General features: G+C 44.4%; 2 protein-coding genes across 2 annotated transcripts; one reads left to right on the top strand and one right to left on the bottom strand.

The window, feature by feature from the left end:
- The first annotated feature begins 54,641 nt into the window (after positions 1–54,641).
- Positions 54,642–119,149, top strand: LOC110529828 (visinin-like protein 1). Its single transcript, XM_021612387.2, has 4 exons — positions 54,642–54,983; positions 67,161–67,327; positions 115,946–116,161; positions 116,593–119,149. The coding sequence occupies exons 2-4, from the start codon at positions 67,166–67,168 to the stop codon at positions 116,788–116,790; spliced, it is 576 nt and encodes a 191-aa protein (XP_021468062.1). The 5' UTR covers positions 54,642–54,983; positions 67,161–67,165; the 3' UTR covers positions 116,791–119,149.
- A 396-nt stretch (positions 119,150–119,545) lies between these two features.
- sf3b6 (splicing factor 3b, subunit 6) lies at positions 119,546–123,741 on the bottom strand. Its single transcript, XM_021612389.2, has 4 exons — positions 123,547–123,741; positions 121,535–121,653; positions 121,252–121,390; positions 119,546–119,960 (listed from the first exon to the last, which is right to left on the bottom strand). The coding sequence occupies exons 1-4, from the start codon at positions 123,574–123,576 to the stop codon at positions 119,871–119,873; spliced, it is 378 nt and encodes a 125-aa protein (XP_021468064.1). The 5' UTR covers positions 123,577–123,741; the 3' UTR covers positions 119,546–119,870.
- Between the last annotated feature and the right edge of the window lie 20,438 nt (positions 123,742–144,179).

Here is a 144,179-nt window from a genome sequence, read left to right as displayed (position 1 = left end):
GTAGAGGGAGAGGGAGAGGGAGACAATTAGAGGGAGAGGTAGACAAACAGAGGAAGAGGGAGAGGGAGAGGGAGACAAACAGAGGGAGAGGGAGAGGGAGACAAGCAGAGGGAGAGGGAGATAAGCAGAGGGAGAGGGAGAGGGAGAGGGAGACAAACAGAGGGAGAGGGAGAGGGAGACAAGCAGAGGGAGAGGGAGACAAGTAGAGGGAGAGGGAGACAAGCAGATGGAGACAAGCAGAGGGAGAGGGAGACAAGTAGAGGGAGAGGGAGACAGGTAGAATGAGAGGGAAATAAGCAGAGGGAGACAGGCAGAGGGAGAGGGAGACAAGCAGAGGGAGAGAGAGACAAGTAGAGGGAGAGGGAGACAAGTAGAGGGAGAGGGAGACAAGCAGAGGGAGAGGGAGACAAGCAGAGGGAGAGGTTGACAAGTAGAGGGAGATGGAAACAAGCAGAGGGAGACAAGCAGAGGGAGAGGGAGACAAGCAGAGGGAGAGGGAGACAAGCAGAGGGAGAGGGAGAGGGAGACAAGTAGAGGGAGAGGGAGAGGGAGACAATTAGAGGGAGAGGTAGACAAACAGAGGAAGAGGGAGAGGGAGAGGGAGAGGGAGAGGGAGAGGGAGAGGGAGACAAGCAGAGGGAGGGGAGAGGGAGACAAACAGAGGGAGAGGGAGAGGGAGAGGGAGAGGGAGACAAACAGAGGGAGAGGGAGAGGGAGACAAGCAGAGGGAGAGGGAGACAAGCAGAGGGAGAGGGAGACAAGCAGAGGGAGAGGGAGACAAGTAGAGGGAGAGGGAGAGGGAGAGGGAGACAAGCAGAGGGAGAGGGAGAGGGAGAGGGAGAGGGAGACAAACAGAGGGAGAGGGAGAGGGAGACAAGCAGAGGGAGAGGGAGACAAACAGAGGGAGAGGGAGAGGGAGAGGGAGAGAGAGACAAACAGAGGGAGAGGGAGACAAGCAGAGGGTGAGGGAGACAAGTAGAGGGAGAGGGAGAGGGAGACAAGCAGAGGGAGAGGGAGACAAGTAGAGGGAGAGGGAGACACACAGAGGGAGAGGGAGACACACAGAGGGAGAGGGAGACACACAGAGGGAGAGGGAGACAAGTAGAGGGAGAGGGAGACAGGTAGAATGAGAGGGAGACAAGCAGAGGGAGACAGGCAGAGGGAGAGGGAGACAAGCAGAGGGAGAGGGAGACAAGTAGAGGGAGAGGGAGACAAGTAGAGGGAGAGGGAGACAAGCAGAGGGAGAGGAAGACAAGCAGAGGGAGAGGTTGACAAGTAGAGGGAGATGGAAACAAGCAGAGGGAGACAAGCAGAGGGAGAGGGAGACAAGCAGAGGGAGAGGGAGACAAGCAGAGGGAGAGGGAGAGGGAGACAAGTAGAGGGAGAGGGAGAGGGAGACAATTAGAGGGAGAGGTAGACAAACAGAGGAAGAGGGAGAGGGAGAGGGAGACAAACAGAGGGAGAGGGAGAGGGAGACAAGCAGAGGGAGGGGAGAGGGAGACAAACAGAGGGAGAGGGAGAGGGAGAGGGAGACAAACAGAGGGAGAGGGAGAGGGAGACAAGCAGAGGGAGAGGGAGATAAGCAGAGGGAGAGGGAGACAAGCAGAGGGAGACAAGCAGAGGGAGAGGGAGACAGGTAGAATGAGAGGGAAACAAGCAGAGGGAGACAGGCAGAGGGAGACAAGCAGAGGGAGAGGGAGACAAGTAGAGGGAGAGGGAGACAAGTAGAGGGAGAGGGAGACAAGCAGAGGGAGAGGGAGACAAGCAGAGGGAGAGGTTGACAAGTAGAGGGAGAGGTTGACAAGTAGAGGGAGATGGAGACAAGCAGAGTGAGAGGGAGAGGGAGACAAGTAGAGGGAGAGGGAGAGGGAGACAATTAGAGGGAGAGGTAGACAAACAGAGGAAGAGGGAGAGGGAGACAAACAGAGGGAGAGGGAGAGGGAGACAAGCAGAGGGAGAGGGAGATAAGCAGAGGGAGAGGGAGAGGGAGAGGGAGACAAACAGAGGGAGAGGGAGAGGGAGACAAGCAGAGGGAGAGGGAGATAAGCAGAGGGAGAGGGAGACAAGCAGAGGGAGAAAAGCAGAGGGAGAGGGAGACAAGTAGAGGGAGAGGGAGACAGGTAGAATGAGAGGGAAACAAGCAGAGGGAGACAGGCAGAGGGAGAGGGAGACAAGCAGAGGGAGAGGGAGACAAGTAGAGGGAGAGGGAGACAAGTAGAGGGAGAGGGAGACAAGTAGAGGGAGAGGGAGACAAGCAGAGGGAGAGGTTGACAAGTAGAGGGAGATGGAAACAAGCAGAGGGAGACAAGCAGAGGGAGAGGGAGACAAGCAGAGGGAGAGGGAGACAAGCAGAGGGAGAGGGAGAGGGAGACAAGTAGAGGGAGAGGGAGAGGGAGACAATTAGAGGGAGAGGTAGACAAACAGAGGAAGAGGGAGAGGGAGAGGGAGAGGGAGAGGGAGAGGGAGACAAGCAGAGGGAGGGGAGAGGTAGACAAACAGAGGGAGAGGGAGAGGGAGAGGGAGACAAACAGAGGGAGAGGGAGAGGGAGACAAGCAGAGGGAGAGGGAGACAAGCAGAGGGAGAGGGAGACAAGCAGAGGGAGAGGGAGACAAGTAGAGGGAGAGGGAGAGGGAGACAAGCAGAGGGAGAGGGAGACAAGTAGAGGGAGAGGGAGACACACAGAGGGAGAGGGAGACACACAGAGGGAGAGGGAGACACACAGAGGGAGAGGGAGACAAGCAGAGGGAGAGGGAGAGGGAGACATGCAGAGGGAGAGGGAGACAAGTAGAGGGAGAGGGAGAGGGAGACACACGGAGGGAGAGGGAGACAAGCAGAGGGAGAGGGAGAGGGAGACAAACAGAGGGAGAGGGAGAGGGAGACAAGCAGAGGGAGAGGGAGACAAGCAGAGGGAGAGGGAGACAAGCAGAGGGTGAGGGAGACAAGTAGAGGGAGAGGGAGAGGGAGACAAGCAGAGGGAGAGGGAGACAAGTAGAGGGAGAGGGAGACACACAGAGGGAGAGGGAGACACACAGAGGGAGAGGGAGACACACAGAGGGAGAGGGAGACAAGTAGAGGGAGAGGGAGACAGGTAGAATGAGAGGGAGACAAGCAGAGGGAGACAGGCAGAGGGAGAGGGAGACAAGCAGAGGGAGAGGGAGACAAGTAGAGGGAGAGGGAGACAAGTAGAGGGAGGGGGAGACAAGTAGAGGGAGAGGGAGACAAGCAGAGGGAGAGGAAGACAAGCAGAGGGAGAGGTTGACAAGTAGAGGGAGATGGAAACAAGCAGAGGGAGACAAGCAGAGGGAGAGGGAGACAAGCAGAGGGAGAGGGAGACAAGCAGATGGAGAGGGAGAGGGAGACAAGTAGAGGGAGAGGGAGACAATTAGAGGGAGAGGTAGACAAACAGAGGAAGAGGGAGAGGGAGAGGGATACAAACAGATGGAGAGGGAGAGGGAGACAAGCAGAGGGAGGGGAGAGGGAGACAAACAGAGGGAGAGGGAGAGGGAGAGGGAGACAAACAGAGGGAGAGGGAGAGGGAGACAAGCAGAGGGAGAGGGAGATAAGCAGAGGGAGAGGGAGACAAGCAGAGGGAGACAAGCAGAGGGAGAGGGAGACAAGTAGAGGGAGAGGGAGACAGGTAGAATGAGAGGGAAACAAGCAGAGGGAGACAGGCAGAGGGAGAGGGAGACAAGTAGAGGGAGAGGGAGACAAGTAGAGGGAGAGGGAGACAAGTTAGAGGGAGAGGGAGACAAGCAGAGGGAGAGGGAGACAAGCAGAGGGAGAGGTTGACAAGTAGAGGGAGATGGAAACAAGCAGAGGGAGACAAGCAGAGGGAGAGGGAGACAAGCAGAGGGAGAGGGAGACAAGCAGAGGGAGAGGGAGAGGGAGACAAGTAGAGGGAGAGGGAGAGGGAGACAATTAGAGGGAGAGGTAGACAAACAGAGGAAGAGGGAGAGGGAGAGGGAGACAAACAGAGGGAGAGGGAGAGGGAGACAAGCAGAGGGAGGGGAGAGGGAGACAAACAGAGGGAGAGGGAGAGGGAAAGGGAGACAAACAGAGGGAGAGGGAGAGGGAGACAAGCAGAGGGAGAGGGAGATAAGCAGAGGGAGAGGGAGACAAGCAGATGGAGACAAGCAGAGGGAGAGGGAGACAAGTAGAGGGAGAGGGAGACAGGTAGAATGAGAGGGAAACAAGCAGAGGGAGACAGGCAGAGGGAGAGGGAGACAAGTAGAGGGAGAGAGAGACAAGTAGAGGGAGAGGGAGACAAGTAGAGGGAGAGGGAGACAAGCAGAGGGATAGGGAGACAAGCAGAGGGAGAGGTTGACAAGTAGAGGGAGATGGAAACAAGCAGAGGGAGACAAGCAGAGGGAGAGGGAGACAAGCAGAGGGAGAGGGAGACAAGCAGAGGGAGAGGGAGAGGGAGACAAGTAGAGGGAGAGGGAGAGGGAGACAATTAGAGGGAGAGGTAGACAAACAGAGGAAGAGGGAGAGGGAGAGGGAGAGGGAGAGGGAGAGGGAGAGGGAGAGGGAGACAAGCAGAGGGAGGGGAGAGGGAGACAAACAGAGGGAGAGGGAGAGGGAGAGGGAGAGGGAGAGGGAGACAAACAGAGGGAGAGGGAGAGGGAGACAAGCAGAGGGAGAGGGAGACAAGCAGAGGGAGAGGGAGACAAGCAGAGGGAGAGGGAGACAAGTAGAGGGAGAGGGAGAGGGAGACAAGCAGAGGGAGAGGGAGAGGGAGAGGGAGAGGGAGAGGGAGACAAACAGAGGGAGAGGGAGAGGGAGACAAGCAGAGGGAGAGGGAGACAAACAGAGGGAGAGGGAGAGGGAGAGAGAGACAAACAGAGGGAGACAAGCAGAGGGTGAGGGAGACAAGTAGAGGGAGAGGGAGACAAGCAGAGGGAGAGGGAGACAAGTAGAGGGAGAGGGAGACACACAGAGGGAGAGGGAGACACACAGAGGGAGAGGGAGACACACAGAGGGAGAGGGAGACAAGTAGAGGGAGAGGGAGACAGGTAGAATGAGAGGGAGACAAGCAGAGGGAGACAGGCAGAGGGAGAGGGAGACAAGCAGAGGGAGAGGGAGACAAGTAGAGGGAGAGGGAGACAAGTAGAGGGAGAGGGAGACAAGCAGAGGGAGAGGAAGACAAGCAGAGGGAGAGGTTGACAAGTAGAGGGAGATGGAAACAAGCAGAGGGAGACAAGCAGAGGGAGAGGGAGACAAGCAGAGGGAGAGGGAGACAAGCAGAGTGAGAGGGAGAGGGAGACAAGTAGAGGGAGAGGGAGAGGGAGACAATTAGAGGGAGAGGTAGACAAACAGAGGGAGAGGGAGAGGGAAAGGGAGACAAACAGAGGGAGAGGGAGAGGGAGACAAGCAGAGGGAGAGGGAGATAAGCAGAGGGAGAGGGAGACAAGCAGATGGAGACAAGCAGAGGGAGAGGGAGACAAGTAGAGGGAGAGGGAGACAGGTAGAATGAGAGGGAAACAAGCAGAGGGAGACAGGCAGAGGGAGAGGGAGACAAGTAGAGGGAGAGAGAGACAAGTAGAGGGAGAGGGAGACAAGTAGAGGGAGAGGGAGACAAGCAGAGGGATAGGGAGACAAGCAGAGGGAGAGGTTGACAAGTAGAGGGAGATGGAAACAAGCAGAGGGAGACAAGCAGAGGGAGAGGGAGACAAGCAGAGGGAGAGGGAGACAAGCAGTGGGAGAGGGAGAGGGAGACAAGTAGAGGGAGAGGGAGAGGGAGACAATTAGAGGGAGAGGTAGACAAACAGAGGAAGAGGGAGAGGGAGAGGGAGAGGGAGAGGGAGAGGGAGAGGGAGACAAGCAGAGGGAGGGGAGAGGGAGACAAACAGAGGGAGAGGGAGAGGGAGAGGGAGAGGGAGACAAACAGAGGGAGAGGGAGAGGGAGACAAGCAGAGGGAGAGGGAGACAAGCAGAGGGAGAGGGAGACAAGCAGAGGGAGAGGGAGACAAGTAGAGGGAGAGGGAGAGGGAGACAAGCAGAGGGAGAGGGAGAGGGAGAGGGAGAGGGAGACAAACAGAGGGAGAGGGAGAGGGAGACAAGCAGAGGGAGAGGGAGACAAACAGAGGGAGAGGGAGAGGGAGAGAGAGACAAACAGAGGGAGAGGGAGACAAGCAGAGGGTGAGGGAGACAAGTAGAGGGAGAGGGAGACAAGCAGAGGGAGAGGGAGACAAGTAGAGGGAGAGGGAGACACACAGAGGGAGAGGGAGACACACAGAGGGAGAGGGAGACACACAGAGGGAGAGGGAGACAAGTAGAGGGAGAGGGAGACAGGTAGAATGAGAGGGAGACAAGCAGAGGGAGACAGGCAGAGGGAGAGGGAGACAAGCAGAGGGAGAGGGAGACAAGTAGAGGGAGAGGGAGACAAGTAGAGGGAGAGGGAGACAAGCAGAGGGAGAGGAAGACAAGCAGAGGGAGAGGTTGACAAGTAGAGGGAGATGGAAACAAGCAGAGGGAGACAAGCAGAGGGAGAGGGAGACAAGCAGAGGGAGAGGGAGACAAGCAGAGTGAGAGGGAGAGGGAGACAAGTAGAGGGAGAGGGAGAGGGAGACAATTAGAGGGAGAGGTAGACAAACAGAGGAAGAGGGAGAGGGAGAGGGAGACAAACAGAGGGAGAGGGAGAGGGAGACAAGCAGAGGGAGGGGAGAGGGAGACAAACAGAGGGAGAGGGAGAGGGAGACAAACAGCGGGAGAGGGAGAGGGAGACAAGCAGAGGGAGAGGGAGATAAGCAGAGGGAGAGGGAGACAAGCAGAGGGAGACAAGCAGAGGGAGAGGGAGACAGGTAGAATGAGAGGGAAACAAGCAGAGGGAGACAGGCAGAGGGAGACAAGCAGAGGGAGAGGGAGACAAGTAGAGGGAGAGGGAGACAAGTAGAGGGAGAGGGAGACAAGCAGAGGGAGAGGGAGACAAGCAGAGGGAGAGGTTGACAAGTAGAGGGAGAGGTTGACAAGTAGAGGGAGATGGAGACAAGCAGAGTGAGAGGGAGAGGGAGAAAAGTACAGGGAGAGGGAGAGGGAGACAATTAGAGGGAGAGGTAGACAAACAGAGGAAGAGGGAGAGGGAGAGGGAGACAAACAGGGGGAGAGGGAGAGGGAGACAAGCAGAGGGAGAGGGAGATAAGCAGAGGGAGAGGGAGAGGGAGAGGGAGACAAACAGAGGGAGAGGGAGAGGGAGACAAGCAGAGGGAGAGGGAGATAAGCAGAGGGAGAGGGAGACAAGCAGAGGGAGACAAGCAGAGGGAGAGGGAGACAAGTAGAGGGAGAGGGAGACAGGTAGAATGAGAGGGAAACAAGCAGAGGGAGACAGGCAGAGGGAGAGGGAGACAAGCAGAGGGAGAGGGAGACAAGTAGAGGGAGAGGGAGACAAGTAGAGGGAGAGGGAGACAAGCAGAGGGAGAGGGAGACAAGCAGAGGGAGAGGTTGACAAGTAGAGGGAGATGGAAACAAGCAGAGGGAGACAAGCAGAGGGAGAGGGAGACAAGCAGAGGGAGAGGGAGACAAGCAGAGGGAGAGGGAGAGGGAGACAAGTAGAGGGAGAGGGAGAGGGAGACAATTAGAGGGAGAGGTAGACAAACAGAGGAAGAGGGAGAGGGAGAGGGAGAGGGAGAGGGAGAGGGAGAGGGAGACAAGCAGAGGGAGGGGAGAGGTAGACAAACAGAGGGAGAGGGAGAGGGAGAGGGAGACAAACAGAGGGAGAGGGAGAGGGAGACAAGCAGAGGGAGAGGGAGACAAGCAGAGGGAGAGGGAGACAAGCAGAGGGAGAGGGAGACAAGTAGAGGGAGAGGGAGAGGGAGACAAGCAGAGGGAGAGGGAGACAAGTAGAGGGAGAGGGAGACACACAGAGGGAGAGGGAGACACACAGAGGGAGAGGGAGACACACAGAGGGAGAGGGAGACAAGCAGAGGGAGAGGGAGAGGGAGACATGCAGAGGGAGAGGGAGACAAGTAGAGGGAGAGGGAGAGGGAGACACACGGAGGGAGAGGGAGACAAGCAGAGGGAGAGGGAGAGGGAGAGAGAGAGAGAGATGTAGAGGGAGACAAGTAGAGGGAGAGGGAGACAAGTAGAGGGAGAGGGAGACAAGTAGAGGGAGAGGGAGACAAGCAGAGGGAGAAGGAGACAAGCAGAGGGAGAGGGAGACAAGCAGAGGGCGAGGGAGACAAGCAGAGGGAGAGGGAGACAAGCAGATGGAGAGAGAGACAAGCAGAGGGAGAGGGAGACAAGTAGAGGGAGAGGGAGACAAGCAGAGGGAGACAAGCAGAGGGAGAGGGAGACAAGTAGAGGGAGAGGGAGACAAGTAGAGGGAGAGGGAGAGGGAGACAAGTAGAGGGAGAGGGAGACAAGCAGAGGGAGAGGGAGAGGGAGACAAGTAGAGGGAGAGGGAGAGGGAGACAAGTAGAGGGAGAGGGAGAGGGAGACAAGCAGAGGGAGAGGGAGACAAGCAGAGGGAGAGGGAGACAAGCAGAGGGAGAAGGAGACAAGCAGAGGGAGAGGGAGACAAGCAGAGGGAGACAAGCAGAGGGAGAGGGAGAGAGAGAGACATGCAGAGGGAGAGTGACAGGGAGAGGGAGAGAGAGGGGGGGGAGAGAGAGAAAGGCAGAGAAAGAAGGAGAAAGAGACAGGCAGGGAGAGGGAGAGAGAGACAGACAGAGAGAGAGGTGTGAGCGAGACAGGCAGGGAGTGGGAGAGAGAGACAGACAGAGAGAGAGGGAGAGAGAGACAGGCAGAGAGAGAGGGAGAGAGAGACAGGCAGAGGGGGATGGAGAGAGAGAGAGGGAGAGAGAGACAGGGATATGGAGAGAGTGACAGGGAAAGGGAGAGAGAGACAGGCAAAGGGAGAGAGAGATAGGCAAAGGGAGAGAGAGAGAGAGAGAGAGAGAGAGAGAGATAGAGGGAGAGAGAGAGGGGCAGAGGGAAAGGGAGAGAGAGACAGGCAGAGGGAGAGAGAGCGACAGGTAGACAGAGAGGGAGAGGGAGAGAGAGACAGGCAGAGGAAAGGGAGAGAGAGAGAGTGACAGGGAGAGGGAGAGGGAGAGGGAGAGAGGCAGGCAGAGGGAGAGAAGCAGGCAGTGGGAGAGAGAGACAGGCAGGGGGAGATGGAGAGAGAGAGAGAGAGAGAGAGAGAGAGAGAGAGAGAGAGAGAGAGAGAGAGAGAGAGCGAGAGAGACAGGCAGGCAGGCAGAGGGAGAGAGAGACAGGGAGAGGGAGAGAGAGACAGGGAGAGGGAGAGAGAGACAGGTAGTGGGAGAGAGAGACAGGCAGAGGGAGAAGGAGAGAGAGACAGGGAGAGGGAGACAGGGAGAGAGAGAGACAGGAACAAAAGGAGAGTGAGAGAAGGCCATGATGCTCACACTGCAGGCGGAGGGAGGGACCAATCAGGCGTCAGGGGGTTGCCCAGCCGTTACCGCCGCCGACGCCTCCTTGCATTCCATTCTTCTCTACAGGAGCAGCTGATAGGTTCGAACACAAAGGCACCAAGAGAACAGACACTAACTGTTATATGGGGACAGTCAGTTGGCTGTTTCAGCTTGGTTTCTGACAAAGGGAGATGGGGAGATGTAAGCAATGTTTTCATTACATAATGTTATTGTTTTGTTATCCAAGCTTTGCAGCGTTAGGTCAACATTTCAAGGAAGAGATGATGATGAGACGCCTTTGCATGGCACGGACACTAGCCTTCTGTAGCTGTCAAAAATGCAACAGTCACAACATTGGCTGGGAGGGATACTAGGGGAATCAGAGAGGGAGGGGACATCACTTGGTTTGTTAGGGATGTTCCTTTGGCATATGAAGCTCATCAACTGCAGTGCAAATCAGACGCAGCTAATAGGAGTTTTAGTTATTAGCTTCCAACAGAAGCATGGTGTTTGGTTCCATTTGCTTAGCCAGCATTAATAGCTTTATTAGAGGTGATTCAAATCTTCTTACAATATAGCGACCATAGGTAATAGGAAATGGATGACTGTTTATGACAAATTCGTGTGTGTGTTTGTGTGAAATGATTTATCCATACAGCCAGTCTCAGTGTGGCTGCCATCTATAGATTAGCTGTTGGCGGAGAACGCATCTGGCGCTGTTAACAGTCACTGATCAACGATTGATTTCTCACACGTGACGACTGTGCTTATTGATGATCCTTTACACCTTTTTTAACTGGTCGGAGGGACTTTTCATCTGGCGAGGAGGTGGGTGTGGAGGCGGTGCTTATTTGAACGTGATGCACGTCCATGGTCATTGATACATTCTGGTTCTTCCCGAGTGGTTACCTTGCCCTAAAACCTCTGGAAACCAAATGTGCTCGTAATGAAAGTGAACTCTGTTGTCTTACACTGTGCATATTTGTCATTGAGTGATGAGTTTTATGTTTTGGTGCGTTGGAACCCTCCCATCCTCATGTTTCTATCCTCAACGCGTTCTTCCTCAAGTCATGTGGTATTCATTTCACTTTACTCATCCAGTCTCCCGATGAACTCTCTTGCCCGCTCCAGCGTGCGCACACACACACACACACACACACACACACACACACACACACACACACACACACACACACACACACACACACACACACACACACACACTCACACACACTCACACACACACACTATGTCTCTCTCGCTCTTTCTCCCTCCTGTGCTCTTCCCTGACTTGGGGCCAAGTGAAATGAGCCTCAACATGTAATACAATAAGTGTGATTTCTAAACCCCCACTAAGGGAACTGCTGACCCTTACAATGTGACAACCTTCCGGTACATTCATATTCACTGGTAGGCTTACAGTCAGTCAGTAGAATCACTGACACACTCCTCCTGACAAACCCCCCAAAAACTGAGTAAGGAAGAAGAAGAAGAACTGAGTTCAGAAGACAGACGTTTTTTCTCTCGTTTCTTTTCATATTCACAATCTCGGTGAGCCGCAGAGCCAGGCCATTTAATGGCAGAGTCATTACCTGATTTTTGGCCCTCCATTTTCTGAACCACGTTTGGTGTTTTTGGACCCTCCATTTTCTGAACCATGTTTGGTGTTTTTAGGCCCTCCATTTTCTGAACCACGTTTTGTGTTTTTGGGCCCTCCATTTTCTGAACCATGTTTGGTGTTTTTGGGCCCTCCATTTTCTGAACCACGTTTTGTGTTTTTGGGCCCTCCATTTTCTGAACCATGTTTGGTGTTTTTGGGCCCTCCATTTTCTGAACCATGTTTGGGGTTTTTGGGCCCTCCATTTTCTGAACCATGTTTGGTGTTTTTGGGCCCTCCATTTTCTGAACCACGTTTGGTGTTTTTGGGCCCTCCATTTTCTGAACCATGTTTGGTGTTTTTAGGCCCTCCATTTTCTGAACCACGTTTGGTGTTTTTGGGCCCTCCATTTTCTGAACCATGTTTGGTGTTTTTGGGCCCTCCATTTTCTGAACCACGTTTGGTGTTTTTGGGCCCTCCATGTTTTTGGGCCCTCCATTTTCTGAACCATGTTTGGTGTTTTTGGGCCCTCCTGCGAAACATGACTCATCCTTAGCCTCCTGAGCCTGTTGGGGAGTTGCAGCGACGAGACAAGATTGAAATTGGTGAGAAAAATAAATAAATATAATAATAATAATAATAACACCCGCCCGCTTAACCCGGAAGCCAGCCGCACCAATGTGTAGGAGGAAACACCGTTCAACTGACGACAGAGGTCAGCCTGCAGGCACCCGGCCCGCCACAAGGAGGCGCTAGAGCGCAATGAGCCAAGTAAAACTCCCCCGGCCAAACCCTCCCCTAACCTGGATGACCCTGGGCCAATTGTGCACCGCCCTATGGGACTCCCGATCCCGGCCGGTTGTGATACAGCCCGGGATCAAACCCGGGTCTGTAGTGACGCCTCAGACCGCTGCGCCACTCGGGAGGCCCCGCATCTTTTCATTACTATGCGATGGGTAGACTGGCCACATTGAGTGTCTTCACCTAAAATGTTTTTCCAGGTCACTGGGGTATCCGACGTTGCTCACTCAAGCACACATGCTTTCATGCTAAATGATCTTGTTCACAACATATGGTAGAGAGAGACCCGAGTGAGATATCACAATGGACCCCGAAGTTGTATCTTCATTCTGCGCTCCTATTTCTCTTCCCGATAGCTGGGAATAAATGAAGTGTCAACCATCCAGGATGAATGATAGTCTGTCCCATTAGGTTCACGATGCCATGGCATCAACCTCCCACCTTATTCTAATGACTGCTGCTGGAACCATGTTATTGGTTGATCCCTAAACGGCGCACACCTCTCCGCGGCTCCCATTTTGCTTGGAAAAAAAAAGCAACTCCTTGCAACATATGAATCTTGCACTTGGGTAAATGGTGGGGCTGACCTGACAGTATTGTGATTAGAAATAAATGGGAAATGCGATTCAACAGCCATGTGTATTATGGCACGCTAACGTTGTCCGTTACTCTGCTCTGACCTTTGACACCTTGATGTGAGACGTCTTTGTACGGTATATGTTTTGATCAAAACGTGCCTCGTCTTTCTCTCTGTGGGAAAAAAACCCACAAAAAAAAACCCACACACACAAAAAAAACATTGACTAACTTCAGTGTCTTAGTGGTTCATTTGAAGTTTCGCTGCTTGTCTCAACGTGTCTCTGGGAACTTTTACGAGCAGGGACAAAAGCAGCGCCGTCCTCAGCATATTTCCACGTGTCAAAACCTACCTTTCATCTTCAGTTGCGTGAGAGAGGCCCCAAGGACCATGTTTGACTAGAGCTGCCTCCCCGAACCATGGCGGTGGACAAATCCACTTAGTGCAATCTCCGACCGCGTCATCACTGTGGCTTCCCTTGCTGACTTCAAAAGGCACTCCTGAGAAGTGAAATGGTTGGGTAACGACACATCGGGGTTTATTTACACAACTCGCCATGTCGTCAAGTAAGTGCCCGAGACGCCTGGGTAGTCACTTCGTGGCACTAGGTAATATCATATGTATTACGTATACTGCGTATATGATTCAGAATTAGGTAGGTCCCTTGGGAGGAGTGTCTCGAGTAGAAAGTAGCTGCGTAGGTGTAGCCTATAACCTTTAGTCGTCATTTCATATTATTAAGATGGGGATGTTTCTACGTTTAAAGGTGAAGTACGAATTGCCAATGTCATCTCAGCCTTTTAATGAGAGGTTTAACCTCTCACGGACTGCATGCTCTAATCTGCCCCCCGGTGATACAGAGAGAGGCGGCGTGAGTCTGGGGAATAGACACCCGCTATAGTCCAGGGGGTGCATCTGATAGAGAGAACAACCTCTGAAATGGACCCTGCCACCCGCTACAATCCGACCGGCCTTCAGCCTGTGAGAGCTCGACTGACAAGCTCGTTGATGGAGGAGACATTTGTGTCCACAGCGCAGAGCACTGAGTATTTTGTTGCCGTGGATACGGTGGCAACTGTGCGGAGAGTCTGGAGACATCCCCGTTCCTCTTGTTTGTGTTAAATGACCAGATAATTGAAAGTGAAATGAATCAACACATTTCTCTTATATTTCAGGAACGCATCCTTAGTACACTATCGTTTAAGGAAAAGAGTGGTTGACATCATAGAACTCATTTGAATATTGTCTGTGTCTAGAATATAAAAAAGAGAACACATTTCTCTATCACGTCACAACACAGGAGAGGCTAACAAGAGGATAACATTGCACACAATTTACAGTAAAAAGAGGAAACCAACAAGTATAAATGAGTCTAAAGTACAAATCCAGCCACAAGCTGAGTTCATTGATTTCAGATAACATTTACAAAGGCTATTTTCAAGTCGACCGATACATCTCCCAGTGCTCTGCTGTGCAGTATACACTCTGTCACCATAGGAGAACCCTTTTTAGTTCGAGGTAGAACTATTTTGGGTACCTTTTGGATTTTTACATGGAACTCAAATGGAATCTACCTGGAACCAAACGGGGTTCTTCAAAGGGTTCTCCTATGGGAACAGCCAAAGAACCCTTTTATGTTCTAGATAGTACCTTTTTTCTAAGTAGCCTTCTAACTACTAGGAATCACATACAGTCAGGCAATAAGACTTGATGACTGCAAGCAAGCAACATTGTCCGATTTTCTACCTCCACCTCTCTTTCTCCCTCCCTCTCTCGCTAGCTTCTCCCTCACTCTCCCTTCTTCTCTCTGAGCAGCTGTGGAAGCCTCAAAGAAACAGCCACGCTTTGAATAATCGAGGCAGGTTTTGTGGGAGTGTGTCAGAGTCAAGGTAACGGAGGTGCTGCCGCTACGGCTGCGCTCTCCTTCTCTTCTCACACCCACTCCACTCTCTCTTTTCATCCCTTTATCCCACCCACACGGAGGCAATTGCCTTGGCGCTTCCCTCTATGTTCTCCTCAGAGTCCAGACGGCACTGCAAACACCAGAGGACAGGAGGCTATAAGTGAGTGAGTAAGTCAGTAAGTAAGTAAGTAAGTCCTCAGCCTCAACCTGCCAGGCTCCAGCCCTCTAATAAGTTAGACAGGCTCAGGGGGATGCTTGTTATTTAATTAACAGCCAACAGCGTGGACTGGTGTTCGAGACTTTGTGTCAAAGTTTAGAGCCCTTTACCACATAGGTTTCTAAAGGGTTCTGCCTGGAACCAAAAAGGGTTCTACCTGGAACCAAAAAGGGTTCTCCTATGGGGATTGCCGAATAACCCTTCTGGAACCCTTTTTTTCTGATAGTTTGGAGGACAGCATCATGCATGGAGAGAGAGAGAGAAACAGAGAGAACGGGGTATAAGGACAGGGAGAGAGACAGGAAAAGAGAGGGAGAGAGAGAAAGGGAGAGCGAGAGAGAGAGGAGGAGCAGAGGTGAGACAGGGAGAGAGAGACAGGGAGAGAGAGAGACAGGGAGAGAGAGACAGGGAGAGAGAGAGACAGGGAGAGAGAGACAGGGAGAGAAGGGAAGGAACAGAGACAGGGAGAGAGATGGGGAAGGGAGGAAGAAGAGATGGGGAGAGGAAAAGAGAGTAGAGAGAAACGGTTAGAGAGAGACCCATTTGAGACCAGTCAGTGTGCTGCGCTCCAAGATGGTGATGAAAGTTTAATGAAGTTACACTGCAGCATGGTAATGTGAATTCTCCAGGGCCAGAGAGACAGAGAGAAGGGGATTGGTTGGAGTGGGCCCGGGGGGTACATTTTTCAACAATCACTCAACTGAAAGCAAGAGAAAAACCCACACATACAGTACCCTAGCCACGCAACAGACCAGGCCGTAATGATGCTTAGTTTCCAGGTAGCAGAGCCGTTGACCAAAGGTGCCATGTCTGATTTGTTCCCTTCCTGATAAGATGAAAGACTCTGCCAGTTTTTTGGATAAATAATTCACATTATTGTGGAGTAGGGGTGAGGAGAGGGCATTGTACGGTTAACCTCTGCTTTATTTCAGCTTATGTTACCCAACTGCAGTGCAGCTCTAAGTCTTAGTGTGGTAGAGGGTTGTGACTTACCTGTATAGTGTCATATATCAGACCAGGTTTGAATACCTATTCCAAATACTCGAGAGCATTTGACGTAGCGTGCCTGACATACAGAGTTTGCATTAGTTCTGTTGTGCCTGACAAGCTAAATCAAGCACACCTCAAAGGTGTTCTGAATATTTCAAACATGTATTCGACCCAGGTCTGGTCTGGTGTTTTAATGACAAAGTCGTCTGTGTCCATAGGGTTAAAGCTAGAGCCACCCCATCTCTGATAAATGAACCTCTCTCACAACATGTATCATTATGAATCTTTCTTGTCCCTTTTCAGAGGTGAAACAGCTAGCGGTACTGAGCTGGGGTTACTTATACCTCATCCTCTACTTTTGACTAGATCTTGCACCCTATTCCCTGTATAGTGCACTACTTATACGGCCCTTTCAAAGTAGTGCACTGCACTGTATACAGAATAGGCGGCCATTTTGGATACACCAAGTGCCGGGTCGCCTCTGCAGATTGAGCAGCCATTTTATTCCTCAACCAACCGCTCAGCTTTGTGTCCTCAAAGGTCAGGATTTGTTCTCAGTGCAGCTACCAGCTATCGATCCCTGCCTTCCTGCCTTCCTCCTTCCACCTCTTTCTCTCTCTTTCTGTCGCTCTCGCCCTGAGGCTCTTCTACAGTAAAATATTCCCACTCAGCTCGCAACTTAAGACAACCTAAAGAAATATAATCGCCTTGAAACTCGCCCTCTATTCTGATCTTCAGCCAAAGTCGGGCAACCGAACCGCACTCACTTCACAGGAATATTCTCGGAGGTACCCTTCGAAAAAGAAATGGCACCAGTCTCTAGTGAAAAGTCGAAGCTGAGCAAGCAAAGGCGTAGGGAACTGTCCAATAAATACCGTCTGAACTCTCTGTTTGTCCAATAGATATCTCTCTTTGAGCTTTTGCTGCAATAAGAGGATCAAGTATCTGGTTGACTCTGTAACCAAAGGAAGAGTGACTCAGCTGTATGAAGTCTCCACAACAAAGCCTTGGCTTGCAGTGCAGAACTCACTGCTTGGAATCTTCACCTGGAGGGAGGGAGGTGGTGTGCTGCATGGCATGTTACCCTAGCATGTTACCCATGGCATGTTACCCTAGCATGTTACCCTAGCATGTTACCCTAGCATGTTACCCATGGCATGTTACCCTAGCATGTTACCCATGGCATGTTACCCTAGCATGTTACCCATGGCATGTTACCCTAGCATGTTACCCTAGCATGTTACCCTAGCGATAGGTCTCCACTGTCAATCCACTCAACACTTTATAGTATGACGATGACAGGATGGCCATTGCCATAGTTACACAAGATGTTGTGAATGATATTTGACAAGATTCGGGATTTGTGATTTATGATATAGGCTTAGTGCTATAGCTAGTTGTATAGTGATTATTACGAGCGTGCAGAAAGCTCATACTGAAGTCTGCTACAATATCAAACGTCTTTGTTGTACGAGTCAGATCTAACTTGTACTGCGTACAACATTAATCGACCTTTATGCTGAATGAAGACTATTTTATGCATAGCTAATCACTTATTTTGTATTCAGCATCATGTCACCGTAACGGCAATACTCACAATGTTGTATTTTCCATACCTGAATGATAATTGGTTAGCGAGAAGGTGAAAGCATTTAGATATACTTTTATACAGGTATCTCACCATCCCTACCAGCACAAATCCAGTCATAATGTTTAGTTTGTGATTGTTACTGTACAGTATTATTTCATTCTTCTCCAGATAGCTTCAGGCATCCGAGAGCGTTCAAGCAAGTGGAATATCGACTACCTCAGCGTGGCACATATAGGCACGCAGCGACCTCAGCACACTGAGATCAAGGAAAGAGCCATTGATTTCACACTCGGCCTTAATTTTCCCCTGAAATATCATGCTCTTCTAAGCAGTGTTCTTTGTGTCAAATCATTAGCAACCACGATGATCAGTTTATTCTGGGTGTAAACTGTGACGCTAATCCCATTGTCATTTTGTTTCATTCAGATTGGTCATTTTTCATCCGGTTTGTGAGTGTTTGTATAATTTCTCTCCGTGTAAGGGAACGCCTCAGATTAATATTGGTTATTGTACCGACCAACACATGAAGAGCTGGCGAAACATCTGACATGTGATATAGCCAATGTGATAAAATTGTTTTGAACATGTTTTCTGTTATTGATGGAGTTCCTGTTTTTCATGGTTTCTGGATAAAGGCTGCATTATTTTCAAAATTGAGGCAGTTTTCCACATACTTCTCAGACAGGCGACTAAATAGGCATCTAACAGAAATTCCTGGAACGCATTGCAAAATACATACGACATCATTGGGTCGTTTTAAACCCATTAATCAAATATACGTTATTTTCCTGAATATAAATAAAAATGAGTAACGATTGATTCCTTTCGTCTCATGCCGTTCATTAACGTTCAGGTTGACCACATGCAGAGCTAGTCAGACTGGAAACATAACAAGGGCTCTCGTTGCAATCAGGACCACTTAACTGATACTCTCAATTTATTTTGCTGCATTGCAGTATTCGTTCCCCCCAAACCCTATCCCTCGACGGGAGTGGGGAAGAATAATGCATGACTGTCCAACACAGACAAACCAGAAACACACACACACACACACCTCTCCATCTAATGACTGGCAATCATTTTGCAACATCCTCATCATGTATAAAGCCTTATAGGAAGCGCAGGAGAGACAGTTCCTCCCTGGTTCCATTAACTCTCTAGTCCAGAATACCGGCGCAATAACCATCCACTCATTAATAACGCTGATTACATTTCTCCTCCAATATTTCCCCTCACTGAAACGATCAGGAGGGATGATCCCCCATCTGAAGAAGATGAAAGTGAACAGACGGTTAGAGAGACGTCAATATTAACTCCAAGCTCATCCCATCTGATCTCCACCCTTCTTTTTTTTTTTTATCTCCGCAGCAATTAGTCAAAGGTTTCGCCCCCCAAAATGGCACCTATATTCCCTGTAGTGCACTGCTTTTTGCTAGTACCCATAAGGCTGTGGTCAAAAGTAGTGCACTAAATGGGAGGGTCCAAACCATGTCAATAGCCATGGTGGGAGATCGTTGACCCGGGAAGTGTGGCCTGGCCAGGGTCAGAGGAGTGATAATCCCTCCCAGAGGATATATAGAATGTATTTAGACTAATAATACAGTTGTGATAACAGCTTGGCCCAGAGAAAGGGGGAGGTACCTTATGACACAACATAAAGGTAGTCCGTTCCAAACATTTCTGTAACCTTGATAAAGATGAGCAAAAAAAGACTGCATAAAATACGTCACCCGAAAACATGTGCTATATTGCACGACGTATATATAAGTAATTGACGACGTATATTATTTTATACCAGTACAATTGCTCAGAGAAATAGATTTTGTGATAACAAGTAACACCCCCCCCCCTCAAAATTCAGAATAACAGTAGAGAGAATGATTTATTTCAGATTTGATTTCTTTCAAAACATTCCCAGTGGGTCAGAAGTTTACATACACTCAATTAGTATTTGGTAGCATTGCCTTTAAATTGTCAAAAGTTACAGGTAGCCTTCCACAAGTGTCCCAAATTCACATTCTTCACATAGTAGGGGTTCCCTAACGGAAATATGCAGATGCATACACTAGGATATCGCTAGCGCGTGCTTGGCTCTGCACCCAAGCTTCCCACAATAAGTTGGTGAATTTGGCCAGCGAAGAGCCCAGATCTCAGTTCCATTGAGCAGGTCTGGGACCTGGTGAGGGCTAGGGCCATCCCCCCCAGAAATATTCTGGAACTTGCATGTGCCTTGGTGGAAGAGTGGGGTTACATCTCACAGCAAGAACTGGCAAATCTGGTGCAGTCCATGAGGAGGAGATGCACTGCAGTACTTAATGCAGCTGGTGGCCACACCAGATACTGGCTGTTGCTTTTGATTTTACCCCCCCCCCCCCCCTTTGTTCAGGGACACATTATTCCATTCCTGTTAGTCACATGTCTGTGGAACATGTTCAGTTTATGTCTCAGTTGTTGAATCTTGGTAAGTTCATACAAATATTTACACATGTTAAGTTTGCTGAAAATAAACGCAGTTGAGAGTGAGAGGATGTTTCTTTTTGAGTTTATGTACATATTCTCATTCATCCCTTTACATTTGTGTGTATAAGGTAGATGTTGTGAATTTGTTAGATTACTTGTTAGATATTACTGCATTGTTGGAACTAGAAGCACAAGCATTTCGCTACACTCGCATTAACATCTGCTAACCATGTGTATGTGACCAATAAAATGTGATATATCACAAACCCCGGAGATGCCTTATTGCTATTATCAATCAAATGTATTTATAGAGCCCTTCTTACATCAGCTGATGTCACAAAGTGCTGTACAGAAACCCAGCCTAAAACCCCAAACAGCAAGCAATGCAGGTGTAGAAGCACAGTGGCTAGGAAAAACTACCTAGAAAGGCAGGAACCTAGCAAGAAACCGAGAGAGGTTCCAGGCTATGAGGGGTGGCCAGTCCTCTTCTGGCTGTGCCAGGTGGAGATTATAGCAGAACATTGCCAAGATGTTCAAATGTTCCTAGATAACCAGCAGGGTAAGATAATAATAATCACAGTGGTTGTAGACGGTGCAACAGGTCAGCACCGCAGGAGTAAATGTCAATTGGCTTTTCATAGCCGATCATTCAGAGTATCTCTACCGCACCTGCTGTCTCTAGAGAGTTAAAAACAGCAAGTCTGGGACAAGGTAGCATGCCCGGCGAACAGGTCAGGGTTCCATAGCCGCAGGCAGAACAGTTGAAACTGGAGCAGCAGCACGGCCAGGTGGACTGGGGACAGCAAGGAGAGAGAGAGAGAGAGAGAGAGAGAGAGAGAGAGAGAGAGAGAGAGAGAGAGAGAAAAGGAGACAGAAAAAGAGAGAGAATTAGAGAGAGCATACTTAAATTCACACAGGATAAGACAGGAGAAATACTCCAGATATAACAGACTGACCCTAGCCCCCTGACACAAACTATTGCAGCATAAACACTGGAGGCTGAGACAGGAGGGGTTGGGAGACAATGTGGCCCCGTCCAACGATACCCCCGGACAGGGCCAAACAGGCAGGATATAACCCCACCCACTTTGCCAAAGCACAACTCCCACACCACTAGAGAGATATCGTCAACTACCAACTTACTATCCTGAGACAAGGCCGAGTATAGCCCACAAAGATCTCCCCACTGCACAAACCAGAAGCGGGGCGCCAATCTGGACAGGAAGATCACGTCAGTAACTCAACCCACTCAAATGACGCACCCCTCCTAGGGACGGCATGGAAGAGCACCAGTAAGCCAGTGACTCAGCCCCCGTAATAGTGTTTGAGGCAGAGAATCCCAGTGGAGAGAGGGGAACCGGCCAGTCAGAGAAAAGCAACAGTGGTTCGTTGCTCCAGTGCCTTTCCGTTCACCTTCCCACTCCTGGGCCAGACTACACTCAATCATATGACCCACTGAAGAGATGAGTCTTCAGTAAAGACTTAAAGGTTGAGACCGAGTTTGCGTCTCTGACATGGGTAGGCAGACCGTTCCATAAAAATGGAGCTCTATAGGAGAAAGCCCTGCCTCCAGCTGATTGCTTAGAAATTCTAGGGACAATTAGGAGGCCTGCATCTTGTGACCGTAGCGTACGTGTAGGTATGTACGGCAGGACCAAATCAGAGAGATAGGTAGGAGCAAGCCAATGTAATGCTTTGTAGGTTAGCAGTAAAACCTTGAAATCAGCCCTTGCTTTGACAGGAAGCAAGTGTAGGGAGGCTAGCACTGGAGTAATATGATAAAATGTTTGGTTCTAGTCAGGATTCTAGCAGCCGTATTTAGCACTAACTGAAGTTTATTTAGTGCTTTATCCGGGTAGCCGGAAAGTAGAGCATTGCAGTAGTCTAACCTAGAAGTGACAAAAGCATGGATGAATTTTTCTGCATCATTTTTGGACAGAAAGTTTCTGATTTTTGCAATGTTACGTAGATGGAAAAAAGCTGTCCTTGAAATGGTCTTGATATGTTCTTCAAAAGAAAGATCAGGGTCCAGAGTAACGCCGAGGTCCTTCACAGTTTTATTTGAGACGACTGAACAACCATTAAGATTAATTGTCAGATTCAACAGAAGATCTCTTTGTTTCTTGGGACCTAGAACAAGCATCTCTGTTTTGTCCGAGTTTAAAAGTAGAAAGTTTGCAGCCATCCACTTCCTTATGTCTGAAACACATGCTTCTAGCAAGGGCAATTTTGGGGCTTCACCATGTTTCATTGAAATATACAGCTGTGTGTCATCCGCATAGCAGTGAAAGTTAACATTATGTTTTCGAATAACATCCCCAAGAGGTAAAATATATAGTGAAAACAATAGTGGTCCTAAAACGGAACCTTGAGGAACACCGAAATTTACAGTTGATTTTGTCAGAGGACAAACCATTCACAGAGACAAACTGATATCTTTCCAACAGATAAGATCTAAACCAGGCCAGAACTTGTCCGTGTAGTCTAATTTGGGTTTCCAATCACTCCAAAAGAATGTGGTGATCGATGGTATCAAAAGCAGCACTAAGGTCTAGGAGCACGAGGACAGATGCAGAGCCTCGGACCGATGCCATTATAATGTCATTTACCACCTTCACAAGTGCAGTCTCAGTGCTATGATGGGGTCTAAAACCAAACTGAAGCATTTCGTATACATTGTTAGTCTTCAGGAAGGCAGTGAGTTGCTGCGCAACAGCCTTTTCTAAAATTTTTGAGAGGAATGGAAGATTCGATATAGGCCGATAGTTTTTTATATTTTCTGGGTCAAGGTTTGGCTTTTTCAAGAGAGGCTTTATTACTGCCACTTTTAGTGAGTTTGGTACACATCCGGTGGATAGAGAGCAGTTTATTATGTTCAACATAGGAGGGCCAAGCACAGGAAGCAGCTCTTTCAGTAGTTTAATTGGAATAGGGTCCAGTATGCAGCTTGAAGGTTTAGAGGCCATGATTATTTTCATCATTGTGTCAAGAGATATAGTACTAAAACACTTGAGCGTCTCTCTTGATCCTAGGTCCTCGCAGAGTTGTGCAGACTCAGGACAACCAAGCTTTGAAGGAATACGCAGATTTAAAGAGGAGTCCGTCATTTGCTTTCTAATAATCATAATCTTTTCCTCAAAGAAGTTCATGAATTTATCACTGCTAAAGTGAAAGTCATCCTCTCTTGGGGAATGCTTCTTTTTAGTTAGCTTTGCGACAGTATCAAAAAGGAATTTCGGATTGTTCTTATTTTCCTCAATTAGGTTAGAAAAATAGGATGATCGAGCAGCAGTAAGGGCCCTTCGGTACTGCACGGTACTGTCTTTCCAAGCTAGTCGGAAGACTTCCAGTTTGGTGTGGCGCCATTTCCGTTCCAATTTTCTGGAAGCTTGCTTCAGAGCTCGGGTATTTTCTGTGTACCAGGGAGCTAGTTTCTTATGAGAAATGCTTTTAGTTTTTAGGAGTGCAACTGCATCTAGGGTAATGCGCAAGGTTAAATTGAGTTCCTCAGTTAAGTGGTTAACTGATTTTTGTCCTCTGGCGTCCTTGGGTAGACAGAGGGAATCTGGAAGGACATCAAGGAATCTTTGTGTTGTCTGTGAATTTATAGCACGACTTTTGATGGTCCTTGGTTGGGGTCTGAGCAGATTATTTGTTGCAATTGCAAACGTTTTTAAAATGGTGTTCCGATAGTCCAGGATTATGAGAAAAAACATTAAGATCCACAACATTTATTCCATGGGACAAAACTAGGTCCAGAGTATGACTGTGACAGTGAGTAGGTCCAGAGACATGTTGGACAAAACCCACTGAGTCGATGATGGCTCCGAAAGCCTTTTGGAGTGGGTCTGTGGACTTTTCCATGTGAATATTAAAGTCACCAAAGATTAGAATATTATCTGCTATGACTACAAGGTCCGATAGGAATTCAGGGAACTCAGTGAGGAATGCTGTATATGGCCCAGGAGGCCTGTAAACAGTAGCTATAAAAAGTGATTGAGTAGGCTGCATAGATTTCATGACTAGAAGCTCAAAAGACGAAAACGTCATTTTTCTTTTTGAAAATTGAAATTTGCTATCGTAAATTTTAGCAACACCTCCGCCTTTGCGGGATGCACGGGGGATATGGTCACTAGTGTAGCCAGGAGGTGAGGCCTCATTTAACACAGTAAATTCATCAGGCTTAAGCCATGTTTCAGTCAGGCCAATCACATCAAGATTATGATCAGTGATTAATTCATTGACTATAATTGCCTTTGAAGTAAGGGATCTAACATTAAGTAGCCCTATTTTGAGATGTGAGGTATCATGATCTCTTTCAATAATGACAGGAATGGAGGTGGTCTTTATCCTAGTGAGATTGCTAAGGCGAACACCGCCATGTTTAGTTTTGCCCAACCTAGGTCGAGGCACAGACACGGTCTCAATGGTGATAGCTGAGCTGACTACACTGACTGTGCTAGTGGCAGACTCCACTATGCTGGCAGGCTGGCTAACAGCCTGCTGCCTGGCCTGCACCCTATTTCATTGTGGAGCTAGAGGAGTTAGAGCCCTGTCTATGTTGGTAGATAAAATGAGAGCACCCCTCCAGCTAGGATGGCAGGAAGGTTAGCAGTAAAACCTTGAAATCAGCCATAGCCTTAACAGGAAGCCAGGGTATAGAGACTAGCACTGGAGTAATATAATCAAGGATTTTTTGGTTCTAGTCAAGATTCTAGCAGCCTTGTTTAGCACTAGCTGAAGTTTATTTAGTGCTTCATCCAGAAAGTCGGAAAGTAGAGCATTGCAGTAGTCTAATCTAGAAGTGACAAAAGCATGGAAACATTTTTCTGCATCATTTTTGGACTGAAAGTTTCAGATTTTTGCAATGTTATGTAGATGGAAAAAAGCTGTCCTTGAAACAGTCTTGATATTGTTATGAGAATTATGTTCTCAAATGTTCATAAACCAATTCAATTAAACTACTCAGTCTGATAATCAGGATTTGTAAGATACTGATTGAAGTGAAACAGATGGAGGCCCAGCTAAAATAGTCAATAAGGTTTATTCACGAGAGAGCCGGTTAGTTGTACAAAACCATTCATTTTATACTGGCTTCTTACGCACATACCTTCACACACTAACATTAGGGATCCTAAGCACACACTTCCACACACAACCATTAGGTATCCTACGCACACACTGTCCTACTAGATTAGGGGTGGCCGTGGGAATCACTCCCCGTCCTCCCTCAAGATAGGGAGACCGTGGGAAGTACGTCCCATCCTTTCCAACAATCTCTCAGGGGCCCCTAGCCAGGTTGGAGCCGAATTCTGCTCAGACAGTCTGTTTTTAAGACACTATAAAGACATAAACATTAGCTATATTGTTTTACCCTAATTCTGACTAGAACTACACATTTAAATAAACAAAAAATAGTAAATAATACAGTAGAACAAAAGAAAACAAAAATTCTATATACAGTGAGTGCAAATGAGGTAAGTTAAGGAAATAAATAGGCCATGGTGGCAAAGTAATTACAATATAGCAATTAAACACTGGAATGGTAGATCGGCAGAAGATGAATGTGCAGGTAGAGATACTGGGGTGCAAAGGAGCAAAATAAATAAATAAATACCAGTATGGGGATGAGGTAGGTAGATAGATGGGCTGTTTACAGATGGGCTATGTACAGGTGCAGTGATCTGTAAGCTGCTCTGACAGCTGGTGCTTAAAGCTAGGGAGGGAGATGTGAGTCTCCAGCTTCAGAGATTTTTGCAATTCGTTCCAGTCATGGGCAGCAGAGAACTGGAAGGAAGGATGACCAAAGGAGGAATTGGTTTTGGGGGTGACCAGTGAGATATACCTGCTGGAGCTTGTGCTAAGAGTGGGTGCTGCTATGGTGACCAGTGAGCTGAGATAAGGTGGGGCTTTACCTAGCAGAGACTTGTAGATAACCTGTAGCCAGTGGATTTGGCGACGAGTATGAAGCGAGGGCCAACCAACGAGACCGTACAGGTCGCAATGGTGGGTAGTGTATGGGGCTTTGGTGACAAAACGGATGGCACTGTGATAGACTGCATCCATTGTTGAGTAGAGTGTTGGAGGCTATTTTATAGATGACATCACCGAAGTCGAGGATCGGTAGGATGGTCAGTTTTACGAGGGTATGTTTGGCAGCATGAGTGAAGGATGCTTTGTTGCGATATAGGACGCCGATTCTAGATTTAATTTTGGATTGGAGATGCTTAATGTGAGTCTGGAAGGAGAGTTTACAGTCTAACCAGACACCCAGGTATTTGTAGTTGTCCACGTATTTTAAGGTTTACTTGCGTAAAACTAGTTTTACTTGCGTTTAAGAGCAGTTGGAGGCAACGGAAGGAGAGTTGTATGGCATTGAAGCTCGTCTGCAGGTTAGTTAACACAGTGTCCAAGGAGGGGCCAGAAGTATACAGAATGGTGTCTTCTGCGTAGTGGTGGATCAGAGAATCACCAGCAGCAAGAGCAACATCATTGATGTATACAGAAAAGAGAGTCGGCCCGAGAATTGAACCCTGTGGCACACCCATAGAGACTGTCAGAGGTCCGGACAACAGTCCCTCCGATTTGACACAAAGAACTCTATCAGAGAAGTAGTTGGTAAACCAGGCGAGGCAATCATTTGAGAAACCAAGGCTGTCGAGTCTGCCAATAAGAATGTTGTGATTGACAGAGTCGAAAGCCTTGGTCAGGTCGATGAATACGGCTGCACAGTAATGTCTCTTATCGATGGCGGTTGTGATGTCGTTTAGAAACTTGAGCATGGCTGAGGTGCACTCATGACCAGCTCTGAAACCAGATTGCATAGTGGAGAAGGTATGGTGGGATTCGAAATGGACAGTAATCTGTTTGTTAACTTGGCTTTCGAAGACCTTAGAAAGACAGGGTACGATAGATATAGGTCTGTAGCAGTTTGGGTCTAGAGTGTCACACCCTTTGAAGAGGGGGATGACCGCGGCTGCTTTTCAATCTTTGGGAATTTCAGACGATACAAAAGAGAGGTTGAACAGGCTAGTAATAGGGGTTGCAACAATTTCAGCAGATAATTTTAGAAGGAGAGGGTCCAGATTGTCTAGCCCGGCTGATTTGTAGGGGTCCAGATTTTGCAGCTCTTTCAGAACATCAGTTATCTGGATTTGGATAAAGGGAAAATGGTGGGGGCTTTGGCAGGTTGCTGTGAAGGGTGCCGGGCAGTTGACCGGGGTAGAGGTAGCCAAGTGGAAAAAATGGCCAGCCATAGAGAAATGCTTATTGAAATTCTCAATTATGGTGGATTTATCGGTGGTGACAGTGTTTCCTAGCCTCAGAGCAGTAGGAGGAGGTGCTCTTATTCTCCATGGACTTTGCAGTGTCCCAGAACTTTTTTGAGTTAGTACTACAGGATGCACATTTCTGTTTGAAAAAGCTTGCCTTAGCTTTTCTAACTGCCTGTGTATATTTGTTCCTATATTTGTTCCCTGAAAAGTTGCATATCACGGGGGCTATTCGATGCTAATGCAGAACGCCACAGGATGTTTTTGTGCTGGTCAAGGACTGACAGGTCTGGAGTGAACCAAGGACTAAATCTATTCCTAGTTCTGAATTTTTTGAGAGGGGCATGCTTATTTAAGATGGTGAGGAAGGCACTTTTAAAGAATAGCCAGGCATCATCTACTGACGGGATGAGGTCAATGTCATTCCAGGATACCCCGGCCAGGTCAAACGCTCCCAGACTGAAGTGTTTCGTATACATTGTTTGTCTTCAGGAAGCAGTGAATTGCTGCTCAAAAGCTATTTCATTTTTCTTTTGAGAAGAATGGGAGATTCGATATAGGCCGATAGTTTTTTATATTTTCTGGGTCAAGGTTTGGCTTTTTCAAGAGAGGCTTTATTACTGTCACCTATAGTGAGTTTGGTACACATCTGGTGGATAGGGAGCAGTTTATTATGTTACTAATGTAATAAGAGCAGTAAAAATAAGTGTTTTGTCATACCCGTGGCATACAGTCTGATATACCACAGCTGTCAGCCAATCAGAATTCAGTTTAAAACCACCCAGTTTAAAATTAAGCAATAAGGCCCGAGGGGGTGTGGTATATGGCCAATATACCACGGCTAAGGGCTGTTCTTATGCACGATGCAACGTAGAGTGCCTGGACACATATATTGTCCATCACAAACCCCCGAGGTGCCTTATTGCTATTATAAACTGGTTACCAACGTAATTAGAGCAGTAAACATGTATATTTTGTCTTACCCATGGTATACGGTCTGATATGCCACGGCTGTCAGTCAATCAGCATTCAGGGCTCAAACCGCCCAGTTTAAAATGAAAGTAATACCAAAGATTTGTATAACTAAACCAAGATAGACTACAGCTTGTTGTTTACAATGGGAACAGATGAGTCATAGTGGGCAGAACAAGCGAGGAGGTGGGCAGAGCCAAGCACTACAAGCACTACAAGCATATTTCCGTTAGGGAACGCCTACTATGTGAAGTGCGTGTATTTGTGCAATAACTACATTTGCCTTTGCACTCCTTCTAAGCAGTGCGATTTAAAAAAAAACTTTTGCAAAAGGGTTAAGTCGACAAAACTTAGTCCACTCTGTTCATAACATATTCTAGATTTGGGAACAGAGAACTGCATTGAAATCAAATGTTTAATCGATGAGAAAATTTGCAGAATGTTGGCCAAAATCCATCTCGTTCCATCTTCCCCCACTGCCCACCTGTGGACTTTCTCTCACTGCCATATTTGGTTGTGAATGGAAATGCCAACCGGATGCTTCAGATTTATACATCCAGTGAAATACCTGTCTAATTGTTCTATCTGTGGTTATACCATGGCATTGTTGAATACTTGTTTCTGATTGGCTTGAAGGGCGTTGTGCTGGATTTTTTAAAATGTTTGTGCTTTTCAAATAACTTATTTCTGTGTTCTATTCATGTGCTTTTCTATTAATGTGTTCATGCAAGTGACTGACTGAATGATTCCTCACTATCAGTAGGTAGTACGCCCAGACCATTGTTTTGAGAACGAAAGATATCTCAGTTTCAAGGTCTCAGTTTAGAGGGAAGAAACCTCGTGAGCTATTGGTCTGTCACATGTTATGAACCAGTATTGGTCGGGTCACAGGAATGAAAATGAATGAATTAATTATGCTAAATCATGCAGTTGGTTGGAACCTCTCCAGCACCCTGATAATAAAAGATGATTCATTTAAGATTACCTTCGAGTGTCCCTGGTGGTAATTGCCACGACATGGGAAGGAATTTCCACAATAGCATTCTAGAGCATGCATTATTTCTCTATAACGCATGGTATATCAGCACGTTAGAATTCAATGGCTGTCGTTCATCTTATATATTCTATTTTTTAGCTGCTTTAGAAAGCAAAAGTCGACTGAAAACATTATTGGCACGGTTGAATTCCATGTTCATAGTAGCAAGCTTTGACGGATGGTTTGGTTAGCTAAATTAGCGAGTATGTTTTTTTGGTTACCAAGGCAACTACTGTAGATATTCTAGTAAATTTGCTAGCTACTTCAGTGGATGTTGAACACATTTCAACCTGCAAATGAACAGATTTCTAAATTATAGACATGGTATAAAAAGGGATAATAATCAACTTGGGACTCTGTGTTCTTTGGAAAATAAATAATGCAACTCGGTGGAAGGTTATTTCCAGGTTATTGCTAGCACGTCGTGGAACACACCTTTTTACGTCATTCATTATTTTCCATAGAACACATAGCCCCTCTTCGACTATCCATTAGGTTTTACCCATATTTTTTTGTGTGTGTGTTCGGGGGTGGAATTATTACTTGTTAAACATTTTTTGGAGCATACACTATAGCTCAGTATTAGTATGATTTAATTTATACAGACTTTTTTTGCTCATGATTATCAATAATGAATCATTTTTGACCTGACTGTGTGTAGACAAGGTATAGATAGACATTTGTTCATCTTGTAATCATTTGCTGCATTATTCCACTCAAGCAAATAACTTATTTGAAAATATTCAATGGTTAAAAAAATAATAATACTATAGCCAAATACATAATAATGACCATATTTGATTTCACTGAATTTCTGAATATGCAAGGGAGATCTATAGAAAATCCACTTTAATCAAAGTAAAGGAAATAGCCAAATGAATGTTGCAAAGTATTCCCTGAGCTTCACCACAGTCTGCAGAAAAAGGAGGGTCCATTTACACCACGTACAGCAGCATTCAATATAAATCAAAAGCAGACAGAGAGACAGAGATTTATCTGAGGCAATTAAAGCAGAGAAACACTGAGATAGATAATATAAGACTGAGTCCATGTCCCAAATTACACCCTATTCCCTAAGTAGTGCATTACTTTTGACCAGGGCCCTGGTCAAAAGTAGTGCACTATATAGGGAATAGGGAGGGTGCCAGTTGGAACGTAGAGTGTGGCGTTTTAAACCTGGCCCCACCATCGCTTAAGCGGCTGTACAATTCTGTCACCAACTAAGAATTAAGGGGATGGATGACTTGATGGGTCCTAGCATTGCTTATTACAATCCCATCAAAAACAAAGTGTGATTAAGTGATACAAACAAGCACTAACAAATCAAATCAAAGTTTATTTGTCACGTGCGCCGAATACAACAGGTTCACCTTACAGTGAAATGCTTACTTACAGGCTCTAACCTTGGCGGGTGATGGGACACAATGCAGATAGCCCGGTTAGCCAATGTGTGGGAGCACTGGTTGGTCGGGCCAATTTAGGTAGTATGTACATGAATGTATAGTTAAAGTGACTATGCACATAAGATAAACAGAGAGTAGCAGCAGCGTAAAAGAGGGGTGGGGGGGGGGGGGGGGTCTTCCTCTGACACCGCCTGGTGTAGAGATATTGGATGGCAGGCAGCCAATGATGTACTGGGCCGTTCGCACTACCCTCTGAAGTTCCTTGCGGTCGGAGGCCAAGCAATTGCCGAACCTTTTGAGGATCTCAGGACCCATGCCAAATCTTTTGAGTTTCCTGATGGGGAATAGGCTTTGTCGTGCCCTCTTCACGTCTGTCTTGGTGTGTTTGGACCAACCTAGTTTGTTGTTGATGTGGACACCAAGGAATTTGAAGCTCTCAACCAGCCCCGTCGATGAGAATGGGGACGTGCTCGGTGCTCCTTTTCCTGTAGTCCACAATCATCTCCTTAGTCTTGGTTATGTCGAGGGAAACGTTGTTATTCTGGCACCACCCGGCCGGGTCTCTGACCTCCTCCCTATAGGCTGTCTCGTCATTGTCGGTGATCAGGCCTACCACTGTTGTGTCGTTAGCAAACTTAATGCTGGTGTTGGAGTCGTGGGTGAACAGGGAGTACAGGAGGGGACAGAGCACGCACCCCTGGGGAGCTCCAGTGTTGAGGATCAGCGTGGCAGATGTGTTGCTACCTACCCTCACCACCTGGGGTGGCCTGTCAGGAAGTCCAGGATCCAGTTTCAGAGGGAGGTGTTTAGTCCCAGGGTCCGTAGCTTGGTGATGAGCTTTGAGGGTACTATGGTGTTGAACGCTGAGCTGTAGTCAATGAACAGCATAGGTGTTCCTTTTGTCCCGGTGGGAAAGGGCAGTGTGGAGTGCAATAGAGATTGCATCATCTGTGGATCTGCTGGGGCGGTATGCAAATTAGAGTGGGTCTAGGGTTTCTGGGATAATGGTGTTGATGTGAGCCATTACCAGCCTTTCAAACAACAGTTTACATGGTGTGGCTGTTTGTTTATACCCAAAACAAAAGGACGTTACCATTTATAACCCTTCATATGGTGTTTATTTGTTTACTTTCAAGACAACACAATGCAGTCTAACAGGCTAAAACAAAATGATGAAATCCCCAATGAGCAGCACCAATGAGCAGCATCACCCCGACAGCAGGCTGAGTGGCACCCTGAAGATGAATGGTGGTATCAGGGGTTTGTGTGGAATGTGAATTAGTATCTAGAGTCTTAGATCAATATACTATACACAAACTCACTGACAGCAACCTTCCTCTGGCCTATTAAGCAGCACTGAAATGAATATAGCTAATAAAGTTTAGTTTGTTTCATCCTAGCCATTATATCTGCTCAGAGATCCCTATCAAACATACAGTATGAAATAGAGATGATATGATTTGCAAATCAAATGATCATATTGATTTGGCTCAATAATCCAAAACTGACATTTACACTATGACATTTACTAGATTTCTACCATAGAACAGCCATGAACTCAGAGATTAGTTCCCCTGACGCAATCAAAATGCCCAGAATGTCAGATAACTGTCACACCTAAAACAGCCTGAATGCCCTGAAAATGCTTGAAGATTGAAAAATGGCTTGACTTGAATCTCAAGGTGTATCTCTCTCATTTGCCAAATAACAATGGGCAAAATGTAGCTATGCATGAACCACTGTATTCCTGGTTAAGAAACAGAGTGAGGAAGCACAAAAGAGAAGGAAATAACATAAGGCAATATTAAAGGGATACTACAAGATTCTGGCAACTGTGACTGGAAGTCTACAGGTATGCTAGTGTATGCTCCTGTACCTGTGGACTTCCAGTCATTGCGCTAACGCTAGTTAGCATTGGCTCGCGAAACTACCTCAAAATTCCTTCATACTGGTTCCAGAGTCATAAAAATGCTATCTACCAGTTCATCTCTCTGGGTAAGTAGAATCTTACAGTAACCCTTTAACCTAAAAATTAAGGTATTTTATTTTGAAGGACTTCATGGGATTTTGTCCAATATTATTCTGTGTGTTCCGTAACTGTAATCTGCCAGCCAAATAGCTAACTACTAGGGCCTAACCCTAATGTGGCCGGCTACTTAATTGAGTTTATCAAATTGGGGTGCATCGATTTGGTAGGGAAAACATTTTCCAGGGGGCGTTGCCCCCACACTGGCTGGCAACTTTTTTCATTATGCGGGCTACTTTGCATGATATCCTAGGGTGACCAGATGTCCCCGTTTTTTCGGGGACAGTTCCCGTTTTTGGTGGCCTGTCCCCGGCTGGAGCTGTCCCCGGAAATGTCCTGTGTTAAAAACAGACCGCAAAGTGAAATATTTTACTTGGCAAGAAAGACCGGGTAGCAGAGCCTACCGGTTGACGTCTCAATCGCATTGTGCTTGTTTTGTCCAGCAGAGGGTGCTGCTCGCTATAGCAGCTTCATTCACTCTTCTTCTTCTACTAACTACTTGCTCAAGATAGTTTTAGAGAAAACTGCTGTGGAAAACTCGGCCAGAAGCTAGCAAGTGTCAAATGAATCCACAACATCACCACAAACGTCTTTTCAAGCCAGGTAAGTTACACTCGTTTGAAATACTAGCTAGTGATGTTCTAATGCTATTTTGAAAATATGATTATATTAAATGAATGCACAATTAATTACGATAATATTTTTGTAGATTACTATTTGAATGTTTTGGCATTATAATAAGTAGTGTGAAAATATATTTAGAAATGTTCATGGATAACATTAGCAGTGGAGAGGAAGGAGAGGAGGAAGACTGGATAGGAAGAAGAGTGAAGGAGATAGGAGGAAAGGTAAAGATATAGTTACAGAGCCTGCCAATTTATTATCCCAAACAATGTTTTTAAGATAAAATACAAAAATGAGGCAAGCAATGGGAATCTGTTAACCAAAATATTTGATCTAATAGTATGCTATTTATTAATACAGATTGGAGAGGAAGGAGAAGGAAAAATGAAGGGAGTAAAAAGAGTGAAACAAGGAGAGTGTAGAAGAGTGAGGAAGAGAGGAGGAGAAAGATTGGAGGAGAAGAAAAAGTTGAGAGTAAGAAGAGTGACACAAGGAGAGTGAAGAAGAGCAGACAGAGGAGATGCAATGACTCTTTCCGAGAAACGGAAATGCACTTACGAAAAACATGATGAGAGAATTTCCATTTATACGCTCAGGTGAAGATGCTAGAATGGTTCACTGCACCCTTTGTAATTCCACTCTTTCAATTGGCAGCCGGAGAAGAACGGCAGTGGTAGAACATCAGCAGACGAAAAAGCATAAAGCCTCTCTGATTGGCCGTGTTGGTATGCCCTCTGTCACCACATTCTTCAAGAAGGTAGAGCCTTCAGGAGGGTGTCTTTGCATACCACACTATGCAACACAGTCATAGTTACAGATCTATGGACTGCACAGCACAACTGACACGGAAGCTTTACGAGTCAAAGTTTAAGTTCTAGGACAATATGTGAAGCCATAGTGTTAGCACCATGGGCAACTACTTTGGTAACACAGGACCTAGACCAGGTTGAATTTATGTCCCTGTCCATTGATGCGTCCAATCATTGACATGTAAAGCTGCTGCCAGTAGTTGTTAGATATTGTAAGATATATGATGGCATTACATCTGTGGAAACAAAACTGCTTGATTTTGTTGAATTGAACAGAGAAACAGCAGAGGAAATTGCAGCTGAGGTCCTAGTGGTCATCCAAAAATGTAACCTGGAAAACAGTCTCTGCCGACAACAAATACCAACTTTGGAGACTGAATAGGCTGGGGAGGGTCAATGTCCATACCAAAGTTAAAAATGCTCTGCAGTGGGAGGTGATTGACTTAGGTTGTCCTGCCCACATCATTCATAACACGGCCAGAACAGCTTTGGATGTGATGTTGAGTACCTGCTCACAAAGATATTTGGATATGTTCATATTTTCACCATCAGAGTAGAAAGACTGAAAGGCTTTTGTGAATTTGTTGGCATGGAGTACCATTTTAGGACACAGCAATGTTCGCCTGGCTGTCCATGCTCCCTGCTCTAGCCTTTTGTGACTAGGGGGCAGTATTTTCATTTTTGGAAAAATACCGTTATTTTGTCAGGACAAGATGCTAGAATATGCACATAATTGACAGCTTAGGATAGAAAACACTCTAAAGTTTCCAAAACTGTAAAAATACTGCCTGTGAGTATAACAGAACTGATATTGCAGGCGAAAGCCTGAAAAAATTCCAATCCGGAAGTGCCTCATGTTTTGAAAGCGCTGCGTTCCAATGCGTCCCTATTGAGCAGTGAATGGGCTATCAACCAGATTACTTTTTCTCCGTATTCCCCAAGGTGTCTACAGATGTGACGTAGTTTTACGCATTTATGTTGAAGAATACACGTAAGCGGCTACATTGCGCAACTGGTCACCTGATGGCTCCCAGAGTGATTCTCGCGTAAAATACAGAGGTAGCCATTATTCCAATCGGTCCTACTGAAAAACCAATTGTCCCGGTGGATATATTATCGAATAGATATGTGAAAAACACCTTGAGGATTGATTATAAACAACGTTTGCCATGTTTCTGTCGATATTATGGAGGTAATTTGGAATATTTTTCGCCGTTTTCGTGACTGCAATTACCTCAGCCAAACGTGAAGAACAAACGGAGCTATTTCGCCTACAAAAATAATATTTTTGGAAAAAAGGAACATTGGCTATCTAATTGGGAGTCTCGTTAGTGAAAACATCCGAAGCTCATCGAAGGTAAACGATTTAATTTGATTGCTTTTCTGATTTCCGTGACAGAGTTACCTGCTGCTAGCTGGACAAAATGCTATGCTAGGCTATCGATAAACTTACACAAATGCTTGTCTAGCTTTGGCTGTAAAGTATATTTTGAAAATCTGAGACGACAGGGTGATTAACCTCTAGCGTCGAGCAAACCCGTATCCGGGAGCGTAATCATAGCCTCAAGCTCATTACCATAATGCAACGTTAACTATTCATGAAAATCGCAAATGAAATGAAAGAAATATATTCACTCACAAGCTTAGCCTTTTGTTAACAACACTGTCTTCTCAGATTTTCAAAATATGCTTTTCAACCATAGCTACACAAGCATTTGTGTAAGAGTATTGATAGCCTAACATAGCATTGAGCCTAGCATTCAGCAGGCAACATTTTCACAAAAACAAGAAAAGCATTCAAATAAAATCATTTACCTTTGAAGAACTTCGGGATGTTTTCAATGATGAGACTCTCAGTTAGATAGCAAATGTTCATTTTTTCAAAAAAGATTATTTGTGTAGGAGAAATCGCTCCATTTTGTTCACGTTTGGCTAAGAAAAAAATCTGAAAATGCAGTCTCTACAACGCCAAACTTTTTACCAAATTAACTCCATAATATCGACAGAAACATGGCAAACTTTGTTTAGAATCAATCCTCAAGGTGTTTTTCACATATCTATTCGATGATAAATCATTCGTGGCAGTTGGGTTTCTCCTCGGAAGCAAACGGAAAAATACACGCAGCTGGAGATTACGCAATAATTGCGACGGAGGACACCAAGCGAGCACCTGGTAGATGTAGTGTAAAATGGTCAATCTTCCAATGATATGCCTACAAATACGTCACAATGCTGTCGACACTATGGGGAAACGACAGAAAGTCTAAGCTCATTCGTGACCCATTCACAGTCATATAAGGAGACATTGGAACACAGAGCCTTCAAAATCTGGGGCACTTCCTGTTAAAAATTTCATCTTGGTTTCGCCTGTAGCATCAGTTCTGTGGCACTCACAGACAATATCTTTGCAGTTTTGGAAACGTCAGAGTGTTTTCTTTCCAAAGCTGTCAATTATATGCATAGTCGAGCATCTTTTCGTGACAAAATATTGCGCTTAAACGGGAACGTTTTTTTATCCAATAATGACCACCCCCAGAGTTCCAAGACGTTAACAAAAGGCTAAGCTGTGTCTCAATATATTTCACTTGTGATTTTCATGAATAGGAATATTTTCTAAGGAATATTTATGTCCGTTGCGTTATGCTAATTAGTGTCAGTCGATGATTATGCTTCCTCATGCGGGATGGGGAGTCATTAGAGGCTAGAAAGAGTGCTAAAATTGTATGTGTCATTGAAATCCTTTTTTCTTTCTGAAGACAAATGCCCTGTTGTCCTACGAACAATGTTCGAAGAACCACTGACTGAACTTTGGCTGGCCTTTGTCCATGGAAACCTGACCTTATTCAGTGACACGATCAAGATGCTTGAAGGCCGGACCGCTGTGCGGTGGAATCAGCTACAATTCTGAGAAACGTTGAGGCAAATTGACTGCAAGACGTGATGACAGCTTCATTCCAGTTTTGGTCAGAGGACTTCTGAGAGAGCTAGAGGAAAATGGAGCAATGTCTAACGAGAGCTTTCTCAAAACATCCCAATCATTCTTCACTACGGCTATGAACTACTTGCAAGCATGGGGAAAGCACACAGATAATCTAAAAGATTTACATCGTCTCCTTTTAAAAAGGCAACCTCAGCGTGAAGAGATCCAGAAGGCAGCAGACACACTGCAGGAAAAATGCCCCAATGTGACCATCAATGAGGATGCATTGTGTGATGAGGTTACTGGCCTGCAAGAGTTCCTAAAGGGGGGATCACTTGAAGAATGGAAAATGTCTGAGACACTGCTTAGTCAGAGATGGAGCACGGTGGTTACCCACTTCAAAGAGAATGATATCCCACACCCTAACCCGTGGCTAGATTAGCGTCTGTTGTCATGTGCTTACCTGAAAGTAATGCACCAGTCGAGAGAGTGTTCTCCCAAATGAATGATATATGGACAGCAGCAGGAAATAGGTTCACTGTTCCTACCATCAAGGCCATGCTTATTGTGAAGACAATAACTTCAACCTCCCCTGCCAGGAGTTAATGGAGAAGCTGGCTAAAGACAGAGAAATCCTGAAGAAAATACATTATTCTGAGAAATATGCAGGTTAGGTTGGTATACGTATATTATGTAGTTACCAATCTCATCAGCATCTTATTTCTTTATAGATGTTAAGTATTTCACATAGACTATTGTCTGTTTTTTCAATTTTGCTCATGTTCTCTTCTTTTCTTAGTCTACCCAGACTGCCAGGACCACTGAATGGCTGTTTAGATCGGACAGTTCTGTCTTGTCTGTAGTATTTCTGTAGTATAGTTGTTTCCTCTGTCACCGTGTGCCTGTTAGACTAAATACATGAAACCGGAAATGTCCCCCTTTTTTTTTCATAGATAATAACATTGGATATTTTAATTATATATTGACCGCTGAACTGGAAATGTCCCAGGTTTTAATTTCAGAAATCTGGTCACCTTATGATATCCCCAAATGGCATAGTGCTTCTGGCTGGACACATCGTTACTCAACTAACCGTCTTGACCATATTATTTTAGCTGATAGTGTAGCTAGCAGTAGCCTACATCCCTGCAGTCTTGGCCCAGCGTGAATACAGACATAATCCCCTGTGGTGACACAGTGTAGCCAGCTCATTAATATAGTTTGCTCTCTCTCTCTCTCTGTCATTTGCTATTGAAATAGATTACAAATGAAACTAATCTAGCTACACTCAGTGGACAAAACATTAGGAACACCTTCCTAATATTGAGTTGCACCCCCTATTGCCCTCAGAACAGACTCAATTCTTTGGGGCATGGACACAATGTGCCGAAAGTGTTCCACAGGGATGCTGGCCCATGTTGACTCTAATGCTTCCCACAGTTGTGTCAAGTTGGCTGGATGTCTTTTCGGTCATTCTTGATACACACAGGAAACTGTTGAGTGTGAAAAACCGAGCAGCATTGCAGTTCTTGACATACTCAAACCGGTGCACCTGGCTCCTACTAACATACCCCGTTCAAAGGTACTTCAATCTTTTGTCTTGCCCATCCACTCTCTGAATGGCACACGTACACAATCCATGTCTCAATTTGTCTCAAGGCATAAAAATCCTTCTTTAACCCATCTCCTCCCCTTCATCTACACTGATTGAAGTGGATTCAACAGGTGAGGGATCACACTGTAGCTTTCACCTGGATTCACTTGGTCAATCTGTCATGGAAAGAGCAGGGATTCCTAATGTAATTTCCCTCTACCACTAGTCGTTTACAGATTAGTGCTCCATTCCTTTTTTTTTTTACTCCAGGCAGAATGTATGACTAAATAAAGTTTGTAGCGGTCGGCTATGATGTATCATCAATAATAACATGTGACTGTTTACATACGTTGAGAGTTATGTGTCCCATCCTAAATACTAACTATTGGCCCTACACATTAAAACATCATGTTTTATGGGTGTGACATGGACGTCTTAGCTACATGAGGTCAGATCTTTGAATGATTTTAACAGGTAACGCTGACAGTATTTAAGATACTTAGCATGTTGATCTGAAATCCATCTTCCATTCCAGATATGAATCATTAGGCACAGCTTGAATACACAGTGTATAAATTATAATGATGCACAATGTGTGGGTGGGTGGCATACAAAATAATACAACCGTCTGTACTAAACAATTACAGTGGCTTAATAGGTGATTTCGCACCTATCACCTAGGCCAGTGCTAAATTATCAAACCCACGCTCCTTCCCTTGATTCAGACTAGGGATGCACATTTCGGTCAATTTACCTGCTGACTAACTGACCCTCATAAACAGGTTAACAAACAGTTCGATTTGTTCCTAACAGTAAAATTACATGATCAACAGAATATACTATACATACTTCCATACAAGGAAATTACATTTTCATCAAGAGTTTAATGGAAACTTGCAACAATAGCAAGCCTATCATCTCACAGCCAAACGGCTATATTATTGAACATGTAACTCCTGTAAAGAAGCAGCCGATGTAAAACGTCATTTTCAAACATTTGCCAAAATGCAATCCATAGGAAAACACCGTTCTAAACAGCGCACTTGATGCGAGGGATTCCTTTTATTCTCAACAATGAAAGAAAGTTGATATGAAAACCAATAGAACTGGAAAGTGGTTTCAATTATAAAACGATTAAATAATTGCCTCCGCGTTTCTATGGTGGGATTTTGGCTCGGCTACAAGGTAAGACATGCCTCATAATATGAAGTTACACCTTCAGGTTTCAAACAATGAAGTATGTTTTTTTCAAAATACATAGGCCCATAGCCTCCAGCTCCGATTGAAAAGTGGTGGGGAGGCGTTGATAGCCTGCCTACCTTGCCTATGCACTGGAAGGGTGAATGCGTAGGCAATAGAAAGCTGGGATCGTCCTCTCTTTTTAATCGTGGCCATCAAAACCAGGTTTTTAACACGCAATTTCTTTTAGAATTGTTGCTGCAATGACTCTACACATGTTTCACTCCAGCAGCATCCAGCTGTATTGTTGTCTGACAGGTGATATTTCCGCTGGAAACTAGGCTCTGTATGCTGTGCAAGTGTGATAAATAAGATGCATGACGACTAATGAAAAAACACACCAGCGCCAATTGAATTCACAACATTATGCAAATGAACCTATAGACCGATAAGCATCACCGGTCAAATGTATTTCCAGCGGCTAACCATTAACGGTTCATCGGTAACCTAATTCAGACTGAATGCACCTCATCTGGCCTCTTGCCTCACTGAAATTACAATCCGTTTGTTCCCGCAAATTGGAAGTAGCCAGTGTAATGAAAAAAGTTACCAGCTAGTGGGGTGTAGGGGCACATGGGGGAATGCCCCTGCCCCGGATATGTTTTGCCCTATACAAAATCGAATTTGGTGGCATCTGATGCACCCCAATTTGTTGAAGTCAATTAAGTTGCCGGTCACATAAGGGTTAGTAGTCAGCTATTTGGCTGGCAGCTGGGGCTTATTGAACACACTGTACAATCCATACATAATTAGAATTTAGAATGTAGAATTGAGGTTAGAATCTGCCCTGAACACAATAACCTATTTAATTGTATATGCTAATATGAGTGCTTATGGATAGTGCTGATTTTGTAGTTTTTTGTATGACTAATTTCCTTCCCACATACTAATCAGGGCTTTTGGAATCAAAGCCAACTCTGAATGCAATATAATACTATCATACTGTATAATGCTCTGTTCAAGTCCTCTTACCAACCAGATGCTTTTTAAAGAGCACATAATGCTGAATATCATAATATCATACAGTAATATGATGGGGGTTATTATTGTTCCATACCTAGGTTACTCTCTACAGCCAACATTACGCAGCTGGACGAGATGCAGTATCATTCAATCATTCATTCAGGTTTGTTCTTCTGTTGCATGGCTAAATTGCCCTGAGAATCAACTTGTGCGCTGAGGTAAACCCAATGTGTATTTTTCGATGTCGAGTCGATGATCTGTTCAGGGACTGTGGAACACAAATTGTCATTGGGCTAAAGGCTAGGCCTATTAACACCAACGTAATGTACAGCTATTCCACATGAACTACTGTACACTGTGATTCTCATGGGCTAGAAACTTCAATAACAATTCAATACTGTTACTGTTTTGTTTCATCTATATTATGTGATCAAGGATTATACAGTATATTGCTATGTTTCATATGTTATGTGATTCAGAATTCCAATGAATTCTATGATTCCACTCCGTCGCTATAGATCAGAGTTTGGCACAAATTCTCGTATTCCTATGGTCAGAAACGGCACGATAACGTACTAGTCTACACAGTTGCTGTTTTCTTACATATACTAAATAATATGAATCATGGGCAGAAACTCACTGTTAACCACACTAAGGTACAGTTACATTTTTGTTGTTGTTATACTTGACATATGAGATGCATCAACTATTGCAAACTCTGTCAACCATGCCAACGGCCATTTAATGATGACAGATACCCACCCGATGGTTTAGATTTGTGCGCATTAGATGCTGTAGTTTGTTTTGCTGGTTGAAAGAAGAGATAAAGCGGATGATGCAATCATCCTTCTTCCATTGAAGAAACAATCTGTGATCTATCCGTCTTCGCTAGGCCTTTCTATACTCATTAAAGACACGCGGTCCCATTTTTATGATACAGTTGACATCTATCTGCAAGGGGGCCGGATATGAAGGTTAAATAGATCCTTTTCAAGTGTAAAATTAAATCAATGTAAAGGCTGCTTTCCCTTGAAATTCACCACCATGAAAATAGGGAAGAGGTGAGATGACGTCTTCGTTTTAAATGACGTCTTCGTTTTAACGACTTGTCGGCGATTACCACTACATTATCAATTAAGAAAAACAAATATTGGAGGAGAGAACTTCTCGACTGTTATACGGCATATGCAAAGTCTCTATCTGCATGTTGCAGTTTCGAGTCTACTGGTGCCTTGAATGCATCATATCAATTTTAATTATAACAAACAAGTCTAAGTGCGTCTAATCCTTACATTTTTGGCCTTGAAAGAACATAATACCGCCTGCCAAGTTCCATTGTCAGCATTAAGATCCTGGATCCTGGGTTACATAACTATTGGAGCTCATCATTGCAGTAAATTAATTACATGGGGGGGGGGGCATCTTCTCAGGATTCAGAGGAGTAATTTTCGAAGAACTTCAAAAGACAGAGATACATTCTGGCTCTGTGTGAGTCTTTGAAGTGTTTCTCACTCCCACCCAGAGTCGTAATATCTCTTTCATGTCACAGTCAGAGGCACCAGACTCAGCGGCTTTAACGAAGCACAAACCTGACCATTCATGTCACCAGAAAACTGAAAACCTGGCAGAGTACTGACCAGAAACAGACAGTTTTAGGCCTGTATGTAACCTTTATATAACTAGGTAAGTCAGTTAAGAACAAATTCTTACTTACAATGACAGCCTACCAGGGAAAAGTGGGTTAACTGCCTTGTTCAGGAGAAGAATGACAGATTTTTACATAACCCACAGAGTCTCTGTATGGAAGTGGGATAGCTTGTCAGATGAATCCTACTTTTCTTGTATTTGTGCTTTGGAGGTATATGAAAATCTGTCATTAGATGTTTCAGAGAGCCTTAAGAGAGAGAGAGTTTGGTGAAAGAGTATACTTATATCACCATGGAGATTATTTTACACGGATGCTGAACAAATTACGCAACCAGATATCTCTCCAGCTACAGTACCTTAAAGGTGACAAAGTAATCAACCTACAACATCTCACCGATGCCCATGTAATTTATAGCTACACCGATAGATACACATCGGGAAGTAATTTGACTTCAAATGACCATAGGGTCTTCTGTTCCCTGACGGTTTGGTATGTTCCTGATTGAACATTATGAAATATTTGAACTTTTGTTGCTAAATCCATACCAACCTCATTTTGCAACGTCATGCACAGTCTGTCTCGGTTGTTCAGGAGCGGCGGGCAGACGGTGGCGCCTGGAAGGAACGACTGCCAGCCCCTGAGGCGTACTCGACTATTATTGTTACCACCATTACATTTCCCCACAGACATCTTTCATTGCCAGCCTCATCACCCGTGTGGCCTATCCCAGACTAACATTGGAAAATCCACAAAATCTTGATTATAGAGGAGTCTGTAGCGCATTATCCGAAAACAGACAAATTAAAACGTTGATTCGAGATTGGCTTGTTTAAAAATGATTTGCGTGTTCTCGGGTAGTGTGAATGGAATGAAACATTTTGTCAGTATGTGATAACCATACATATGTAAGAGAGAAGAGCTTAACCTAGGGATATATCAAGTACCTGAATTGCATGGGTATTAAGTACTTTCTCTCTTTGAAATGTACATAAATATCCTCTGGTGAACATGTATTTTCATAACTTAACTCCAAGCCTCATACAATAATGTAGCACAATCATTCAATAACCTGTGTGGCTCAGTTGGTAAAGCATGGTGTTTGCAACACCAGGGTTGTGGGTTTGATTCCCATGGGGGCCAGTATGAAAATGTATGTACACTCTGGATAAGAGCGCCTTCTAAAATTCAAATGTGAAATGAATTTTAAAATACATAAAACTTCCGTCAATTAATACTCTGAGAATTGAAATAAATAGCAAAATAGTAACACACTATTCATAAAATACTACATAAATACATCTTATGAAGTGCTCATTTGAAATAAAGCAATAAATACTATCTTATACTTTCAATAAATAGCATGGCGTTGTAATTAAACCCAGAAATACTATACCATAAACCTGATGGTATTTCATGTGTTGAGGGCTCACTTGTAAAAGAGACCCGGGTCTCAATGTGAACTTTACTGTATAACTGAAGATTAAATACAATTTAATGAGGCATCATATCCACCATAAATACATGTCATCAAGTGCGCACTTGGAGCAGTGGTGAAGTGGTTTAGTCTTAGACTTCCATGAGAGCCCAACCCTGATGAGATGTGTGTCCATTTTTAGAGGCTCCTAACCTCTTGGACTGCTGCTGCTCAGGCTGTCCTTAATTATTATTATTCTTTTTCAATTTTTATTTCACCTTTATTTAACCAGGTAAGCTAGTTGAGAACAAGTTCTGATTTACAACTGCGACCTGGCCAAGATAAAGCAAAGCAGTGCGACAGAAACAACAACACAGAGTTACACATGGCCTAACAACACAGAGTTAGGTCATAATAGAAAAGTAATTACAATTTAGCAGATTAACACTGGAGTGATAGATGAGCAGATGGTGGTGTGTAAGTAGTGATACTGGTGTGCAAAAGAGCAGTAAATAAAAACAAGATGGGGATGAGGTAGGTAGACTGGGTGGGCTATTTACAGCCTATGTACAGCTGCAGCGATCGGTTAGCTGCTCAGATAGCTGATGTTTAAAGTTAGTGAGGGAAATGTCTAAGTCTCCAGCTTCAGCGATTTTTGCAATTGGTTCCAGTCACTGGCAGCAGATAACTGGAAGGAAAGGCGGCCAAAGGGGGTGTTGGCTTTGGGGATGACCAGTGAGATATACCTGCTGGAGTACATGCTACGGGTGGGTGTTGTTATCGTGACCAGTGAGCTGAGATAAGACGGAGCTTTACCTAGCATAGACTTATAGATGACCTGAAGCCAGTGGGTCTGGCGACGAATATGTAGCGAGGGCCAGCCGACTAGAGCATACAGGTCGCAGTGGTGGGTGGTATAAGGAGCTTTGGTAACAAAACGGATGGCACTGTGATAGACTACATCCAATTTGCTGAGTAGAGTGTTGGAAGCTATTTTGTAGATGACATCGCCAAAGTCGAGGATCGGTAGGATAGTCAGTTTTACTAGAGTAAGTTTGGCGGCGTGAGTGTAGGAGGCTTTGTTGCGAAATAGAAAGCCGATTCTAGATTTGATTTTGGATTGGAGATGTTTGATATGAGTCTGGAAGGAGAGTTTACAGTCTAGCCAGACACCTAGGTATTTGTAGTTGTCCACGTATTCTAGGTCAGAACTTTCCAGAGTAGTGATACTAGTCGGGCGGGCGGGTGCAGGCAGCTAACAGTTGAAAAGCATGCATTTGGTTTTGCTAGCGTTTAAGAGTAGTTGGAGGCCACGGAAGGAGTGTTGTATGGCATTGAAGCTTGTTTGGAGGTTAGTTAACTCAGTGTCCAAAGAAGGGCCAGATGTATACAGAATGGTGTCGTCTGCATAGAGGTGGATCAGGGAATCACCCGCAGCAAGAGCGACATCATTGACATATACAGAGAAAAGAGTCGGCCCGAGAATTGAACCCTGTGGTACCCCATAGAGACTGCCAGAGGTCCAGACAACAGGCCCTCTGATTTGACACACTTAACTCTGTCTGTGAAGTAGTTTGTGAACCAGGCGAGGCAAACCAGCTCGGAAACTGGATTGCACAGCAGAGAAGGTACGGTGGGATTCGAAATGGTCAGTGATCTGTTTATTAACTTGGCTTTCAAAGACATTAGAAAGGCAGGGCAGGATGGATATAGGTCTATAACAGTTTGGGTCTAGAGTGTCACCCCCTTGAAGGGGGGGATGACTGTGGCAGCTTTCCAATCTTTAGTGATCTCGGACGATACGAAAGAGAGGTTGAACAGACTGGTAATAGGTGTTGCAACAATGGCGGGTTGGGGTAGCCAGGAGGAAAGCATGGTCAGCCGTAGAGAAATGTTTATTGAAATTTTCGATTATCATGGATTTATTGGTGGTGACCGTGTTGCCTAGTCTCAGTGCAGTGGGCAGCTGGGAGGAGGTGCTCTTGTTGAGGAGGTGCTCTTGTTCTCCATGGACTTTACAGTGCCCCAAAACTTTTTGGAGTTAGAGCTATAGGATGCAAATTTCTGTAGGCAAATTTCTGAAGGCAAGATAAGGATACAAATTGTATACTGAACTGTACTTATATGTGTATGAACAGGCTACCCCCTGCCGTGTACAATATCTAGGTCAAACTCCAATTACTGGGCTAAGATATGTTAGAGAGCTGCTGTTGATAGCCTGATGTTCCAAGAGGAGTAAAAGTCCTCAGTAACAATGACTGAAACTCCTTCAACAAATATATACTGTATATACAGTGCCTTGCGAAAGTATTTGGCCCCCTTGAACTTTGCGACCTTTTGCCACATTTCAGGCTTCAAACATAAAGATATAAAACTGTATTATTTTTGTGAAGAATCAACAACAAGTGGGACACAATCATGAAGTGGAACGACATTTATTGGATATTTCAAACTTTTTTAACAAATCAAAAACTGAAAAATTGGGCGTGCAAAATTATTCAGCCCCCTTAAGTTAATACTTTGTAGCGCCACCTTTTGCTGCGATTACAGCTGTAAGTCGCTTGGGGTATGTCTCTATCAGTTTTGCACATCGAGAGACTGACATTTTTTTTCCCATTCCTCCTTGCAAAACAGCTCGTGCTCAGTGAGGTTGGATGGAGAGCATTTGTGAACAGCAGTTTTCAGTTCTTTCCACAGATTCTCGATTGGATTCAGGTCTGGACTTTGACTTGGCCATTCTAACACCTGGATATGTTTATTTTTGAACCATTCCATTGTAGATTTTGCTTTATGTTTTGGATCATTGTCTTGTTGGAAGACAAATCTCCGTCCCAGTCTCAGGTCTTTTGCAGACTCCATCAGGTTTTCTTCCAGAATGGTCCTGTATTTGGCCCCATCCATCTTCCCATCAATTTTAACCATCTCCCCTGTCCCTGCTGAAGAAAACCCAAACCATGATGCTGCCACCACCATGTTTGACAGTGGGGATGGTGTGTTCAGCTGTGTTGCTTTTACGCCAAACATAACGTTTTGCATTGTTGCCAAAAAGTTCAATTTTGGTTTCATCTGACCAGAGCACCTTCTTCCACATGTTTGGTGTGTCTCCCAGGTGGCTTGTGGCAAACTTTAAACAACACTTTTTATGGATATCTTTAAGAAATGGCTTTCTTCTTGCCACTCTTCCATAAAGGCCAGATTTGTGCAATATACGACTGATTGTTGTCCTATGGACAGAGTCTCCCACCTCAGCTGTAGATCTCTGCAGTTCATCCAGAGTGATCATGGGCCTCTTGGCTGCATCTCTGATCAGTCTTCTCCTTGTATGAGCTGAAAGTTTAGAGGGACGGCCAGGTCTTGGTAGATTTGCAGTGGTCTGATACTCCTTCCATTTCAATATTATCGCTTGCACAGTGCTCCTTGGGATGTTTAAAGCTTGGGAAATATTTTTGTATCCAAATCCGGCTTTAAACTTCTTCACAACAGTATCTCGGACCTGCCTGGTGTGTTCCTTGTTCTTCATGATGCTCTCTGCGCTTTTAACGGACCTCTGAGACTATCACAGTGCAGGTGCATTTATACGGAGACTTGATTACACACAGGTGGATTGTATTTATCATCATTAGTCATTTAGGTCAACATTGGATCATTCAGAGATCCTCACTGAACTTCTGGAGAGAGTTTGCTGCACTGAAAGTAAAGGGGCTGAATAATTTTGCACGCCCAATTTTTCAGTTTTTCATTTGTTAAAAAAGTTTGAAATATGCAATAAATGTCGTTCCACTTCATGATTGTGTCCCACTTGTTGTCGATTCTTCACAAAAAAATACAGTTTTATATCTTTATGTTTGAAGCCTGAAATGTGGCAAAAGGTCGCAAAGTTCAAGGGGGCCGAATACTTTCGCAAGGCACTGTATATATATATATATTTACAAAAGACTCCCTGCGAGTGGCTTGCTATTAACTTTCATTTCCATAGTGTGTGTGTGTGTGTGTGTGTGTGTGTGTGTGTGTGTGTGTGTGTGTGTGTGTGTGTGTGCGTGTGCGTGTGTGTTACCTACTGGTTCAGGCATGGGAGGAACATGAAGACAGGAGACCACATATTGCATCTCTTTTGCCTGCTCCCTGGGGTAGACACAAACATTGCCAATCCAATAACAAAACCATCATGTTAAGGCGTTCATGTTAAGATAAGATAGACCAGGGATGGGTAACTTTGATAGGGTGGGGGCCACAAAAACAAAAAACAATTTATCATGAGGGGCCGCAGTTGCTCTGCGTACCCAAATGAAGCACTACGCAGAAATCGCTCCGCAATTTCCTGGTTGCTAAAATTCTAATAGTTCGCATGATTTCAGTTTAGGTGACAAAACCACCATGTATAGTATAATGTAGAGAATCGTTGTACTATCTAAACCGCTGTGAAATATATCTTCCATAAGCAAAAATATTGTATTTTCAGCTGTTTGTAGCTTGTGTACAAAACCGAAAGTAAAAAACGCAAAAACAAAACTTAGGAAAGGGAGCCATAGAAATTTCAATGGGAATTGGGTCGGGATGCCAACAAAGTTACATTTTGAAGCTTTTAAGCAGCTTTGCCGCAATTCTATATATGTTGCCATGGGGTGGAGAGAAGATTTAGCAATTTCACAATTCATTTCATGCAATTCTACTTATTTTGCCATGGGGCGGAGAAGAAAATGTGCTGTTTTACAGCTAATTTCCTGCAATTCCACAAATCTTTCCATAGGGTGTAGAGAAATGTTTGTAGGTTTTAATAAAATATTGGTGAGACTGACTAACATTAGCGGTGTGCGGGTAAAATCACTGGGGAAGCCAACCCATTAAAAAAAAGGCATTTTACAACCTGTGTTGTGATAATTGTGGTGTTTGCTCTATAACCTGTTAGTTCATCTGCCTTGCCAATGTGATTTATAGGCCTAATGGCCGAGACAATAAGAAGACACAGCGGCAGAATAAATTCAACCACACCTTTGTTTCATCACAAAACCAGAGAGCAACAGTTACATGACCTGCATACAGCATGGTCAAGCAAGTTAATGACATTTTTTGACAATTAAACAACCATTGATTTAGAACCACGGAGAGTTACTGCAAGTCGAAAAGATAACAGGTCCTGCCTCCACTATTTCAACACCATTTCAAATTCAACATCACCAAATCACCTTCCCTTGACACTGTTTTTTGGTGCTCCAGGACCATCCACAATTGAGCTCACTCAGTTTAGCTCAACTCTGATTGGCTATTATTATATATATTTTTTTATTAAGGGAGGCCAAATGCTCACTGGCTTCCCTTGCATTCAATGCTACAGGCAGGAACAACGTGATATTCTTTTTGACCAGACAGCATCAGATAGATGGGCTACACATGCAGTACGTAGAAAGAGGGGCGTTTTTTCCCTCACTCGGATGCTTTCTCTGGTGAGATACATTCAGCTTCTTGCAAATTGAAGGAAAATTATAAAACGCAGAGAGATGAAAGATCATTTATTTTCTATGTTTTTTTTTTGGTAAATGTTTCAGGGAAGCCTAGCATCCTTTGGCATCTGTGAATACACTGACTAACAAATTCAATGGGGGTCCCCCGATCTGTAATTCGACCATGATTACCAAGTTTAGATAGCTGGCCGCTAGAGTAACTCGGTTGATCCGAGGGCCTTCAAAAGGGGGCCGCATGGCGCCAGTTGCTAATACCTGAGATAGACCATCACTGTCCCCACAAAAAAATATTTCTATAATGGTGTTGTAATGCCATAGCTGTAAGTAATTTTGGAACATGTATTGATTGTCTAAAAATTGACACAAGATGTGAGAAATAAAAAAATATATTTGTGTCTGATTGATGCAAAAAAAATGACAAGTACAATCCTAACTACTCAGTGATCGTTCTAGTTAGGGTTACATCATTTAGCTTGTTTTCTGAGACGTCTTTATGCAAGACAGTTAACTAATGAGTGAAGTATCAGACCAGGGCCTTTTGCTCAATTACAAATCACACCAACCTTTGTGCTTGACTGAAGAGTACATGAACTTCTCTCCCTCTGTGCAGTGATGGCTGCATTCAAGAGACACCTCCTGCTCACAGTCAAGGCCCCCAGCGGTACATGTGGTTTCTGGTTCAGCTTGATATATTTTCCATCTGTGGTCGTCATCTCCCAGTGATGTGCCTGCATCCTGGCTGCTTGGACGGTCACTCCTGCTCTGTCTAGAAGATGAGAGATGAGATAATACTTTATTAATCCCCAGGGGGAAATTAGTTTGCCATACTGCAGCCGTAATAAATTCCATAGAAACACTCCGGTCATTTTAAAGCAGCGTTGTCCTCAGCTCCAGGATCCCTAAAGCTCCACAGTGCAGATGTTGCTTCTTCCGGATGAATTCTCACCTGGCCCGTCACTGATCTCGAAAGACAAGCAGAGCTATTCCATGACCACGTCGAACCTCTCCTTCATTTCAAACTCTGGGAAGTCATGGGTTTCAGAGACTGGATGGATGTTGTTGTTAGAGGTGAAAGTGGGGGGTTTTGCCTGAGGGGGAGAATCAATCTTGGACGTTCCATAGAGAAGAGTAGAAGTCTGGCCAGGCTTTTCTGGACTCACTGATGGAGTGGAGATTTGGGGTGGGATAAAGTCGGGGACAGGGACTTCATTTAACCTGGTTTTTCCACAGTTGAAAAAGCCCCCCTCAGCTTTCTCTTGGCGTTGGTCCTCTACTTCCTCTGATGTGTCCTTGTTAACGCTCTCCTGATGGCATAGTGCCACCAGCACTGTGAAGTTGGAACTCAGTTTGAAATGCTTCACTGGGCAAACTGCTGAGGAGAGGGCTGTGCTCCAGGTTATTGGTGTCAAGGGGAGAGAGCTGGATATTTTTGAACGTTTCAAACCCAACGGGCACACAGTCAGACAGGATATGTGCCACAGATGGCATGACTGAGGCTGATCGGTCCTCCTCTCAGTCCCGTACTGTGTCATCCTCTGGGTTTGAATCTGATCCTGGGATGACAGCATTGTTGGGTACTGAGGTGAAAGGGACAGCATGATGGTTTTCAATCTTGAGAAGTGCTTCTGTTCTGTCATTGTGACCAAATGCAGGACCCTCCTTGGCGGCCTGCAAGAGAACAGTTCCAGGTGTAGCTTCTACAGGAAGGTGGAGTGTTGGTCGGTTGTCAATTTTGCAGAGTTCTCTTTCAGCCCAGTTGTTAATCCACTCACCAGTCAATGGTCCTATGATGCCTGTGTTTACCATGTCACTTCTAGGTATCGTTCCTGGTTCACTGAATCAACATGCAGGTCAGTTTCTGTAACATTGTCACTATTTTCCACCGTTATTCCATCCAGAACTGCGCACTCAGATGGGAAAATAACAGTCTCATGTGTCTTTAGGTAGTCTTGATTGGTGGGAACCTGGCCAGCTGGGTCCCATTCCTCACACGTGTGTTTTGCTGTGTCAGAACATGTTTCACTTCCCTCTTCAGCATCAAAACTCTCTTCGGGCCAGGAGTGCTGCTGAGAGGTGTCTCTCAATAATGGATCCCCTAGCTGTTCCACCGATAACTGACAGGTGTCCTCATATTCACATTTGAGTTAGGTTCCATTTTGAGCATCGAAATGACGAGCGTAGCATTCCTGACGTATTCCAACGTAGCATTCCTGACATATTCCGCAGGCCTCAAGGGGAAATATTGTGTTTATGGTGGGTGGAGAGGAGACGTACTTTCTTCAACTGGTTGAGATGATCCAATGTCTGCAGTCCTATCAGAAGTTTCTAATGACACTCTGTCAACGTCACAGCAAACTGCATGTTCGGCTAAACTCGTTGTGATCATCATCAGCTGGCTCTTGACTGAGGACAGTTGACACTGGCAGTTTCTGTGTTGTAATAATCCCCCAGTTCACACAAAGTTTCAGCTGTCACCGTGCCAACAGTGTGCCCCCACATTGCTTCACAGAGATCATTGTGCTTAAGAACCATATTGATCGCCCCATCACTCAGCATAGTACTGTCTAATACTGCATAACAAGTGACCGAGCTATCTACATATTCAACTACTGTCTCAGCTATAGCAGAGCTGTCATTATGCATTAATTCCTCTTTGTTAACTTGGGCGTTTCCTTCTCGATCACAAACCTTCTCTTTCACTTCTCCAATCCCCCCCCCCCCCCCCCCCCCCTCCTGTAAAGACATCTCTCTAATCACTGGGTAATGAGTAATACCCGGCATCTTTCTCATTGCTGATATTCTGATTAAATTCCTGTTCTTCCTCATTCTGAATCTGATGATTGTTTTCACCTTCAGCAGAGACTATACTGAAGCTATGCTGTAAATGGCTGAATTCAGAGGCAGGCTTTCACAGGTGTAATCGGGTCCTTCAGAGCCGTCACTCACACTTGAGCTGTGGTCGGTTACTGGGTCGTGGCTGTCACCATTTTGTTCTGTCACTGCTGCTTTATCTACTGAGGGACTGGTACCGGTGCGAGTGCATTCAAGTGATTTCCCAGACTGATTGAAACCATGACTTGAGGATGTATCAGTTGATGTGTCATCAGAAGTGTGAGACTTTTCTGACGTACACCCTGCTTCATCTCTAGGGTGAACGCTGTAAGAAGATGTGCCTGTTTGACTAAATGGATGCTGCTCTCACCTTCCCCTTGACGTAGGCCTTGAGCGCCTACTTCTGTAACGTGAGGACTGACGACACACAACCCTGCACTTGCCTGATTATCTCTGAGAGCTTGACTCTCCTCTGTTCCCATATCTTCACAATGAAATCCTGCCCATGTGTGTTTGACACATCTGTGTGTTTGACATATCTGTGTGTTTGACACATCTGTGTGTTTGACACATCTGTGTGTTTGACACATCTGTGTGTTTGACATATTCAACTCCATATGTTGTATCGTCCCGAAGAATAGGTCTACACTGAAGTGACGTGAAACCGGCAATGTTCTGGAAACTCAACAGTTGTGGGATGTCGAAATTTGGATTTGCCACTGTGTTTGTTTGCTATTGTGCAATCTGTCCGTGGTCGTTTAGGAGACAAAGGAGCATCGTCTTCCTCAAACAGAAAACAGCTATATTGTGTGTGTTGATCCATTCCTTTATCATCCACTAAACCTAAAGCGAAGACAGATTTACCGTCAACCCATGTTTTTACTCCGAGAACACACATTGGAGTGTTTGGCATGTCAAAGATGCAAAGATGTCAAAGATGCATTTTCACATGAGAATCAAACACCAATAGACTGACTAATGAGTTAATGATTTAAAAGCAAAGGGAATATTTTGTAGCTTCTTATTTCAATATGGTTGATGATATACATATAGGCTGTGTTCGAATACTCATACTAACCGCACTATCCGTACTATTTGTGATGTAAATTGAGTATATAGTATGCTTATTGTTCATAGTATGGATATACATAGTTAGTATGCCAAAAGTTCAGTAGACAACAGCTACATGTCTGTATCCTCAGTCATGTGAAATCCATCGAATAGGGCCTTTTGAATTCATTTCAATTGACACATTTCTTTATATGAACTGTAACTCAGTAAAATCTTTGAAATTGTTGCATGTAGAATATATACTTTTGTTCAGTGTTGCTAGGAGATAGCTAATAGTATAGAACCAAAGATATACCCAGCTAACAACAAACGTTCACACACATTTAGAGAACGTTCTCTTTAGAGTCTCTTTATGTCATTACCTAGTGTTTTCATAGGAATGTTCCAGTGATGTGCAAAGACTGCTTCCAAGAGACCATTCCCTTGATGCCAGACAGAACTTACTCCGAACATAGTCCCAGTCAATATTCACGTAACAACAATAAATTCCCCGCGACCACGCCCACAAATTGTGGAAAACCGACATTCTTTCCTATGGACCCCCATTGTAAAAGAGGCAACTTCGCTGTAGAGTTTTGTTATACCAAAATAACTAAACATTCCAAAAAGCTGCTGTGTTATTCAATGTACATGTAGCCAGGTAAAAAAAATCCAGATTTATGGTTTGCAATGCTCCCACATAGGGAATTAGAGCCTGCGAGAAAACCGTGTGAAATCTGTTCAGGAACATTAATAGTTACATCAATTGTTCTGTGTGTGTTTGGTGGGACGTTGCTGGAACATTCTCCTAAGCCACAGAAAACTGGACACATTAATGTTCTTGCAACGTTCCCATGAAACATGTCTGTGTCTAGGACAATAAGACCGTTAGTTCTGAGAACATGGTTACCATGTTTTGGGTACGTTCTATTTGACATTGAGGGAATGGCCTCTGGGAAAAATGCCTTGCACATCACGGGAACATTCCTATTAAACCTCTTAAGGGAGGTGTTCTCAAACATTGTGGGAATGTTTGTTGTTCGCTGGGATGGTGCCAAATTCATGAGCCGTTTTAGACAGATTCTCTAGCAAGGTCACTTGGCTTCTCAGACAACTTTGAGAAAGTACTAGCTAGCCTAGCAAGCTAACTTCAGCTAGCTCCGTCAAATTGGCCTACAAATAGTTACTGAACACTCTCTGAGTGGTGCTGATGCTGCTGCCACCAGCTGTTTAACCTGGTCCTTGGTTACACCAGATATGCTATGAGAACAGGATAGATAAGTAGCCCAAATTTTGGTAGCCTTTAAAAAAGAAAAGCATAAAGAAATGCTTAGTTACATTATCACTTGTTCCAAGGTAAAAATCTGTCGTTCTGCCCCTGGGCAAGGCAGTTAACCCACTGTTCCCCAGGCGCCGAAGACGTGGACGTCGATTGAGGCAGCTCCCCGCACCTCTCTGATTCATAGGGGTTGGGTTAAATGCAGAAGACACATTTCAGTTGAAGGCATTCAGTTGTACAACTGACTAGGTATCCCCCTTTCCCTTTCCAATCAATTGCTGTTGTTTCTGTAGAAAGTAGGACTGGTTGGATAGCAATTGCTGGCAGATATATAATCACTATATGTTAGCAGATTGATTGCATGCCGTAGGCATTTTATATTCACAGCATAGCCTATATCTGTTGACAATGACCCTTGTAAGACTGTACATTTAATCCACATCAAAATCCACCTGCTCATTCTACTTCATAGTTCTGCATAACATAGGTGCAGCAGAAGGCTTGTTTCTTTCCTCATCTTGCGCAAACTCAAAAAGCACCCCACCAAAACAGTAGTCTTCTGCAATTATCAACCACTCTGTGTGAGGGAGACAGACAGACAGAGAGAGAGAGAGAGAGAGAGAGAGAGAGAGAGAGAGAGAGAGAAACAAAGAGAGATAGAAACAAAGAGGGAAAGAGAGAGTCGTGATGCACACGGTCTGACGCTGCGCTTCATTGTATCCTCAGCGAGTGTATTAGTGTGTGTAGACAGTCCTGCTTGCTTGTAGCATCCTCGGAACTGCATCAGTGAATTTCGACTAGGCTCATTTCTTTCCAAGGAAACCTCACCACAGGGGTCGACAGAAAAGTAAACAGTTTGACTAATAGCGTCTCTGTCCGCACATAACCCACTCTGAAGAAGAGCGCAAAGCCCCATTGACTTCGCACTCTTTCAAGGTAAATATGTTTTCTTTATTATGGATAGTGGTCAAATGCATTAGGGAAACCCTCCCTCTATTCCATTATGATTTGTATAGATACGCCATTCATTGCTAGACTCAACTGCATAGTATGCAGTATAATGTATTTAACAATTAGGTTAGTTGTCTTTAAAACAAAGTTGGAAATAAATAAAGACGTTTGCAGCATTAACATTGGGGAAGCATGCCCCATCTTCTGAAAATGCTAAATCATAATGGATCATCAGTACGACTACAAATCATAATTTTGTCATTTAGGCTATAGAAAACAGTTACGTCAGTTAGGGCACTTTGTGACCCAAACAAATAGCCTGATACTGTATGTGGAGGGAGTGGGTTAGCTTAGTCCACTGGTGGATATTTCAGAAACAAAAGTATCAGGAGTCCAACAAGAAAAGGGCTACATGTCAATAGTATCCAGTTTGAGGTGCGTGCGTTGTCGTTTTCATTCATTTGTCAAATGCAATATATGACATTTTTTTTTTAAATGCAGCTGTAATATGGCATTTTCCTCTCAGCTTTCCTCCACTGTGGTTCTGATGTGTTTAGGAGATGCTGCCCTGCGACTGGCAGGTCGGTATGCGCTTGCTGGGCTGCACGCAGGGAACTATTTGGCCGATGCGTGGTGAAATAACGATAGAAACAATCCAACCAATGAAAACAGTTTTTTTTCAATTAAGATTTTTTTTTTTTGTACAATGTGTTTAAATCATATTATGTTGTTTAAACATCTGAAACTGATATATTTTCTTGAAGCCATGCTCTTGTTTGTGGTGGTGCTAAGAGGTCATGATTGCAAGACCTGCAGTGCATATATGACACATGTCATAGAGAGTGATTTTATGTAGGCCTATAGTACAACTACTAAGCATTTATTCATGTATACATGGCTATTGGTATTGTCCTGGGTTTTAACTCAAGGTCATTCCCTATTGGAAAATGATGGAAAAGGGACATGCTGTTACATAATGCGCCTGGCCAATGTACAGAGAGGTCTGCCAGTTCATATACTGTAAGAGAATCAACCAGTGACTATTCTTTACGAATAGGCCCCAGATCCTTAGAAACGCACTGTATGCAATTCGGTACTGCCTCAGTGTACTGACAAGAGGTTTTAATAAGTCAACATGCTTCTTTCTCTCAATGACCTGCAGACAGACCTCATGTGGCAAAGTTGCACTATCTGGGTCTTTTGTAATAATATGACTAATGCTACAGCAGTAGATTCAGAAAATGATTTCAGGGAATGATTTGATAAACTGGAACAAGTCACGATGAAGTTAAAGCATTGGCTAATATGTTTGTTAGCTGCCTTCCAGTTTGGAAAATTCAGTTTGAAACGTCTCTTCTCCTTCCTCCAGTGCCGCCTCTAGTCTTTTGGTGAACCAATCATATACAGAACCAGTCAAAAGTTTGGACACACCTACTCATTCAAGGGTTTTTCTTGATTTTCTTTGTTGCTATTTTCTACATTGTAGAATAATAGTGAAGACATCAAAACTATTAAATAACATACAGTATATGGAATAATGTAGGAACCAAAAAAAGTGTTGAACAAATCAAAATATATTTTAGATTTAGATTCTTCAAAGTAGCCACCCTTTGCCTTTCTGTGTTATTTCATAGTGTTGATGACTTCTACATGATTCTACAATGTAGAAAACAGTACAAATAAAGAAAAACCCCTTGAATGAGTAGGTGTGTCCAAACCTTTGTATGTCATGTTTGGTTCAGATTTGGTGCGGTCCAGACAGGCCTTGATTTCAACGTCCACGGACATTGATTTTTTTTGTCCGGTCCGGACCAGCCTTGATTTGGTCCAAACAGGTTTATAAATGACTTATTTTCAACTTTCATTCAGAACCAACTAGGGCGGCAGAACAGCATAGGTCGGCCCTGCTGAGGAGGTGTTTTTGGTGTTTTTAGGCCTACTATGCTACAGTATATGCTGTTATTTGGTTCTGTTATGTAAAATGCAAATGAATCAATATGTGATCTTGCAAGACATTGATTCAGCTTTGATCTAACTTTACTAAACAAGCACCACTGTGAGAAGTGATAATCTTGTATTTGTAATAATGATAATAATAAGTGATGAGTGTGACTATTAGGTGTCGGCAGCAGATCTTGATGAGGGTTATTCTAAGCAATTTGAGCGCACTTGGAATCGTGGTGCTGAAAGGACAGCACCCTAACCAAGTGATTTATGAACGTCAAGGCAGACGCGCTGTGAATTTGGATCCTAGACCTCGTTGGAGTGACGATGAGGTTCATGCGGTGGATCAGTTTGTCTGCATACGCAATAAGCGCTCGGGCAGGAGAGCGTGTTCAAGTGCGTCGTACATGAGCCCCAAGTCCATCACAAAATGTTTTGAGGAAAGCCTTTTTAGCAACCCCTGGTAGAGTTTTCTGTCTTTGGCTGCACACCTGGATTGTACAATATTTGCACATTATTATTTTTTTAAATTCTTCATGCTTTGTCAAGTTTGTTGCTGATCATTGCTAGGCAGCCATTTTTCAAGTCTTGCCATAGATCTTCAAGCCAATTTAAGTCAAAACTGTAATTAGGCCTCTCATGAACTTTCAATGTCGTCTTGGTAAGCAACTCAAGTGTATATTTGACCTTGTGTTTTAGGTTATTGTTCTGCTGAAAGGTGAATTTGTCTCCCTGTGTCTTTTGGAAAGCAGACTGAACCAGTTTTTCCTTTAGGATTTTGCCTGTGCTTAGCTCTATTCCGTTTCTTCTTATCCTAAAAAACTTCATAGTCCTTGCCAATGACAAGCATACCCATAACATGATACAGCCACCACCATGCTTAAAAATATGTAGAATGGTACTCAGTGATGTGTTGAGTTCGCCCCAAAGATAATGATTTTTATTCAGAACTTAAGGTTAATTTCTTTGCCATATTTTTTGCAGTATTACTTTGGCCTCATGATGAAATCCCTGAAAAGTTTATTTCCTCTCCGGCAACTGAGTTAGGAAGGATATCTGATTCTTTGTAGTGACTGGGTGCATCAGCAGAGGCTCCACAGTGGAGGAAGGGTAGGACCATCCTCCTCAGAGAATTTCATAGAAATAAAAATAGTGAAAACTATTTAGATAAAACTATACTAAATATATTCACATTTCACCAAATAATTGATTAAAACACACTGTTATGCAATGAAGGTCTAAGGTAGCCTCAACAGCACTCTGTAGGGTGACACCATGGTGTAGCTGGAGGTCAGATAGTTTCTGTCCGCTGGATACATTGACTTCAATTCAAACCTAGGAGGCTTGTGGTTCTCACCCTCTTCCATAGACTTACACTGTAATTATGACAACTTCCGGAGGACGTCCTCCAACCTATCAAAGCGCTTGCAGCATGAACTGACATGTTGTTCAAAGGAACATCTAATTAATCTAGTACTGAAAGCATAAGGTACAGCTAGCTAGCACTGCAGTGCATAAAATGTGGTGAGTAGTTGACTCAAAGAGAGAGAAAGACAATAGTTGAAAGAAATACAACAGTTTTGAACACATACATTTTCTTAAAAAATTAAGGAGAAGCGAGAGAGAGAGAGAGAGAGAGAGCTAGCTATATACAAATAAAAATATTTTTACTTACTTAGCTCGCCAATGCCGCTAGCTAGTTTAGCCTACTCAAACACCCAGCTCAAACAGAGAGGGATCTTTGTTACCTATCTGGTTATGGCTATCCAATGATGGAATTCTTCCAAGTCAAGGTAAGCTTTTGGTTTTATTAATGTAGTGCCACTGCTAAACTGCTTTCTAACTATACACTGTACTGCATGATTGTAGCGGGTTTACTAGCAAATTAGTTATTGTAGCTATGTTAACTTGACGTTAGCGAATATGTGACAACGATGTAGGCTGTGTGTAGCGGTTATGATGTAAAGGTTTGGCTTTGGAAGGTGTTTTCGACTGGTCACAGACAGCTGATGTGTTGTGCACTGAAGTCCACAAGCGAAGGGAAAAGATGAAAGGACGAGAGAGCGTGGATGAGAGAAGGAATTATCTAACGATCAAAGGGATCACACTGGCTGTATGTGGCTGCTATGAAAGTGAACTGTGTTTGTAAAAAAAAATCTTAAAATGAAGCAAATGGAGAAAAACAGGGATAAACATAACTGAATTTGTCCAATAGAAACACTCGTTTGCAACTGTTGTACTAATGGTTACACCCTAGATCAGCTAGATGCAGGCAAGATTGTAAAAGGCGGTATTGAATGTGTCACTGTCTGCCACCTTAAATATTCAAATTTCTCTCGACCTGTGCATCTACGTTGTAAAATTTCATTCATAGGCTAAGTTGTAGCAACCTCATGATGGGTACAGGGAAAATGTGAGTATCATGTAGTAGCCTAAGCCTATCAATGTTACATTGAGCTGCATTAATAAAATATGAATGACAGTCATTCAATATGTTGTAGTAGAAACGGCAGTCAAATTCCACATGACCGTTTAGTCACGGTAATTAGGTTTGTCCTAAGTTCTGATGCTGCTGATGGCCATTAGTAGCCTACCAAACTTGATAACTGCCTGGTACTCAGGGCTCTATTGTCCCTCTAATCACTCTGCCATCAATGTAAATGCAATCAAAAATCAAATCAAACACTTCATGAAAGCCCATGAGCTCATGTTGAGCAACATTTCTATAGGCTATGCAATTGTGTGAGAAAACAGAGTGATGGCCTCTATTAAAAAGAGGAGGTTCTCATCACCATTCTATAGGCTAGGCGAACTATATTTATTTCTCAACTTTCCTCAATTTAAGCACATTGCGGGAATAGCGTCCTCAATTCGCCCTTTAGGTGCATAGATGACATGTATTTTTTCCCCTGCTGTCACGCCCTGGTCGAAGTATTTTGTGTTTATCTTCATGTATTGGGTCAGGCCAGGGTGTGGCATGGGGTTTTTGCATTGTGGTGTGTTTTGTCTTGGGGTTTTGGTATGTATTGGGATTGTAGCTAGTGGGGTGATCTAGCAAAGTCTATGGCTGTCTGGAGTGGTTCTCAATCAGAGGCAGGTGTTTATCGTTGTCTCTGATTGGGAACCATATTTAGGCAGCCATATTCTTTGAGTGTTTTGTGGGTGATTGTCCTTAGTGGCGTTGTTCCTGTCGCAGTGTTAGTTTACACAAGTATAGGCTGTTTCGGTTTTCGTTAAGTTCTTTGTTTTGTAGTGTTTGTTATTGATTCGTGTTTTACGTTCGTTCATTAAACATGGTTCGCAATCTACACGCTGCATTTTGGTCCGACTCTCCTTCACACATAGAAAACCGTTACACCTGCCCCTGTTTGGAGACAGGTGCATGATAATGGTCCATTCTAAATACAAACAAGTTTTACATGTAATATTTAGTATATATGTAAAGACAAGATTAAATCAGGAATAGTCTGATGTGTGTGTCTGATCACTTGTGCATCGCCTGTGAATGATACATTATCACTTCTGAATGATGCCCAGCTTAAGGAAAGAAACAGAGTATGTCTTTTTTGCGACTTTTTCAAATTATAGCCGCACACCTAATGTAGCCTAGCCCATAGGCCTATATGGTTTGATAAGGTTTGTATCACGACTAAAGTGGCCAAATAACTTAATTGAATAACTTAAAATGAAGCACATTAATCCACGTTACAAAAGGTGTAGAGCCTAACTGGCAAACACATACAGCACTTGAGTTTTAAATTTGTGGAATATAATTTTCAACATAAAAATGCACCTTTCTAATAAAAGCAATACATGCATAATCGCATTTGCAGTCGTGTTTGAGAATGGTGTTTTCCTGCTAATTGAACATTCGTGCTTGTTGCCTACTGCCGTGTGCGCATTGCTGTGCTTATAACGCGAATAAATAGCCTGTTCGTTTATCAACATTTTAAACTAAATGTTCTAATCTGTTGTGTCAGCCTCATTACTTAAAAAACCTTTATTTGAATGCCAGTGGTGTATTAATTTGGGATCTATCGCATCCCACAACTGTCCCAGACTATGTTTGGAATATTTATTTCTCGCACAGAATAGAATAGGTCAACATTTGTACTCTGGTGGATAGTACATTGACATAGGCTAGTGCTTTTGCTGTTCGTTAGGCCTACTCATCTTGTTGGCTGACGCAAAGTAAATGTGGATAGTTCTTCCGATATCTTCAATATGCACCTCAGAATTGGATAAGGACAAGCGCCGTTGCGTCCCGATGTGTCTGTCTTCACCTGTAGCCTGTGAGAACGACTGGATCAGGCGACCAAGTGCCATGTGAGTGAGAAGTGCTTTGGAGCATGCAGCTGAGAGAAGGGAATTATGATGATTATATTCAGCCCAAGGGCACAACGGCCACAAAGCCGCAAAAGGCATGTTTTTTTTGTAGGGCCACACAAAGGGGATGCCGCCGGGAAATGCGAGGCGTTATCAAGCGCTTGTCAAATTGTGAATGAAAGACTGATGAAGTGTGTACAGCCTGCGCAAAAAAAAAACTAAACAGAGCTCATGCCTTTCATGCGACTTTAGAGCTCATTAGAGTCGCATCACTCAGCCCTTCGAATGTATTAAAAATCAAAACATGAAGCCCAACGTTTGTATCACAACTGAAGTTAAATAAATACGTCTAAATTAAGCGTTTTGGAGCACTTGTTTCTTTGTTAACCGTTCAACACAGAACAGCCACATTTGCTCACTCCCTCAAATCACTTGGAGAAAATAACCTTTCTATTTCATTCAGCTATTACGTTCTTCATACTATAAAATAATATAAAATAATTCCACGGAATTCTAAGCAAATATTGCCTGCTAAATGATCTAGTGCAGCCAACATTCATATGATATGGTATATATAGCCAGATCAGGGCCTAACATACGGACAACTCAGAGGATGCTATTCTGTTCTTCTGAAGTAGACTACATTTTCTTCATATCATGTTTCTTTAGATTTGTCTAAAATAAAAAAGAATGTATTTATTGTGATGGTGTAGTCTATATTACATGGATTTATTAGACTTTTTTAAATGTAGATGCTCCAAAAGGTCTGCATCGGTGGCTTGTAGGCTATGTGTGGAAGCCAGTAGATGCTAAATGTGTTTATGTTAATTAACGGTCAATTACCTTGAGACCGGCAGTTATTTGCTTGACAATCACCGGCTGACAAAATGCCATGACTGCCACAGCCCTAGCAGTGCTCATCAAAAAAATAACCGTCCTCCCTCATCTTAAACTTCACCGACCGCCACTGCCATGTATTCTCAAATTGAAAAGGGTGAGGGAGCGCCGCTCCCCCATGCTGCGGCAGCACCACATCCCTGCATGTCACATCTAGTCACTCACTGTGGATAGCTGATGCTGATGCTCTGAACTGAACTTGTACTTCGGAAATATGTACAGTTTTAATATCAGCGGATAGCCTAGTTCGCAGACTACGGCTCTTGGCAACCGTGCTGTGTTTGAGAGCTTTGCAAAGAAAGTAACCATTATCAGACTTGCTGTGCTCGCAGGGTGTGAATGGGGGAGCTTTTAAAGTGTCACACCTCTCAGAGTGGATGGGTAGTAGCCCGGTAGTGGACGATGTATGCTCATCATTGCTCTAATGGGACAGGTCGGTCTGCTGCTGCTGCTGTTGTTTTGGAGTCTACTTCGTTGGAGTCTCCCTTAAATTTTTGTCAGAACGTACTGCTTGCGTCGACAATACAGCCCCATCCATCTATCGCCTGATGTTTGTCATATGGGTATGCTCACAACAACACAGCTTCTTCTGGAGATGTGCGTTGACTTTCACTGCCAAACTGGTTGCTGCGTTGCTGGGTCAGGAGATCCATAGTCTGATGTTGGTTTCATACACTGCCAGGCTACTACCCCTGTGGGTTCATAGCATGGTCCTTTTGTGGGTGTGTTCAGTCCTCTTTTAGGCTGGGTTTCTGTACAGCACTTTGAGATATCAGCTGATGTACGAAGGGCTATATAAATAAATTAGATTTGATTTGATTTGATTTGGAGATAGTTACAGTATCATGGTCTTTACTAGGCCTGTGCCATGGCCAGATTGATAGCCCACTGAGCTAAAGCATAGCCACGGCTACTCGTCACGTAAGCAATGTTCTCCAAACTACCTCCAACACTTTGGTATATGTTCCCTTTGATGATTTGTAATTAGAGCACAATCTAATTCCATTTCATGCCATGACATGAAAGTTCCGGAAATAGTTTAAGTGGAGTGTGATCTTCAGTTGTTCTAAGATCCCCAAGAATAACATGATAGAGTTGTTTTGTGAGGAAGGCAATTAGTATGTGCTTGTCAGAACTGCAAATGTGTCCGTAACATTAATATGGCAAGGGGCCTGTTGATGTTCCTTGGATGTAGCCTAACAGTCGCCTTCACTCAAGCCCTGTCTGTTGAGACTAAGAGTCACTTGGGTCAGCGTTAGATGCAATATATTTATAATTCATTCACTTTACAGTGCCTTCACAAAGTATTCAGACCCCTTGACGCTTTCATTACAGCTTTATTCTAAAATTGAATGAATATAAAAAACGTCCTCAGAAATCTACACACAATACCCCATAATGACAAAGCTAAAAAAGGTTTTTAGAATTGTTTTCAAATGTCTTAAAAAAACAACAACTGAAATACCTTATTTACATAAGTATTCAGACCCCTTTGCTATGAGACTCAAAATTGAGCTCAGGTGCATCCTGTTTCCATTGATCATCCTTGACACGTTTCTACAACTTGATTGGACTCCACCTGTGGTAAATTCAATTGATTGGACATGATTTGGAAAGGCACACACCTGTCTATATAAGGTCCCACAGATGACAGTGCATGTCAGAGCAAAAACCAAGCCATGAGGTCGAAGGAATTGTCCGAGACAGGATTGTGTTGAGGCACAGATCTGGGGAAGGGTACCAAAAAATGTCTGCAGTATTGAAGGTCCCCAAGAACACAGTGGCCTCCATCATTCTTAAATGGAAGAAGTTTGGAACCACCAAGACTCTTCCTAGAGATGGCCACCGGGCCAAACTTCCAGAAGGACAACCATCTTTGCAGCCCTTCACCAATCAGGTCTTTATGGTAGGGTGGCTAGACTGAAGCCATTCCTCATTAAAAGGCACATGACAGCCTGTTCGGAGTTTGCCAAAAGGCAGCTAAAGGACTCTTAGACCATGAGATTCTCTTGTCTGATGAAGATCCTCTGCTCTGAATGCCAAGCATCACATCTGGAGGAAACCTGGCACCATCCCTACGGGGAATCATGGTGGTGGCAGCATCATGCTTTGGGGATGTTTTTCAGCGCCAGGTACTAGGAGACTAGTCAGGATCGGGACAACGATGAACGGAGCAAAGTATAGAGAGACCTTTGATGCAAACCTGCTCCAGAGCTCTCAGGACTACAGACTTGGGCGAAGGTTCACCTTCCAACAGGACAACGACCCTAAGCACACAGCAAAGACAACACAGGAATGGCTCCTGGACAAGTCTTTTGAATGTCCTTGAGTAGCCCAGCCAGAGCCTGGACTTGAACCCTATTGAACATCTCTGGAGAGACCTGAAAATAGCTGTGCAGCAACGTTCCCCATCCAACCCGACAGAGCGTGAGGGGATCTGCAGAGAAGAATGGGAGAAACTCCCCAAATACAGGTGTGCCAAGCTTGTAGCGTCATACCCAAGAAGATGCTGTAATCGTTGCCAAAGGTGCTTCAACAAAGTACTGAGTAAAGGGTCTGAATACTCAATAATATTTGGTTTATTTTTTTATAATTTAGCCCAAATTTCTACAAACATGCTTTTGCTTTGTCATTATGGGGTATTGTGTGTATATGGATGAGATGTTCTATTTGTTTCAATACATTTTCAAATAAAGCTTTAGCGTAACAAAATATGGAAAAAGTCACGGGGTCTGAGTACTTTCCGAAGGCCCTGTATATCAACAGCTGTCTCATTCTGAGATATCAAGAAACACTCTGTGTCAAGAAGGAGTCTTTGTTGGCTCATGCTGCTACCTCAGTCCAATGAAAGAGTATGGGGCAGAGTATTTGTACCATAGCTACCTCACTCGGTACAATGAAAGGATTTGAGACTTGACTTGGCATCAGGGTCGTTTTGCCCTAGCCTGCAGTGTGAACTAAGGCGCAGATGATAGGGAGTGTATAGTACTCTCTATGTCTCAGGGGAATAGGCCATTCTAAACTGTGGTAATCACTAAGGACAGAGAGCATCTATCCACTTCACCCCATAGATCAAAGAGGCTGACATCCAGTTAATTTATCAGGCAATCTGAGGCCTTACCTTGCACTAGGTTAGGTATTCTTTTGGTGATGTCTTGTCATTGTTATTCAGTTCTGTTCTGTGGCTAGCTCACAATCCCTATTAATTGTTTGTTGGCATGGCAATTTGATTGTGAGTCCCGCTTGTCATGCATTCGGTTTCACCTCTAAGCCATGAAATGAAATATTTTTTTTTTTTTAGTTCTGAATTCCTTGTTATTAGTATTTGGTTGGTGTTGGATGAATAATCACTTTTTATGTGGTTGTTTACCCCTTAGCAGAGGCAATGTTAAAATGCTGCATGTAATTAAATCAGAATTTGCAATTTGTTATCTTCTAGAGAATACTCTTTGTCATATCTGTGGTAATTCAATCAGAAATAATAGAATTGATCCTTTAAAGTGCTGCTCTTTGTTTGCTACAGGAGGAAATTCATTAACTGATATGGCCTATCCGATGGTATCCTATAATGTCTCATTGTTTTATGCAATTGCGACATTGAGTACTTTCCCCATTTTACATTAATCTTGCTCGCTAAGAATTACACAACCATTACATCTGGGCACTACCACGCTAACAGTGACGCCGAGCAGGGTTGGGCTTATGTTCAATTTGAAGGCAGTCAATTCAGGAAGTAAACTAAGATTACACTTCAATAATCGGAAAAAAAAAGACATTTATTTTCATTTACAATGACTTCTCTATAAACTGAAAAGCTATTTATTTCAAAAGTTAAAGATTTCAGAATTTTTCATTCAAATTACTCCCTGAAGTGATTGCCTTCAATTCAAATTGAGCCCAACCCTGATGCTGAGACACGGATGTTTTACTTTAAAATGTATTTGTTAATTATGCTAAGTACATGGTGCTTAATTAACTCATCTGGCTGAATTAGAATCAGTGTGATGCGCTGTGTGCGTGTGTATGTGTGTGTGTGTGTGTGTGTGTGCGTGCGTACGTACGTAAGTGTGTGTGTGAAGCAGTGTGAGCTGGGCTGATACAGGGACTTTGGTGAAAACAGCTGCAGGCTGTGGAGATAGGGCTAAGGCTAAGCATCGTGGGCCGATGGGGAAATTAGGCACAACAAAAATATGAATCAAGTCACAGTTGTGGCATCACATTAAAACGAGCGACTCAGGTCCACTCAGCCTAATAATCTCAAGGGATTGCTGTTGGATACAGACTCATTTGCTCCAATCTCCAGTGGTCTGACCTGGTGCATGTGTGTTCTTGAGTGATTTTAGGTACTTAGGCAGAGCAGAAGTGATGGATTGCATTGTTGTTTGCATTATACAGTATGCTTTGATGTAGTAGCCAGCTACTAGTAGGTAGGCTACTCCCTAGTGTATGCAGGCCTAAACTCTACCAATGTATCAAACCTGTTGGGTTAAAAATAAGACAATCATTGAAGCTATCCAAGAATATGCTTTGGTCCATTGATCATCTGTGTTTTATTGTCCCTGGTGCAGCTAAATATAGACACAGTATATAAATCCACACATAGTGTTCAACCCTAAATATCACATAATGTATTAGGGTGATATTTTAGTTTTACAGGTGTCGTGGACACATTACAGCCATTTCTAGCCACAGAGGTGGAGTAGGTGTGTAAAATAAAATTTGCCGCTCTAGAGTATTCTCCCTCGTTCAAAGCAGGCCTGATTGATGACTCTGCTGATTTCTGGCATTGTTTGTCCAGACTGTCCCAGGTATTTAACCTGGTCTGGGAGAAAAGCAATGTAAAGAAAAATATTTGGAATTCATTCTTTGCAGACTTTCCAAAAATAGTTCAGCATCTTTCTTTCCATCCAGGCATTCGAAAAGAACACAGTGACCGTCCCATACCTTTTCCCCCCGCTGACATTCGAAAATAATTATTCTGACATTTTTTTCCAGACAAAATGGGAGCGAAAAACAGCAAGCTGACCCCGGAGGTGATGGAGGATCTGGTGAAGAGCACGGAATTTAATGAGCACGAGCTGAAACAGTGGTACAAAGGCTTCCTGAAAGACTGCCCCAGTGGACGACTCAATCTAGACGAGTTCCAACAACTCTATGTGAAGGTAGCTACAGAACACTGTCACTGCCCTCATCTGACTGCACCCTATTACCTATAAAGTGTACAATTTTTCACAAGATCCCATCAGGCTCTGGTCAAAGGTAGTGCACTATATAGGGAACAAGGGTGCCATTTTGGGACGCAACCTATCACTGTCACTTTGCCAACATCTGCATAGACACAAACATTTTTATCAGCTATGTCTCTATATAGTTGAGTAGAGGAGTGGAGAAGAGAAGCACAGTGCTACATGGTTTCAATTTCCCCACAAGTCCACATTTTCTAAAACCATATAACTCAATACTCTACAGACATTTTGAGAACTAGCAGAAATGCAAAGGTTTTGGTGGTTTGTGAGGATAACAGAAGTGTATGTCATCGCAGTGGCAGAGCAATCGAACCAACATGATACTATGGCAAGCTCACTGAAAGTACTGTAATGAGTAACGAGAACATTACAGTACGCGATATCATACTCCTCTCCTATTCGTTCCCTCAGCTGTATCTGTTATTCGTTCCCTCTTGTATCTGGGCAGGAAAATGAGCACTGATCAAAATCTCCTTAAATATTATTACTCGGGGAAAAGTCTTCAAAAAAGGAAATCAATTCAATTAGAACCCATGAATTATAAATGTTTTAATTCTAAGTACATTAGATAGCTAACATTTCATTAAAACTACGTTCAATCTTTCTAATCTTCTATTTAATGAATCGAAATAAGAACATTAAGGTCTTATTCCCTTAGACCACTTTGTATCCTATGCTGTATGAATATTGACCATGTGTACAGTGTCATGTGAACTGGAGGGTAGATTTCTGATTAGTGGATATATAGTCACTTACATCATTAACCTGGTCAGTCCTCTCAGGAAATGCCCCGTAATGAAAGACCATTACATTAGCCATGTTACAGAGTTCTAATGGCATGGCTCAAAATACCAACGCTGCTCAAAATTGTTTCCGAAATGGCACCCAATTCCCTAGATAGTGCACTACTTTTAACCAGAGACCTATGGGTCCAGGTCTAAAGTAGTGCACTATAAAGGGAATAGGGATGCACGCCTAGTCTGCTTTAGCTGAGGCTTTAGAACACGCTACTATGCATAAACACAGATCAAAATATACAGTTGAAGTCGGAAGTTTACATACACCTTAGCCAAATACATTTAAACTCAGTTTTTTCACAATTCCTGACATTTAATCTTAGAACAAATTCCCTGTCTTAGGTCAGTTAGGATCACCACTTTATTTTAAGAATGTGAAATATCAGAATAGTAATAGAGAGAATTATTTATTTCAGCTTTTATTTCTTTCATCACATTCCCAGTGGGTCAGAAGTTTACATACACTCAATTAGTATTTGGTAGCATTGCCTTTAAATTGTTTAACTTTTCGGGTAGCCTTCCACAAGTTTCCCACAATAAGTTTGGTGAATTTTGGCCCATTCCTCCTGACAGAGCTGGTGTAACTGAGTCGGGTTTGTAGGCCTCCTTGCTCGCACACGCTTTTTCAGTTCTGCCCACCAATTTTCTATAGGATTGAGGTCAGGGCTTTGTGATGGCCACTCCAATACCTTGACTTTGTTGTCCTTAAGCCATTTTGCCACAACTTTGGAAGTGTGATTGGGGTCATTGTCCATTTGGAAGACCCATTTCCAACCAAGCTTTAACTTCCTGACTGATGTCTTGAGATGTTGCTTCAATATAGCTACATAATTGTCCTTCCTCGTGATGCCATCTGTTTTGTGAAGTGCACCAGTCCCTACTGCAGCAAAGCACCCCCACAACATGATGCTGCCACCCCCGTGCTTCACGGTTGGGATGGTGTTCTTTGGCTTGCAAGCCTCCCCCAAACATAACACTGGTCATTATGGCCAAAAAGTTACATTTTTGTTTCATCAGAACAGAGGATATTTCTCCAAAAAGTACAATCTTGGTCCAAATGTGCAGTTGCAAACCGTAGTCTGGCTTTTTTATGACGGTTTTTGAGCAGTGGCTTCTTCCTTGCTGAGCGGCCTTTCAGGTTATGACGATATAGGACTCGTATTACTGTGAATATAGATACTTTTATACCTGTTTCCTCCAGCATCTTCACAAGGTCATTTGCTGTTGTTCTGGGATTGAATTGCACTTTCCGCACCAAATTACATCAATCTCTAGGAGACAGAACACATTTTTTTCTGAGGTCTTGGCTGATGTCTTTTGATTTTCCCATGATGTCAAGCAGAGGCACTGAGTTTGAAGGTAGGCCTTGAAATACATCCACAGGTACGCCTACATTTGACTCAAATGATGTCAATTAGCCTATCAGAAGCTTCTAAAGCCATGACAACATTTTCTGGAATTTTCCAAGCTGTTTAAAGGCACAGTCAACTTAGTGTATGTAAACTTCTGACCCACTGGAATTGTGATACAGTGAATTATATGTGAAATAATCTGTCTGTAAACAATTGTTGGAAAGATTACTTGTGCCATGCATAAAGTAGATGTCCTAACCGACTTGACAAAACTATAGTTTGTTAACAAGAAATGTGTGGAGTGGTTGAAAAACGAGTTTTAGTGACTCCAACCTAAGTGGATATAAACCTCCGACTTCGACTGTACATGCAGGCGGCCTACATGTACACCCTCTTAGCCCCAATTGGGGTTCTGTGTGCCTGGCTGAGAGGGTTTTGTACTCCGACACTTTGGAGAACATTTTTACTGTAATACACAATCAATACATTGAGTGCACTGTGGGTGAACATTATGTACCATACATACTACAGAGTGGCATTCCACAGAGGTTCTAAAGGCTGATGGCTGCTGACATGTTCACCTTTTATTGTGGCATTCTATTTTGTTCCCAGGCAACAGGATATCAATGTTAAGGTTTTATTTCAATCCAAAAGCTCAGATAGTGATTAAATGGATGATGTCACGTTAGCTGGACAGATTGTTCCTGTGAAAAGGAACGGTGTGTTTGTGCAAATGCGTGGGAGCGCTCACGTGTGTGTGTGTGTGTGTGTGTTCCATGCGACTTACATACCCTCCCCTTACGTATTTATTTGGACAGATAAGCAAAAACATTTAATTTTGCTCTACACTCTTCCATTTTGGATTTTAGATAGAATGTTTTATATGAGGAGAAAGTACAATGTCACCTTTTGCGTACATACAGTGCTTTCAGAAAGTATTCAGACTCTATGGCCAGGGCGTGACAGAGGCTTTTAATCTCTATTTTGCTTAGGCCAGGGTGTGACTAGGGTGGGCATTCTAGTTTCTTTATTTCTATGTTTTGGCCGGGTATGGTTCTCAATCAGGGACAGCTGTCTATCGTTGTCTCTGATTGGGAATCATACTTAGGCAGCCTTTTCCCACCTGTGTTTTGTGGGTAGTTGTTTTCTGTATAGTTTATGCACCTTCCAGAACTGTTTTGGTTTTCCTTATTTTGTTAGAGTGTTTTGTGATCAAATTTAATCATGAACACGTACCACGCTGCGCTTTGGTCCGGTCATCATTACGACGAGAGCCGTGACACAGACCCCTAGACTTTCTCCATATTTTGTTTGGTTACAGCCTTTTTCTAAAATTAATTACATAGTTTTTCCCTTCATCAATCTACACCCAATACCCCATAATGACAAAGCAAAAACTGTTTTCTACAAATGTTTGCTAATTTAGAAAAAATTAAAAAACTGAAATAAAACATTTACACAAGTATTCAGACCATTTACTCAGTACTTTGTTGAAGCACCTCTGGCAGCGATTACAGTCTCGTGTCCTCTTGGGTATGACGCTACAAGTTTTGCACATCTGTATTTGGGGAGTTTCTCCCATTCTTTTCTGCAGATCCTCTCAGGCTCTGTCAGGTTGGATGGGGAGCGTTGCTGCACAGCTATTTTCAGGTTTCTCCAGAGATGTTTGATTGGGTTCAAGTCCGGGCTGGGCCCCTCAAGGACATTCAGAGACTTGTCTCGAAGCCACTCCTGTGTTTTCTTGGCTGTGTGCTTAGGGTCTCCCCAGTCGGAGGTCCTGAGCACTCTGGAGCAGGTTTGCATCAAGGATCTCTTTGTACTTTACTCCGTTCATTTTTTCCTTGATCCTGACTAGTCTCCCAGTCCCTGCTTCTGAAAAACATCCCCACAGCATGATATTGCCACGACCATGCTTCACCGTAGGGATGGTGCCAGGTTTCCTCCAGATGTGACGCTTGGAATTCAGGCCAAAGAGTTAAATCATGGTTTCATTAGACCAGCAAATCTTGTTCCCATGGTCTGGGAGTCTTTAGGTGCCTTTTGGCAAACTCATAGCAGGCTGTCATGTGCCTTTTACTGAGGAGTGGCTTCCGTCTGTCCACTATACCTTAAAGGCCTGATTGATGGAGTGCTGCAGGGATGATTGTCCTTCTTGAAGGTTCTCCCATCTCCACAGAGGAACTCTGGAGCTCTGTCAGAGTGACCATAGGGTTCTTGGTCACCTCTCTGACCAAGGCCTTTCTCTCCCGAGTTTGTTTGACAGTTTGGCTGGCCAACCAGCTCTAGGAAGAATCTAGGTGGTTCCAAACTTCTTCCATTTAAGAATGATGGAAGCCACTGTGTTCTTCAACACTGCAGAAATGTTTTAGCGCCCTGCCCCAGATCTGTGCCTCAACACAACCCTGTCTCTGAGGTCTACAGACAATCGCTTCAACCTCATGGCTTGGTATTGCTGAGGAAATGTCAGTTTATAAAAAGTTTATAATTTGGTCCCATATTCCTAGCACACAATGACTACATCTAGCTTGTGACGCAACAAACTTGTTGGATGCATTTGTTTTTCGTTTTGGTTGTGTTTTGATTATGTTGTGCCCAATAGAAATGAATGGTAAATAATGTATTGTGTCATTTTGGAGTCACTTTTAGGGGTGGGTAGCCTAGCGGTTAGCCTAGCGGTTAGAGCGTTGGACTAGTAACCGGAAGGTTGCAAGTTCAAACCCCCGAGCTGACAAGCTACAAATCTGTTGTTCTGCCCCTGAACAGGCAGTTAACCCACTGTTCCTAGGCCGTCATTGAAAATAAGAATTTGTTCTTAACTGACTTGCCTAGTTAAATAAAGGTAAAATAAAATAAAAATAATATAATATGTTTTTTGAACACTTCCACATGAATGTTACAGATGCACAAAGATCATGCCCCCAAAACATTCTAACCTTTCACCATTACCAATAACAAGGGAGGTTAGCATTTTTTGGAGGGTACGATCTTTGTTCGTCTGTAACTTTATCACTCATCATTATTCACAATTTCTTCATGATTATGCATAATTATTATCATATGATACGAAAATAGCGGTCTTTGGCCACTCACAACAGCGGTGGGTTTGGCCTTCGACGGAACAATGCATATGCAGAAAATATCTCATCCCTACTGTAAAATATGGTGCTGGTTCTTTGATGTTATTTGGCAATTTTTCTTCCATTGGCCCTGAAGCCCTTGTTAAGGTCAACAGCTTCATGAACAGCATAAGGCCATTTTAGTCAAAAATCTGCTTGCCTCTGCCAGGGGTCTAAAACTTGGCTGCAAGTGAATCTTCCAACAAGACAATAGCCCCGATCACACATCAAAATCCTCAAAGAAATGGTTAATTGACCTCAAAATCAACATATTGCAATGGCCATCTCAGTCTCCGGACGTGAACCCCATTGAAAACCAGTGGTTTGAATTGAAGAGGGCCGTCCATAAGCACAGACAAAGGATATCAAGGATCAGGAAATATTTTATATGCGATAGCTCACTGGGCACAGACTGGTTGAATCAACGTGGAATAGACGTTGAATTCTGTCTGTGCCCAGTGGGAACGATATAAGATCCCTCCCACGTGTTATATGATCTCATAAAACATTTTAGAAAAAGGCTCAGTGTCGTTATCCTCACAAGGGGAGGGTGCTGGTGTATTGATAACAGGGGATCCAATAATAAATAATTAAATGAACTTGTTAAACGACATCTCTTTCTCTGAGCAATTGTAATAGTATAACATAATATAATTGTAAAAAAATAAACATTTTGAGCAGACAATGTACCACAGTATTTGTGTTATTTATTTCATACAGTCTTTTTTGCTCATCTTCATCAAGGGATCCAATAATTTTGGACCACACTATAGGTATGAAAATAACCTAAAATAAAAGGTGACATTCTCTACTGTCGCCTCATGAAATGCTGAAGTATAGAGCCAATTGTACACATTTCAGCATCACCGTTCAACTAAATACGTAGGGGAGTGTATGTTCAGTGATCGTGAGAAGGGGGGGAGGAGTGGTGAGAGAACGGGGGATAGGGGCAGTCGGCCATGACATAATGCTTTTGAATGGTTCACAAACCATCCACCTGAGACAACTGTCCAGATGCCATTTCTGTCACAGTGCTAAATACTGAAGTATCTCGACTTCCATTGTCAACTCTCTGGAGTCCCAGTGTGCTCAAATAGGCTAAGTTAAAACTACATTCAATCTTTCTTTTCAAATCACTCCTTTTTCATTTCAACTGTATTTGTAGTGGCAATCCTTTTGTAGGAATCAAGTAAACCTTTTTTTTTGGGTGAGCAAAATATCAGAATCAAAATATCAGTGCATGCTGAAGGCATAGCTTTGGTGTTGTTTTTTTTTGCCTCTGTGGTGGTAGATTCTATTTTGATCCTCTCTGTTGTCCCTGTTTGCATGCGCAGCTGCGTACCAATGATTTCCAGTAATAGTTTTCCAGACCGAACTCAGAAATCGATCGGCTGTAAAGATTGAGATGCGTCATTGTGAGTACAATGAATCAAATCAAATCAAATGTATTTATATAGCCCTTCGTACATTGCTGATATCTCAAAGTGCTATACAGAAACTCAGCCTAAAACCCCAAACAGCAAGCAATGCAGGTGTAGAAGCACGGTGGCTAGGAAAAACTCCCTAGAAAGGCCAAAACCTAGGAAGAAATCTAGAGAGGAACCAGGCTATGTGGGGTGACCAGTCCTCTTCTGGCTGTGCCAGGTGGAGATTATAACAGAACATGGCCAAGATGTTCAAATGTTCATAAATGACCAGCATGGTCAAATAATAATAATCACAGGCAGAACAGTTGAAACTGGAGCAGCATGGCCAGGTGGACTGGGGACAGCAAGGAGTCATCATGTCAGGTAGTCCTGAGGCATGGTACTAGGGCTCAGGTCCTCAGAGAGAGAGAAAGAAATAGAGAAAGAGATAATCAGAGAGAGCATACTTAAATTCACACAGGACACAGGATAGGACAGGAGAAGTACTCCAGATATAACAAACTGACCCTAGCCCCCCGACACATAAACTACTGCAGCATAAATACTGGAGGCTGAGACAGGAGGGGTTAGGAGACACTGTGGCCCCATCCGATGATACCCCCGGACATGGCCAAACAGGAAGGATATAACCTCACCCACTTTGCCAAAGCACAGCCCCCACACCACTAGAGGGATATCTTCAACCACCAACTTACGATCCTGAGACAAGGTCGAGTATAGCCGACAAAGTTCTCCACCACGGCACAACCCAAGGGGGGGAGCCAACCCAATGAACTGCTAGCATGTTTGTTTTCAACTTAAGCTAGTGGCTTTTTCCACATTTTGTTACGTTACATCCTTATTCTAAAATTGATGTAATTGTTTTTTCCCTCATCAATCTACACACAATACCCCATAATGACAAAACAAAAACAGGTTTTTAGATTTTTAAGAAATTATTCCTTTTTTCTTATTATTATTATTTTTTTACATATATCACATTTACATAAGTATTCAGACCCTTTACTCAGTACTTTGTTGAAGCACCTTTGGCAGCGAGTACAGCCTCAAATCTTCTTGGGTATGATGCTACAAGCTCGGCACACTTGTATTTGGGGAGTTTCTCCCATTCTTCTCTGCAGATCCTCTCAAGCTCTGTCAGGTTGATGTGGAGCGTCGCTGCACAGCTATTTTCAGGTCTCTCCTGAGATATTCGATAAGATTCAAGTCCGGGCTCTGGCTGGCCCACTCAAGGACATTCAAAAGACTTGTCCCGAAGCCATTTCTGTGTTGTCTTGGCGGTGTCCTGTTGGAAGGTGAACCTTCAAGGATCTCTCTGTACTTTCCTTTGTTCATCTTTCCCTCAATCCTTCAAGTCTCCCAATCCCTGCCTCTGATATACTTCACCACAGCATGATGCTGCCACCACCATGCTTCACCGTAGGGATGGTGCCAGGTTTCCTCCAGACGTGATGCTTGGCATTCAGGCCAAAGAGTCTTTAGGTGAAACTCCAAGCGGGCTGTCATGTGCCCACATTACTGAGGAGTGGGTTCCATCTGGCCACTCTACCATAAAGGCCTTATTGGTGGAGTACTGCAGAGATGATTGTCCTTCTGGAAGATTATCCCAAGGAACTCTGGAGCTCTGTCAGATTGAACATTGGGTTCTTGGTCAACTCCCTGACCAAGGCCCTTCTCCCCCGATTGCTCAGTTTGGCCGGGCGGCCAGCTCTAGGAAAAGTCTTTGTTTTTCCAAACTTTTTCTATTTAAGAATGATGGAGAGGGGCCTCCCGGGTGGCGCAGTGGTCTCGGGAATTGCATCGCAGCCCTAGCTAGCAACCAGAGACTCTGGGTTCGCGCTCTGTCGCAGCCGGCTGTGGCCGGGAGGTCCGTGGGTTGACGCACAATTGGCCTAGTGTCGTCCGGGTTAGGGAGGCCTAGTGTCGTCTCTCCCGAGCCCATACAGGAGTTGTAGTGATGAGACAAGATAGTAACTACTAACAATTGGATACCATGAAATTGGGGAGAAAAGGGGGTAAAAAGAAGAATGATGGAGGCCACTGTGTTCTTGAGAATGTTCAATGGTAACTACATTTTTTGGTACCCTTCCCCAGATCTGTGAGTTGACACAAGATAATTCCTTTGAACCCATGGCTTGGTTTTTGTTCTGACATGCACTGTCAACTGTGGGACCTTATATAGACAGGTGTGTGCCTTCCCAAATCATGTCCAATTAATTGAATTTACCACAGGTGGACTCCAATCAAGTTTTAGAAACATTTCAAGAATGATCAATGGAAACAGGATGCACCTGAGCTCAATTTCGAGCCTTATAGCAAAAGGTCTGAATACTTATGTAAATAAGGTATTTCTGTTTTTATTTTATTTACTTTATACATTTGCAAAAATGTCTAAAAAAAATGGCATGATAAGGTATTGTGTGTACATTGATGAGGATTTTTTTTTTTTTTAATCCATTTTAGAAATAGGCTGTAACGTAACAAAATGTGGAAAAAGAGAAGGGGTCTGAATATTTTCCGGATGCACAGTATTTTAATAGCAAAGTTGAATAATACAATATTGGCTGTCAAGCCAACTACAGAATCTTATATTACTGTAGCCTCCTGTTTTAATTCTGAAAAGTTTTTGTGATGCTAATGACATTTGTTTATGATGATAATTAGTAGTTGTTGGCTTAGGTCGCTAGCTAACTACAGTAGCTTCAACCTAGCCTACACTCTCAAATGCTGGGTTGTTTGGATGACCCAACTGCTGGGTTGCAGGCATTGGGTCACTTAGTTGGGTTGTTTTCTTAGATCATCAAGGACAACAACCACCTGAGCCACTGCCTGTTCACCCCACTATCACCCAGAAGGCAAAGTTAGTACAGGTGCATCAAAGCAGGTACCTAGAGACTGAAAAACAGCTTCTATCTCAAGGCCATCAGACTGTTAAACAGCCACCACTAACATTGAGTGGCTGCTGCCAACATACTGACTCAACTCCAGCCACTTTAATAATGGAAAATGGATGTACAAAAATGTATCACTAGTCACTTTAAACAATGCCACTTAATATAATGTTTACATACCCTACATTACGCATTTCATATGTATATACTGTACTCGATACCATCTACTGCATCTTGCCATCCTTATGTAATACATGTATCACTAGCCACTTTAAACAATGACACTTTTATGCATACATACCCTATTTTACTCATCTCATATGTATATACTGTACTCGATACCATCTACTGCATTTTGCCTATGCCGCTCTGTACCATCCCGCATTCATATATCTTTATGTACATATTCTTTATCCCTTTACACGTGTGTGTATAAGGTAGTAGTTGTGGAATTGTTAAGTTAGATTACTCTTTGGTTATTACTGCATTGTCGGAACTAGAAGCACAAGCATTTCGCTACACTCGCATTAACATCTGCTAACCATGTGTATGTGACAAATCAAATTTGATTTGATTTAAAAAAGAGTCAGGTAGGGTTGTTGATGCTGAGTTATTGATGTTGGGTTATTAAGATATGACCGAGAGGATCAGATCAGAAAACTGCAGGCGTGGTTTAGTCCGAGCGTGGCTTTCAGACAGTTGTTTCTGGCCACACGAGACAGTAAATGTCATCCCTGTTATTCTGTTATGTTGCATTGTCATCACATGTTAAAGATGGAATCCTTATTCGTGAAGCTTGCATTTGTTTGCGATATTACAATAGCTAAAAAGTTACTGCAAACAACAAACACCGTTTTTTCCCCCTCTGACATCATTGCACGCCTGAAAGAATAGCAGAATATGTCATGCATTTTCTTACCACGTTGTTGACCCGAGGTTGACCAAGGAGTGAAAATTCATTCCTGTCCCGTCTTGTCCTTTCCGTATTCCGTAGTTTTATAAACCCCGGAATGATTCTGTCCGATCCTGATAAAAACCACTCCTTTCCCGTGCTAATTTTTACGTGCAGAAATCAGAAATAACTTCCTCCATTAGTTGCTAGTCTCTCTGTCCCCCACTCTGCATGAAGAATTGCATTAGTGGAAACCAAGACTATTCTCAGGGCAGGCCTGGTTGTAGCTAGATATGTTCAAGTCATGTTGTGCACAATTTTAGCATTTTAGCTAAATAAATAGATAAAAGTCACCTTGTCCAAGAGAGATTTACACGGTTATCAAAACATCACACCAGGGTAAGCCTACATGAAACACAGCCCTTATTTTAAGTGTTTCTAAAAATACGATTGGAACCATTTCCTTGTTTGACCACTAGGTTTTATGGGTATTTTGACTCATACTGCGGTACTCTATCTAGGTTCCGGGGTAATGGCAGTGGTGTCAGGTAAGTGACTGGGTTGCCAGTGTGTGTTTGGTCTTGTTGTGATGATGTAGATGTTGCCGAGTCATCAGTGATGAACAGCAGAGTAATGAAGTTAATGTATGGATCCTGCTGAATACAGCCTTCACACTGTAATTAGCCTAAGGGGAGCATATGCACTGGGGGAGAAGGGGGGAGCAAATGTGCACTTGGTGCTGTATTCTAATGATGAGGATTTTTCATTTTACCCTTATTTTACCAGGTAAGCTGACTGAGAACATATTCTCATTTACAGCAACAACCTGGGGAATAGTTACAGGGAGATGAATGAGCCAATTTGAACCTTGGGAGAATTAGGTGGCCATGATGGTACGAGGGCCAGATTGGGAAGATAGCCAGGACACCGGGTTTAGCACCGCTACTCTTATAATAAGTGCCATGGGATCTTTAGTGACCACAGAGAGTAAGGACACCCGTTTAACGTCCCATCCGAAAGACAGAACCCTACACAGGGCAATGTCCCCAATCATTGCCCTGGTGCACTGGGATGTTATAATTTTTTCAGACCAGAGGAAAGAGTGCCTCCTACTGACACTCCAACACCACTTCCAGCAGCATCTGGTCTCCTATCCAAGGACCAACCAGAACCAACCCTGCTTAGCTTCAGAGGCAAGCCAGCAGTGGGGTGCATGGTGGTATGCTGCTGGGGAGGAGGAAGATGAGGAGTAGGTGGAGGGGGTTGGAGGACGAAGGAAGAGGAAGATGAGGATTTGGTCAACACTGTCAATCTTTTCGGTGTAAAAAGTTTACACATGAGTACATCTGAAACTCGGTCCATTACTAGCATACAATACACAGTGCAGTACATCACAATACTGTAACTGAAAAGAGATAAATGGCAATGTGCATTGGCAACCGGCCTTGGTTTCTAATGAAAGGCTTGCATTGACATCATCTGCCACCCCACAGAGCACCATGCAGTAGTCTGCAGGACCTTGGTCTCTCTACACAGCAGGGAATCATGCTGATCGAAACCCAATACAACTCAGCCTAACACGCACACACACACACACGCACACACACACGGACACGCACACACACACGCTGATGGAAACCCAACCCGGCCCTCACACTGCACCACACCAGGAGACAGAACAGTAAGCTGACCTGGATTGATGGGATGGATAGATAGGTTCTGGTTTGGCGCTTCTCACTTCCATTGCTGTAGGGTGTTTGATGCAGAGGGCGTGTGTGTGTGTGTGTGTGTGTGTGTGTGTGGGACCCCCCCCTCCCTCCCAGACAGTCGGAATATTACTGTCACAAGTTTAGAATGAATGACGTTGTCGGTGCTTTCATTTCCACAAATGGAAAGAGTCATATGATCAGTGACAGAGAGAGACGATGGCAGCAGCAATCAATATGACAAGCAGCTCTCGCTCAGCCCAATCAAAGCTCTTCTCTGTCCCGGCAACTCAATGGCGGAAAAAGCTTCCCCCTAACGTCAGGACAGAGAAGTCCCTTCCCATCTTCCGAAAATCTTCTGAAACCATACCTCTTCAAAGAGTACAGTATCTTTAAAAAAAAAAACACGGTCCCCAAAAAATGACCTGCACTTGTCTTTTCCTACTACCACTGAGGGAAAATGTACTTACTAAGACTGTGATATGTGGTTCTCACTTAGATATCTTAACCATAAAAGCCCCAACAGGGGTCAATTTTGACCCCAAGGGTTCTGTGTTAATATGGATAAAATAAAATAATCTCTCCTTTGTATACTAGTGGTTTACGAATAAGTTGAAAAATGTGGACATAATAGTAAACATTGTGATAAAAGCACAAAGGTAGTTAGTTGTATGTACACTGAAAATATATAGATATGGACCCACCCCAGATTTGGCCCCTGGGGGGCGTGTCAGACACTATAACCAAAAAATAATTGAAAAATATAAATACATTCCAGTCAATGTCTTCATACCAAGTTTAGTCTCACCTTTCAGATACAAAGTTAGAGATAAACAAACGTCTGATGGCACCGGAGCCCATATCGCCTATTACGCCCATATCACCTATTACGCCCATATCGCCTATTACGCCCATATCGCCTATTACACCCATATCGCCTATTACGCCCATATCGCCTATTACGCCCATATCGCCTATTACGCCCATATTGCCTATTACGCCCATATCGCCTATTACGCCCATATCGCCTATTACGCCCATATCGCCTATTACGCCCATATCGCCTATTACGCCCATATCGCCTATTACGCCCATATCGGTGGCCATCTCACAGTAGGTCCTACCGGTATATCAGATTAGCTCAATGATCCATCTCTCAACCTCTGAGTACCACAGAAACAGAACACTTTGAATGAATGACAACTTTCATAACAAGTGGCTCTGGATGAAATTAATCAAAATACCTGTTCAAAACATGAAAAACATACAAAGGGTTCAAACGAATGACCTAGTTGTAAGTCGATCTAGATACGAGTGTCTGCTAAATGAGTAAAATGAAGAAAAGAATGGAGCGTAGACACTTAGAAGTGCAATCTGAAATATTTATTGATATTCAATTAATGATGTATACCCATTGATTCTTGAAGAATATAACATAGTACCTAATGAGCTTAGTATAATATAAGTGTCTTACCCCGTTATAGCCCAGAATATACAGTGCATTCAGAAAGTATTCACGCCCCTTCCCTTATTCCACATTTTATTATGTTATAGCCTTACTCTAAAATTGATTCAATAGTTTTATTTCCTCATCAATCTACACACAATACCCCATAATGACAAAGCGAAAACAGGTTTTTAGAAATGCAAGCTAATTTACCCAAATTAAAAAACTGAAATACCTTATTTACATAAGTAATCAGACCCCTTTGCTATGCGACTTGTAATTGAGCTCAGGTGCATCCTGTTTCCATTGATCATCCTTGAGATTTCTACAACTTGATTGGAGTCCATCTGTGGTAAATACAATTGATTGAACATGATTTGGAAAGGCACACACATGTCTATATAAGGTCCCGCAGTTAACAATGCATGTCAGAGCCAAAACCAAGCAATGAGGCTGAAGGAATTGTCCGTAGAGCTCGGAGACAGTATTGTGTCCAGGCACAGATCTGGGGAAGGGTATCAAAAAATGTCTGCAGCATTGAAGGTCCCCAAGAACACAGTGGCCTCCATCATTCTTAAATGGAAGAAATTTGGAACCACCAAGACTTTACCTAGTGCTGGCCCGCCCGGCCAAACTGAGCAATTGGGGGAGAAGGGCCTTAGTCAAGGAGGTGCCCAAGAACTCGATGGTCACTCTGACCCAGCTGCAGAGTTCCTCTGTGGAGATGGGAGAACCTTCCAGAAGGACAACCATCTCTCAACACTCCACCAATCAGTCCTTTATGGTAGAGTGGGCAGACAGAAGCCACTATTCAGTAAAGGGCACACGACAGCCCGCTTGTAGTTTGCCAAAAGTCACCTAAAGACGCTTAGACCATGAGAGATTCTCTGGTCTGATGAAACCAAGATTGAACTCTTTGGCCTGAATGCCAAGCGTCACATCTGGAGGAAACCTGGCACCATCCCTACGGTGAAGCATGGTGGTGGTAGCATCATGCTGTGGGGATTTGAACGGAGCAAAGTACAGAAAGATCCTTGATGAAAACCTGCTCCAGAGCGCTCAGGACTTCATACTGGGTCAAAGGTTCACCTTCCAACAGGACAAGAACCTTAAGCACACAGCCAAAACAACGCCAGGAGTTACTTCGGGACAAATGTCTGAATGTCCTTGAGTGGCCCAGCCAGAGCCCGACTTGAACCCAATCTAACATCTCTGGCGAGACCTGAAAATAGCTGTGCAGCGACGCTCCCCATCCAACCTGACAGAGCCTGAGAGGATCTGCGGAGAAGAATGGTAGAAACTCCCCAAATACAGGTGTAGCATGTCGCATCATACCGAAGAAGATTCAAGGCTTTAATCGCTGCCAAAGGTGCTTCAGCAAAGTACTGATTAAAGGGTCTGAATACTTACGTAAATGTGATATTTCAGTTTTTTATTTGTAATCATTTTTGCAATACCTGTTTTTGCTTGGTTATAATGGGGTATTGATGAGGGACAAAAAAACTATTAAATACATTTTAGAATAAGGCTGTAATGTAACAAAATGTGGAAAAAGTCAAGGGGTCTGAATACTTTCCGAAAGAGCTGTATATATTTTCTCATTTAGCAGACACCCTTATCCAGAGCGACATACAGTAGTGAGTGCATACATTCTTCGTACTTGTCCCCACAACAAACCTGGAGTCTCTCTCTCTCTCTCTCCCTCTATCTCTCTCCCTGTCTCTCTGCCTCAGTATGTCTGTAGCGATGGTGGTCTAAAAATAGCGGCTGTCATCTGTAGCGCTCACACGCCATGCTTCATCATTGTCACAACAGAGGGAGAATTGAAAACAGTAGTATATTGTTCACTTCGTTTGGTCTGAACTGGAGTCATTTCTCAGTATTTCGTACAGCAGTGGAAATGTTTGCGTGAGATGCTGCATAAATATAGAGGCAGCATCAGCAGAGGTAACATCGGTAGGTTACATATTTCTTTCAGTTGTGATTAGATGAGATTGAAGTGTATCTTGATATTGGCTTGTCTGTGTGGGACACAAGCTTCCATGGAAGCTAGTGGAAGCGTCTTGGTGAAGGGGTAGACCACAGAAAATTGCCAACTTTAATTTAAAGGGGGAATATGGGATTGGTACATCCATGTTTAGACTTTTAATGCCTAATTAGCTAATGCAAAGCAGATTAGATACATACTGTATATCATTCCTAATTTAAACCTATTGGCAAGGGAACTTCCTCCCTGACCTCTGTGGCTTAGCTGAGCTCCCTAACTGAATTGAACTATCTATTGGTTAAATGATAGCTGTTGCAGCAGCGTTGCAGAGTAAAGACAGAAAGTCAAAGCCACACAAGGTTTTATCATTTTTTTCTAAATGACATAAATTGGCCTTGCTTCCCTAATCAATAGGAAACCCATGTGCTGGAATGAAGACACGGAGAGTTATAGTCTTCAAGAATCAATGGCTACATGTCATTAAGTCAAAAGTTGAAATATAGATCTCAGATTCCCTCTCTAAATTACAGTTGGCAATTTTGGGATGAAGTCCAGTTCAGGCTTACCTTACACCACTTAAACTACGGTTGGCTCATCCTCCCCTGGTCTACTTCTACTGTCACCCTAATGTCTCCAACCAGTCAGTTCACCCCATCCCAACACTAGTGGCTGTGATCTATTGCTGCTGGGGATGGAGGATTGTGTTGGGAGAGAGTGCTGGGTCTAGGGATGGGGCTCAGGAATGGACATGGAGGATGAGAGTGGAGTTGGGGCTGGAGCCAGGGGTTGGGGAACTGGCTGGAGCTAAGGCTGGGGCTGGAGCTAGGGGCTGGGGAACTGGCTGGAGCTAAGGCTGGGGCTGGAGCTAGGGGTTGGGGAACTGGCTGGAGCTAAAGCTGGGGCTGGAGCTAGGGGCTGGGGAACTGGCTGGAGCTAGGGGCTGGGGAACTGGCTGGAGCTAAGGCTGAGGCTAGAGCTGGAGCTAGGGGCTGGGGAACTGGCTGGAGCTAAGGCTGGGCCTGGAGCTAGGGGCTGGGGAACTGGCTAGAGCTAAGGCTGGGGCTGGAGCTAGGGGCTGGGGAACTGGCTGGAGCTAAGGCTGGGGCTGGAGCTAGGGGCTGGGGAACTGGCTGGAGCTAGGGGCTGGGGAACTGGCTGGAGCTAAGGCTGAGGCTAGAGCTGGAGCTAGGGGCTGGGGAACTGGCTGGAGCTAAGGCTGGGGCTGGAGCTAGGGGCTGGGGAACTGGCTAGAGCTAAGGCTGGGGCTGGAGCTAGGGGCTGGGGAACTGGCTGGAGCTAAGGCTGGGGCTGGAGCTAGGGGCTGCGGAACTGGCTGGAGCTAGGGGTGGGGAACTGGCTGGAGCTAAGGCTGAGGCTAGAGCTGGAGCTAGGGACAGGGCTGGAGCTAAAGCTGGGGCTGGAGCTAGGGGCTGGGGACAGGGCTGGAGCTAGGCTGGGGCTGAGAACCTGCGTTGTGAGAAACATCACATTTACCAGAGACTACATAGGGATAGAGCCCCACCCTAGAATTCTAAGCAATGTCATTTTCTCACAGAAGAGCAGCAATACAACTGCTTCACTGCATGGTTCACTTGGCTTTATAATTCTCGTTATTAGATTTGAGCCGTTAAGAAAATGCATTAACTTATCATTGTTGAATTGTGCAAAATAACTTGTGGTTATGTTCATGTTGTTAATCATAAACTCATCCCCCAATGCAGGAAATGTGTTATTATTAGACTGACTGCATTGTGACTAGCTGCATTCATTGACCCAATATATAATACATCCCTCCCAGTTATAGAGAGTAACAATCAAGTAAAAATCAAGCCAGAGAGTTCATGATCAAACATTGGCACTTCATTTAAATCAATGAAATGAATCTAAGAACGACATGCTTTAACGATCTAGGAATCATCAATGACTTTTCCGACCATGAACATTTTAGAAAATCATTAAAGTATTCATTTCTTTTGCCTGCCAAAGTTTGTTCCGCTACGGCCACTTTGGAGGTGTTAAAAAGCTTTTATATACTGTAGGTCTATCCGTGTCTGGGACTGTGTGTGTGTGTGCGTGTGCGCGCTTGCGATGGAACAGTAGTGGAGAGGGTAGCTTGCATGTTCGGGCTCGGCGATATAAACAAAAATCCATATTGCGATAATTTGCCTAACTTGATGCGATAACGATAAATAGAATGATTCCTTTATAACATTAATGTGCACCACAGTTAGTTTTTTTTTTAAATTCTTCTTAAACTACTATTTGATTGTAGCCATCAATTGTCCCATTAACAATCACCCATATTAGCAAACTTATTTCATTTCAAACTTCTATTTTCTCTAGTATAGGCTACTTATCGCAATGAATGATATCAGCCAAATGCCTGCGATAACTGATCGGTATTGTCTGTGTCGATCATTTTCCTCTTATCGTCCCAGCTCTAGTGTGTGTGTGCTGGACTGGGACTGTAGCAGAGCAACAGAGTAGAGGGGGGTTGTGTTGTGCCAGCCAAGCCCTGTTATCCCGCAGGCCAACTGCCCATCTAATTCAATCACTAGAGAAAGGGCAACATGCCTGTCCACTGCTCCTCTGACTCTGGCTGCAGAGAAGGAGAGAAGGGGGTGGGTGAGAGAGAGAAAAAAAAGAGAGAGAGAGAGCGAGGGGAGGGAGGGAGGTTGAGAGGATGGGAAAGCGAGAACGTGTGAGAGATAGAGAGAGAGATGCTACACTAAATAGGATGATGGTGTGAACTGAACTCTTTCTTTTTAATTCACTACATAACAAAGTGAATGTTCTCTTAATTAGTGCTCCCTATGGTCTGTTTTTAGCAATGGTAGGAGATGTAAGGAGACATGGTTCAGTGTTATGTAAGGAGACAAAAATTCAGTGTTATGCTACATTAGTGTTGTCAAGATACTAGAATTTTGGCTTTGATACCGATACCAGGTTTAGTATCACAATACTTGATACCAAAACGATACTCGATACCAAAATGATGAGACGATAAACATTTTTAGCGTATTAGCTAAAATCACAGAATAACCTTTTTTTTTTTTTTTTTACATTGAACAATATGTAAAAATAACTGGTAGAACAACCAAATTAACAAATAGTATGTATTCTATATTCAATTTCTTTCTAAAATAAAACACTAAATTAAATAACAGAAGAATATCTTAAATTATCCTTATGCAAAACCCTATCTGAGACTCTCAGCAAACAAAATCATATTACAATTACATCTAAACTGTTTCAAAATTTAATTTGATACATGTCAGGGTTAATTTGTTTATCTATGGCCATAATATTGGGTCAAATGACATTCCCTAGACCTATGATTAATTATTAATCACAACTAATAGTTGAGTTCCAAAACGACATAACCAACACGTTGAAGCTCATTTCTGAAGCTTCTACACTCGTTGGCCAGTTTATTAGGTACACCCATCTAGACCTCTTTTGCCTCCAGAAAAGCCCGAATTCTTCGGGGCATGGTTGCTCATTTGGTAAAAAAAAAATCAAGGTCAAAGGATCTAACGTGGCCAGGAAAACATTCCCCACACCGTTACACCACCACCACCAGCATGTACCATAGACACCAGGATCGCCCCAGGATGGGACCATCGACTCATGCTGCTTACGCCAAATCCTCTGCCATCAGCATGACACAACTGGGATTCGTCAGACCAGGCAATGTTTTTCCACTCCTCAATTTTCCGGTGTTGGTGATTGGATCCCCACTGGAGCTGCTTATTCATTGTGTTTAGCTGATAGGAGTCGAACCCAGTGTGGTCGTCTGCTGCAATAGCCCATCCGTGACAAGGACCTGTTCGAGTTGTGCGTTTCGAGTGCAATTCTGCGCACCACTGGCCCGCTTGTTAGCTTGCACAATTCTTGCCATTCTCTTTCCACTTCTCATCGACAAGCTGTTTTTGCCCACGGACTCGATGTGTTTTGTTTGTCGCACCATTCTCCGTAAACTTTAGACACTGCTGTGTGTGAAAAGCCCAGGAGGCCCGGCTGTTTCTAAGATAGTGGAACCAACGTGCCTGGCACCGATGATCATACCAAGCTCAAAGTCGCTTAGGTCACTCGTTTTGCCCATTCTAAGGTTCAATCGAACAGTAACTGAATGCCTTGATGCCTGTCTACCTGCTTTATATAGCAAGCCACGGCCATGTGGCTCACTGTCTGTAGGAGTGATCCATTTTTGTGAACGGATGGTGTACCTAATAAACTGGACCCTGCATGTATATTGCAATAGTCTACACACCTTATGATGGATTTTACATAGCATAATACGATTCCCAGAGTGCATTTCAACTCCCAGGGTGCAATACTCCGCCCAGGGCTGCTGGCTGGCTAGTGGCTACTGCTAGCAAGCCCAGACAAATGCGAAATAATGTAAGTATATTGCTGTCATGGCTAAGTTAGGAGTGCCTTTCACATGACTTTTTTGCGTTGTAATCATATTATAATGCTTACATGAATGTCATGCTGAATATATGTTCACGTCATTGTCACTCAGAAACAATTTGAATTGAGTTGCTAGTCGAATATTATTACAACGCAAATGCCATGTGTGAAATTGTTTTCTATGTCTGCACTGCACTGCTTTGTAACCCCTTTTGCATAGCTGTTTCAGTGGGCTTGGTCCTCATCTGCTATGTGAGCAACTTTTCCCACATTTCCCTTCTGGAGCCAGTTTTGCCAACAAGCTGCGGGCATGGAAGTATTATGCCTTCGTAAGAAGAAGCCATGCTGTCACAGCATTTTCTCTCGCTCTTTTTGCTTGCTTCGCAAAAGTTGCTTTCACTGTTTCAGCTGCATGCTCAAGCACAAGTAGATTGGCTAGCTTACTACTGCCCCTTTGAGGAGATTCAGACAAAGTATTAGACAGACTCGATCCTCTCAATCCCTATATGATGTGAAACACTTTTGACAGAAGTACCGAAAGTTAAAACATTTTTAAAAATCTAGTATCGTTTCTCATGTTCTCGTATGGAAAAGTAGAAGAAAGAAAGAAAAAAAACGAATCAAATGTATTTATATTGCCCTTCTTACATCGTCTGATATATCAAAGTGCTGTACAGAAACCCAGCCTAAAACCCCAAACAGCAAGCAATGCAGGTGTAGAAGCACAGTGGCTAGGAAAAACTCCCTAGAAAGGCCAAAACCTAGGAAGAAACCTAGAGAGGAACCAGGCTATGAGGGGTGGCCAGTCCTCTTCTGACTGTGCCGGGTGGAGATTATAACAGAACATGGCCAAGATGTTCAAATGTTCATTAATGATCAAATAATAGTAATCACAGTGAACAGGTAAGGGGTCCATGGCCGCAGACAGAACAGTTGAAACTGGAGCAGCAGCATGGCCAGGTAGACTGGGTACAAGAAGGAGTCACCATGCCAGGTAGTCCTGAGGCATGGTCCTAGGGCTCAGGTCCCCCGAGAGAGAGAAAGAAAAAAAGAAAGAAAGAGAAAGAGAGAGAGAATTAGAGAGAGCATACTTAAATTCACACAGGACACCGGATAAGACAGGAGAAATACTCCAGATATAACAGACACATAAACTTCTGCAGCATAAATACTGGCAGCTGAGACAGGAGGGGTCGGGAGACACTGTGGCCCCGTCCGATGATACCCCCGGACAGGGCCAAACAGGCAGGATATAACCCCACCCACTTTTCCAAAGCACAGCCCCCACACCACTAGAGGGATATCCACCAACTTACCATCCTGAGACAAGGCCGAGTATAGCCCACAAAGATCTCCGCCACGGCACAACCCACCAAACCAGCAACACTATTCTACATTATTATGTCAGGGGGAAGCGGAATAATTTGTGGCTTATAGGTCAAGTCTATATTATGACTGAAAGATACATCTACCAGATGGGGAACTGAAACTCACTCAGCCTGAAGTGTCACACCTTGTGCAATTGAAGAAGGCTTTTCAGGAGGTCGGTCAGGGGTGTTTGCGAGGCAAGGGTCCTGAGTCCGGGGGAAGCAGTCCTCACTAAGCGAGCAGTTTAGCCTTTAGACACGCACAGACATCCCCAGCGCTGTTATTTTGAGTCCATGCTCTGGTATACTGTAGGAGGAGGACTGGACTGTGGTGAGTAGTGCAGCGCGAACAGGGTCACAGAATATGGAGGAGCAATGGTGACCTGAGCACATTTAGTCTAGGCTAGTAGACTAGGGGCAACCCCAGGGCCAGCATGAATAAATCATTTCAGAATAGGAGTGCTGATCTAGGATCAGTTTATCCTTTTAGATCATATTGAATAAGATGATATGGACAGGGGTGACCTGATTCTAGATCAACACTCCTAAATAAGATAAGGGAGTCTAGGGCTATCCCCGGGCTTACCTGGCAGCCACTAAAAGCTGAGTCAGAGGGAGGGAGGCTGTCATTTTCAATGTCCCTGCTCCCTCTGCGTCCTCTCTCACTGACTCCCTCTGCTGGTTGATAAACAGACTGACAGTATAGTGGCAAGATGATGCTCTGAGGTGAAGTTTCCCCTAGGTAGAGATCTATGATCAGCTATCTCGTTCCCCAATCCTAGCCAGAGCACTGGCGAAAAGTAGGGAACTGTATAGGAAATAGCGTGCCATTTGGGATTCAGCCTTAGTCAATTTGTTGACACAATAATGTGGTTTCAAATCCAACCTCTCCTTGCCATCCTCCCTGCTGTTTTGGAGGATATCTGTAGTGTACAGCCTTTTGTATAATCTGTCATAATTAGCTTTTTTTTTTTTCTCATGATACAGTCATGGTGGCTACTTGGGAGTGGACATGCTGCTGTTCTCTCTCTCTCTCTCTCATCCATGAACTTAGTCACTGTCACTAGCCACCCGGTTAACTAATCAACCCTGCACCATAGCGGCTGCTGCCCTATGTACATAAACACGGAACACTGGTCACTTTAATAATGTTTAGATACAGTTTTATCCATTTCATATGTATATACTGCATTCTGGTCGAGGCCATCCTATTTAACTATTTCTGTTCATGTACTATTCTATCCTACATATTCTTCAGATATAAAACAAATTCTGTTCACATACTGTCCATAACGTCGATACATCCCGTCACACACACATATATGTATATAGATAGATACACTGACGTTCAAAGGTTTGGGGTCATTTAGAAATGTCCTTGTTTTTCAAAGAAAAGCACATCTTTTGTCCATTCAAATAACATCAAATTGATCAGAAATACAGTGTAGGCATTGTTAATGTTGCAAATGACTATTGTAGCTGGAAACGGCAGATTTTTTAATGGAATATCGACATAGGCGTACAGAGGCCCATTATCAGCAACCATCACTCCTGGGATCCAATGGCACGTTGTGTTAGCTAATCCAAGTTTATCATTTTAAAAGGCTAATTGATCATTGTTGTAACCAAAAAAAGTGTTAAACAAATCCAAATATTTTATATTTGAGATTCTTTAAAGTAGCCACCCGTTGCCTTGATGACATCTTTGCACACTCTTGGCATTCTCTCAACCAGCTTCATGCACCTGGAATGCATTTCAGTTAACAGGTGTGCCTTGTTAAAAGTTAATTTGAGGAATTTCTTTATTTCTTAATGCGTTTGAGCCAATCGGTTGTGTTGTGACAAGATAGGGGTGGTATACAAAAGGTAGCCCTATTTGGTGAAAGACCAAGAACAGCTCAAATAAGCAAAGAGAAACAACAGTCCGTCATTACTTTAAGACATGAAGGCCAGTCACAAAAACCAAACTGGTTCTCATAAGGACCTTCACAGGAAAGGAAGACCCAGAGTTACATCTGCTGCAGAGGATACGTTCCTACCAGCCTCAGAAATTGCAGCCCAAATAAAAGCTTCACAGAGTTCAAGCAACAGAAACATCTAAATATCGACTGTTCAGAGGAGACTGCGTGAAATCAGGCCTTCATGGTCGAATTGCTGCAAAGAAACCACTACTAAAGGACACCAATAATAAGAAGAGACTTGCTTGGGCCAAGAAACACGAGCAATGGACATTAGACCGGTGGAAATCTGTCCTTTGGTCTGATGAGTCCAAATTTGAGATTTTAGTTCCTACTGCCATGTCTTTGTGAAACGCAGAGTAAGTGAACGGATGATCTCCACATGTGTGGTTCCCATCGTGAATTATGGAGGAGGAGGTGTGATGACATTGTCAGTGATTTTATTTACAATTCAAGGCATACTTAATAACCAGCATGGCTACTACAGCATTCTGCAGTGATCCCATCTGGTTTGCACTTTTATTTTTTTATTTTTTATTTATTTTACCTTTATTTAACCAGGCAAGTCAGTTAAGAACAAATTCTTATTTTCAATGACGGCCTGGGAACAGTGGGTTAACTGCCTGTTCAGGGGCAGAACGACAGATTTGTACCTTGTCAGCTCGGGGGTTTGAACTCGCAACCTTCCGGTTACTAGTCCAACGCTCTAACCACTAGGCTACCCTGCCGCCGCACTTAATGGGACTATCATTTGTTTTTCAACAGAACAATGACCCAACACACCTCCAGGCTATGTAAGGGCTATTTGACCAAGAAGAAGAGTGATGGAGTGCTGCATCAGATGACCTGGCGCCGGAGGAGATGGCTGCCGTATTACAGGCTCTTAACCAATTGTGCTATTGTGTGTGTTTTTTTTTGCGTCATTTTGTACATAATATTTCTGCCACTGTCTCTTATGACCGAAAAGAGCTTCTGGATATCAGGACAGCAATTATTCACGTTGTACTGGACAAAGATTTTTTCTTTAACGAGTCGGACATGAAGGATTTACTTCAGCCACCCGATAAGGCCCTCATCCCCGTCATTCGCAGGAGAAAGAGACGGAGATATCGGGGATGAAGGTCGGGGCGCCTTGCAAGGATCCGACAGCGAGTGGGTAACCTGCCTCTACCATCAGTCCTATTAGCCAACATACAATCATTGGATAACAAAATAGACAAGCTACTATAACGAATATCCTACCAACAAGACATTAAACACTGTAATATCTTATGTTTCACCGATTCGTGGCGAAATGACAACATGGATAAAATACAGCTGGCGGGGTTTACGCTGCATCGGCAAGACAAGGGGGTGCGGTCTGTGTATATTTGTAAACAACAGCTGGTCCACAAAATGTAATATTATGGAAGTCTCTAGGTTTTGCACGGCTGAGGTAGAGTATCTCATGATAAGCTGTAAACCACACTATTTACCAAGAGTTTATCTATATTTTTCGTAGCTGTCTATTTACCACCAAAAACCGATGCTGGCACTAAGTCCGCACTCAATGAGCTGTATACGGCCATAAGCAAACAGGAAACCGCTCATCCAGAGACAGCGCTCCAAGTGGCCGGGGACTTTAATGCAGGGAAACTTAAATCCGTTTTACCTCATTTCTACAGCATGTTAAATGTGCAACCAGAGGGATAAAAACTATGGACCGCCTTTACTCCACACACAGAGATGCATACAAAGCTCTCCCTCGCCCTCCATTTGGCAAATTTGACCATAATTCTATCCTCCAGATTCCTGCTTACAAGCAAAAACTAAAGCAGGAAGCACCAGTGACTCAGTCAATAAAGAAGTGGTCAGAGGATGCAGATGCTAAGCTACTGGTCTGTTTTGTTAGCACAGACTGGAATATGTTCCGGGATTCTTCCGATGGCATTGAGGAGTACACCACATTAGTCACTGGCTTCATCAATAAGTGCATCGATGACATCGTCCCCACAGTGACCGTACTTACATACCCCAACCAGAAGCCATGGATTACAGGCAACATCTGCACTGAGCTAACGGGTAGAGCTGCCATTATCAAGGAGCAGGACACTAACCCGGACGCTTATAAGAAATCCCGCTATGCCCTCAGACGAACCATCAAACAGGAAAAGCGTCAGTACAGGGCTAAGATTCAATTGTACTACACCGGCTCCAACGCTATTCGGATGTGGTAGGGCTTGCAAACTATAACAGACTACAATGGGAAGCATAGCCGCAAACTGCCCAGTGACACAATCCTACCAGACAAGCTAAATTACTTATATGTTTGCTTCGAGGCAAGCAACACTGAAGCACGCATGAGAGCATCAGCTGTTCCGGACAACTGTGTGATCACGCTCTCCATAGCCAATGTGAGTAAGACTTTTAAACAGGTCAACATTCACAAGGCCGCGGGACCAGATGGATTAGCAGGACGTGTACTCCGAGCATGCGCTGACCAACTGGAAAGTGCATTCACTGACATTTTCAACCTGTCCCTGTCTGAGTCTGTAATACCAACATGCTTCAAGCAGACCTGTCCTTGACGGAGTCTGTAATACCAACATGTTTCAAGCAGACCACCATAGTCCCTGTGCCCAAGAACACCAAGGCAACCTGCCTAAACGACTATCGAACAGTAGCACTCACATCTGTAGCCATGAAGTGCTTTGAAAGGCTGGTCATGGCTCACATCAACACCTGTATCCCAGAAACCCTAGATCCACTCCAATTTGCATACCACCCCAACATATCCACATATGATGCCATCTCTATTGCACTCCACACTGCCCTTTCCCACCTGGACAAAAGGAATAGCTACGTGGAAATGCTATTCATCAACACCTCCCGCTGCAACTGGCTCCTGGACTTCCTGACGGGCCACCCCCAGGTGGAAAAGGTAGGTAACAACACATCTGCTACGCTGATCCTCAACATTGGGGCCCCTCAGGGTTGCGTGCTCAGTCCCCTTGTGTACTCCCTGTTCACCCATGACTGAATGGCCATCATTAAGTTTGCCCGACGACACAACATTGGTAGGCTTGATCACAGACAACGACAAGACAGCCTATAGGGAGGAGGTTAGAGTCCTGGCTGTGTGGTGCCAGGACAACAACCACTCGCTCAACATGATCAAGACAAAGGAGATGATTGTAGACTACAGGAAAAGGAAGACCGAGCACGCCCCAATTCTCATCAACGGGGCTGTAGTGGAGCAGGTTGAGAGCTTCAAGTTCCTTGGTGTCCACCTCTCCAACAAACTATCATGGTCCAAACACACCAAGACGGTCGTGAAGAGGGCACGGCAAAGCCTATTCCCCCTCAGGAGACTGAAAAGATTTGGCATGGGGTCCTCATATCCTCAAAGTGTTCTACAGCTGCACCATTGGAAAGCATCCCGATTGGTTGCATCACTGCCTGGTATGGCAACTGTTCGGCCTCCGACCGCAAGGCACTACAGAGGGTAATGCGTACGGCCCAGTACAAACTTCCTGCCATTCAGGACGTCTATACCAGGCGGTGTCAGAGGAAGGACCAAACAATTGTCAAAGACTCCAGCCATCCTAGTTCTAGACTCCCCTCTCTTCTACCGCACGGCAAGTGATACCGTAGCACCAAGTCTAGGTCCTAAAGGCTTCTTAACAGCTTCTACCCCCAAGCCATAAGACTGCTGAACTAATCAAATGAGCTAATCAAATGGCTACTCAGACTATTTGCATTGTAAATAAGAATTTGTTCTTAACTGGCTTGCCTATTTGTTTTATTTTTTTACTCTATCTACATGTACAGATTACCCCAATTACCTCGACTAACCGGTGCCCCCGCACATTGACTCTGTACCGGTACCCCATGTATATAGCCTAACTACTGCTATTTTACTGCTGCTCTTTAACTATTTGTTATTTTTATAGGTATTTTTCTTATAATTGCATTGTTGGTTAAGGGCTTGTAAGTAAGCATTTCATTATAAGGGCTACAACTGTTGTATTGTGACAAATAAAATGTGATTTCGATTTGATCGGTGATAGGCCCGAAGCATTGTATCTGCTTTAGTTTTCGAGATGATCAGTCCCTGGCGAGAGAGGAGCTGTTTTTTACATATTGTGTATTCATTTATTCTGAACACAAGGTGTTACGGTGCGTGAATGAGGACCCAAAAGCGAATTAATGTAAACAGAGCTTCTTTAATAACCAAACATAGGTAGGCTCAGATGGACCGGCAGATTCCGACAGGACAGGACAAGGTTGCAGCAAACATGACGATAGTCTGGTTCAGGCATGACTAACACAAACAAGAATCCGACAAAGACAGGAGCAGAAAGAGAGAGAGATATAGAGACCTAATCAGAGGGAAAAAGGGAACAGGTGGGAAAAGGGGTGAACGAGGTAGTCAGAGAAGACAAGGGACAGCTGGGGGAAAGAGGGGGAGAAAAGGTAACCTAACACGACCAGCAGAGGGAGACAGGGTGAAGAGAAAGGACAGAAACAAGACACAACATGACAGTACATGACAGTACCCCCCCACTCACCGAGCGCCTCCTGGCGCACTCGAGGAGGAAGCCTGGCGGCAACGGAGGAAATCATCGATCAGCGCACGGTCCAGCACGTCCCGAGAGGGAACCCAACTCCTCTCCTCAGGACCGTACCCCTCCCAATCTACTAGGTACTGATGACCACGGCCCCGAGGACGCATGTCCAAAATCCTACGGACCCTGTAGATGGGTGCGCCCTCGACAAGGATGGGGGGGGGGGGGGAAGACGAGCGGGGGCGCGAAGAACGGGCTTGACACAGGAGACATGGAAGACCGGGTGGACGCGACGAAGATATCGCGGCAGAAGAAGTCGCACTGCGACAGGGTTAATGATTTGAGAAATACGGAACGGACCAATGAACCGCGGGGTCAACTTGCGAGAAGCGGTCTTAAGGGGAAGGTTCTGAGTGGAGAGCCAAACTCTCTGACCGCGACAATATCTTGGACTCTTAGTTCTACGCTTATTAGCAGCTCTCACAGTCTGCGCCCTATAACGGCAAAGTGCAGACCTGACCCTCTTCCAGGTGTGCTCGCAACGTTGGACAAAAGCCTGAGCGGAGGGGACGCTGGACTCGGCGAACTGAGATGAGAACAGCGGAGGCTGGTACCCGAGGCTACTCTGAAAAGGAGATAGCCCGGTCGCAGACGAAGGAAGCGAGTTGTGGGCGTATTCTGCCCAGGGGAGCTGTTCTGACCAAGACGCAGGGTTGCGAAAAGAAAGACTGCGTAAGATGCGACCAATAGTCTGATTGGCCCGTTCTGCTTGACCGTTAGACTGGGGGTGAAAGCCGGAAGAGAGACTGACGGAAGCCCCAATCAAACGGCAAAACTCCCTCCAAAATTGAGACGTGAATTGCGGACCTCTGTCCGAAACGACGTCTGACGGAAGGCCATGAATTCTGAAAACATTCTCGATGATGATTTGTGCCGTCTCTTTAGCAGAAGGAAGCTTAGCAAGGGGAATAAAATGAGCCGCCTTAGAGAACCTGTCGACAACCGTAAGAATAACAGTCTTCCCCGCTGACGAAGGCAGTCCGGTGACAAAATCTAAGGCGATGTGAGACCACGGTCGAGAGGGAATGGGAAGCGGCCTGAGACGGCCGGCAGGAGGGGAGTTACCGGACTTAGTCTGCGCGCAGACCGAACAAGCAGCCACGAAGCGACGCGTGTCATGCTCCCGGGTGGGCCACCAAAAACGCTGGCGAATGGAAGCAAGCGTACCCCGAACGCCAGGGTGGCCGGCTAACTTGGCAGAGTGAGCCCACTGAAGAACGGCCAGACGAGTAGGAACGGGAACGAAAAGAAGGTTCCTAGGACAGGCGCGCGGCGACGGAGTTTGAGTGAGTGCTTGCTTTACCTGCCTCTCAATTCCCCAGACAGTCAACCCGACAACACGCCCCTCAGGGAGAATCCCCTCGGGGTCAGTGGAGGCTACTGAAGAACTGAAGAGACGAGATAAAGCATCAGGCTTGGTGTTCTTAGAGCCCGGACGATAAGAAATCACGAACTCGAAACGAGCGAAAAACAGCGCCCAGCGCGCCTGACGCGCATTAAGTCGTTTGGCAGAACGGATGTACTCAAGGTTCCTATGGTCAGTCCAAACGACAAAAGGAACGGTCGCCCCCTCCAACCACTGTCGCCATTCGCCTAGGGCTAAGCGGATGGCGAGCAGTTCGCGGTTTCCCACATCATAGTTACGTTCCGACGGCGACAGGCGATGAGAAAAATACGCGCAAGGGTGGACCTTGTCGTCAGAGAGGGAGCGCTGAGAAAGAATGGCTCCCACGCCCACCTCTGACGCGTCAACCTCGACAACGAACTGTCTAGTGACGTCAGGTGTAACAAGGATAGGTGCGGATGTAAAACGATTCTTGAGGAGATCAAAAGCTCCCTGGGCGGAAACGGACCACCTAAAGCACGTCTTGACAGAAGTAAGGGCTGTGAGAGGAGCTGCCACCTGACCGAAATTACGGATGAAACGACGATAGAAGTTCGCGAAGCCGAGAAAGCGCTGCAGCTCGACGCGTGACTTAGGGACGGGCCAATCAATGACAGCTTGGACCTTAGCGGGATCCATCTTAATGCCTTCAGCGGAAATAACAGAACCGAGAAATGTGACGGAGGAGGCATTAAAAGAGCACTTCTCAGCCTTCACAAAAAGACAATTCTCTAAAAGGCGCTGGAGGACACGTCGAACGTGCTGAACATGAATCTGGAGTGACGGTGAAAAAATCAGGATATCGTCAAGGTAAACGAAAACAAAGATGTTCAGCATGTCTCTCAGGACATCATTGACTAATGCCTGAAAGACAGCTGGAGCGTTAGCGAGGCCGAAAGGAAGAACCCGGTATTCAAAGTGCCCTAACGGAGTGTTAAACGCCGTCTTCCACTCGTCCCCCTCCCTGATGCGCACGAGATGGTAAGCGTTACGAAGGTCCAACTTAGTGAAAAACCTGTCTCCCTGCAGGATCTCGAAGGCTGAAGACATAAGAGGAAGCGGATAACGATTCTTCACTGTTATGTCATTCAGCCCTCGATAATCTATGCAGGGGCGCAGGGACCCGTCCTTCTTCTTAACAAAAAAAACCCCCGCTCCGGCGGGAGAGGAGGAGGGGACTATGGTACCGGCGTCAAGAGCTACAGACAAATAATCTTCGAGAGCCTTACGTTCGGGAGCCGACAGAGAGTATAGTCTACCCCGGGGGGGAGTGGTTCCCGGAAGGAGATCAATACTACAATCATACGACCGGTGTGGAGGAAGAGAGGTGGCCCTGGACCGACTGAACACCGTGCGCAGATCGTGATATTCCTCCGGCACCCCTGTCAAATCACCAGGCTCCTCCTGTGAAGAAGAGACAGAGGAAACAGGAGGGATAGCAGACATTAAACATTTCACATGACAAGAGACGTTCCAGGAGAGGATAGAATTACTAGACCAATTAATAGAAGGATTATGACAAACTAGCCAGGGATGGCCCAAAACAACAGGTGTAAAAGGTGAACGAAAAATTAAAAAAGAAATGGTTTCACTATGATTACCAGAAACAGTGAGGGTTAAAGGTAGCGTCTCACGCTGAATCCTGGGGAGAGGACTACCATCCAGGGCGAACAAGGCCGTGGACTCCCTTAACTGTCTGAGAGGAATGTCATGTTCCCGAGCCCAGGTCTCGTCCATAAAACAGCCCTCCGCCCCAGAGTCTATTAAGGCACTTCAGGAAGCTGACGAACCGGTCCAGCGTAGATGGACCGACAAGGTAGTGCAGGATCTTGAAGGAGAGACAGGAGTAGTAGCGCTCACCAGTAGCCCTCCGCTTACTGATGAGCTCTGGCTTTTACTGGACATGAAGTGACAAAATGACCAGCAGAACCGCAATAGAGACAGAGGCGGTTGGTGATTCTCCGTTCCCTCTCCTTAGTCGAGATGCGGATACCTCCCAGCTGCATAGGCTCAGCACCCGAGCCGGCAGAGGAAGATGGTAGTGATGCGGAGAGGGGGGCAACGGAGAACGCGAGCTCCTTTCCACAAGCTCGGTGACGAAGATCAACCCGTCGCTCAATGCGAATAGCGAGTTCAATCAAGGAATCCACGCTGGAAGGAACCTCCCGGGAGAGAATCTCATCCTTAACCTCTGCGCGGAGACCCTCCAGAAAACGAGCGAGCAAAGCCGGCTCGTTCCAGCCACTGGAGGCAGCAAGAGTGCGAAACTCAATAGAGTAGTCTGTTATGGATCGATTACCTTGACATAGGGAAGACAGGGCCCTGGAAGCCTCCTCCCCAAAAACAGATCGATCAAAAACCCGTATCATCTCCTCCTTAAAGTCCTGATACTGGTTAGTACACTCAGCCCTTGCCTCCCAGATTGCCGTGCCCCACTCACGAGCCCGTCCAGTAAGGAGAGATATGACGTAGGCGACACGAGCAGTGCTCCTGGAGTAAGTGTTGGGCTGGAGAGAAAACACAATATCACACTGGGTGAGGAACGAGCGGCATTCAGTGGGCTCCCCAGAGTAACACGGCGGGTTATTGATTCTGGGCTCCGGAGATTCGAAAGCCCTGGAAGTGGCCGGTGGATCGAGGCGGAGATGGTGAACCTGTTCTGTGAGGTTGGAGACTTGGGTGGCCAGGGTCTCAACGGCATGTCGAGCAGCAGACAATTCCTGCTCGTGTCTGCCTAGCATCGCTCCCTGGATCTCGATGGCTGAGTGGAGAGGATCCGAAGTCGCTGGGTCCATTCTTGGTCGGATTCTTCTGTTACGGTGCGTGAATGAGGACCCAAAAGCGAATTAATGTAAACAGAGCTTCTTTAATAACCAAACATAGGTAGGCTCAGATGGACCGGCAGATTCCGACAGGACAGGACAAGGTTGCAGCAAACATGACGATAGTCTGGTTCAGGCATGACTAACACAAACAAGAATCCGACAAAGACAGGAGCAGAAAGAGAGAGAGATATAGAGACCTAATCAGAGGGAAAAAGGGAACAGGTGGGAAAAGGGGTGAACGAGGTAGTCAGAGAAGACAAGGGACAGCTGGGGGAAAGAGGGGGAGAAAAGGTAACCTAACACGACCAGCAGAGGGAGACAGGGTGAAGAGAAAGGACAGAAACAAGACACAACATGACAGTACATGACACAAGGCTTTGTTTCATGACAATCTCCACTTGCATACTCTTCCCTGTAGTCTCAATGTGAGGATTTTATTTGACAGTTACTGATCAATAAATTATCAATAAATCCCTGTAGAATTCCCAGTTTGCAGACTGGCTACCCCTGAACAGACAGCAGATTACTGGACGGGCAACCCGGAACAGCCACAAACTGAAAACTCCCATGACACGCACAGGCTGCTATCAGAACTACCCTATTACATACTTCACTAAACTGATCAATGCACACACCATATAGCCCAGGGGACTTAGAAAGGCCTTCCTAAGAACTCTAAAGACGGAGTTTCTAAAGCGGACACCCAAACCTGGCTGTGGTATTGTTGGCTTGTATATATTGCATATTTTAACATGTATTATATTAAGTGTTTTGCTAGTTTACGATTTTACTATTTGATAATTATATACTGTATGATTGATGTTATGATTGTAAAAAGGTGTACAATTCAGTCTATGACTGCGAGAAACCAATAAATTCCTACTAATACTAATAAGTGATGTTGAAATGCAGGTAACAGCTACATTCATTTAGCTAGCCCATACAATGCATTCGGAAAGTATTCAGAACCCTTGACTTTTTCCACATTTTGTTACGTTACAGACTCATTCTAAAATTTATTCAATCGTTTTACCTCAATCTACACACAATACCCCATAATGACAAAGCAAAACAGGTTTTTAGACATTGAAATATTACATGTACATAAGTATTCAGACCCTTTACTCAGTACTTTGTTGAAGCACCTTTGGCAGCGATTACAGCCTCGGGTCTTATTGGGTATGATGCTACAAGCTTGGCACACCTGTATTTGGGGAGTTTCTCCCATTCTTCTCTGCAGATCCTCTTAAGCTCTGTCAGGTTGGATGGGGAGCGTCGCTGCACAGCTATTTTCAGGTCGATCGGGTTCAAGTCCGGGTTCTGGCTGCGCCACTCAAGGATATTCAGAGACTTGTCCCAAAGCGACTCCTGCGTTCTCTTGGCTGTGTGCTTAGGGTCGTTGTACTGTTGGAAGGTGAACCTTCATCTTTTCCCTCGATCCTGACTAGTCTCCCAGCCCGTTTCTGAAAAACATCCCCAAAGCATGATGCTGCCAGCACCATGCTTCACCGTAGGGATGGTGCCAGGTTTCCTCCAGACGTGACTCTTGGCATACAGACCAGAGGGTCTTGTTTCTCATGATTTGAGTCCTTTAGGTGCCTTTTGGCAAACTCTAAGCGAGTTGTCATGTGCCTTTTGCTGAAGAGTGGCTTCCATCTGGATAATCCACCATAAAGGCCTGATTGGTGGAGTGCTGCAAAGATGGTTGTCCTTCTGGAAGGTTCTCCCATCTCCATAGAGGAACTCTTTAGCTCTGTCAGAGTGACCATCGGGTTCTTTGTCAGCTCCTGGACCAGGGCCCTTCTTAGTGGAGTCTTAGTGGTTCCAAATTTCTTCCATTTAAGTTTGTTGGAGGCCACTTTGTTCTTGAGGACCTTCAATGCTGCAGAAATGTTTTGGTACCCTTCCCCATATTTGTGTCTCGGAGCTCCACGGATTTCCATGATCAATGGAAACAGGATGCACCTAACCTCATCTTAGAGTCTCATAGCAAAGGGTCTGAATACTTATGTCAATAAGGTATTTCTGGTTTTTATTTTTAACAAATTCGCAACATTTTCTAAAAACCTGTTTTCACTTTGTCGTTATGAGATATTGTGTATAGATTGATGAGGGAAAAAAATATAATTTAATCCATTTGAGAGTAAAGTTGTAACGTAACAAATGTGGAGAAAGTCAAGGGATCTGAATACTTTCCTAGGGCACTGTATATCACTGACCCATTCATGCAGCTTTAGAAGGCTCTGCCTCTCCATGTCTCCATGTGACACACTGTCAATGGAAAATGTTGTGTATGACAGAGACAGAGAGTCGCCATGGTACCCATCCAGCCCAGGCATTATTGGCCATTAGGGCAGAGACTGGAAAGAGGGCAAGTCATCCATTTGGGCAGCCCAACCTAGGTGTGCGTCCCAAATTGTACCCTATTCCCTATATAGTGCATCACTTTCGATCAGGGCTTATACGCAGTCCAGCCCTGTCCTGTCGGTTGTCAAAATACACTGACGATTGTGGGACAGGGTGCCAGCCAGTGTTGAGTCATCATAGGAGCCTGTACAGAAGCAAGTAAGAAGTCTCCATAAATGTTAGTTTGTTGTTACAGTATATATCTAGTAATGGTTGTGGCAGAATTATCCTCTTCCACTTAATATGCCACTAAAATAGCATTTGGAAAAGATCATAACTGTTTCATATTATGTAGGCAACAGCAAAAGCTTTTACTCTGAGAATGTTCTCTTCTTATCGTGGTTATGAGACAGTGTGTGTGTCAGAGAGTAGGGTGATATGCCTCAGGCAGGGCTGTTGTCATTCTGCTTGCATAAGCCTTGTTGCATCCAGAGCCTGATCATGGCCACTGCTGTTATGATAATGTGAAATGGCCTCCGTTGGGAGTGTGACTGCATAGCTAATGTGGCCACGGCGAGCAAGGTCCCTGCATCTCTCTCTCCACTTCTCTCTCTTTTTACCGCTTCCTCTAACACCCTCCCTCTTTTATATCCAACTCCTCTCCCTCCCTCCCTACCTCCCTCCCTCTTTCCCCATCCCTCTCTCTCTACCACTCTCTTTCAGATAGGGCGAGGACAGAGCAGAAAAGAGTGGAGGTGACAGCTTGTACTCTGATTATGAAGGCTTTTATGTTCCACTTAGTGCTGTGTGATTTGGGTTGTGTCTGGAGGGCTCTTGGCTAAGCTTGGAGCATCGGTCATCGCTGCTCTGTTCCTCTCTCTACCCGACAGACATCAACGTTTATTAGGCCAGCTGTGGCTGCCTGGGCCTATATACACACGCACGCACGCACGCACGCACACACACACACACACTAAAGCCTCCCTGCTAGGATGCGGCTGCTGCCTTGTGGGGCAGCTTCTGGACCTCATAAACGGAATTACAGTGAGCTCCAAAAGTATTGGGACACTGAACGTGTTTTTGTTGTTTTGGCTCTGAACTTCAGCTATTTGGATTTGAAATGATACAATGACTATAAGGTGGAAGTGCAGACTGTCAGCTTGAATTATTTGAGGGTTTTTTCATCCAGAAATGGCTGGTAAATAATGTATTGTGTCATTTTGGAGTCACTTTTATTGTAAGTAAGAATAGGATAAGTTGGATGCTACCATGACTACGGATAATGATGAGTGAGAAAGTTACAGATGCACAAATACCCCAAAAATGCTAACCTCCCCTGTTATCGTAATGGTGAGAGGTTAGCATGTCCATTGCTCATTCAACAGCCAAGCCAACTCAAAAGTAATAGACCGGTTGCCAAGACATTATGGGGAGGCTGCAGTATTGCTGTCAGATAGGAGAGCCTCATTATAGCCTGTATAATCTCTGAGCCTCTTCCAAGACAGGAGATAGAAACACAATCATCTATTGACAAAATTTTGTCTTTTGCATAATGTGGGCTGGCTGTAGCATTTACTTTAAAATTGTTTTAATAGACAATTAATTATGCACAATGCGCAACCAGTGTTTGGCACACGATATAGGCAGCATAGGGCTTGTCCCCGACTAATAAAAAAAACTTGGTTGACCGAAAGTTGTCTGTTCTTTCAACCAATTGATTGTTCAATTTTTTTTACCTGCATTTTTCCATATATAGAAAAATTGTGCATTGAGCTTGTCTGACGCTTAAAGTTTTCTGTTCGATGAAATAAGACAAATGCCTGAAGATGGCGACAGAGATCGAAATAACCAAAAGAAGAATCTGGCTTTCGCAGATTCTGCCATTATTCTCCTGAAGTTGACGGTAATATGCCACATTAGGAGTGAAGGAGTCGGCAACCATTCCCATGTGGAATGCCAATTTATCTTACCATCTCTACTGATCTGCGTGCCAGTTATGGTTTTCATATGCACACTCTCGTGAAACATTTTCATTTCATTTATAATAACGTCATCATATCTCAAAATCATTGTCATGTGGTTAATCAAAATTCCATCCAAATCTAAATGAAAATGATACTAACATAAAAACTTTTCTAACTTCTATTGTCTTTGCCAACTATGTAAAAATATTGCAGCCTACAAGTAGAAAATATCCGGATAAAAATAAATCTTATAAATCACATTGGCTACACCAGTGATGGAAAAAGGACCCAATTGTCATACTTGATAAAGTAAAGGTATCTTAATAGAAAATGACTCATGTAAAAGTGAAAGTCACCCAGTACAATACTACTTGAGTAAAAGTCTAAAAGTATTTGGTTTTAAATGTACTTAACTATCAAAAGTAAATGTAAATGCTAAAATGTACTTAAGTATCAAGAGTATAAAAATAAAAAAGATTGAAAAACAGCTGTTGGCTATGAGCTTTGATGCATACACTAAAATCAGTTAATTTTGCAGGTCTTCATGGAAGGAAACATCACATTTCAAGTATAAATTATTTCAAATTCCTTAAGCAAAGCAGATGGTCACATTTTCTTGTTTTTTATTTATTTACAGATAGCCAGGGGCAAGCTCCAACAGACATAATTTGCAAGCGAAGCATGTGTTTGTAAGTCCCCCAGATCAGAGGCAATAGGGATAACCAGGGATGACCAAGTGTGTGAATTAGACCATTTTCCTGTCCTGCTAAGCACTCAACATGTAACGAGTACTTTTGGGTGTCAGTGAAAATGAACGGAGTAAAGTACATAATTTTCTTTAGGAATGTAGTGAAGTAAAAGTGAAAGTAGTCAAAAATATTAATAGTAAAGTACAGATACCCCAAAAAAAACGACTTAAGTAGTACTTTAAAGTATTTTTACTTAAGTACTTTACACCACTGGGCCATGGCTGAGTACTGGCACCTCAAAATGTCACAGTGCTTAAGCTCCTGTTCTTCTTATAGAATATTAGCTCAAAAGTATTATGGAGCTCATGCACCTAAATATAAACACGACCAGCACCCAAAATGAGTACTGGAACCTATTTCAGTCCAAGTCATGCACTGATAAGAAGTAATCAGGTAGGCCTATTTTACGACGTTTCCACTGGATCAGAGCATGACATTTTTCCCTTTCATGCTGAGTGGTTATCGAAAGGGAGAGGAGCTAAAACGATTTTTCAAATACATTGAGGATCTATTGTTATTCTCAATGGATGTAAAAACAGACTTTGTTTGCTTGCTGTTTGAGGTGAAGAAAACACGACTTTGAGAAGCTCCACAGGTCATTCATTAGTGGTGGTGCGTTAAGCCAATCAGAAATACTATCAGATCTCCAGATGGGCACATTTATATGTTGTAACGGTTTTCTTCCGTTGAAGGAGAGGAGGACCAAAATGCAGCGTGGTTAGTATTCAACATGTTTAATAAAGGACAATAAACGTGAACACTACAAAATACAAAACAACAAATGTGGAAATCCGAAACAGTCCTATCTGGTGCATAGACACAAAGACAGAAGACAACCACCCACAAAACCCAACACAAAACAAGCTACCTAAATATGGTTCCCAATCAGAGACAATGACTAACACCTGCCTCTGATTGAGAACCATATCAGGCCAAACATAGAAATTGACAAACTAGACATACAACATAGAATGCCCACTCAGCTCGTGTCTTGACCAACACTAAAACAAAGAAAACACAAAAGAACTATGGTCAAAACGTGACAGTACCCCCCCCCCCCCCCAAGGTGCGGACTCCGGCCGCAAAACCTGAACCTATAGGGGAGGGTCTGGGTGGGCATCTGTCCGCGGTGGCGGCTCTGGCGCAGGACGTGGACCCCACTCCACCATTGTCTTTGTCCACTTTAGTCTCCTCCTAGGAACGGTGACCCTCGCCGCCAAACTAGGATTGGCAACCCTACTAAAGGGCTAAACAAACTCCTCTGGACTGAGGGGCAGCTCAGGACCGAGGGGCAGCTCAGGACCGAGGGGCAGCTCAGGACCGAGGGGCAGCTCAGGACCGAGGGGTAGGTCAGGACCGAGAGGTAGCTCAGGACTGAGAGGTAGCTCAGGTTGGTTGACGGCTGAATGGCAGCCCCGGCGGATCCTGGCTGAATGGCAGCCCCGGCGGATCCTGGCTGAATGGCGGCCCCGGTGGATCCTGGCTGACTGGCGGCTCCGGCGGATCCTGGCTGACTGGCGGCTCCGGCGGATCCTGGCTGACTTGCGGCTCCGGCGGCTCCTGGCTGACTGGCGGCTCCTGGCTGACTGGCGGCTCCCTGCAGACTGGCGGCTCCCTGCAGACTGGCGGCTCTGGCGGCTCCCTGCCGACTGGCGGCTCTGGCGGCGCCCTGCAGACTGCCGGCTCTGGCGGCTCCCTGCAGACTGGCGGCTCCCTGCAGACTGGCGGCTCTGGCGGCTCCCTGCAGACTGGCGGCTCCCTGCAGACTGGCGGCTCTGGCGGCTCCCTGCAGACTGGCGGCTCTGGCGGCTCCCTGCAGACTGGCGTCTCTGGCGGCTCCCTGCAGACTGGCGGCTCTGGCGGCTCCGGCGGATCCTGGCTGACTTGCGGCTCCGGCGGCTCCTGGCTGACTGGCGGCTCCTGGCTGACTGGCGGCTCCCTGCAGACTGGCGGCTCCCTGCCGACTGGCGGCTCTGGCGGCGCCCTGCAGACTGGCGGCTCTGGCGGCTCCCTGCAGACTGGCGGCTCCCTGCAGACTGGTGGCTCTGGCGGCTCCCTGCAGACTGGCGGCTCTGGCGGCTCCCTGCAGACTGGCGGCTCTGGCGGCTCCCTGCAGACTGGCGGCTCTGTCGGCTCCCTGCAGACTGGCGGCTCTGGCGGCTCCTTGCAGACTGGCAGCTCTGGACAGACGGGAGACTCTGGCAGCTCTGGACAGACAAGAGACTCTGGCAGCTCTGGACAGACGAGAGACTCTGGCAGCTCTGGACAGACGAGAGACTCTGGCAGCTCTGGACAGACGAGAGACTCTGGCAGCTCTGGACAGACGAGAGACTCTGGCAGCTCACCATACATACTGTGAAGCATGGGGGTGGAAACATCATGCTTTGGGGCTGTTTTTCTGCAAACGGACCAGGACGACTGATCTGTGTAAAGGAAAGAATGAATGGGGCCATGTATCGTGAGATTTTGAGTGAAAACCTCCTTCCATCAGCAAGGGCATTGAAGATGAAACGTGGCTGGGTCTTTCAGCATGACAATGATCCCAAACACACCGACCGGGTAACGAAGGAGTGGCTTCATAAGAAGTATTTCAAGGTCCTGGAGTGGCCTAGCCAGTCTCCAGATCTCAACCCCATAGAAAATCTTTGGAGGGAGTTGAAAGTCCGTGTTGCCCAGCAACAGCCCCAAAACATCACTGCTCTAAAGGAGATCTGCATGGAGGAATGGGCCAAAATACCAGCAACAGTGTGTGAAAACCTTGTGAAGAATTACAGAAAACCTTTGACCTCTGTCATTGCCAACAAAGGGTATATAACAAAGTATTGAGATAAACTTTTGTTATTGACCAAATACTTATTTTCCACCATAATTTGCAAATAAATTCATAAAAAATCCTACAATGTGATTTTCTGGATTTTTTTCTTCTCATTTTGTCTGTCATAGTTGAAGTGTACCTATGATGAATTACAGGCCTCTCTCATCTTTTTAAGTGGGAGAACTTGCACAATTGGTGGCTGACTAAATACTTTTTTGCCCCACTGTATGTAATGGGGAATTGTTGAACACTAACAATCAAACGCAAACAATTCACAGAATGAAGTTATGAAACAATGAATGTGCTCAAATTGGCAGGAGAGAGCACATTCTGGAGAGAGAAGTGCATTGGGCATCTGGGTGCATCACCAATCCGACTTCTGCATTGGCCATGCAGCATTGTGATACAGATTTAGCAGACGTCAGGGTTTTCATAATTATTGCACATCATGAAGCAGTGCTGAGCTGTTATCAAGGTGGTGAAGTTTGTGTTTTCTACAGCCCGACCTACCGTTAACCAATCATGTCAATGCGGAGCAAAACAGAGCCCTCAGAACTGTTACAAAATTGGGAGGCGCATGGCGATGCGGTGCGGAGTTCGTTTTGGCCTCTGCACGCCTCTGGAGGCTCCGCAATTGTATCACACCCTGCACATGGAGCCTCCGACCACAATTTCGGATCAAGCTTAAATATACTTTTAGTCCAGGCCTCCAGAATGGATTACTTGACAGAGATGGGTGCAAATATGTATTTGTTACTGCTCGACTAAAACAATCTCGGTGGAACAACAGCCTCACGACCAAACAATCGACCAGTCAACTAAATTGGGGTCAGCCCTAAGGCAGTATGCATTTTGTGTTTGAAAAAGTCATTACAAAAGATTTTACAAATTCTGCCAACACCTCTACAGAAATGTGATCCAAACACATTCGTTTGGAAATGGACATGGTCTAGTTCCAACATTTCCAAATCATACACCAAATGAGGGCATTTTTGTTACCATAAAAGGTGAGTGGAGGGCGTGTTCCAGTGTTTGCTGTAGCACTCATTCATGAGCACACAAATACAGTTGAAGTCGGACATTTACATACACTTAGGTTGGAGACATTAAAACTAGTTTTTCAACCACTCTTGTTAACAAACTATAGTTTTGTCAAGTCGGTTAGGACATCTACTTTGTGCATGACACAAGTCATTTCTGCAACAATTGTTTACAGACAGATTATTTCACTTATAATTCACTGTATCACAATTTCTGTGCGTCAGAAGTTTACATGCACCAAGTTGACTGTGCCTTTAAACAGCTCGGACAATTCCAGAAAATGTCATGGCTTTAGAAGCTTCTGATTGGCTAATTGACAACATTTGAGTCAATTGGAGGTGTACCTGTGGATGTATTTCAAGGCCTACCTTCAAACGCAGTGCCTCTTTGCTTGACATCATGGGAAAATCAAAAGAAATCAGTCAAGACCTCAGAAAAAAATTGTAGACCTCCACAAGTCTGGTTCATCCTTGGGAGCAATTTCCAAATGCCTGAAGGTACCACGTTCATCTGTACCAACAATAGTACGCACGTATAAACACCATGGGACCACACAGCCGTCATACCACTCAGGAAGGAGACACGTTCTGTCTCCTAGAGATGAAAGTACTTTGGTGCGAAAAGTGTAAATCAATCCCAGAACAACAGCAAAGGACCTTGTGAAGATGAAGAGGAAGCAGAAAGGTCGCTCAGCAAGGAAGAAGCCACCGCTCAAAAACCGCCAGAAAAAAGCCAGATTACGGTTTGCAACTACACATGGGGACAAAGATTGTACTTTTTGGAGAAATATCCTCTGGTCTGATGAAACAAAAATAGAACTGTTTGGCCATAATGACCATCGTTATGTTTGGAGGAAAATAGGGGACGCTTGCAAGCCGAAGAACACCATCCCAACCGTGAGGCACGGGGGTGGCAGCATCATGTTGTGGGGGTGCTTTGCTGTAGGAGGGACTGGTGCACTTCATAAAATAGATGGCATTATGAGGCAGGAAAATGATGTGGATATATTGAAGCAACATCTCAAGACATCAAGCTTGGTCGCAAATGGGTCTTCCAAATGGACAATGACCCCAGGCATACTTCCAAAGTTGTGGCAAAATGGCTTAATAAGGACTACAAATTGGAGTGGCCATCACAAAGCCCTGACTGCAATCCCATAGAAAATTTGTGGACAAGACTGAAAAAGCGTATGTGCGCAAGGAGGCCTACAAACCTGACTCAGTTACACCAACTCTGTCAGGCGGAATGGGCCTAAATTTACCCTACTTATTGTGGGAAGCTTGTGGAAGGCTACCCGAAACGTTTGACCCAAGTTATACAATTTAAAGGCAATGCTACCAAATACTAATTGAGTGTATGTGAACTTCTTGTCCCACTGGGAATGTGATGAAAGAAATAAAATCTAAAATAAATCATTCTCTCTACTATTATTGTGACATTTTCACATTCTTAAAATAAAGTGGTGATCCTAACTGACCTAAAACAGGGAATGTTTACTAGGATTAAATGTCAGGAATTGTGAAAAAATGACTTCAAATGTATAATATCACTCTGATTTATCAAGGAACTGATACATCAAGCTCAAAGAGTTTCACAGTCAGTCCTATCATCCTGGCCTCCTATCATCCTCTTTAGTGCTTTTACATAACTAAGTGTTTCATAACCTAACAGATTCGCACAGAGGAACAAGCTGAGGAAGAACAGCAGCAGACTCTCTCTCTTCCACCTCTCTTCCCCCCCCTCTCTTTCTTCTCACCCTTCTCTCTCTCCCCACCCCACCCCTCTCACTCTCCCCACCCCTCTCCCTTCTCACCCCTCTCTCTCTCTCCCCACCCCTCTCTCACTCTCCCCACCCCCTCTCTCACTCTCCCCACCCCTTATCACTCTCCCCACCCCCGCTCACTCTCCCCACCCCTCTCTCACTCTCCCCACCCCTTATCACTCTCCCCACCCCCTCTCACTCTCCCCACCCCTCTCTCACTCTCCCCACCCCTCTCTCCCCACCCCTCTCTCACTCTCCCCACCCCTCTCTCACTCTCCCCACCCTCTCTCACTCTCCCCACCCCCTCTCACTCTCCCCACCCTCTCTCACTCTCCCCACCCCTCTCTCCCCACCCCTCTCTCACTCTCCCCACCCCCTCTCACTCTCCCCACCCCCTCTCACTCTCCCCACCCTCTCTCACTCTCCCCACCCCTCTCTCCCCACCCCTCTCTCACTCTCCCCACCCCCCTCTCACTCTCCCCACCCCCTCTCACTCTCCCCACCCCTCTCTCCCCACCCCTCTCTCACTCTCCCCACCCCTCTCTCCCCACCCCTCTCTCCCCACCCCTCTCTCACTCTCCCCACCCTTCTCACTCTCCCCACCCCTCTCTCACTCTCCCCACCCCTCTCTCACTCTCCCCACCCTCTCTCACTCTCCCCACCCCCTCTCACTCTCCCCACCCTCTCTCACTCTCCCCACCCTCTCTCACTCTCCCCACCCCCTCTCACTCTCCCCACCCCCTCTCACTCTCCCCACCCCTCTCTCACTCTCCCCACCCCTCTCTCACTCTCCCCACCCCCTCTCACTCTCCCCACCGTCTCTCACTCTCCTCTCTCACTCTCCCCACCCCCTCTCACTCTCCCCACCCCCTCTCACTCTCCCCACCCCTCTCTCACTCTCCCCACCCCTCTCTCACTCTCCCCACCCCCTCTCACTCTCCCCACCCCTCTCTCACTCTCCCCACCCCCTCTCTCACTCTCCCCACCCCTCTCTCACTCTCCCCACCCCTCTCTCACTCTCCCCACCCCCTCTCACTCTCCCCACCCTCTCTCACTCTCCCCACCCCCTCTCACTCTCCCAACCCACTCTCACTCTCCCCACCCCCTCTCACTCTCCCCACCCCCTCTCACTCTCCCCACCCCCTCTCTCACTCTCCCCACCCCTCTCTCACTCTCCCCACCCCCTCTCACTCTCCCCACCCCTCTCTCACTCTCCCCACCACCTCTCTCACTCTCCCCACCCCTCTCTCACTCTCCCCACCCCCTCTCACTCTCCCCACCCCCTCTCACTCTCCCAACCCACTCTCCCCACCCCCTCTCACTCTCCCCACCCCCTCTCACTCTCCCCACCCCCTCTCTCACTCTCCCCACCCCTCTCTCACTCTCCCCACCCCCTCTCACTCTCCCCACCCCCTCTCACTCTCCCCACCCCTCTCTCACTCTCCCCACCCCCTCTCTCACTCTCCCCACCCCTCTCTCACTCTCCCCACCCCTCTCTCACTCTCCCCACCCCTCTCTCACTCTCCCCACCCCCTCTCTCACTCTCCCCACCCCTCTCTCACTCTCCCCACCCCTCTCTCACTCTCCCCACCCCCTCTCACTCTCCCCACCCCCTCTCACTCTCCCCACCCCCTCTCTCACTCTCCCCACCCCTCTCTCACTCTCCCCACCCCTCTCCACTTCTGCAGGACTTTTACTTTGGTTTGTTTCTTTCTTCCCGTCTCTCCAGTCCCTCCTGACTGAGCAGGAACAGCCAGACAGTGCCAAGCCATATGGAACAGCAGGGCCAGCCCTGTGAGGGAGTCAATTTGCATTTGTGCATGCTTTATCACAGTGTGCCTTACATCCTGGCAGGGTTACACAGGCCTGGCCCAAGGCTCTGGTACACCCACAAAAAGGCTGACCCCACAACTGCTCACGGCTCGCTCGCTCTGTCTATCTCTGTCTCTCCCTCTTCTCTCGCTATCATTCTCTGTCTATCTCTGTCTCTCCCTCTTCTCTCTGTCTCTCCCTCTTCTCTCACTATCATTCTCTGTCTATCTCTGTCTCTCCCTCTTCTCTCGCTTTCATTCTCTGTCTATCTCTGTCTCTCCCTCTTCTCTCACTTTCATTCTCTGTCTATCTCTGTCTCTTCCTCTTCTCTCACTTTCATTCTCTCGCTATCTCTGTCTCTCCCTATTCTCTCACTTTCATTCTCTGTCTATCTCTGTCTCTCCCTCTTCTCTCACTTTCATTATCTCGCTATCTCGGTCTCTCCCTCTTCTCTCACTTTCATTCTCTGTCTATCTCTGTCTCTTCCTCTTCTCTCACTTTCATTCTCTCGCTATCTCTGTCTCTCCCTCTTCTCTCACTTTCATTCTCTGTCTATCTCTGTCTCTCCCTCTTCTCTCACTTTCATTCTCTCGCTATCTCGGTCTCTCCCTCTTCTCTCACTTTCATTCTCTGTCTATCTCTGTCTCTCCCTCTTCTCTCGCTTTCATTCTCTGTCTATCTCTGTCTCTCCCTCTTCTCTCACTTTCATTCTCTGTCTATCTCTGTCTCTTCCTCTTCTCTCACTTTCATTCTCTCGCTATCTCTGTCTCTCCCTATTCTCTCACTTTCATTCTCTGTCTATCTCTGTCTCTCCCTCTTCTCTCACTTTCATTATCTCGCTATCTCGGTCTCTCCCTCTTCTCTCACTTTCATTCTCTGTCTATCTCTGTCTCTTCCTCTTCTCTCACTTTCATTCTCTCGCTATCTCTGTCTCTCCCTCTTCTCTCGCTTTCATTCTCTGTCTATCTCTGTCTCTCCCTCTTCTCTCACTTTCATTCTCTGTCTATCTCTGTCTCTTCCTCTTCTCTCACTTTCATTCTCTCGCTATCTCTGTCTCTCCCTATTCTCTCACTTTCATTCTCTGTCTATCTCTGTCTCTCCCTCTTCTCTCACTTTCATTATCTCGCTATCTCGGTCTCTCCCTCTTCTCTCACTTTCATTCTCTGTCTATCTCTGTCTCTTCCTCTTCTCTCACTTTCATTCTCTCGCTATCTCTGTCTCTCCCTCTTCTCTCACTTTCATTCTCTGTCTATCTCTGTCTCTCCCTCTTCTCTCACTTTCATTCTCTCGCTATCTCGGTCTCTCCCTCTTCTCTCACTTTCATTCTCTGTCTATCTCTGTCTCTCCCTCTTCTCTCACTTTCATTCTCTCGCTATCTCGGTCTCTCGCTTTCATTCTCTCGCTATCTCTCAGTTTCTCCCTCTTCTCTCACTTTCATTCTCTGTCTATCTCTGTCTCTCCCTCTTCTCTCACTTTCATTCTCTGGCTATCTCTGTCTCTCCCTCTTCTCTCACTTTCATTCTCTCGCTATCTCTCTGTTTCTCACTGAGTACGACTGCATTCACGCTAATAATTCGATATTAAACTGATTATGGCTCTAGGCCGAGTATGACATTAGTCATCTTAACACTTTATTCTGGCTATCTTCATCAGCATAAGGTCATAATTGAAGTATGCATAAGTATGTATCTTAGAAATAGTTTTCACATACAGACTTTACAGACTTTCAGTATGTCTAAACCCAGAATCAAATAGGCTTCCCAAAAATAACATGGTCGCTGTGATATAGAACGTTTATTTTGAATGATGATTTTCTGAATTTACTAAAGTCCCATCAGGAAGCCTGATTTCGGGTGTATCAATTTAAACAGGATTATAAGGGAAATAGTTATTCTTGCAAAGCATGTAAAAGTTCAATCAAACAATTATATTAATCCGGACTATTTACAATAATAGTATTATTGTGTGCATGTAACTGTACTCACTGTGTCATTTTTCTCTCTTTCTCTCTATCCCTCCATCTCTCTTTCTCCCTCAATCTGTCTCTCTTTCTCTTCGTCCCCCTTCTCGCCACCTCCCTCTCTCTACCCCTCTATCTTCCTCTCTCTCCCTCCATCTTCCGCTTCCGTCTCTCTTTCCTTTAACTTTTAACTGCAGTCTGATCAGTTTGCCACTGCGGCAGATTTTTTTATGGGAGGACATTTCTGCAGATGGACAGTTTGCAGAATTCACTCCCCAGGACTATTGCCTTCTGCTAGCTGCCATTAGAATGCATAGCCTTGCCCTGTGCTCTGGGCTCTGTGCTGTCCAGATTTCAAACAGGGTGTGGGTTCTGGAAGTGTCATTATGCAAAGACAGGCAGCGAGTGTTAGATAACTTTCATTTGAAGGGTACCTTCATAAGAACTTCATGCATTTCATACATTCATTATGTTCAAAGGAGTGAGTGTTTTTGTTGTTTTTAGTGTGAGAAACAGCTACAGGACAAAACCAGGGCAACACTTTGAAAACTATTTGGATCTGTAGGGATTTCTTTGGCAGTGGCACATCCCATTGTAAGGCATGTGTTTTGAGAGCGGAGCAGAGCTCCAATTCTCCAACACCTCTACTCCTGCTATCAGAGAGGGCAAGTGGAAGGTCTGCTCTAATGAATTGGCCTTTTCCCCCTGGAGAACCCAACTGAACCACAGCAACAGAAACCCATCATATCTTACATGGTGTTTCTTTACAGCCCATTAGCCTCTACCCTGTCCGCCTGTGTATTGTCCACGGAGGCACTGTCTGAACCACAGTAGGTCTAGGAATAGGAAAATGGATGTGTCAAAAATTCTCCCAATTTTTAAAAATGTTTTACAGAAATCCCAGTTTGAATATTCCCAGAATCAGTGTGGGATAAGCAGGAAATCCAGAATCCTTCAACCAGGATATCTGAAAAAATAAATCCTAATATGTGTTTATTTAACACTCAATAATGTGTAGAACGATTCATTTTTTTTTAGAGCTTTTAAGGACATCTTCCTCCTTAAAAACATGACAAATGTTTATGATTTGTTAATGCTGTCTTTGTGATGTGATTATGAATGTAATTGGACTATAGTGGAAGTAGCAGTGGAAGATTTAGGTAGAATTCTAAATGATACTATCAAGCTTTTTGGGTTTGCACTCAACAGTGTATTGTTCATCACTGGGTGCATGTGTTGCAGCTGTGAGTTTGGGCGGAGGAACACTGAAGGGTCCACCCTAATGGGGAACAGGGTGCAATGAAAAGTGCACTACTTTTGACCAGACCTAGTGGGGAGCCATTTGAGCTGCAGACAACATAGCTTCTAAAGTAGGCAGGCAGGCACTGTTAAAGTTAGTGGCTGGACAAGTCTGCACTCTGAGAGCTTAATCATGTCGAAGCGCCACAATGTTTCCATCTCGTGAACAGAGGGAGCGTTCTGCTCTCTCCTCTCCCTCGTTCACTATCCACTTCTCTCGCTCCTTTCCTCCTTTTTTTCTAAGCATCTCTCCTCTCCATCTCCCTCTCCCAGACTGACTATAAAGCTTAGGTCCGCATTGCATCCCACTGCGGGTTCTCAACAATATGCTGTGGTGTCATACACGCTGAGTGTCAGACTTACCCAGAGTCCCATGCATGCATACACACACACGCACACGGACACACACACACACACTCACACTGCTTAGTAGTATGGCGATCAGGCACATCATGTACTGTACAGTACTGTATGTGCCATGAACTAATATCAAAGGTATAGACGGCTACATGTGGTATCGTCTTGAATGATTGATGAACCTGATTGTGAGGCTGGGGTTCCCCTTCTAACTAATACAAATGGGATCTCTTCTGTTCTTTTTCTCTCGCTTTCAGTTTTTCCCCTACGGAGATGCTTCAAAGTTTGCCCAGCATGCATTCAGGACCTTTGATAAGAACGGGGACGGCACCATCGATTTCAGAGAGTTCATCTGTGCCCTGTCTATCACGTCTCGAGGCAGCTTCGAACAGAAACTCAACTGGGCCTTCAACATGTACGACCTGGATGGAGATGGCAAGATCACACGAGTGGAGATGCTGGAGATCATTGAGGTAGAGTTCAGCCCGTACAGATTAAGCTTGAATCATATTCTGCGTCCCAAATGGCATCTTATTCACTACATAGTACACCCCTTTTAATCGGGGCCCATAGGGCTCTGGTCAAAAGTAGTTCACTCTATAGGAAATATGGTACCGTTTGGGATGCAACCAAATCTCTATGGTTCAGCTATTCATGTCATATGAGTTTACGGTGTTGAAATATTAGTCATGGTTACGGGGTCTTTCTCAAAAAATGCCTTTTGTTCTGCACTTTAGATTTGACTCTTCACAATCTGAATTTTTACATTTCCTCCTTTTGCCCTTTATGCCCTTGTACAGTAGGTGCCTTGAATACAAATCAGGTTGGGTTTTTCCGAGAACGTGTTTGACCTATAAATGTCTCTACTTGATGATTGAACTACAATTTCTCCCCCTCTGTGAAGGCCATCTACAAGATGGTGGGGACTGTGATCATGATGAAGATGAACGAGGACGGCCTGACGCCCGAGCAGCGAGTGGACAAGATCTTCAGCAAGATGGACAAGAACAACGACGACCAGATATCACTGGACGAGTTCAAAGAGGCAGCAAAGAGCGACCCTTCCATTGTATTACTCCTGCAGTGTGACCTGCAGAAATAGAGGAGAAGGGGAGCTTGAGAACCGCCACAGACTGCACAGAAGATTCATGTTCCATTCAGTTTGCAGCTATTTCCACGGGAAAAAAATATGCTTGGACTACCTTTCAATGGATCCGCTTCTTGATGTTTGAAACACTTGTGTGCATGAGAATGTTATTTGCTAGAAACAATTTATACGTACATATACACACACACACATAACGAGCTACACACACCCCACAAGATACAAACAAACTGCACACTCACTACACATTCACAATACGCACAAATATACAGATATATAAATATTATATTTCAATGACTGCCAAAATGTGAAGTGTGCAAAGTATTTTCCATACACTCATTCCACTGGAGCATCAGCGATGTGCTATGTTGAATTACGCTACAACTTATTATTCTGAGTTTACTGGCGCTAGCTACGTGTTTCATATATTGAGCAATGTCAGCCAAGTCAAATTCCTATGGTAACGTAACTGTTTCTGACAAACCAAGTATCTATTCTTCTAAAAGATTAGATTTGGATAGATAAAAGAGATGGATTGGTAGCCTATTCATCACAAACGTTTTCCTTCCAAATGTGCTTGTACTGTCGGTGAATATAAATTCATTTGCATGCCTTTAGGTTTTGCCTTAAAAATAATCTCCTTATTTTGCATCCTATAAGAATAACGAAGACAAAGCTTGTCAACGAAATGCCGTTAAACAGTTAAACATCCAATATTTGAATATGAAAAGCATATGACGGTATAGGTCACAAGTATTGATGAATGGGATGTAATTGTTTGTGATTTGTCAAGACATTATTTTTGTGGGAGCATGTTCCTTGTAGATAATAATAGTTCATAATAATAATAGTAAACATACCCCTATTTAAAATCTACCATCTCATGAGAACCATTTTGAATGAGGAGATATTGAATGTGGCATATTTAACGACAAAACCAAAAGTCTGTATGAATACAAGAAAAATATTTGGCTGAATTGGACCGAAAGAAATTAAATACACTGAAATAAAACCACCTCATCAGTATTGTCGGAGGAAGTATAGCTTATGAGGCATAACTAATGAGAGGCAATGTGACATCTATCTGAAAATGAGCTCAGCTCAATAACAATGTAGAGGTTTGAAGTGCATTTTATCCTACATATTATTGTTCCACTTAGTTTTGGTCTATGTCATCACACCATCTCTTCAATGAAGATACAGGTTGCATATCAATGTGCTGAATTCAATGAAGTTCCTGTCATGACTTTATTAATACCACTCATAGATATGAGGAAATTATCTAAGGCCAGAGCGACGTTGTGTTAGACATTGATTGATATTATCTCATACTGTTTGTCTCTTTCAGTTTAAAAAAGGAGTGTAAAAAAGGAACAATGTGTTGAAAGAACAAAGTGAATGCCATTCTTTATGAACCAAGCCAAGAGGACAAAAACCCTTCATGTTTTGGTAGGCTATAGTTTGCCCAATGTGTACCCAACGACGCGCTCCTCTTTCTTTTTTATTCCCCTCATTGAAGCACACACTGTATAGTAGTTCCTTTTTAGGTGCAGTGTATCCTGTCCTCCCATAAAGACAACTGCTTAGAAATAGCCCGAGACCCCTGGCCTGGTCCCAGATCGGTTTGTGCCATCTTGTCACGGCGCGACATTGGAGTTGGCAAGACAGCACAAACAGATTCGGCTACAGGCTATTAGACCCCAGCTTGACTGGAAATATTAAGTAATTCACCTGTACACCTTCGTTGTCCCGGTACTGTGGATCTGTCTCCGTACGATGGTCACACGCAATCTCACAGACAGCTCTGGCCCGATTTGGACGAAACTTGGGTGAATAATGCGTCTTGCCATAGAGATCCAGCGTTTACTAAATTACACCGATTGGCCCAAGGCAGGCGCTATAGTAATTAACAGAAATGTGTTTGTCACACGATCCCAATCGGCCCAAGGAAGGGCGCTGTATCATTGGTGGGGGAGGACATGTTTACTGTTGCCTTGTTGAAAGATTGCAGACACTGCTTATATAAATCACTAGTTTTTGTTTCACATCTCATCTGCACATTTGGGAGGAGTTATTTGATTCATTTATTTTCAAATTTACTGCGATAGGAAGACTAAGTCCACCATCATTCCTCAATAAATTAGGCTGACCGTCTGTAAATCTGAAACTTCACATGAACATCTTCGCCCAGAAATGCTTGTACTTATAACTATTATTAATCCGATACCAAATGTAAGCAAAGGCAACAGTGTCAACTGAAGGATTATTTTGTACATGTAGCATGTATTGTGTCCCCGATAACATGGCTGCACTACTCGTGTTGTGATTTAAACTAATAAAATAACTATGGTCTGTTTTCTGAATGTGTACTGCATTTAGCCACCAGATGTCGCTTGTGTTAAGTGATATCAGAATACGCAGGCAAACCAATGGTATAGATTGTCCTCTTGTTGATGTCTTGGATATAGATTTACCAACTCCCAGAACATCTGTTCTCTAAATACAAGCTGAACTATCCCCATGACAAATATGGTGTTAGCCGAGACAAAATAAAAACAGGCTGTTATACTGTGAAATACTGACTGCAAAGATCCCCAGTTCAGCATTGTGTGTGTATATATAATATACAATAGAACTGCAGGCAGTCGTGTGTGCCTGTATGCAACGATTGTGACCTATACCTCTACTTTGACCTGGAACTCATTACCTTTTCACCAAGAGTGCTATAACAGATGTGCATTCACGCAAGACGTATGGCCAGCAGCTTTTTTAAAAAAGGACAATTTTACCAAAATACATATATTTGACAGAATCTGAAATCTAAAAGTGAATTTGTATGAATAGATTTTTGATGCATACATTTTGTGGATGATTTTTCAGAGATGGTATGTGTTCAATATGCACCACAGAAACAAAGTAAAAAAAAACTTTAAAAAACAGGCCTGCCAAACACAATGAAATCTAACAAAAGTAGAAAACACACGCGTGCTAAATTTTGCGACAAACAACTTCACACTTGTCAAAACGCACATTCTGTACCAGGGAAGGACAATGGGGAAGATGGGGAAAAGGCGAGTCTATTTTGGGGGATCTGTGTTGATGCCGTATTTCTCCTTCAGAAGCTTCAGCTGCTCCTCTTTCTTCTTGGTGTCCATCTTCTGGAACGCCTGAGAGAGAAAGAGTGACATGGAAACCATGAATTATACACGCTCAAGAGCAGAACTATACATCGTTTTTTTTCTTCCACGAATCAGACAGGCAGACTTGTCAGGCAAACATTGACCTTGCATTAGCGCCTTAATGATAGTCAGTGATGTACATAGTAAACCGCAATATCGGGCCAACTTCCACAACAACGAGTGAAACTACAACAGCGTGAGGAGAGCGTACCGTCATACCCCCGTCAACGTGGTTTTCAGGGTGCTGCACTGGGAGCGCGACAAGATGTGGCCACAAACGTCAGTGACGCAATAGCTGCGATTTTCTCTGGTTAACAGTAAACATTAAACTTTTCTCAAAGCAAAACTTTTACAGGTAAGTAACCTGGTTTAAAAATATATGTATTAGTAGGAAAATGGCAACTCACCCTGGCCTGCACACTGAACCTTTCAACATTTTAGGTGTGTATTTAAAACAAGACAAAGTGCATTCTACATTGGATGATCTAGCTAGCTCTATTGATCACTTCACTTGCTATACTCCCAATTTCATTGGACATTATATACAATTACACCACGCTCAACCCCACCCTCCCCGAGACGCCGGCAAGGCTCCGCCCCAAAAGGGATTTTCCAAGGGCCATTTTCCTATTTAGTTGTACTATTAGAGATTTGTGAATTTATATTTGCTATTGTGTTTCTGTGAATCTACGTCTCTGCAATGGTCTGGCTGCCAAGAAAAATAGACTAAAAGGGCAAAACTACTTCAAGCTAGCTTTGGTTCACAGACATGCTGCCTTTTGCGTGCGGTATATCATGTCTCATAGATCAGCGCGAGTTGTTAAAACTGCGGCTCACGTTACGGAGATGGTACGCTGTAACATTGGTCATAACAAGTGCGAAGAGCGAGGCTAAACTTCTCCATTGGATTGGTCCCGCAGCTTCACATTGCAGCAGAGTGAAGTGCAGTAGCGCACCCATGCAGATCCTCTGTGTGAGTGCATCATCTTGCATCGCTTGTCTGCAATATCTGTGGTTCATCCTGTTGCTCGTGGCACATCAAATTGCTTTCTTTCAGTTGAATTAAAATGATCACAGAGCTGGACTCTTCCGCCAGACACCTACAGGGTAAAATGTAATGTACCAGCATTGACTACACTGTTTGTCAGTATAATTTCTCTATCTACAAAGCGATGAAAGTTATTAATCCCTACCAGATACCCCTTGAGATGATTTATCAACAATGGTAAGAGACTTTGCCAAGTCCTTGATAGAATAGATCGTACATAGATCTACGTACCCTGTTTGCATTGTAGTATAAAACTACAAGATATCTGTTACAGACGTTGAATCCAGACAGGTGATCGCAGGCGTTCTTGGCATCAAAGATGTCCTCATAGACCACGTAAGCTGTCCCTCTTGATTCCGGTGTGTTTCCACTGAAAACAGGGCACAACAAGACAGACATAGGAGACAAGGATGAGACTGTGGTTGAACACCTGCCACAGTTCTGCAGACTACACACGAGAAGATTATACCTAGAATTGGGCTGATCCCACCCAGAGCCACAATCTTCAACTTACGTTCGAATCTGTCGTATTGGTCCATATTTCCCAAAGATGTCGTACATTTCCTCAGCTGTAATCTTGTATGGTAGATTTCTAATGTAGAGTATTCTGTTGACTTCAGGTGGTAATCGAATCTGCAAAGGAAACAGATTTCATAACTGATAAGCTCCATTTAAGCCATGTTTCCATTGGCACTTTGAAATCAACCCAGGTTGGGCTGGCTCAAATTGCATTTCCACTGCCTCCAGAAATAAAATATGTTATGTTGATAGATAGCCAATATGTGACTGCAGCTGGCTTCGCTAATATTGCTAGCTAGCAAGATATTGCAGAATTTAATTCACCCTCACCAGGACAGCAAAGAAAGAAAGAGCGAGCTAGCGAGGGAAAGAGATTGGAGGGACACAGTCAGGCTTGTCGGCCACCAGTCAGGCAGACAGAACTGTCGATCTGTAATCAAATGTAGGCTATCCAATGCTGTATTTCTTGGCTTGCAATGCCTTGCGCAAGTTCACTAAAGTAGGGGCTATCAATGAGTAGGCTGAGCTATTCTACACGCAACAGACCTAAGATCAAACACACACTAGCGTTCTTCATAGTAAAGAGAAAGAGGAGCAGGCGAGGGAGAGAGGATCCGGCCAGGCAGTCAGAACCGTGCACATAAACGATATCTTGGTAATCTGTATTTAGCAACGCTTTGTAAATTCACCAAAAGTATATATTAGGCTATCAATGAGAATGGCTAAGCTATTCTTCATAGTGCCAGTGAATTGAAGTTGAACATTGCCACATGCATCAGTTTAATTAGGCCTAAATGTGCAATAAAAAGTATTGCCTATAGCTTATTTAATGAAAGACTGGATGGCTGTTGATGTCCTAGGTCAGAGCTCACCAATCCTGTTCCAAGAGTTACCTTACTTTAAGTTTTCACTCCAACCCAAGTTGTAACTAACCTGATTCAGTTTATCAACCAGCTAATTGTTGAAATCAGATGCGCTAGATTAGGGTTGGAGTGAAAACCTACAGGATGGAAGCTCTCCATGAACAGGGTTGGAGAGCAATGCCCTAGGCAATAGATCACAAAGCAGCATCCCCGCTAAACTAGTTGGAAATGGCAAGTTCACTTTCTCGTCCATAAACATAGTCAAGCGCAAATGCGATTCGGCAGCTCAAATCAGCAGGATGTGGGGGCATTGTCATCAGGAAGGACATCTACCATGGATGGATCGCTAAAATAATGATTATGAGCTCACTGCATCAATTTAAATAGTATGGCGGCCGAGCACGAGCTATCAGTGTAGCCTATCATCATCTAGACATGACTTTGAAATATCTTCACGCCGACAATAACCTCCAGGCTTCTGTTGGTCAATTCAATTTGAAGAAAAATCATTACAAGGGGCATTTTGGAAAAAAAAATCCTGTGTGAATCATCCTCTGGAATAACACACATGCTTGGATAATAATTACAGAACCAACATCTCTGGGAATGCCTGCCTGAACAAGGGTATAACATGGAAAATAATAGGTTTATCAGCGTAGAGTGCACGCATCATCCAATGGGATCCATCATGGCTTCACACAACAGAACGGGGCTTTTTAAAAATTATAACCAAATCAAGTTAAATAAGTATCAACAACTGTGCCAAGTTATAAACAGTAATGTCAACGTTACTAACGTTAGTTACGCAGTTGAAAGCAAGCTACTAGCTCACTCGCATAGTTAGCTTTCTAGCTCGAGACTTCAGTAAAAATGGCAAGCTATTATTTCCCTACAAAAAAATACATTTAAGTTGTGTTTTATAGTTAATGTCTTCATAAAATTCAAATTAATCGATGAAGCCATCCGTCTGTATTTAGTTTCCTACGTTAACGTGGCTAGCTAACGTCGTTAGCGAGCTAGCTAACAGTACGCGTCGTCAGCCATCCAGCTACCACGCTAGTTCTGTATTTCTAGACATAAACCCTGACTCAGTTGATTGTAGCTATCATTTGAACCCAAAAAAACATGACAACTGTGAACTTACATTAGCTCGTTTAGCTGCTTGCATAGCCATAGTTGTATATTTTCCGTACAAAATGTTCTAAGAACAAAAATTGCGTACAGCTTTGGCCGTCGACACAATACAGACAGACGCAGTTTGTTTACGTATTTCCGTTTCCAGACAATTCTGCTTCTTCTTCTTCTTCTTCTTCTTCTTCTTCTTCTTCTTCTATGGTATAATGGCGTTCGCAACAATTGCATGTGCATTCCGCCACCTACTGTGCTGGTTAATAATAAGCATCCCAAAAAGGAAAAAATGTGGGTAAAAATAAATCAAATATCTCAAATCAAATCAAAGTTTATTTGTCATGTGCGCCGAATACAACAGGTGTAGAAATTACAGTGAAATGCTTACTTACAGGCTCTAACCAACAGTGCAATTTCAAACAAAAAGGTGTTAGGTGAACAATAGGTAAGTAAAGAAATAAAAACAACAGTAAAAAAACTGTGAAAAATAACAGTAGTGAGGTTATATACAGTAGTGAGGCTATATACAGGCACCGGTTAGTCGGGCTGATTGAGGTAGCATGTACATGTAGATATGGCTAAAGTGACTATGCATATATGATAAAGAGAGAGTAGCATTAGCTACCTGCTCCACTGCCGTCCCGTCGATGTGGACGGGGGCATGCTCACCCCCACTGTTTCCTGTAGTCCACGATCAACTCCTTAATCTTGCTGACATTGAGGGAGAGGTTGTTGCTCCATCACCACACTGCCAGGTCACAGACCTCCCCCTTTAGGCCTGGTCAGGCCTTCCACCGTTGAGTTGTCAGCGAACTTGATGTTGCTGGAGTTGTGCATGGCCATGCAGTCGTGGGTGAACAGAGAGCACAGGAGGGGACTAAGCACACACCCCTGTGTCAGCGTGGTGGAGGTGATGTCAGGGAGTCCAGGATCCAGTTGCAGAGGGAGACGTTCAGACCCAGAGTACTAAGCTTGATGACAAGGTGGAGGGGACAATGGTCTTGAATGCTGAGCTGTGGTCAATGAACAGCATTCTCACATAGGTATTCCTCTTATCTAGGTGGGCGAGGGAGAGCAATTGAGATTGCGTCGTCTATGGATCTGTCGGGGTGGTATGCAAATTGGAGTGGGTCTAGAGTGGCTGGGATGGTGGAGTTAATGTGTGCCATAACCAGCCTCTCAAAGCAATTCATGATTACCGAAGTGAGTGCTACAGTGTGGAATAAGGGGTAGTTAGAGAGGTGGTTGGCCATGGAATACACATAAAATGGGGTGCTGGTGTGCTTCTGCACCTCTTTTAGGTCGTTATCACAAATATCCAGCCCATGTTCAGTCATTCTCGGGGTCTCGCGTGTGTCCCTCGATGTCATTCCCTCTCAGTCGCAGCATTCAAATCGTGGTCATCGTGTGTCTGTGAATCACAACATTAAAGACGATGAGTGATCACAGCATATCCACAAATGGAGCCATAGGCAATACAACTTAAGCATTGAGGACAGCCTTTTGTTGACAACATGGTGGTTTACACTATGTCTACTGTGTGTGTGAATGATGGAAGAATCTTACCCCAGCTGTAGGTACATTTGTGTGTGGTCACTTAGGTTTACACATCAACCAGTACTGGGACCATTGTAGACTTGGGATGCTTGCTCTCAAAGTGCTGCTTGAATGAATTCGGGTCTGCGTCGATAGAGGTCAAGTACAAAATGGAGGAAGTTAACAATCTGTGGCTTAGATTGACCTCAAAGCTGACACAAATGATACAAACAACAAACTACTACACATATGAAAGACTTTACCATACAGGCCAGTACAATAGCCTACAGATGGAGAGGAACCTAAAGGCAGCTACCGGATCAGAGCGCAAGTGGTGGAAGTTGGCTGAAGTGGATGCTGAGTTCGAATTAAGCAGCGTGTCAAGTAAATTTGGTAGTAGTAGTAACGAAAACTGGAACAAAAAGGAAATGGTATAAAATTGGAGTAGAGGCTACATGTGTAAATGATAATAAATCGCTTCTTGTTGGGATGCGTTTTATTTTTTATTTCTTTATTTTTTTTGCGGCGTTTGTTGAGTTAAGGATGCATGTGGGAAACCCGTTTGAGGTGTCGAAAATGGTGACCTATGCGCTTGGAAAAGTGGAGTCTGACAGAGTGACCAGGAGTGTATTTCTGAAGCGCTGAGGAAGATTGCAGTGGGCCTCAAAAGAATCCGGATAACAGAAGTTCTTTGTTTTGAACTTCGGAGTAGAGCACACATCAAAGGAGTCTCAGGGGTGACGAAGGATGTTCAGGTTGAATACCTGAAGAGAATTCCTGGTGTGGGTGGTTTCTGGCCTCTGACCCGCTGGGCGAATGGAGAAAAATAAGAAAGTCTGTCTGTTCTGTTGTTTTTTGATAAAGAGCAAATACCTACCCATGTGAAGCTTGGTTATGTAAGATACGGCGTAAGAGCTTTTGTTTTCAAACCACTGCAATGTAAGAATTTTAAAGGATTTGGCCATGTTTCAAGTGTGTGCAGATGAAAATAATATACTGAAGAACGGTATTGCAATTGTGGTGTCGTTTTATCGTTTTATTTGGTTTTATATCAACAAGTTCAACTTCAATTTGAGAGTGGAGCTTACATTATGTGTAAATATACCTCTGTATCGCTGTGATTCAGTATGTTCATTATTTTAAGTCAGGTGTTAGAGTTGGCCTGGGACAAAACTCCTGCTCTTCAGGACTTCCTCCAATGTCTGAAACAGACCAAAGCAGGAGAATAGAGTTCCAGGTTGACACAGTTGTCCTAATTGAGAGGTGATAAGACCCGCGGACACCCATTGGTTCTGGAATAGAGAAGGTGCAAATAAGGTTAATAATTTGGCATCATTAACATGACAGCAATTCTACCTCAAAAACAAATGTGTGAATAACAATTCATTTAAAACCCACCATAGCAGGTAGGACTAAATAAGGTTACATAACCTTGCCTACTAGCTATACTAATGATCTGCTGTACAGAGCTTTACAGCAAACATATCAATGTTTCCCCACAGTAAAGTAAGCACACTGTTGACTTACTGTTGGGCCTCCTGAGTGGCGCAGCAGTCTAAGGCACTGCATCTAAGTGTTTGAGGCGTCACTACAGACACCCTGGTTTGAATCCAGGTTGTATTATAACTGGCCGTGATTGGGAGTCCCATAGGGCGGAGCACAATTGGCCCAGTGTCGTCCGCGTTTGGCTGGTGTAGGCCGTCATTGTAAATAAGAATTTGTTCTTAACTGACTTGCCTAGTTAAATAAATTAAATGTCAAATTAAAAGAGGATGGTAATCAGCAGTGGTGTAAAAGTACTTTAAAGTACTACTTAAGTATTTTTTTGGTGTTTCTATACTTTACTTTACTACTTATATTTTTGACAACTTTTACTTTTACTTCACTACATCCCTAAAATGTTTTTGTCTTGAACGCACCATCAATACAGACAGACAGGAAGAGGAAGAGAGAGGCCCAACTCAGCGGAAAATCTATCTCCCTCTAGCAGATGGTGTTTTAATTTTTTTTGTTTTTCTACGAGGTCAATGAGAGACAGTGGTGTATAGTACTGAAGTAAACATACCCCAAAAAACTACTTAAGTAGTACTTTAAAGTATCTGTACTTCACTTTACTATTTATATTTTTGACAACTTTTACTTTTACTTCACTACATTCCTAAAGAAAATGTACTTTTTACTCCATACATTTTCCCTGACAACCCAAAGTACCTGGTACATTTAGAATGTTTACCAGTACAGGAAAATTGTGAAATTCATACACTTATCAAGAGAACACGTGGTCATCCCTACTGCCTATGGTCTGGTGGACTCACTAAACACAAATGCATCTTTTGTAAATAATGTCTGAGTGGTGGAGTGTGCCCCTGGCGATCCATGAATTTTTAAAAACAAGAAAACGGTGCTATCTGCTTTGCTTAATATAAGGAATTTGAAATGAGTTATACTTTTATTCTACTTTTGATACGTAACCCTTGTGTAGTCTTAACATTCTGTCTACTCCCCTTGTCCTTAGGGTAAAAAATGACCCGCATTCACTAAGCCCCTAAAATAAAGCAGCTTTATTGAATTTTAAACCACAAATCTATTTTGCATGATAAAACCACCTGTCATTCATCAAAACGTTGTGAATATCTGGGTTTTCCCTCTTCACAATGCAGAAAAACTGCATTTAATCAGTGAACACCACTCTTTTTTATTACAACCCACTGTCATAATTGTTTTCTTTACTAAAGTAGAGGTTTATCATTATTATTACTAAAGGTACTGCATAGGTGTAAACATTCATTTTTTAGCAAGAGATAGCACTTGTATAACCTAAGAAAATTGCAGAAATGTGCAGAAAGTAGTTTTGAATGCATTTTATGGAAGGTAAACAATAACAGTCTTGAACTTTGTTGGCAATATAGTGATATAATCTTATATATTGTACAATGCGGAATTCAACTACAAAATACTAGTCTTCTCCCATTGTTTTAACCATTGCCCCCACCCACAAGGTGTATAAACAACAACAATAAATAAGGATAAAATAAGATAGATACAAAACAAAAACGTGAAGAACATAAATCAATCAACTCTAATTAGCACATGTAGGACAGTATGCAAGTGTGTGTGCATGGACTTTGCAGATATATTTCTCACATGTGCAGCACATAGTATTTGTTTTACAGTCCTTCTTTGGAAGGCAGAATTGGCATCTTCTGCTCTTGTCTGCCCCAGCTGCAGCCTCAGGTGGATCAGGACATGATTCTACCCCCTGAACAGCTTTCACAAGCGCTGCAGAGGCTGCTGTGCGGGGGAGGCGCTCCCTTCTTTGAATGTATGGAGTTACAAGGGCCTTTCCCAGCTGCTCCAGGAACACCCTCCTCTTGTTCCACTTATCAGGCATCCAGGCAGGGTTGATCTTGTTCCATATCACGGAGGCATTGTATGAGGACACATCAATGACGTTATGGAAGATGACCAGGGGCCAGCGGGCAGTCAGCCTCCTGCGGCTGTAAGTTCCAATCACCTTGTCCAGGTTGTCCACGCATCCTTTGTTGTGGTTGTAGTCGAGGATGATGGCTGGCTTCCTGTCCTCACGATCACTGATCTCAGCTGTTTTGTGCAGTGTGCTCAGGAGGACCAGATTCTTGTTCCTCTTTGGGATGTAAGGAGGTGAAGGCAAACTTTGATGAGAAGGCCTCTCTCGCCCTTGTTGCGAGGAGTGCAGGGGGAGCTCAGGCTTGTTCTTTCTAACTGTGCTAACCATGGTGATCTTCCTCTTCAGGAGCTGCTGGCTGAGTTCAAACAGTAGCACACATAATCTAGATTTCTGATTGTGTGCGTGTGTGTGTGTGAGTCTTTGTGGTTTTTGTGGTGTGTAAATTATTTTATAACTGCCGGGTCAAAAATGACCCTAAGACAATCTTTGTACCCTGGTGATGTACAGCTTTCATGGAAACATGAACAAAGGCAATGTTTAACTTTTTCTAATGTTGGGTTCGCTCTAAGAAAAGTCATCAAAAGGTGTTACGGTGCGTGAATGAGGACCCAAAAGCGAATCAACTTAAACAGAGCTTCTTTAATTACCAAACATAGGTAGGCTCAGATGGACCGGCAGATTCCGACAGGACAGGACAAGGTTACAGCAAACATGACGACAGTCTGGTTCAGGCATGAATGACACAAACAAACAAGAATCCGACAAGGACAGGAGCAGAAACAGAGAGAGATATAGGGACCTAATCAGAGGGAAAAAGGGAACAGGTGGGGAACGGGGTGAATGGGTAGTTAGAGGAGACAAGGGACAGCTGGGGGAAAGCGGGGGAGAAAAGGTAACCTAACACGACCAGCAGAGGGAGACAGGGTGAAGGGAAAGGACAGAGACAAGACAACATGACAGTACATGACAGTACCCCCCCACTCACCGAGCGCCTCCTGGCGCACTCGAGGAGGAAACCTGGCGGCAACGGAGGAAATCATCAATCAGCGCACGGTCCAGCACGTCCCGAGAGGGAACCCAACTCCTCTCCTCAGGACCGTACCCCTCCCAGTCAACTAGGTACTGATGACCACGGCCCCGAGGACGCATGTCCAAGATTTTACGGACCCTGTAGATAGGTGCGCCCTCGACAAGGATGGGGGGGGGGGGGGGGGAAGACGAGCGGGGGCGCGAAGAACGGGCTTAACACAGGAGACATGGAAGACCGGGTGGACGCGACGAAGATATCGCGGAAGAAGAAGTCGCACTGCGACAGGATTAATGACCTGAGAGATACGGAATGGACCAATGAACCGCGGGGTCAACTTGCGAGAAGCCGTCTTAAGGGGAAGGTTCTGAGTGGAGAGCCAAACTCTCTGACCGCGACAATATCTAGGGCTCTTAGTTCTACGCTTATTAGCAGCTCTCACAGTCTGCGCCCTATAACGGCAAAGTGCAGACCTGACCCTCTTCCAGGTGCGCTCGCAACGTTGGACAAAAGCCTGAGCGGAGGGGACGCTGGACTCGGCGAACTGAGATGAGAACAACGGAGGCTGGTACCCGAGGCTACTCTGAAAAGGAGATAGCCCGGTCGCAGACGAAGGAAGCGAGTTGTGGGCGTATTCTGCCCAGGGGAGCTGTTCTGACCAAGACGCAGGGTTGCGAAAAGAAAGACTGCGTAAGATGCGACCAATAGTCTGATTGGCCCGTTCTGCTTGACCGTTAGACTGGGGGTGAAAGCCGGAAGAGAGACTGACGGAAGCCCCAATCAAACGGCAAAACTCCCTCCAAAATTGAGACGTGAATTGCGGACCTCTGTCCGAAACGACGTCTGACGGAAGGCCATGAATTCTGAAAACATTCTCGATGATGATTTGTGCCGTCTCTTTAGCAGAAGGAAGCTTAGCAAGGGGAATGAAATGAGCCGCCTTAGAGAACCTATCGACAACCGTAAGAATAACAGTCTTCCCCGCTGACGAAGGCAGTCCGGTGACAAAATCTAAGGCGATGTGAGACCACGGTCGAGAGGGAATAGGAAGCGGCCTGAGACGGCCGGCAGGAGGAGAGTTACCGGACTTAGTCTGCGCGCAGACCGAACAAGCAGCCACGAAACGACGCGTGTCATGCTCCCGGGTGGGCCACCAGAAACGCTGGCGAATGAAAGCAAGCGTACCCCGAACGCCAGGGTGGCCGGCTAACTTGGCAGAGTGAGCCCACTGAAGAACGGCCAGACGAGTAGGAACGGGAACGAAAAGAAGGTTCCTAGGACAAGCGCGCGGCGACGGAGTTTGAGTGAGTGCTTGCTTTACCTGCCTCTCAATTCCCCAGACAGTCAACCCGACAACACGCCCCTCAGGGAGAATCCCCTCGGGGTCAGTGGAGGCTACTGAAGAACTGAAGAGACGAGACAAAGCATCAGGCTTGGTGTTCTTAGAGCCCGGACGATAAGAAATCACGAACTCGAAACGAGCGAAAAACAGCGCCCAACGCGCCTGACGCGCATTAAGTCGTTTGGCAGAACGGATGTACTCAAGGTTCCTATGGTCAGTCCAAACGACAAAAGGAACGGTCGCCCCCTCCAACCACTGTCGCCATTCGCCTAGGGCTAACCGGATGGCGAGCAGTTCGCGGTTACCCACATCATAGTTACGTTCCGACGGCGACAGGCGATGAGAAAAATACGCGCATGGGTGGACCTTGTCGTCAGAGAGGGAGCGCTGAGAAAGGATGGCTCCCACTCCCACCTCTGACGCGTCAACCTCGACAACGAACTGTCTAGAGACGTCAGGTGTAACAAGGATAGGAGCGGATGTAAAACGATTCTTGAGGAGATCAAAAGCTCCCTGGGCGGAAACGGACCACTTAAAGCACGTCTTGACAGAAGTAAGGGCTGTGAGAGGAGCTGCCACCTGACCGAAATTACGGATGAAACGACGATAGAAGTTCGCGAAGCCGAGAAAGCGCTGCAGCTCGACGCGTGACTTAGGGACGGGCCAATCAATGACAGCTTGGACCTTAGCGGGATCCATCTTAATGCCTTCAGCGGAAATAACAGAACCGAGAAATGTGACGGAGGAGGCATGAAAAGTGCACTTCTCAGCCTTCACAAAAAGACAATTCTCTAAAAGGCGCTGGAGGACACGTCGAACGTGCTGAACATGAATCTGGAGTGACGGTGAAAAAATCAGGATATCGTCAAGGTAAACGAAAACAAAGATGTTCAGCATGTCTCTCAGGACATCATTGACTAATGCCTGAAAGACAGCTGGAGCGTTAGCGAGGCCGAAAGGAAGAACCCGGTATTCAAAGTGCCCTAACGGAGTGTTAAACGCCGTCTTCCACTCGTCCCCCTCCCTGATGCGCACGAGATGGTAAGCGTTACGAAGGTCCAACTTAGTGAAAAACCTGGCTCCCTGCAGGATCTCGAAGGCTGAAGACATAAGAGGAAGCGGATAACGATTCTTCACTGTTATGTCATTCAGCCCTCGATAATCTATGCAGGGGCGCAGAGACCCGTCCTTCTTCTTGACAAAAAAAAACCCCGCTCCGGCGGGAGAGGAGGAGGGGACTATGGTACCGGCGTCAAGAGCTACAGACAAATAATCTTCGAGAGCCTTACGTTCGGGAGCCGACAGAGAGTATAGTCTACCCCGGGGGGGGGTGGTTCCCGGAAGGAGATCAATACTACAATCATACGACCGGTGTGGAGGAAGAGAGGTGGCCCTGGACCGACTGAACACCGTGCGCAGATCGTGATATTCCTCCGGCACCCCTGTCAAATCACCAGGCTCCTCCTGTGAAGAAGAGACAGAGGAAACAGGAGGGATAGCAGACATTAAACATTTCACATGACAAGAGACGTTCCAGGAGAGGATAGAATTACTAGACCAATTAATGGAAGGATTATGACAAACTAGCCAGGGATGGCCCAAAACAACAGGTGTAAAAGGTGAACGAAAAATTAAAAAAGAAATGGTTTCACTATGATTACCAGAAACAGTGAGGGTTAAAGGTAGCGTCTCACGCTGAATCCTGGGGAGAGGACTACCATCCAGGGCGAACAAGGCCGTGGGCTCCTTTAACTGTCTGAGAGGAATGTCATGTTCCCGAGCCCAGGTCTCGTCCATAAAACAGCCCTCCGCCCCAGAGTCTATTAAGGCACTGCAGGAAGCTGACGAACCGGTCCAGCGTAGATGGACCGACAAGGTAGTGCAGGATCTTGAAGGAGAGACAGGAGTAGTAGCGCTCACCAGTAGCCCTCCGCTTACTGACGAGCTCTGGCCTTTTACTGGACATGAAGTGACAAAATGACCAGCGGAACCGCAATAGAGACAGAGGCGGTTGGTGATTCTCCGTTCCCTCTCCTCAGTCGAGATGCGGATACCTCCCAGCTGCATGGACTCAGCACCCGAGCCGGCAGAGGAAGATGGTAGTGATGCGGAGAGGGAGGCGACGGAGAGCGCGAGCTCCTTTCCACGAGCTCGGTGACGAAGATCAACCCGTCGCTCAATGCGAATAGCGAGTTCAATCAAGGAATCCACGCTGGAAGGAACCTCCCGGGAGAGAATCTCATCCTTTACCTCTGCGCGGAAACCCTCCAGAAGACGAGCGAGCAAGGCCGGCTCGTTCCAGCCACTGGAGACAGCAAGAGTGCGAAACTCAATAGAGTAGTCTGTTATGGATCGATTGCCTTGACATAGGGAAGACAGGGCCCTGGAAGCCTCCTCCCCAAAAACAGATCGATCAAAAACCCGTATCATCTCCTCCTTAAAGTCTTGATACTGGTTAGTACACTCAGCCCTTGCCTCCCAGATTGCCGTGCCCCACTCACGAGCCCGTCCAATAAGGAGAGATATGACGTAGGCGACACGAGCAGTGCTCCTGGAGTAAGTGTTGGGCTGGAGAGAAAACACAATATCACACTGGGTGAGGAACGAGCGGCATTCAGTGGGCTCCCCAGAGTAACACGGCGGGTTATTGATTCTGGGCTCCGGAGATTCGAAAGCCCTGGAAGTGGCCGGTGGATCGAGGCGGAGATGGTGAACCTGTTCAGTGAGGTTGGAGACTTGGGTGGCCAGGGTCTCAACGGCATGTCGAGCAGCAGACAATTCCTGCTTGTGTCTGCCTAGCATCGCTCCCTGGATCTCGACGGCTGAGTGGAGAGGATCCGAAGTCGCTGGGTCCATTCTTGGTCGGATTCTTCTGTTACGGTGCGTGAATGAGGACCCAAAAGCGAATCAACTTAAACAGAGCTTCTTTAATTACCAAACATAGGTAGGCTCAGATGGACCGGCAGATTCCGACAGGACAGGACAAGGTTACAGCAAACATGACGACAGTCTGGTTCAGGCATGAATGACACAAACAAACAAGAATCCGACAAGGACAGGAGCAGAAACAGAGAGAGATATAGGGACCTAATCAGAGGGAAAAAGGGAACAGGTGGGGAACGGGGTGAATGGGTAGTTAGAGGAGACAAGGGACAGCTGGGGGAAAGCGGGGGAGAAAAGGTAACCTAACACGACCAGCAGAGGGAGACAGGGTGAAGGGAAAGGACAGAGACAAGACAACATGACAGTACATGACAAAAGGTAAAGAAAAAATATATAATTTAGGGGGATTTCTCTGCTGTTAAACATAATGGTCGGTCATTTTTTTACCCTTAAGACAACACAAGGGTTATGTATATTTTAGAAATTACATTTAATTTTCATAATTAAATAAATGTAAAAACCAAATACTTTTGGACTTTTACTCAAGTAGTATTTTACTGAGTGACTTTCACTTTTACTGGAGTAGCTTTCTATTAAAGTATCTATACTTTTACTGAAGTATAACAATTATAGTCCTTTTTCCACCACTGCTCATCAGTCCATCTCTGAGAACTCCCCAAAAAGCCAGACTAAAATAATACAGCTACAAGTAAAGCAGTACTTGAATTAGGGTCCCCACCCCTCACCTACAGGCACAAACAAACAATATCAAGAATGCCTTGCTTCACCATCTAAGTTAGCTAGCTAGTTAACTTGCAAGTTAGACTGTTGGTTTATAAAAGCCAAAGAAATCTGAACTCGTTTTTATGAATTACTCATGCATTTAAATGCCGAGACAAAGAGTTTATAGTTGGTTTGTAGTGATTTTGCCTTAATAAACTTTTACTGCAGTGGGCTAAATCAGAGTCACACAGAGTGTTTCTTGGTAGTCTTAAAAAAATATACTTTGAAACCAAAGTATACACCTCACATACATGGTTATGGGCTTAAAAAAAAGAAGACAACGGTACTATGTCAGATATAGAGTTGAAATGTATTCCATTCTGAGATTGCATCCCAATATTAGAGTTTATATACACCACAGAAGTTCTGAAGATAACAAAACTGTTTGACATAGAAACACCAGATTTTCAGCAGATTCTTTGAAATTATGTTTATTAATTATGGAATTTTGAAAAATGTTAATAACATTCCATCCATGAGGCCACTCATCATTTGACAGCAGAAAAAGGCTTCTATGGTCATATACATTTGATTGGTAACTTTTAGGGATCCTGAGTGGCGCAGCAGTCTAAGGCACTGCATATCAGTGCTAGTAGGCATCACTACAGACCCTGGTTTGATTCCAGGCTGTATCACAACCGGTGTGATTGGGAGTCCCTTAGGGTGGCGCACACTTGGCCACACTTGGCCCAAAAACAACAGTAAAAAAACTGTGAAAAATAACAGTAGTGAGGTTATATACAGTAGTGAGGCTATATACAGGCACCGGTTAGTCGGGCTGATTGAGGTAGCATGTACATGTAGATATGGCTAAAGTGACTATGCATATATGATAAAGAGAGAGTAGCATTAGCTACCTGCTCCACTGCCGTCCCGTCGATGTGGACGGGGGCATGCTCACCCCCACTGTTTCCTGTAGTCCACGATCAACTCCTTAATCTTGCTGACATTGAGGGAGAGGTTGTTGCTCCATCACCACACTGCCAGGTCACAGACCTCCCCCTTTAGGCCTGGTCTTCCACCGTTGAGTTGTCAGCGAACTTGATGGTGCTGGAGTTGTGCATGGCCATGCAGTCGTGGGTGAACAGAGAGCACAGGAGGGGACTAAGCACACACCCCTGTGTCAGCGTGGTGGAGGTGATGTCAGGGAGTCCAGGATCCAGTTGCAGAGGGAGACGTTCAGACCCAGAGTACTAAGCTTGATGACAAGCTGGAGGGGACAATGGTCTTGAATGCTGAGCTGTGGTCAATGAACAGCATTCTCACATAGGTATTCCTCTTATCTAGGTGGGCGAGGGAGAGCAATTGAGATTGCGTCGTCTATGGATCTGTCGGGGTGGTATGCAAATTGGAGTGGGTCTAGAGTGGCTGGGATGGTGGAGTTAATGTGTGCCATTACCAGCCTCTCAAAGCAATTCATGATTACCGAAGTGAGTGCTACAGTGTGGAATAAGGGGTAGTTAGAGAGGTGGTTGGCCATGGAATACACATAAAATGGGGTGCTGGTGTGCTTCTGCACCTCTTTTAGGTCGTTATCACAAATATCCAGCCCATGTTCAGTCATTCTCGGGGTCTCGCGTGTGTCCCTCGATGTCATTCCCTCTCAGTCGCAGCATTCAAATCGTGGTCATCGTGTGTCTGTGAATCACAACATTAAAGACGATGAGTGATCACAGCATATCCACAAATGGAGCCATAGGCAATACAACTTAAGCATTGAGGACAGCCTTTTGTTGACAACATGGTGGTTTACACTATGTCTACTGTGTGTGTGAATGATGGAAGAATCTTACTCCAGCTGTAGGTACATTTGTGTGTGGTCACTTAGGTTTACACATCAACCAGTACTGGGACCATTGTAGACTTGGGATGCTTGCTCTCAAAGTGCTGCTTGAATGAATTCGGGTCTGCGTCGATAGAGGTCAAGTACAAAATGGAGGAAGTTAACAATCTGTGGCTTAGATTGACCTCAAAGCTGACACAAATGATACAAACAACAAACTACTACACATATGAAAGACTTTACCATACAGGCCAGTACAATAGCCTACAGATGGAGAGGAACCTAAAGGCAGCTACCGGATCAGAGCGCAAGTGGTGGAAGTTGGCTGAAGTGGATGCTGAGTTCGAATTAAGCAGCGTGTCAAGTAAATTTGGTAGTAGTAGTAACGAAAACTGGAACAAAAAGGAAATGGTATAAAATTGGAGTAGAGGCTACATGTGTAAATGATAATAAATCGCTTCTCGTTGGGATGCGTTTTATTTTTTATTTCTTTATTTTTTTTGCGGCGTTTGTTGAGTTAAGGATGCATGTGGGAAACCCGTTTGAGGTGTCGAAAAATGGTGACCTATGCGCTTGGAAAAGTGGAGTCTGACAGAGTGACCAGGAGTGTATTTCTGAAGCGCTTCTTTGTTTTGAACTTCGGAGTAGAGCACACATCAAAGGAGTCTCAGGGGTGACGACGGATGTTCAGGTTGAATACCTGAAGAGAATTCCTGGTGTGGGTGGTTTCTGGCCTCTGACCCGCTGGGCGAATGGAGAAAAATAAGAAAGTCTGTCTGTTCTGTTGTTTTTTGATAAAGAGCAAATACCTACCCATGTGAAGCTTGGTTATGTAAGATACGGCGTAAGAGCTTTTGTTTTCAAACCACTGCAATGTAAGAATTTTAAAGGATTTGGCCATGTTTCAAGTGTGTGCAGATGAAAATAATATACTGAAGAACGGTATTGCAATTGTGGTGTCGTTTTATCGTTTTATTTGGTTTTATATCAACAAGTTCAACTTCAATTTGAGAGTGGAGCTTACATTATGTGTAAATATACCTCTGTATCGCTGTGATTCAGTATGTTCATTATTTTAAGTCAGGTGTTAGAGTTGGCCTGGGACAAAACTCCTGCTCTTCAGGACTTCCTCCAATGTCTGAAACAGACCAAAGCAGGAGAATAGAGTTCCAGGTTGACACAGTTGTCCTAATTGAGAGGTGATAAGACCCGCGGACACCCATTGGTTCTGGAATAGAGAAGGTGCAAATAAGGTTAATAATTTGGCATCATTAACATGACAGCAATTCTACCTCAAAAACAAATGTGTGAATAACAATTCATTTAAAACCCACCATAGCAGGTAGGACTAAATAAGGTTACATAACCTTGCCTACTAGCTATACTAATGATCTGCTGTACAGAGCTTTACAGCAAACATATCAATGTTTCCCCACAGTAAAGTAAGCACACTGTTGACTTACTGTTGGGCCTCCTGAGTGGCGCAGCAGTCTAAGGCACTGCATCTAAGTGTTTGAGGCGTCACTACAGACACCCTGGTTTGAATCCAGGTTGTATTATAACTGGCCGTGATTGGGAGTCCCATAGGGCGGAGCACAATTGGCCCAGTGTCGTCCGCGTTTGGCTGGTGTAGGCCGTCATTGTAAATAAGAATTTGTTCTTAACTGACTTGCCTAGTTAAATAAATTAAATGTCAAATTAAAAGAGGATGGTAATCAGCAGTGGTGTAAAAGTACTTTAAAGTACTACTTAAGTATTTTTTTGGTGTTTCTATACTTTACTTTACTACTTATATTTTTGACAACTTTTACTTTTACTTCACTACATCCCTAAAATGTTTTTGTCTTGAACGCACCATCAATACAGACAGACAGGAAGAGGAAGAGAGAGGCCCAACTCAGCGGAAAATCTATCTCCCTCTAGCAGATGGTGTTTTAATTTTTTTTGTTTTTCTACGAGGTCAATGAGAGACAGTGGTGTATAGTACTGAAGTAAACATACCCCAAAAACCTACTTAAGTAGTACTTTAAAGTATCTGTACTTCACTTTACTATTTATATTTTTGACAACTTTTACTTTTACTTCACTACATTCCTAAAGAAAATGTACTTTTTACTCCATACATTTTCCCTGACAACCCAAAGTACCTGGTACATTTAGAATGTTTACCAGTACAGGAAAATTGTGAAATTCATACACTTATCAAGAGAACACGTGGTCATCCCTACTGCCTATGGTCTGGTGGACTAACTAAACACAAATGCATCTTTTGTAAATAATGTCTGAGTGGTGGAGTGTGCCCCTGGCGATCCATGAATTTTTAAAACAAGAAAATGGTGCTATCTGCTTTGCTTAATATAAGGAATTTGAAATGAGTTATACTTTTATTCTACTTTTGATACGTAACCCTTGTGTAGTCTTAACATTCTGTCTACTCCCCTTGTCCTTAGGGTAAAAAATGACCCGCATTCACTAAGCCCCTAAAATAAAGCAGCTTTATTGAATTTTAAACCACAAATCTATTTTGCATGATAAAACCACCTGTCATTCATCAAAACGTTGTGAATATCTGGGTATTCCCTCTTCACAATGCAGAAAAACTGCATTTAATCAGTGAACACCACTCTTTTTTATTACAACCCACTGTCATAATTGTTTTCTTTACTAAAGTTGAGGTTTATCATTATTATTACTAAAGGTACTGCATAGGTGTAAACATTCATTTTTTTTAGCAAGTATATGTATATGTATAACCTAAGAAAGTTGCAGAAATGTGCAGAAAGTAGTTTTGAATGCATTTTATGGAAGGTAAACAATAACAGTCTTGAACTTTGTTGGCAATATAGTGATATAATCTTATATATTGTACAATGAGGAATTTAACTACAAAATACTAGTCTTCTCCCATTGTTTTAACCATTGCCCCCACCCACAAGGTGTATAAACAACAACAATAAATAAGGATAAAATAAGATAGATACAAAACAAAAGCGTGAAGAACATAAATCAATCAACTCTAATTAGCACATGTAGGACAGTATGCAAGTGTGTGTGCGTGGACTTTGCAGATGTATTTCTCACATGTGCAGCACATAGTATTTGTTTTACAGTCCTTCTTTGGAAGGCAGAATTGGCATCTCCCCTGAACAGCTTTCACAAGCGCTGCAGAGGCTGCTGTGCGGGGGAGGCGCTCCCTTCTTTGAATGTATGGAGTTACAAGGGCCTTTCCCAGCTGCTCCAGGAACACCCTCCTCTTGTTCCACTTATCAGGCATCCAGGCAGGGTTGATCTTGTTCCATATCACGGAGGCATTGTATGAGGACACATCAATGACGTTATGGAAGATGACCAGGGGCCAGCGGGCAGTCAGCCTCCTGCGGCTGTAAGTTCCAATCACCTTGTCCAGGTTGTCCACGCATCCTTTGTTGTGGTTGTAGTCGAGGATGATGGCTGGCTTCCTGTCCTCACGATCACTGATCTCAGCTGTTTTGTGCAGTGTGCTCAGGAGGACCAGATTCTTGTTCCTCTTTGGGATGTAAGGAGGTGAAGGCAAACTTTGATGAGAAGGCCTCTCTCGCCCTTGTTGCGAGGAGTGCAGGGGGGAGCTCAGGCTTGTTCTTTCTAACTGTGCCAACCATGGTGATCTTCCTCTTCAGGAGCTGCTGGCTGAGTTCAATCAGTAGCACACATAATCTAGATTTCTGATTGTGTGCGTGTGTGTGTGTGTGTGAGTCTTTGTGGTTTTTGTGGTGTGTAAATTATTTTATAACTGCCGGGTCAAAAATGACCCTAAGACAATCTTTGTACCCTGGTGGTGTACAGCTTTCATGGAAACATGAACAAAGGCGATGTTTCACTTTTTCTAATGTTGGGTTCGCTCTAAGAAAAGTCATCAAAAGGTAAAGAAAAAAAAACATTTTAGGGGGATTTCTCTGCTGTTAAACATAATGGTGGGTCATTTTTTACCCTTAAGACAACACAAGGGTTATGTATATTTTAGCAATTACATTTAATTTTCATAATTAAATAAATGTAAAAACCAAATACTTTTGGACTTTTACTCAAGTAGTATTTTACTGAGTGACTTTCACTTTTACTGGAGTAGCTTTCTATTAAAGTATCTATACTTTTACTGAAGTATAACAATTATAGTCCTTTTTCCACCACTGCTCATCAGTCCATCTCTGAAAACTCCCCAAAAAGCCAGACTAAAATAATACAGCTACAAGTATAGCAGTACTTGAATTAGGGTCCCCACCCCTCACCTACAGGCACAAACAAACAATATCAAGAATGCCTTGCTTCACCATCTAAGTTAGCTAGCTAGTTAACTTGCAAGTTAGACTGTTGGTTTATAAAAGCCAAAGAAATCTGAACTCGTTTTTATGAATTACTCATGCATTTAAATGCCGAGACAAAGAGTTTATAGTTGGTTTGTAGTGATTTTGCCTTAATAAACTTTTACTGCATTGGGCTAAATCAGGGTCACACAGAGTGTTTCTTGGTAGTCTTAAAAAAATATACTTTGAAACTAAAGTATACACCTCACAAACATGGTTATGAGCTTAAAAAAAAGAAGACAACGGTACCACGTCAGATATAGAGTTGAAATGTATTCCATTCTGAGATTGCATCCCAATATTAGACTTTATATACACCACAGAAGTTCTGAATATAACAAAACTGTTTGACATAGAAACACCAGATTTTCAGCAGATTCTTTGAAATTATGTTTATTAATTATGGAATTTTGAAAAATGTTAATAACATTCCATCCATGAGGCCACTACTCATTTGACAGCAGAAAACGGCTTCTATGGTCATATACATTTGATTGGTTCCTGAGTGGCGCAGCGGTCTAAGGCACTGCATATCAGTGCTAGTAGGCATCACTACAGACCCTGGTTTGATTCCAGGCTGTATCACAACCGGTGTGATTGGGAGTCCCTTAGGGTGGCGCACACTTGGCCCAGCGTCGCCTGGGTTAGGGTTTGGCCGGGGTAGGCTGTCATTGTAAATAAGAATTTGTTCTTCACTGGCTTGCCTAGTTAAATAATCAGACATGGTATTCCTTCCTTCCTCTAATTCTGTGTACATTTGACTTTTCTTTAAGTAGTGTACAGGACAGAAATAAGTCAAGTGACATAGTCTACATGTCAACAGAACATATCAGTGAGTGGAATCAAGTCTCTTGTCTCTCCAAGGACTTGGGCGGCTTTCAGAGACGCTGCTGCCACATCATTGGCACTTCCTACAACTTGTGCTCCTGCACAATCACACAAGTGCTCTGTACAAATATCTAACACGTGCACAGCAACAGTATGCCCTCACGAGTTCAAGGCAACAAGCCGCACTACCAGACACCAAAGATCATTCTTGGCAAGAGCTTCCAATTGTTAGTTAAAGAAGTGAATGTAACTTCCACCAATGATGCATGTCTATGACTGCAGTCTGTATCTGGTCCTTCTCTCAGTGGATGTCCTTGAGCTCAGACCACTTCCAATGAATTGTGAACCGAATGAGCACAATGTACATCACATAGAATGACATGGCCCCTCCGTCAAGAAACGTCCTCGAATACAAATGATCTGAAGTCATCGAACTGTGTCTATGTGATTTGATTTGTGTGGTTCATACTGAAAAAGGAGGTTACATGTTTGACTAGACTACTAGAGGATATCAGGGTGCTATATAGAGACATGCGGTATAACTCCGCACATAGAACACACAGAAACAGGAACTGGATTTGGACAAACATAGCTAATTGTCTTCTGATGGAGTTACTGATAACCACTGATTTTCTCTTATGTTAGATGCTATGGGGGAAAAGGGCTTGGATTGTCATTTCAATAATATCTCAAACACTGAGTTAATCTCTTCAGCCTGAAAGACAGTGCACTTCATTATTTATGGCTAAGCACCCATCTTGGCTTTACTAGCTTCAAGTTTAAGATTTATCTTTTTTTTTTTTACATTTCAGCACGTTGCAGGTAACACTGTGTAATCGAGCTGCCCATCAGACGCATCGTACTCTTCGTACCAAGGACCATTGTGGTTGCCATGGTCACTGTTTACACAACCAGGAGTAACCGCCCACCCAATGCCCGACGACCACTAGCGTGTTTGTCACAGGCATTTTGACCCAGGGCTGCGTTCAGTGCGAAAAAACGGTGTGCATTTTGCAATTATTGCGGCACCCCCCTCTCCTTCTCTTTGGCCTACGGGAGTAAGACATTTAAACGTGTTAACGCTCGCAAGGCTGCCGGCCCAGACGGCATCCGTAGCTGTGTCCTCAGAGCATGCGCAGACCAGTGTGTTTACGGACATATTCAATCGCTCCTTATCCCAGTCTGCTGTCCCTACATGCTTCAAGATGGCCCCCATTGTTCCTGTACCCAAGAAGGCAAAGATAATGGCAGGTAGCCTAGTGGTTCGAGTGTTGGGCCAGTAACCGGAAGGTTGCTGCATTAAATCCCTGACAAGTACATTTTTTTTTTTTTTAAATAAAAAATCCGTCTTCTTCCCCTGATCATGGGTGCACAATCCATAGGTAAGGCTGTACAGTGCATGCGATCATGCCCCCAATGCAATTATGCAGTCCATCGCATCCACAGTTGGATTTCAACAGTTTTTTATGTTAATTGTCAAATTCATTATTGTATTTCATTTTAAATTACGTAACAACATTCCAACCTTGTTTAGCTTCAATTATCTGAAATGTATGGCCTGATTCCACTATTTGTATCCGTTTGAATTTATTTTAATGGGGATCTTTATTCTGAAGGTGATCAGCAAATACCAGTAAATCAAATCAAATTTTATTTGTCACATACACATGGTTAGCAGATGTTAATGCGAGTGTAGCGAAATGCTTGTGCTTGTAGTTCCGACAATGCAGTAATAACCAACAAGTAATCTAGCTAACAATTCCAAAACTACTACCTTATAGACACAAGTGTAAGGGGATAAAGAATATGTACATAAAGATATATGAATGAGTGATGGTACAGAGCGGCATAGGCAAGATACAGTAGATGGTATTGAGTGCAGTATATACATATGAGATGAGTATGTAAACAAAGTGGCATAGTTAAAGTAGCTAGTGATACATGTATTACATAAAGACGCAGTAGATGATATAGAGTACAGTATATACATATACATATGAGATGAATAATGTAGGGTATGTAAACATTATATTAGGTAGCATTGTTTAAAGTGGCTAGTGATATATTTTACATCATTTCCCATCAATTCCCATTAATAAAGTGGCTGGAGTTGAGTCAGTGTGTTGGCAGCAGCCACTCAATGTTAGTGGTGGCTGTTAGTGGTGGCTGTTTAACAGTATTGTGTCTAATCATTATTGTGGCTCATGTCACACAGGTGACCCATTATCAGTGGTGGAAAAAGTATCCAATTGTCATACTTGAGTAAAAGTAATGATACCTTCATTGAAAATGACTGAAGTAAAAGTGAAAGTCACCCAGTAAAATACTACTTGAGCAAAAGACTAAAAGTATTTGGTTTTAAATATACTTAAATATCAAAAGTAAATGTAATTCCTCAAATATACTTCAGTATCAAAATTAAAAGTACAAATCTTTTAAAATTCCTTATATTAAGCAAACCAGACTACACACTTTTCTTGTAATTTTTTTTATTTATTTACAGATAGCCAGGGGCACACTTCAACACACACACAAACACATCATTTACAAACTAAGTATTTGTGTTTAGTGAGTCCACAAGATCAGAGGCAGTAGAGATGGCCAGGGAAGTTCTCTTGATAAGTGTGTGAATTGGACCAGTTTTCCAGTCCTGCTAAGCATTCAAAACGTAACATGTACTTTTGGGTGTCATGGAAAATG

Source organism: Oncorhynchus mykiss, chromosome 8 (assembly GCF_013265735.2).
Source record: "Oncorhynchus mykiss isolate Arlee chromosome 8, USDA_OmykA_1.1, whole genome shotgun sequence".
Lineage (NCBI taxonomy): Eukaryota > Metazoa > Chordata > Actinopteri > Salmoniformes > Salmonidae > Oncorhynchus > Oncorhynchus mykiss.
The sequence above is the reverse complement of the archived record's forward strand: the minus strand, read 5'-3'. Positions and strand labels throughout refer to the sequence as shown.

Bases quoted from the DNA above. Each gene is read 5' to 3' on its own strand.
- LOC110529828 (XM_021612387.2), top strand. From the start codon at position 67,166: ATGGGAGCGAAAAACAGCAAGCTGACCCCGGAGGTGATGGAGGATCTG. The intron at 67,328-115,945 runs GTAGCTACAGAA...TCTCGCTTTCAG, and splicing joins TCCAACAACTCTATGTGAAG to TTTTTCCCCTACGGAGATGC. The intron at 116,162-116,592 runs GTAGAGTTCAGC...CCCTCTGTGAAG, and splicing joins AGATGCTGGAGATCATTGAG to GCCATCTACAAGATGGTGGG.
- sf3b6 (XM_021612389.2), bottom strand. From the start codon at position 123,576: ATGGCTATGCAAGCAGCTAAACGAGCTAAT. The intron at 121,391-121,534 runs GTAAGTTGAAGA...CCCTGTTTTCAG, and splicing joins CCAATACGACAGATTCGAAC to TGGAAACACACCGGAATCAA. The intron at 119,961-121,251 runs GTACGTAGATCT...TTTCTCTCTCAG, and splicing joins TATACTACAATGCAAACAGG to GCGTTCCAGAAGATGGACAC.